The sequence below is a fragment of the Dermochelys coriacea genome, chromosome 8 (genome assembly GCF_009764565.3).
Source record: "Dermochelys coriacea isolate rDerCor1 chromosome 8, rDerCor1.pri.v4, whole genome shotgun sequence".
NCBI lineage: Eukaryota > Metazoa > Chordata > Testudines > Dermochelyidae > Dermochelys > Dermochelys coriacea.
The window spans coordinates 18039333-18155156 of record NC_050075.1 but is presented as its reverse complement, the minus strand read 5'-3'; the positions used below and the strand labels follow the sequence as shown (position 1 = coordinate 18155156).

General features: G+C 40.6%; 2 protein-coding genes across 17 annotated transcripts; both read left to right on the top strand.

The window, feature by feature from the left end:
• Window positions 1-1548: 1548 nt before the first annotated feature.
• GRXCR2 (glutaredoxin and cysteine rich domain containing 2) lies at window positions 1549-34150 on the top strand. 3 transcript variants are annotated; one of them, XM_043520107.1, is made up of 5 exons: window positions 1549-1686; window positions 4749-4926; window positions 18063-18457; window positions 20788-21012; window positions 26200-28351. In XM_043520107.1, exons 3-5 carry the CDS (start codon window positions 18098-18100, stop codon window positions 26377-26379), a joined length of 765 nt encoding a protein of 254 aa, XP_043376042.1. In that variant the 5' UTR covers window positions 1549-1686; window positions 4749-4926; window positions 18063-18097; the 3' UTR covers window positions 26380-28351. The 3 variants fall into 3 exon arrangements, 2 of the variants coding, with proteins under 2 accessions (XP_043376042.1, XP_038268463.1); XM_038412535.2 differs by lacking the exon at window positions 4749-4926; XR_006283088.1 differs by lacking the exons at window positions 1549-1686; window positions 4749-4926 and adding an exon at window positions 34140-34150 and having other exon boundaries at window positions 16654-18457; window positions 26200-27711.
• Window positions 30295-73197, top strand: PRELID2 (PRELI domain containing 2). 14 transcript variants are annotated; one of them, XR_006283092.1, is made up of 9 exons: window positions 30331-30519; window positions 43091-43148; window positions 45490-45563; window positions 47890-48050; window positions 61411-61516; window positions 63029-63243; window positions 68413-68448; window positions 68529-68593; window positions 69121-73197. XR_006283092.1 is itself a non-coding variant. In XM_043520109.1 (8 exons), exons 1-6 carry the CDS (start codon window positions 30445-30447, stop codon window positions 63239-63241), a joined length of 687 nt encoding a protein of 228 aa, XP_043376044.1. In that variant the 5' UTR covers window positions 30331-30444; the 3' UTR covers window positions 63242-63243; window positions 68413-68448; window positions 68529-68594. The 14 variants fall into 14 exon arrangements, 4 of the variants coding, with proteins under 4 accessions (XP_038268462.1, XP_043376044.1, XP_043376043.1 ...); XR_006283098.1 differs by lacking the exon at window positions 63029-63243; XR_006283095.1 differs by lacking the exons at window positions 63029-63243; window positions 68413-68448 and adding an exon at window positions 66999-67080.
• Window positions 73198-115824: the final 42627 nt, after the last annotated feature.

Sequence of the window (115824 nt, the reverse complement as noted above, 5' to 3'; positions counted from 1 at the left end):
TTAAAAGCTTACCTGAAACTGGGGTCTGATTCTATAAGGTGCTGAATACCCCAATTCCCACTGCTTTATGTAGGAGGCAAAGTAGCACAGAATCGTGCAGGATTGGACCTTTTAATATGGCAAGTGTTCTTTGCAGTTCTGTGGCAATATGCAGACTACTCAACCATCTCCTCTTTTAAACTTTTAGCTGTTGGAAGCACCTGTAAAGATTGCAGTCACATGGGAATGATAGTATATACTTAGGCATTAGGCATGTTGCATATTATCCCTGTGGCTCAGTTCCCCATCTATAAAATTATTTTTCCCACCCTCTGTTTGTTTTGTACATTTAGACTGTGAATTCTCAGAAGCAGGGACTTTCTCTTGCCAAGAGTTTGTCAATTGCCTAATGGGGCCCTGGTCTCAACTGGAGTCTCTAGGTGCTACCATAATATTAATACTTTGCATTTTATATAATGCTTTTAATCTTCAAAGCACTTTCCCAACAGTATTTAATGCTGGTAACATTCCTGTGAGGTAAGTAAGCATTATCCCCATTTTATATCTGGGGAAACTAGGAAGATGTAGATACATTTGCATGAAGTCACACAGCAAATCAGTGTCAATTGGGGATTAGAACACAAGATTTGACTGGCTCCCAGCACCATGCATAGCCTACTAGCCTAGACCATCTTGCCTGCCTGTTGATTTAGCAATGTTCCTCTTATAATTATGTGTCTGGAGCTATAAATCTGTCAGGCCTTCCCTTTCATTTTAAAGCTTCCATTTAATACTTATGATATAATTAACAATTGTCCTGGTCTTGCAATGTGCTTAGCGCTTGTGAGGTGCTGCATGCCTGCAGCTCCCATTGAGGTTAACAGGAGCTGAAGGCATGGCAGCATCCTGGCAAGAAGAAGCTGGGAGAAAAGACCTGTGCTTATCACGTAGTCTGGCCTTGTTTCACCCAGTACCCACCTGTTCTGTCTATTTTTCAATTCCTGTGTTACAAAGGGTGCCTTCCACTGAATAACAGTTTATATTCCTAAAGTCAAAGCAAACTTTGTTCTTCTTTAAATTAAACTTTCTCTGTTGTTAAACTTTCATTTTAAGAAACCACAGTTAGGGCAGGAATCGCCATTCTGCTTCAATATACCTAGAGCTCAAGCAGATGGTTGTCACAATTTACTGTAGCCACAAGTCTTTGCACACAAACTTATCTGCCAGAAAGCCATAATCTTTTGGCCTTTCCCCTCTGTCTCTAGTGTACTCAGCTGGCTTTTTCAGAAACTAGATCAAATATACAAATCCCAGAACATACATATTTTGCCCCTTCTCCATCTCCAGATGCATCATCGCTAGTGAAAGGTTCTGCCCTCCCAGAGAGGAGAGTTAAAAGTCAATTACTGAGGACAGAATGAACATGCCCAGCTTCGTGGGAATTTGTCTTTCCACTCCCCCAAGGAGAAAGGATTATTGTTGTTAGTAAGCAGGACAATGCCCTGCTGACTGTCAAGGCTTAATGAGCTAGTATTGCAGCAGGGGTCACCTTTGTTTTCTTTGGGCTGTCAATGCTGTTGGGATGTCATGCCTCTGTCTACCCCACTGGGGTGCTGTAAAGATGAACAACAACACCCCAAAATGTCCTTAACCAGTCTTGTGTGAAGTCTTTTCCTGAAGAACCCTGCAAGATTTCTGCACATCCTTGTGAGTATGTTCCATAACATAGGAATAGGTACACTGCTTCAGAGCTGAGGTTCCATCTTTCTAGTATCCCACCACTAACAGTAGCCAGCACCAGATGCATCACAGGAGGTGCAAAAAACCCATCTTGCACTAAATAAGTGTGGGATAATCTGCCATCCTGTTAAGGATTAGGATGAGACTAGGCATTGGAGTTTGTGTTTAAACCCTGAAGCATGAGGTTTAATATCTCTCTTCCAAAATTCATCAGCATTAATTATTGTAACTGGATATTATTGTTATCCATATAAATATCCAGTCCTTTTTTGCATCTTGCTGAGTTTTAGACTTCAATGACATCTTGTAGCAGTGAGTTCCACAGTTTATTCACACATTGTGTGAAAAATACATATCCTCCTAAGGATTTTGAATTTGCCACCTTTTTATTGACTGTCCCCATGTTTTGATGTTATGAGACAATATCTCACATAATAAACCTTGTGTGCAGTGTTGTTGTAGCCAGATTGGTGGGTGAAGTAATACCTTTTATTCGACCAATTTGTCTCTCTCACCAATAGAAGTTGGTCCAGTAAAAGATCATAATACTTGGCACTTAAAATATATTGATGGATATCATCATCCCATTTTACAGAATGGCAAAACAGGCTGCGTGACTTTTCAGTCAGCAGTAGAATCAGGAATAGAACCTAGATCAGCTGACCTCCCTCTGTGTTCAGCTTTGCCTCATTGGCAGTTTTACATATCATAATGTATATTCATTCCTATATATTAAAAACAAAAATTCCATTCAATCTTCATGTGCTTGTGTAAGCAGAGTTAAAAGAACATGGAGAGATCGTATAAAATGTGAAATTCCATTTGGTGTATGTACACCTGCATGCGCAGTGTCAATGGAACACTGGGAGATGATTAGTGAAAATCCTGCTATTGTAAAACAACAATCAGTGCACACAGGCAAAGCGTTTGTATTTATTTGTTTATTTTTTAAGCCTTTGTACGTTGCCAAATCAAAACAGATTTTCTCAGGACCACATCCCACTGAGTTCTACAGATACAGAGACTATGTCCCTGTGTCCACAGATAGGTATTTCAAATCTATTTAACCTCATATTTCAATGTTCTACTGAAACTACAGAGACACTACAATTTCGTCTTTTTCTTTTCTTATTTTTAAGTTGCAAACATTTAAAAAAAAACCAAACAACCCCAAACTGTACTGCCCACTCTTTGTCCTCAATGAGTAAAAAAGGGCACAGGCATCAAACTGCCCCCAAAAATTCACTCTCCACCTGAGCATAAATGTGGATGATTTCCATCCCAAATGGAAATGTCTGAGAAAGATATGGAAAGGAAATGCTTGAGCATTAACTTAGAGGAGTCTCTCTGTGCTCTGCCTGTAATGATGACAATGCTTGCCAAGCGGCTTGAAAAGGTAAAGTGAGCCTCCACCTATGCTACCCTGTCCCTCTTGTGCAGTGACTGGCCACAGTTGCAATCCCCAGACCCTCCCGAGCACAGGAACTTCTTCTTGCTTGTGCCCTCTGGGCTAGCAGCCAACCCAAAGAGCTGGCGATACAGAGCTTGCTTGCTGATTAGGGGAACGTATGTTGCACTCCCTGCATAAACATGAGTTCCAGAATACCTCTGCATAGCCCGCAACACAGGGCTGTAACGAAGGGAGCTATGTATGGGTGGTGTCACATATTAAAAGTGTATGTGTCAGAAAGAGGTGGGTGGTGATGGGGGGGAGAGCTGGCAGAGGTCATGTGCATGACAGCGTTTCACTTGGGAATATAGAAAAAGCCTGCTGTTACGTTGTGTATTGTAAATGGATGTCACACTCCTCCTCCTCTGGGGAAATCATAGAACTCTGGCTCTTCTTTTAGCTTGTGGATGGCAGGGAGTGGGGGTGCTACTTCCAAGCTGCTACAAATTATAGATATAACAACTTGTCCTCCTACCCACTCACAAACACAGCACACAGACCTGCTATTGTTGTTGTCTCTGAAGGCTGGCAAGCAACCGAAGATCCTACTTGTGTTTCCAAAGTTCAGAACTAATACCTAGGCTAAGAAGGCTGGGGGTGAGTTGTCTGTGTTAGTAGCCGTCTCACACTTGTGGAAGCTGTAATTTGGGTGAGCCCACTCTGTGCTTCTGGTAGGACAATGTGTCATGTTGGTCTGAAATGTGGCCAGTGCAACCAACTGTACATAGCTGCTGTATTCTGGCAATGGATACGGGACATACAGCATAGGCTATAAAACATGCATGTCTAGTACATGCATTACATTTGCTATAATAACAGAACAGGACAACATGAAACCACAGTAATGGACACACTAGAGGAACCTGGACAGAAGAGAACAGAAACTCCCAAATCCCACAAATCTTCCAAATCAAAAAAACAATATTTCATAGTTTATTGTCAGGTTTCAGAGTAGCAGCCGTGTTAGTCTGTATTCGCAAAAAGAAAAGGAGTACTTGTGGCACCTTAGAGACTAACAAATTTATTAGAGCATAAGCTTTCGTGAGCTACAGCTCACTTCATCGGATGCATTTGATGTAATGCATCCGATGAAGTGAGCTGTAGCTCACGAAAGCTTATGCTCTAATAAATTTGTTAGTCTCTAAGGTGCCACAAGTACTCCTTTTCTTTTTATAGTTTATTGTATATCATAATTCTTGCAGCCAAACACAAAACTGTCTGCCTGTGTAATTGTGGTGGCTTCAGTCCAGAACTGGGGAAACAGTAACAAAAACTGTTAGCAAAAATGTTGGCTTCATCCCCCCCACCCCTTGATAGAGTGTGAACCTTTCTGCTAGCGAAGTTCTGTTCCTGTGAATGTTCATAGAAAGAAAATTTTGTTTCTGCAGCTGCGATTAGTCACAGATTAATTGAGGCCCAATCATACAAAGCACAAGCATATGTGTAACTTTGCTCATGTGATAGTTCCACTGAAGTCAAAATTGGACTCCAGGGGGACTTAAGTGGCACAGGGATCTTGGGTAAGCTCCTCACAGTGGTGCATTTTTCCTTAAGAGTGCATTGTCTTTCTGTTGTAAAGCTAAACACAAAGAAAAGAAGGTTCGGAAATATTTCCACTTTGCAATGTCAAGTCTTGAGACCACTCTTTGATGACAAGGGTTCGGTGACTTGGATCTCTCTATTGGTGACTTCTTCAGAATAAGGCATAGTTGGAGAAATCAGCACTTGGCCATGTTCTTTAATATAAGGAGATACATGTATGTATTCACTTTAGATTTAATAAAAATGGTTATGCAGCATGTTAAGTGGATCTGGTCAGGAATCAGATTTTTCATCTTGTGGGAAATTCCATGATTGCCAAATTTTTTGTGGTCCAAAACGAAACTAAAACATTACAAAATTTCCTGTGAAACAAAATTCCAAAACCCCATTTTTGATCATTTTGATTGAAATGTTTCATTTTGATTAAAACCCAATTAGTTCCAATTTTGATATTTTAAAAACTTTAATATTTTTAATTAAATAAATTGGTTTTGGAACAAAAAAAATCAAAATTATCAAAATGCTTGACTTCATTTTTTTTTCAAAATTGACAAATTTTTATCAAAATAGAATCTTTTAAAAAATGTCAATTTCAATGAAAATTGAATCTGTTTTGACAAAAAAATTGACCAGTCTTAATATTAAACATATATCAACTGATTCATATATATATATGAATCAGAGTCTTAGCTGCAGCTAGATGACAGGTGTGTGTGTGTGTGTGTGTGTGTGTGTTATTAAAGCCTTTTTGAACCTCAATACATATTTAATAATCAAGTATTGTATTTTACACATAATAATAATTAATAATTAATCTTTTCAATCTGTCTTCAGTGGACATTTGGGAATGTAATGTAAACCATAAGAAGGTCAGTTCAGAATAGGCTGGCATCTGTCCAGAGGGGAGTGCATTATTTTAAAATGAAATGTAAATAATACTCCCTTGAGAGAGCATGTTGGAGATTGTTAAAGTGGAATGAAAATAGGATATTGTGCAGCCAAGATGGGCAGAGGTGATCTTGATTTTCTTCTGGATATTTTAAATAACATGTATATACTGGAACAAATCCATAGTCAGTGGCTCTCTGTTGCTTCAGAATTGCCACATGCTGCATAGCTTGGCTTCTTGGGACTTTGACAGCAGCAGAGCAGAACTCAAAAGCAAATAAAAAGAACACCAAATTTATTATTTTTTAAATATCATGACTTTTAAGCCAATCTCTTGATTTTTTTTGGGGGGGGGGAACCTGACTCTCAATGTTTGAACTCTTGGGGTTGGCAATGCTGAGTCTCCATTAGTTGTTAACAGTAGAGGGCCTATGTCACTCATTTGAGCAGGTCTCACTCCATCTGGTAGAGGGCAACGTGGACACCCCCATTCACATTTAATTTGTATTTAATTTGGCAAAAGAAAGGCTAGTGGTGCAGGTCACATGGCTGAGAGCATTGCTGGTGTAGCACTGGGTCCTGCTCTGTGTGTTAGGTCCTCAATGCAGCAGCTGAAGCTCCTGCTCCTCACTATGCCAGAGACTGGGAAGTGGGACAGAAAGACAGACTTGAAGGTCACCAGCAAGGAGGGGTAAGGAGTGGGAATTGGGATGATGGAGGCAGGGGCTCCTGGGAGGGGATGGTAGGGAAGCTCTCTTGAGAGAGGGAATAGGTGTAGATGCTAATGGGCCAGGATGATGGTGTGGACATTGAGAGGGGGAAGAACCCTAGGAGCAGATAAGCCTAGGTCAGGCTCCTACTTCAGTGCCAGATGTTTTCTTTCTCTTTCTACTTTTTGGCTTCTTTCTTTCCCCCACTTATGGAAAAGAGCCCTGCCTTCAATAGCATTCTTTTTTGTCCCCTTTTAAGATAAATAAAACAATAATATAAGTTGTTGGCCATTCTTCCTTCATTCCCTGAGAAAGCAAGTTCTGACCAGGCCCTGGAGATGACGAGCATGACCAGCTGACTTTGTTTCTTTGATTGTATCATTTCTTAATTATTTTTGAGGGGTTTGTTTGGACAAACCTTAAAAATCCCCCTCACCAGCAGGGAAATTTACCTGCAGGAAAAAGAAGAAGGAAAAAAAAAAGCAACTGATTTTGTTCAAAACATTTCTGGAGAAATTACTGCAGGCAGCCCATCACAAGCTCATCATCAGCACCCCCACTACAAAAATTGTTTCAGTATCCCTGCTTAGTAGGATTGCCAGGTGTCCGGTTTTTGATCAGAACACCTGGTCGAAAAGGGACTCTGGTGGCTCTAGTCAGCACCGCTGAATGGGCCGTTAAAAGTCCAGTTGACATGGGGTTGGCAGGCTCCCTATGGGGCTCTGTGCATCTTCTGGAAGCGGTGACATGTCCCTCGGCTCCTAAACAGAGGGATGACCATGGGGGTTCTGTGTACTGCCCCTGCCCTAAATGCTGGCTCTGCAGCTTCCATTGGCTGGGAACCACAGGGCACAGACCCTCCTGGCCGTGCCTCTGCCTAGGAGCTGAGGATCATGTTGCCACTTGTGGGGAGGCACCTGAGGTGAGCGCCACCTGGAGCCCACACCCCAAAACTCCAGCACCCCAACCCCCAACCCCAGCCCTGGGTCCCCTCCCACACCCAAATTCTCTCCTGGAGCCTGCCCCCTCCCATGACCCAACTCCCTGCCCCGAGCCCCATCCTGCACCCAAACTCCTTTCCAGAGCCTGCACCCTGCACCTCCTCCAGTGCCCCAACCCCATGCCCCAGCCTTGAGCACCTTCCTGTGCCCCAAACCCTTCATTTCTGGCACCACCCTGGAGCCCGCACACCAAGCTCAGAGCTTGTACCCCCTCCAACACTCCAACCCCCTGCCTCAGCCTGGAGCCCCCTTCCATACTCTGAACCCTTCAGCCCCAGCCTGGAGCCTCCTCCTGCACTCCATAGCCCTCGGCCCCAGCCCAACCCAGAGCCTACACCCCCAGCCCAGAGCCAAAACCTCCTCCCACATTCCAATCCCCTGCCTCAACCCAGAGCTCCCCCCATGCTCCAAACCCCTCGGCCCCACCCCCCCAGCCTGGAGCCCCCTCCTACTCCTCAAACCCCTCATCCCGGGTCCCACCCTAGAGCCTGCACCCCCACCTGATGTCTTCACCCTCACCCCCTCCTGCACTTCCACCCCCTGCCCCAACCTGGTGAAAATGAGCGAGTGAGTGAGGGTGGGGAAGAGCGAGCAACAGAGGGAGGGGGGATGGAGTGAGTGGGGGCAGAGCCTCGGAGAAAGGGCGGGGCAGGGGCTGGGGCTTGGGGAAGAGGCAGAGAAGAGGCGGGTCAAGTGTGTTCGGTTTTGTGCAATTAGAAAGATGGCAACCCTACTGCTCACATACTTCTGAGGATCTGGGTCACAATTCATTCTCCCATCCCTAAAAGTCTTGTTGCAGTCAAGGAGGGGATTGGCTGTGATTTAAATTAAAATGTAGAGAGACCAGCTCATGAGGTTTTGTCATTGTTGAACCTAAACCCTGAAATCTCTCTGTCATTTGGCCTCACACCTAGGCTGTAAACCCAGTCTAAACTCAATTCACTGCAAAAATCTCTGGTTTAATCCACAACTGCCTACCTCACATTTCTTACACTATACTGCAGCCATTGCTGCTCTGTGCATGGGGTGATCAGATGTCCCAATTTTATAGGGACAGTTCCAATATTCGGGGCTTTTTCTTATATAGGTGCCTATTATCCTCCACCCCCAGTCCAGTTTTCAGCTGTGTTGTGAGCTTTAATCAGATGTCATCTTCAGAACTGCAGCACCTTTGGCAGTCCTGGGGATGGGTTGTACTAATTGCACTAATACCCAAAACTTGGTATAGGAAGCAGAGGTGCGAGGGCTTGTTAGTTTTTTTTTCTTGCCAGCCTCTTCCTTTTCCTACCAGTTAAGGCCCCATCTCTTTCTCTGTTTTCTGCCTCCTGTCATTTTTTTCCCTTTGTGCACTGAAGAATTACAAATATCCCTCTGGAATTGCCTAGCAAAGCCTTAACCTATAAAGATAACCTTTATTAAGAAAAGAACAGGTTTGCAAGAAGCAACAAACACGAGCAGCTGTCTAACCAGCTCCTGCAAGCTGGTCTCAGCTCTCCTCAGCAATTGTTTGCACAGGTCTGACCACAGACTTCAGTTACCTAATTAAACACAGATGCAAATAAGAGCATTATTTGCAACAATATATCACTGTTTATGGTTCCCAGGTGTTTCTAGCCAACAGGAGCCAACAATTCTTATATTAATGGCCAAGGCTTCTATCTAAAATGGAAGATTGGTCACTGAAGGAAGCATGTTTTTAAAAGTTGACTAATTGGAAAACTACAGTTCCTGACTACATGGTGGAAAAGCTCTGAGTGGGAAGGTTGTAATGGGGTAAAGCCCCCTAACTCAGCACTGGGGTACAGTTTATAGTATAATGGGAGTTAAACTAACTCATATGTATCCTTATTCCACTGCATTAAGAGACCAGAGACTCAGCAATCTGTTCCTAAGTGTTTCTTTTAACCTGTTACTGTTATTTAGAGTGACAGAGTCTGAGTTCACAAAAAGAACAGGAGGACTTGTGGCACCTTAGAGACTAACCAATTTATTTGAGCATAAGCTTTCGTGAGCTACAGCTCACTTCATCGGATGCATCGGATGCTGTAGCTCACGAAAGCTTATGCTCAAATAAATTGGTTAGTCTCTAAGGTGCCACAAGTACTCCTTTTCTTTTTGCAGATACAGACTAACACAGCTGCTACTCTGAAACCAATCTGAGTTCAGTTTTCCAACAGTTAATCCTTACAATTTAGGGAGACTTGGAGAATTAGATACAAATGATCTCATATCAGTCTAATAAATAAAGATGGAATAGAGACCGAGAGAGATGTTCACATGGTTGAAAAATATACTGTATTTGGCAAAATTGTAACATTGTTTCCCTGACAGGCATAGACAGGTTACATTTTCTGGACATCATGTTATAATCATGCCCTAAACCCATGCTATTTAAATGCTAGGCTCTATCATGGCTTGGTCCTTAGAAAAAATCGATGTCTATGCTGGTAAGGGAAACTGCCCTAGAACCTTGATAACAACCAGTTCTGCTAGCACAATTTACTCATAGTGGAGCATGCCACCGAGAAAATGAAAGATTGGAGTATCTGATTTTGAAAGCAGGCCTCAGCCTGACGCCTGTTATTGTGGCTGCAGTAACATGCCAGCACAATTGATGTCACTCAGGATATGTCTATGGTGCAATCGGAGGTGTGATTGTAGGCCAATCTGTGCTACCTTTCATCTAGCTGGCATGGCTAAAAATAGTAGTGTACATGTGGTGATGCCAGCTTCAGCCACCTACCCAGAGTTCCCTTGTACAGCCCACACCGAAGCCTGTGCCACCACAGCTTCATTGCTATTGGATAGAATAGCTAAATATATCAAGCTAGATTAAAGCTAATGTGGGTATGCCTATCTGAGCTGCAACGACACCTCTGATAGCAAGGTAGACATACCCTTCGATGTCCACCTCCCTGATTGAAGACTGCGTAAAAACTAAATTGTGAGAACAAAATTAAGATTAAGCTTGAAGGCACACAAAGGGAAGGCAAGGTTTTGTAGCATGGCTGAGTGAGCAGCAGAAACATGATTTATTTGTCTGCTCTAATCAGCTGCCCCAGGCTATTGGAATCAGGAGTTCAGGGGGGAGAGAAATCGAAAAAGTAGAGAGTTACTCAGGTGGGTGGAGAGGGTCCATCATGCTGGAGGGTCAATCAAAGCCCAGGAGTGTGCATTCAGTTCACACACAAACAGAGCAGTTTGCAAAGGATGGAGCTTATTTTGTTTTTCACAGATGCCCACTCTCACGCTGAGGGAAAAGTAGGTCTCTTTTAGAGGCATTTATTTTAAAGAAAAAGAATATCAGAATTTCCTCTTGCTAGCCAGCTGACAGCATTCTCCCTATGCTTGTATGCAGGTCATTGCTGAACTCTGAAGCAGTTTACATTTCCCTTCCCTTGCTCCTCCTTGTGTACACTAAAGGAATTTACATGTTCTCAGAAACACTCAAATAGGACCCAACACTTCATCTCTCTGACTTGTTTAACTAGCTCTGATGTGTTTTATGAGTTAGGTTTCTTGCCACTTTGAAGTAATTTTCACTGATTTCTATTTCTTAGTGGCTTTAAGTCTATGTGCTGTAGTTGCAAATGTGGTTTTTTTTTTCTTCTCTGGTGTCATGAGCATGACCTCTCAGACCATAATGGGTTTCACTTTCACCAGAGATACCTTCAGTTTCTGCGGATGGAACTGGAGTCTTTCATCAGGGGGTTGATTCTGCCAGCTGCTGAGTACCCTCAACTCCCTTTGATTTCAGGTAGCATCTTGCAGTTCCCTCGTTGTACATGCATAACAACGGCAATGAGCAAGCAAAGATAAGCCTTGGTCAGAGCTGGCATGTGGTTTACCAGTGTCAATTCACGTCAACCCAGTTCACACAGCTTTTGTGCTCCCTCTCCGTTAATGATAACAAATAGGTTCACTGGCAGGAATGTTTGTGGAACCAACAGAATATTAAGAGACTATTCAGGGACGCCAGCCGTTGAAGGTATAAGTATTCACATGGGATAACTCATTCCAAGATGTAAGGAATTATCCAGGCAGGAAGTAGAAACAGCAAGGGGCATGGGCTATAAAACCAGACCTGGAAGCCTGGGTATGTACTCCAGCTGTTAGGTCAAGTTGCCATGCTTCGGTGCCATTGTTGTTTGAGCTAGTTAGATCAAATGTAGCTCAGGCATGTCTACATATGCTGCAATCACACCTTTGAGTTAAACATAGACATACCCCTTGACTCTGTAAAACACCAAGCACAAAGGGATGCAGATCTTGGTTGCTACTTTAATAGAAGTAATAAAGCCTAATAATAATTTTTGAATAAATTATTTGCTATCATCTATCTGATCTGTGAACATTTAAAGGTCCCATGACACTCTGTGTAAGGGTAAAGCTTGCAGTGATGTTCTTAGCCTAAATGTCCTCTACGTGCACACTTCTGCACAGTACTTTGCACTGTTTCGTACCTCCTTCCTAGTGCAGAAGTGGCTGCATTTCACTGATACTATATTATTTGGGGAGCGTATTTGGATGAAAGGTTTATCTACATGTAAAAGGTGATTTTTATGTGGCTACAGCAAAGTGTGCCTTGGTGGGGTTAGTGATTATATTCAGCATTCTATTAGCTTATCCAAAGAAGCAAAGTTGATCTATCATCTCTTCTTTCTAATCTAGCACTGGGCAAATGCTTTAAGAGGATGACCTAGTCCACTCAAAGCAGCTGTATTTAGGTAGGAAAAACCCCAACTTAACATTACGATTTAGGTTCAGCACTTGTTCTGTAAACATCACAATCTCATTGCACTAGGAGGATGTCTGAGTTGTGATACATTGTGTACAAATTGTGTATATTGTTTCACCTATCTAGTCTGATGGGGCCTCATTCCTGGACCATGTGGTGGAGTTCAGGCTCAGTTTGAGGTTTGCTGAAATTAGTAATGAATATCCAAATTTCTTCTGGTTCATTTTACTTTAGCTAAAAAGGGTCTAATCCTTCTCTCTTTGGGCCAAATGTTGCCCACCCTTATTTAGAGGAGTCCTGTACTCTGCCAGTTGGCTCATTTTCTTCAATATAAATATATGCAGAGTAATACTACTCAGCATGAGTAAAATCTGGCCCATTAAATCAATGACAATGCTCCCATTGACTAATGGAAGCAGAACCAGAGCCAGAGTGAACATTTTGCTTCTTCAACTACTACTAAAAAATGCAGAACGATGTCTGTTGGAAGAAGAAAAGGAGTACTTGTGGCACCTTAGAGACTAACAAATTTATTTGTCATATGTTGATATGTTGGGTTAACCTGAAATGGGAAAACATTTTACAGGGTTTTCCTTGGTGCCAAACAGAGGTGTAATATGCTGAATCATACTGTGTTTAGGAAAAACAACGAGGAGTCCTTGTGGCACTTCGGTGCCACAAGGTCTCCTCATTGTTTTTGCTGATACAGACTTACACAGCTACCACTCTGAAACCTGTGTTTAGGAAATGACTCTCCTTGGTATAGCATTTTGGCACATGTGCTGGATTTCTGGTTCAAGTCTGAGCCCATCTATAATAATGGGAGACCCCCTTCCTTGGCAGAGAAGATGGCTCCTGGACATCTGCTGCACTTATGCCTTCCTCGGGCAGGTGGGTATAGGGAAGTCTGAGGTGAGTCATTTCCTAAGTACATGCTCTGGTATTATGAGATAATACAAAATTCCTGTAATCAGTATAATATCTTCAGTGAAATTAGCTTCAAATTGTCTCATCCTGTTTGAAAGACAAATCACCTTTTCCTGTTTCTGATTCACTGAGTGTCCGAACAATGACATGGTGAAATCTGATAGTCCACAGGCTCAACAGGCCAGCCATCCTGGGCTGAATAGTGGGGTCAGTTTAAGGATGTCAAATTTTTCCAGTAGCTGTCTTTAAAATGGAAGTAAGTTTCTTCTTGAATGCTTGTCTTCATCCCTGTGGGATCAGAAATACTGGGAAATTTTCTTTTCACAGGGTAAGGATTCAGAAAGAGGTATAGATTAGATGCTTTAAAATTTCGTGACTGCAGAGAATAGCCTCTTAGAAAGTTGGTTAGTATCCACCAGGCATAGTGGCAAAGGTGGTGATGGTGAAAAAGTCCTGGAGTTTGGGGAGAATGCTAAGTATACGGTATCTAGGGCTAGAGATGGGCAAAAAGCAGAGTCATTTATTCAACCCTCCATCCTTCAAACTTGGAAATTTTAGGTAAAATGGGACCCAGATCCAGACAAATCACCATCATTTTGATTGTGCAAAACTAAAAGTATCCCAAATTTGCTCATCTCCATTGTGACACCACTTGCTGGAATCACATTATCCTAGGAATAAAATGGAATAATGCACTGAGTGATTTGAAAAGGCCAGTTCTGAGAATTCAAACCCTAACTGTTAGAAGGTTCTTAAATACACAGAGCAAATACAATAAAAAGTTGATAAAAGGAAAATGCACCCAATTTGCTCAGCAAAGTATCCAAAGTCCACATAGGGCAATAATAATAAATTTCTTATGATGTATGAACAATGAATTGCGTTTGAAATCTAAGTGTGGGGTATTAAAATATGCACAGTGGGTAGAGTTTTCAAAAGTGCTCAAGGAAAATTTTCAAAAGCACCTAAGTGACTTAGGAGCTAAAATCTCATTGAAAGTCACTTGTGTGCATTTGGAAAAGTTATCCACTGGTGGTTCTTGTGTTTGCTACTGTATGTCCCAATTATACCCTTAAGGGGTGAATTTCACCTCTCTGAATAAACACCTTTCCCTAACTTAGGATGGATTGTCCCCTACTGCAGAGGAACCCGGAGGGGAAGCTAAGAGTAGAGGAATCTCTCTCCTTCTCTTATATCTCCTCCTCCACTGATGATTTAAACTTCCTGTGGCTAAAACTTCTATTTCTTCCCAATGCATTTGCATTTCATGCATTCTCTGCCACTGTTAATACCCTATCCTCCCTATCCTTCAGCCTCATAACCAATCATTGACTCCTTCCTTTCCTTCTCCGCACACATCCAGGTTATACCCAAACATTGACATTTTTTCTCCATATTTCAAAGATTCAACCTTTCCTCTTGAGCCTGACAGCTAAAACTCTTGTGTACACCTTGAAATGGTGTCTTCTATCTCAGTTACTCTAAACTTTTCCTTTCGGGCCTCCCCAATGCCCCCACTAGCCTCCTGACCTTCAATCCATCAGACATCTGACTGCTAAAATTAGCTTCCAGAGCACATCCTGATCTGTACACTTTTAGTCCCCCCTTCCTCACTGCAGCAAGTTAAACGTCCTTGTTCCTGCTTTCAAGCTCCTAGCTAGCTTTGCTGCTTCCTACATATCTGACCTAGTCTCTTATCACATTACCCTTTATCCCCTCTGCTGAGCCAGTGATGCAAGCCTAGATACCGCATTTGTCTATTCTTCCATAACCATCCTTAGGCCTTTCTGCAGAGCACCCCCTATGCATAGGATAAAATGCCCAGTGCAACAGGGCCCTGATCCTCATTGGGGTTTTTGAGAACAACTGTAGTAATGGAGAGGATGAGGTTATAATTCCATTCCTAAAATAATAGGCCAAAATGAATGTGTGGTGTATTTAGCTAGACAATAATGATGACTCTGTCATGAATCAGACAGCACCTATAAATGACTATGAAGTTTATCAGCAACCATTTTATGTTCAGATTGTTACAGAAGGGATGGTCACACTGCACTGTGTCATGGATTCTTTACTTTTGTTTCCTGTTCTCTTAATCTAAAATAATAATCATTAGACTAAAGTGTCTTTGTAAAGTAAGATTCATATCTAATTAATGTAAGTTGGTCTTTGTGTATAAAGAAATAAACAATACTGAGGCTCAGTTTATATGATATGTATTTTAAACACAGGTGGCGATATCTAATTTGAAATAGAAATGCACTAGGATCTGAGCTGCAGGATTACAAAGCACATTCATTCTGGGCAGAGAGGTTGGATTTTGAATTTTGTGTGAAGTAGAAGGTTGGGATGAAGGTGAATATTACAATCTTTTTGGTGTGTTTTTGAAATGGACGGGGTGTATGACCAAAAAAGAATTTGAAGAACAGCTAGCCAAAGACTTCAAAACTAGTAGCAATTTTTTTTTAAATACATCAGAAGCAGAAAGCCTGCTAAACAACCAGTGGGGCCACTGGATGATCGAGATGCTAGAGGAGCACTCAAAGAAGATAAGGCCATTGTGGAGAAACTACATGAATTCTTTGCGTCGGTCTTCACTGTCAAGGATGTAAGGGATATTCCCAAACCTGAGCCATTTTTTTTTGGGTGACAGAATGTTGGGAATCATCAAGAAAGGGATAGATAATAAGATAGAAAATATCATATTACCTAAATATAAATCCATGGTACGCCCACACCTTGAATATTGCATGCAGATGTGGTCACCCCATCTCAAAAAAAAAATCGGAATTGGAAAAGATTCAGAAAAGGGCAACAAAAATGATTAGGGGTGTGGAACAGCTTCCGTATGAGGAGAGATTAATAAGACTGGGACTTTTCAGCTTGGAAAAGAGACGACTAAGGTGGGATATGATAGAGGTCTATAAAATCATGAATGGTATAGAGAAAGTAAATAAGGAATTATTATTTACTCCTTCTCATAATACAAGAACAAGGGGCGACAAAATGAAATTAATAGGCAGCAGGTTTAAAACAAACAGAAGAAAGTATTTTTTCATGCAACACACTGTCAATCTCTCAAACTCCTTGCCAGAGAGCGTTGTGAAGGCCAAGACTATAATGGGGTTCAAAAGGGAGCTAGATAGATTCATGGAAGATAGGTCCCTCAATGGCTATTAGCCAGGATGGGCAGGAATGGTGTTCCTAGCCTCTGTTTGCCAGAAGCTGGGATTGGGTGACATATCACTTTATGACAACCTGCCTGTTCATTCCCTTTGGGGCACCTGTCATTGGCCACTGTCAGAGGACAGGATACTGGGCTTGATGGACCTTTGGCCTGACCCAGTATGGCCGTTCTTATGTTCTTATGCATACATTCGGTGGGCAGAATACATGCCATTTAAACCTGTAGTGAAGGTGATATTTGCTTATTGCAGGGCTCCAGAAGTGCAAAGGAACTCACTAGAACAGCACTTGTCAAAAAGGAATACACTTTCTATACATCAGGGCTATATTTTTAGGAGGTCTCTACTGCACAAATTTTCCTCCAGGCACCATTTGAATGCTTAGTAATTCATTAATACATAGGCCCCTGAGTTGTCTTCCTAATGTTTCATAAAGTAGTCATGATAATATAATATAATGAACCTATTGAGAACATGTTGCTTTAAAAACCTCTATTTTTCAGCCATATGAGATAGTCTGGGAAGGATGCAGACAGAAAGTTTAGTTTAAGCACTACTCAATGAAATCACATTTAATTATGAAGACATTTTACTGTAATATCAGGGATTCTAAGCAAAAAGGCAGAGATTGCAGCTATTGCTCCATGTACATCATGAAAGTAGATTTTTATAGGATCTTTAAATGCCAGGTGACAGTTATTCTGCTGATGCATTATGCTACTTAGCGTACATTTCCCTGGACATGAAAGAAAAGCCCGAAATGCACAGCTGGGAATGGGAACAGTAAGGCCTAATACCTACTTTACCAGAGCAGCAAAGTGCATGCCACTAAGACATAGGCCGAGATCCTTGACAGTGCCTTAGTATTGAAAGGCAAGAGACATGAGGAGCTGCTAGCTGCAATATGGATGGGGGGGCATTGTGAATGTCAGGACATTAAAGGTGCTTCAGTAGGAGAATAAACTAGGACTCATATCAGATAATGTAGATATTTGCTACAGTTACCAGTGCCTTGCAGTTTGAACAGCCATTGAAAAAAAATATCTGCATAACAGCTGTAGCAATTGCTGTTTTTCTGAAGTGAAGAAAAGAATTCAGGCAGTGATGATCTTGGGCCTGATCCTCCAATGCCTTGCACCTTGTGTAGTGTAAAGTGAGTGCACCAAATCAGACCCACTGTACAGGCATAAATGACTACACAAGGTGCAGGACAGTGGAGAATCAGGGCTCCTGGGTTTCTTGTGGTGGGGGGAGGTATCTGAAGTCCTATGTAGCAGGAGTTTGCCTTTAAAAATAGACTAGCAAAACCAGAATGGTTAAAAGGCCCAGCAAGCCAGTGAGAATTACAAATAGGGATTTAAAGCTAAAGAAAGAGACAATCTTAATTAGATCTCCACCAAACTGTAGAAAAACACATTTGGATTAAAATGAAATAGAGCTTTTTACTCCTAGCGTTTCAGAGGAGGAATGGGGAGAACTATTTACATATGCTATTTGAGTAGATGGATTGCTTTTCCTAAGAACTTGTCCTCATAACTTTCAGTCTTTTCAGAAAACTACTAAAAGCTGCCCGTATGGTATATTTGGGTGATTCTGATCACAATACACAGAGAGAGAGTTCCCATGGCTATAGACTGAGTGAGGTGTGTTCCAGTTTAATTTCACCCTTCCAAAGTTAACGCCTGTTTGCGTTTGTACACCGGCTCATCCATCATTCAGGGGAGCTCAGTGAAACTTACCTTATATTTCACCACCACAATTACATTCCATTTCATAAGCATCCATCAATATTTAATACAGTGGTGTCAGCTTGACTGTAACACAAGAGGACCTAATAGGAACCCTGAATTATACATTGCACAGTTGGGAGAAAATAAAGAGGCTTTTCTTGTAAACCCAAAGATCTCCTTGCTGAGTTGATTTCTGGGAGACACTGCATGAAATCCATATCAATGGATGAGGTTCAGAAGAAACTAAGCCAGAGGTATGAGGCAAGACCCCGCAAAGTGAGGTTCAAAATCTCTTCGGCATACAGCGGCCGGGTGTTAAAGCAGGTCTATGAAGATGGCCAGGAACTGAAGCCTCCAGAGGAAGAATCCACTCACCGTTTTCTCCACCACAGCTTTGAGTCAGGGGACCATTTCAACAGGGCTGGAGAGGCACCAGAATCCAGGTTTTATTCATCAGTCAAACTGACTGCCCAAAGGATCAGTGTATTCAAAGACGGTACCAAGTACAATCTAGCAAGTAACCCTCCACTCTTCAGTGATTACCAAGCAAGTGATAGTCATCGCAGGGTAAGTAATGTCCATGCTAGGTTTTCACACTGGCTGCAAAGTGGCTTTAAAATGGGTCCACTTTTAGACTATGGAATCTGGGTCTTAGCCTGAAGTGTCTCAAATCAAAATGTAATATAGTAAGTCACACTGCCAATAGCTTTCACAAATTTGCATTGAACTTTGTAGTTTTGGTTTAGCACACAGAAGTTATATGTACCAGTTATTCTATTTCATTCCATATAGGTAAGGTTCTACACCACTGCGTCTGCACATATTGCAGTAGTAACTAACATCTGTTATGTGTGCAATTCCTTTTCTCCCTCCTCCTCTCTCCAGTGGGGAAATTGAGTGTGTAATGTAGTGTTCTGGTAAGGTACTATATAAATATTTATATGATGGTGTGTGTTTATATACCCGAATTGCAGGCCCAAGTGACTACGTGCAAACGGCAGGTGACACTGGGCTAAATTGAAACCCTTTTTAAAACACGTCCCAGTGTATGAACTAATTAGCAAATGATTGATAGATTTGGTGAAGTTTAACAACTGTGTAGCACACCCTTAGCACATAGCTTATGCTCTATTTCAGTGCCAGACACTGTATGTAGACTGGGATTTTCCAAAGAACCTAAGGGAGGTGAATTTCAATAGGCTTTAGATGCCTAAAACTCTCTTAGGTTACTTTGAAAATCCCAGGCTTAGTTTGCACCAGCTATTTAAGGTTTTAAGGTCAGAAGGAACCATTATATCATCTAGTCTGACCTCCTGTAAATCACAAGCCATTAGCAACCCAAATACTCCCACATTAGGCCCAAAGACTTTAGTTAGATTAAAACATTTCAGTCCCAAGGAAACTAAACTGTTGTGTACCACAGAGAGAGAGAGAGAATGGGAGAGATCTAGTTGCCACCAATGCCCACATAATGTCAACACAATGTGTAAAATAACAGGATATGGAAGTTACTGCATGGTACTTGTAGAGAGAGAAGAGGAACTGGGCCAAGTGCGCAAACATACTGCTTTACTAGAAGTGCTTGACAGCCCCCACGTGAGCTTTAAAATTGGTAGAAAAGAATATAAATTCAAGGAACACAAGAACATTTATTTAGTCCTTCTCTTCATTGTTAGATATAGAATACAACAGACTCTGGATTTAGTTCTTTTGTTTCTTTTCCATCCAAGGATCTCAAAACACTTTACGAACATTAATAAATGAAGCCCTTCCTTCCCCCAAGAGGGAATTAAGTATTTTTATGCCCATTTACAAATAGGGATAGTGAGTCATAGAAAGGTTGATACGCAATTTCCAAAGGTGTTGCACACCTGCTGGCTCCAATGAAGGCATCAACTTTGACATCGGTGGGCATTACAGGTGCTCAGCAGATCTGAGAATGAGGCCCAAGGTGACTTAGCTACAGTCACACACGAAGTTGGGGTAGAACTTGGATCTCTTTGAGGCCAAAACCTGTGCTTTAACCACTATACCATGCCACTTTTCTAGCACCTTTGATGTTCAATAATGAATTAGATTCTGGCAGTGCATCAATTGTATAGGCAAACATGGCAGCCATTATGCAAACTGTAATAGCTCATGCAGAGCCTTGGATATTGGAATTTACATTTAAGAGAGTGAGTATTGTCTAGGACTCGAGTTATTTCTGGGTGAGTTTCTAAGACATTTGCCTTTGTTTGGGTGACTGCCCCAAACTCTTGTCTACTCATTTGTATCTTTTTAAATCTTCAAAATTGAGTTAGGAAATGTCAAAAGTTACAGACTCTCCTGACATCATTCGGCACTTCCATTTCTGGGCAGGATCAGAAAGTGAAGACACGCTTGGAAATATGAAAAATCATGGGGAGATAAATTTCTGCAAACTTCTCAACTGCCAAAGGGTGCAGGTCATTTCCTAATGCAGAGATGGTTTTCCTCCCTAATCCTCCCCTGCTGATTTCAAACCAGGGTATTTTTACTTCCCTCGGGGCTGAAACAAACAGATGGACTCCAGGATGCTGTCGTACCCAAAGATGCAATTTGTGTATGAGGCTTATAGGGCCTTGTCTAATGCCAACTGAAGTCAATGAAAGATTCTCATTGACTTCAAAGGGTTTTGAATCAGGCCCATAGGACCAGATTTTCAAAGGAGTTCAGGGCTAGATTTTCAAGGGCTCAGCACTCAATGTGCACTCAGTGTGTTGAGCTCTTCTTAAAATCTGCAGAGCAAGCCTATTGGGTGAACTGCAGTGAGCATTATGGTCCTTATTCCTCTGGAAATTACCAGGGCAGCAGAGTTTGCCTTGTACTGTGTGATGGTTTTGTACAGCTGAGGTACTCATGTGTCCCTTTTACAGCCCTCCCCCGTTTTAGATTTTGGCAAGATTGTCATCTACACTAGTAACCTGAAAATCATCCGCACACCAATGGACAAGAAGGAGCTGATGAGAAAAATCATCCAGAACGAGGGAACTGATGACTGGTCCTTCATGTACCGAGATGGGAAGGAAAGGGATGGTCATCAAATCAATGGGTGTGTGAAAGATGCAGAAAACCAACTTGCTGACAACCAGTATGTGCAGGTAAAGCAAGATGGGCTGCAATGCTTCCTCTCCACTCCTGCTGTGTCCTCCTAGCCTGGTCAGGGCCCTAAGAATTCCCACATCAGCCCCTCTTCAAAGCTCACCCATCTGCAAGATAACCAGTTACTTCAGCTGAAAGCTGGAATCATTGGCATCAATGTTGTTCTTATATCAACTGTGGGAGATCACTATTTACACAGCAAAGCATCCCAGACACCCAGGGGATAGGGGCTATACTTCTGTAGTGCTAGTTTGTCCTGAATCTTCTCCCTAGTGAAGTCAATCGGTCTTCCATTGACTTTTATGGATGTTAGACCAGGCCCTTTGTCCCTGTCTCCCAATGGAATGAGAGACCAGGCCTTAGAGTTGACCTTGAATCTCCCCATGCAGAGCACTATTACTACATGGCTGAGCTAGCCCTGAGGTTGTAGCGGAAGTCCTTTAATATCAGCAGAAATATTTCTGATTCAGGTCCTCCATTTTTTACACAGGTCATTCTTTCCTGGTCAGCATTCCAATTAGTCTGACCTCAATGGACTCCCAGAACGTAGTGCCGCTGTGCAGTGACACTCCTGAGAATTACAACTTTTGCAAATCAGTAACTGACCTTTTATGCTTGGTGTAGTTTTACTTACAGAAATTCTCCAAACACAAAATCTGCTTGTGGCTCAGATGCATGTGTGTACAGGGAAACCGAATGCTCTACCTTCTCTGGAAAGTTTTAAGGCAGAGGTTTTCCAAAGTGACTTTGGGATTCAGGTGCCTCAGTTTTTGGGTGCTGAATTTGAGGCACCTAAAAGTGGCTTGACTTTCAGAGGGCAGGTGCTCAAAACCAGAGCGTCCTTAAGGTGTCTGAAAATCATCACCCAAAATTGCAGACCCCCCTAAATCAGTAGCACATACAGTAACATGGAACTTGTTTTGGTTAGAAACAGGGAAGGGGAGACCAGTTTTTGAATGTGGTCACCTAATTTAGGGATCCAAATTCAACATTTAACCTCCAAAGCTCTGAATGGGTTTGGGATCTCATTACTTGGGAGGCTACTTTCTTCCCTACATGATACTCTCATAGTTGCAATCTGTGGAAGAGCTCAAGGTGGAGCTCCCTCAACGCAGACAAAGGGAGCTGCCTTAAGGTGTTGACCTTAAATATTCTAACCTTTTAGAAGCTCAGCAAAGCCCATCAATTTTTCTGGTAATCTGAGATGAAGAGAATATGGTAAAAGGTGAGGTTTCCATGATTAGGACTATTTCTTTTTGGAGGGTAACTGTGGGCCAGTCTATTTGAATAGATAGATTGCATTTGATATTGTGCAAACTCAGAGCCCTGGAAGGTGTCTATTAGTATTATTATTATAAGTTGAAATACACCAGTCTGGACTTTCTCAAATTTCACCATTTGCTCTGTAATGCTATGCAAAATAGAAGTCAATGAATGATGCAAATACCTGAACTTGACAGCCTTTTTGCAGTAAGGCATTTTTCTGAGTCAAGATACTTAATAATTTCTGGGATCTGCAGACACAGGGAATTTTGAGAGGGATTTGAAAGAGAGTGCCTGGCACACACAGATGGGGAGGCAGATGCAGGTGTATAGGGCAACATGGAAGATGGCATGATGGTGTGTGTGGAGGGGGGAAGAGAAAGAAGAAGGAGATGAAAGAACAGATGAGGCAAGATTCACTGGTGGAGAGACAGAGGGGAGGGGAGTGGTGAGAAATACCAGCAGAAACAGATGGAGAGCTATGTAGAGTCTTGTGGGAGAAGGAAAGAAGCTTGAACTTCATTGCATTTCACACAGCCCATAATTATTATTTGTGGTAGCATCACAATATGCCAGGCATTTCCCATAAACATGGGAAGACACAATCCCTGCTCTAAGAAAAGGAGTACTTGTGGCACCTTAGAGACTAACAAATTTATTAGAGCATAAGCTTTCGTGAGCTTCACTTCATCGGATGCATTTGGTGGAAAAAACAGAGGAGAGATTTATATACACACACACAGAGAACATGAAACAATGGGTTTATCATACACACTGTAAGGAGAGTGATCACTTAAGATAAGCCATCACCAGCAGCAGGGGGGGGAAAGGAGGAAAACCTTTCATGGTGACAAGCAAAGTAGGCTAATTCCAGCAGTTAACAAGAATATCAGAGGAACAGTGGGGGGTGGGGTTGGGGGGGAGAAATCTGGATACTCTCATAAAGAACCAACCTTCCACACAAACTTCCTCGTGGCTGGACTTTACAAAAACTAGACAAGTCATTTACAAAACACACTTTGCTTCTCTACAAAAGAAAAAAGACACTAAGCTATCTAAACTACTATATGCCACAAGGGGCCACAACAATGGTTCTCGTAACCCACCCAGCAATATTGTTAATCTATCCAACTATACTCTTAGCCCAGCAGAAGAATCTGTCCTATCTCGGGGCCTCTCCTTTTGCCCCTCCACCCCCACGAACATGATACAGTTCTGTGGTGACCTAGAATCCTATTTTCGACGTCTCAGACTCAAGGAATATTTCCAACACACCTCTGACCAACATATTAACCCACAGAGACCTTCCTGCCAACACTACAAAAAGAAGGATTCTGGGTGGACTCCTTTTGAAGGTCGAAACAGCAGCCTGGATTTCTACATAGAGTGCTTCCGCCGACGTGCACGACCTGAAATTGTGGAAAAGCAGCATCGCTTACCCCATAACCTCAGCCGTGCAGAACACAGTGCCATCCACAGCCTCAGAAACAACTCTGACATCATAATCAAAAAGGCTGACAAAGGAGGTGCTGTCGTCATCATGAATAGGTCGGAGTATGAACAAGAGGCTACTAGGCAGCTCTCCAACACCACTTTCTACAAGCCATTACCCTCTGATCCCACTGAGAGTTACCAAAAGAAACTACAGCATTTGCTCAAGAAACTCCCTGAAAAAGCACAAGAAGAAAACCGCACAGACACACCCCTAGAACCCCGACCTGGGGTATTCTATCTGCTACCCAAGATCCATAAACCTGGAAATCCTGGACGCCCCATCATCTCAAGCATTGGCACCCTGACAGCAGGATTGTCTGGCTATGTAGACTCCCTCCTCAGGCCCTTCGTTACCAGCACTCCCAGCTATCTTCGAGACACCACTGACTTCCTGAGGAAACTACAGTCCATTGGTGATCTTCCTAAAAACACCATCCTAGCCACTAGGGATGTGGAAGCCCTCTACACCAACATTCCACACAAAGATGGACTACAAGCCGTCAGGAACAGAATCCCCGATACTGTCACGGCTAACCTGGTGGCTGAACTTTGTGACTTTGTCCTGACCCATAACTATTTCACATTTGGTGACAATGTATACCTTCAAATCAGCGGCACTGCGATGGGTACCCGCATGGCCCCACAGTATGCCAACATTTTTATGGCTGACTTAGAACAACGCTTCCTCAGCTCTCGTCCCCTAATGCCCCTACTCTACTTGCGCTACATTGATGACATCTTCATCATCTGGACCCATGGAAAAGAAGCTCTTGAGGAATTCCACCATGATTTCAACAATTTCCATCCCACCATCAACCTCAGCCTGGACCAGTCCACACAAGAGATCCACTTCCTGGACACTACGGTGCTAATAAGGGATGGTCACATAAACACCACCCTATATCGGAAACCTACTGACCGCTATTCCTACCTACATGCCTCTAGCTTTCATCCAGATCATACCACACGATCCATTGTCTATAGCCAAGCTCTACGATATAACCGCATTTGCTCCAACCCCTCAGACAGAGACAAACACCTACAAGATCTCTATCATGCATTCCTACAACTACCATACCCACCTGCTGAAGTGAAGAAACAGATTGACAGAGCCAGAAGAGTACCCAGAAGTCACATACTACAGGACAGGCCCAACAAAGAAAACAACAGAATGCCACTAGCCATCACCTTCAGCCCCCAACTAAAACCTCTCCAACGCATCATCAAGGATCTACAACCTATCCTGAAGGACGACCCATCACTCTCACAGATCTTGGGAGACAGGCCAGTCCTTGCTTACAGACAGCCCCCCAATCTGAAGCAAATACTCACCAGCAACCACACACCACACAACAGAACCACTAACCCAGGAACCTATCCTTGCAACAAAGCCCGTTGCCAACTCTGTCCACATATCTATTCAGGGGATACCATCATAGGGCCTAATCACATCAGCCACACTATCAGAGGCTCGTTCACCTGCGCATCTACCAATATGATATATGCCATCATGTGCCAGCAATGCCCCTCTGCCATGTACACTGGCCAAACTGGACAGTCTCTACGTAAAAGAATGAATGGGCACAAATCAGAGGTCAAGAATTATAACATTCAAAAACCACTTGGAGAACACTTCAATCTCTCTGGTCACTCGATCAGAGACCTAAGAGTGGCTATCCTTCAACAAAAAAGTTTCAAAAACAGACTCCAAGGAGAGACTGCTGAATTGGAATTAATTTGCAAACTGGATACAATTAACTTAGGCTTGAATAGAGACTGGGAATGGATGAGTCATTACACAAAGTAAAACTATTTCCCCATGGTATTTCTCCCCCCCACCCCACCCCCCACTGTTCCTCTGATATTCTTGTTAACTGCTGGAATTAGCCTACTTTGCTTGTCACCATGAAAGGTTTTCCTCCTTCCCCCCCCCCCCCCCCCCCCCCCCCCCCCCGCTGCTGGTGATGGCTTATCTTAAGTGATCACTCTCCTTACAGTGAGTATTATAAACCCATTGTTTCATGTTCTCTGTGTGTGTGTATATAAATCTCTCCTCTGTTTTTTCCACCAAATGCATCCAGTGAAGTGAGCTGTAGCTCACGAAAGCTTATGCTCTAATAAATTTGTTAGTCTCTAAGGTGCCACAAGTACTCCTTTTCTTTTTGCGAATACAGACTAACACGGCTGCTACTCTGAAACCAGTCCCTGCTCTGGAGAGCTCCCTGTAGGCAGAACAGAATAAGGATCAGAGACCCAAGCAAGTAGCAGGAGGGAGAGCAGTATATCAAAGCCATGAGCTGTTGTACTGATTTGAGGAGAATTTCCCCCTAAATTGGGCTCTTCTGGTGACAGTTTTCTGCTACTTTGTGTGTTACTAATTAGATTTCTGGTGTTAAATAAAGGATATTTGTTTGATTCTTTTGTTTCAGGGAGGAGACACTGAGCACTATTGCTCCCAGTGTAACGGATCAGGCTCAGCCCCCTGCTCTCTGTGCCATGGAAGCAAGTTTTCAATGTTGGCTAACAGATTTAAAGAGTCCTACAGGGATCTCCGATGTCCTGCTTGCAATGAAAATGGCCTGCAACCTTGCCAGGTCTGTGCCCAATAATCGTATCTACCATCCCTTCAATTACATATGCGTATCCAGGTCAATGTTTCACTGAAACCTTAGTACACATTATCTATTCTACATATAAGAAAGCAACCAGTGTATAATAACAGGTTATTAAAAAGTGGCAAGAGTGCATTGTGTACACCCCTAAATCTACATGTAAACCTACTCCTATTACTGTTACTCCACCGCCCTCCCCATCAGTTTGTCTGTACATGCCCCTGTTGCGTCTTCTAATTAAATTAGGCCCCAATCCTGCAAACACTTACACATTGTGCTTAATTTGACATGTGAGCAATCCAGTGAAGTCAAAGGGAGTACACATATTTATAAATTAAGCACATGCTTAACTCTGTAGGGTAGAGAATGCGTGCTTACATAGTGCCTGGTACAGTGGGGCTGCAATGTCTGGGCCCTGTAGGTACTCCTGTAATAAAATAATAACACTAATAAGCAGCAGAAGTAGCTGTACTTTAAGCATATGAGTAACTTGTCAAATTACAAAATGTTTGTATAAAAACAATGCTGCATGTTTGCAAAACCTCCTCTTAGATTTAACTTGGTGGACATTTTAAATTGATACTTTATTGTGCATTTCACTCTACCCTACAGTGGATTTCCTGCAGATTTCAAATATAGTCCTTATGGTACACAGCAGTTCTCCCAGTGTATGATTTAAGTAGCTGACTAGAGCCTGTCTCCAGGTCTGAAACCTTACTGAGAAATTATCATGGGGAAATTAAAAATAGAAAAACTGGAGCATTTTATAGTCTGATCCTGAGAAATGCTGACCCACAGCTCCCATTGATGTTAATGGGAATTGAGGGTATTCAGCTCTGCTCCGGATCAGGCTGTTGGTGAACAGGGCTTCTGTTGCTTCGTATTAATCCCATGTTGTAATTTGCAAAATATAAACTCTAATTATTTTAGCTGAAGCAGCGATGTTAAATTGTTAGCAGGCTACCAGTGGCAGCACAGGACACAAGGGCTTCATAAAAAGTGAAGACAAACAGGGGAAATGCTTTTTGTTTTCTAAAAGCTTATTACACTTGATATTCTTGGGTAATGTTAATGAAGGTTTAACTTGCATATTATCTCTGAGACTCTGAATTAAGAGGCTTTTTACGTGCTCTACATGCTGAGGTTGCAAGTCTAGACAGAGTCATTTATGGTTGAGTTTGTACTTTGGCATGTGTATGTTATAAGATTTCTCTGAGACAGCTGGATTATTAGAAATAATGCCATCCTAGTTTTCAGATCTTCTGATGTTTGTAACTGATATCAAAATTATGCTTTTAAAAAGTGCATAATAATAGCGCAGATAATTTAGTTTCCTTAACTTGGGGCACCACCATTCTATGCTGTGAATCTGAATGGATGGGGTCCTGATCTGTGCATGAACTAATGGTAAAATCAACTTCAAAAGTCTGTAATTCTCATTAAGCATATTTCTGTCCTCAAATTTTGTTTGGTTTTCATTTCAAAATGCTTTTCTTGAGTTTTGTTGGCTTTATTTACAGTTTCACCAGTCTAAAATAAATAAAATGTAAATTATTTTTCCTGGTATACATAAGCTGAATACTTACACTAAAAATTAGCTGAAAATGTAAATTTATAAAGTAATATTTATTGTTCTTTCTCATTGCCCAGATTTCTTCCCCAACACTATTATCAGGTCTTCACACCTCTCCTTGTCAGCTATCCCCATTTACCTTGACCCCTTAGTTTAGCCTTTCCATTGTTCGAAAAACTGGGTCTAGTACTGAGATCTATTCTTTCCTATTTACTTCAATAGGAACATTGCCTAAATAAAGCCTATAGACTTCAGGATCTGCGTCTGTGTGCATTGTGAGATAGATATATGAATTACACATAATATTAAGTACTGTGTTGTACAATTATTTGGGTGTATATAATTTTTTACCTTTCAAATTGATTCAGCTGATTTTGGTTATATATTGCCCTGAGTAACTGAATAAATGTTCTCTTACTTTACTGAGTAAACAACACTGAACAATGAGTTTGCTCTTTTTTAAAACACCACATTCAGATGGACACAGTGGGATTATTTTACTATTCAGATTTCCATCGGGCACAGAAGCCCCTGTCTGGATAGTTGTCCAGTTGTATTAGGCACCATACACAGTATCTGTCCTGTCTGGACTAGCTGCGGGGAAATATGGCTTCTGATCCTAAATTTCTCTGTGATTGTAGCAGAGTCTTTTCACCTCTCTGTGCTTCCACTTCCTTTCCCTCCTTGTGTCTCTCTTGTCTCTTTACACTAGGGGTGGACAAACTTTTTGGCCCGAGGGCCACATCGGGGTTGCAAAACTGTTTGGAGGAGCCCCAACCCCATCCACATCCCCACAGGCCCCCGGGACCACACCCTCTATCCAACTGCCCCCTGTTCCATCCCCTGACTGCCCCGGGACCACCTGCCCCTTATCCAATCTCCTGGCCCCGGCCCCCTTACCATGCCGCTTAGAGCAGCTTGTCTGGCAGCCGTGCCACCCCGCTGGAGCCAGACATGCTGCCGCGCTGCCCTGCAGGAGTGCGCAGCCCTGCTGCCCAGAGCACTGCCCATGCAGTGGTGTGGCTGCAGGGGAGGGGTAAGCAAGGGAGGGGCCTGAAGTAGCCTCCCCGGCTGGGAGCTCAAGGGCCGGGCAGGATGGTCCCATGGGCCGGATGTGGCCCGTGGGCCGTAGTTTGTCCACCTTTGCTTTACATGGTAATCTCTTCTCTCTCATTAGGTGATAGTACAGTGCCTAGTATATGCTCTGTCGGGCAGGCAGGGACTGTCTATTTGTTCTCTGTTTGTACAGCACCTAGCACAGTGGGACCTGATCCATGACTACAGCTCCTAGGTGATACAGCAATGCAAAAAATAATAATGATTCATAATAATGGAGCCCTGATCTTGGTTGGAAGCTGTAGACTCTACTGTATTATTAATGAAAATAATGATGAAGAGAACAAGCCCCATAGGAGGGTGGAGTCAGCGAGTGAGGTAATCAAATGTAAAATCTTTATGTATTTACATTGAGACTACCTTTGTGTAATTATTGTGAATAGTTACAATAAGTGCCGGCTGTCTCCCCTTCCCCCAGTCCTCAATCTAGACAATGTTACATTGTGGATTTCTTATGAGTGTGGTGCCAGAGGTGGGTCCTGAGCAGAAATTTGAAGGAAAAGAAGGTAGCGACCTTAAGGATCACCTCCACGTTCCATGCATAAGGAGCGGCAGTAAAGAAGGAGCGGAGATATTTGCATAAATTGAAAAGTAGGTGAAGGAGCCTGACATCATAGGCACAGTGGAAGAGTTGTTGTTGTGTTGTGATGAGAGATGAGGGAGGGGCAGAACTATGATGGCCCTGGAAGGTAAAGAAAAGAATCTTGAACTTGAAGCAGCGAAACAAGGAGAGAGCGATGTGATTATAGTGACCGCCAGGGAAAGCGATCGCAGCAGTTGTGTTCTGTACGGACCGTGGGGTGGGCATGGGGGAACGTCGGTGTTATAGAGGCCGAAAAGGAAGAGTACATAACGAAGAGATGATAAAGATGTGGACAAGACTTTGGCTGGTTGGATAGAAAGGAGAGGACGGAGATACAGTATGGCAGAAGAAGCAGGAACATTGGACGCGGCCTGAGGGTGCAGGGCTGGAAATGCCTAGGTTACCCCGCTCAGGAGCAGGGTTACCCCTGCTGAAGCTGGGCCCGGGGAAGGTAGCAGTGAGACATGCAGAAGGGCAGCGCCCTAGTGCCACTCCAGGTCTGGGGAAGTGGCCGGGGAACCTTTGCCTGGAGTGAAGCAGACTTGGGCTGTCTGGGGCCAAACGGACCAGCGGCTGCTGCGGGCCCAGAAGGTCCCCAGGCCCTCGGCCCGCGGGCGCTCTAGGGGAAGGGGGCGTGGTCAGAAGGCAGGTGGGCGGAGCCGGGCCCAGGCATACCGTGCTGTAACTCGCTGTTAAACCCTAGCCCGGGCCAGGGCTGTTGTAGCCCCGCCCCTCGCCTGCAGGTTGGGGAAGTTCGTAGGGGAGGCAGCTGCGCTCGCCGGCCCGGGGCATGGGGGTCACGGTGGACGTGCACCAGGTTTACAGATACCCCTTCGAGCTGGTGGTGGCCAGCTACCTCCGCAAGGTAACGGGAGGGGGCTCGGCCCCCCGCTTCAGCCCGGGCTCCTCCCGCGGCTGCAGCCCCCCGCGCGCCTGGCTCAGCTTGGCGGCCCGCAGCCTGCGCTCCTGGGTCCGCGCTGCCGGCACTTCCTTGCCGTGCTGGCGATCCCCACCCGCACGGCCTCCATTTTGGGGCCAGCCGACTGGGGGTGGCCCGCGAGGGTACCTGTGGCTCAGTAGGATGCAGGAGTCAGCGGCTGTTTATGCCCCTGTGGTGCAGCGGGCCGTGCTCTGCTTCACTTCTGCGGCGCCTCCCGGCTCTTTGCAGCAGGGGCGGCGGTCGCTGTAAACGGGAGCTGCCCGGAGTCTCGCAGGGGGAGACGCTCGCCGATCTGAGGGGCGTTCATGGCAAGGCCTCCCCAAGTGACCGGGGGTCTGAGTGATGTGCCATTGCCGCCTTCGGCTCCAAACATTCTGGTCCCCCCCCCCCCGAAGAGCTACTCCCGGCGGTGTTAGACTCGGGGTTCACTCGGCGAAGTATCCCTGCCTCTTTTTTCCCCCCCCTGCTTTGGAAATTCCTCCTCCCTCGGAGCTATTTCCCAGCCTCCTTTCCAGCGCCAGTGTTTCTATTCGCTCTCTTCTTGGAGGGCTCTAGTGCAAATCGCTTAACTTCAGCTGAAGACGGAGAAGGCCGTATGTAGGACTTGACTTTCACTGTTCAAAAGTTTTTTTTTTTTTTTTTTTTTTCTTTTAAAAAGCGAGTTTACAATAAACGGTGGGCGGTGGTTGCAGGGTACACTTATAAAAAGAAAAGGAGGACTTGTGGCACCTTAGAGACTAACAAATTTATTTGAGCGTAAGCTTTTGTGAGCTACCGCTCACTTCATCGGATGCATTTGGTGGAAAAAACAGAGGGGAGATTGATATACGCACAGACCCTTTAAACTGGGGTCACGAGCCACTGTTTGAGAACGGTTGCCCTATCCTAAAAGTTATGCAACCAAATGAGCTGCCAGTGCTGCATACCGTTATGATCATATCAATAAACAGCATGCTGGTGCTTGAAAACACACTCTTCCCCTAATTGGTTAGTTTTTTAGGCTTGCAGTGCAAGCTTCTTCCCTCTCCTGCTTTTAAAGAGGAAGGGCAATTTTTAAAGGAACACTCACTGTTAAACGTACTTTAACTTAAAACCAAAAGTTGTAAATAATTTCAGCTACTACTACAACTGGAGTTCCTCTGCCAATTATTGGGGTTGTATGCGCTTAGACATATAAGATATGGAAAATGTTTTCTCTCCTGTGTTGCTGTGTGAAAGACGCAATGCAATTGACTGGACCCAAAGATTCATCAAATGCTCAAAGTAAACAAACGGGGCGGGGGTTAGAAATATTTGTTCTCTGATCTCTTTCAGTCATAGTACTTTTGGGTGTTATTACCGTATCCAGGGGTTCTCACATTTTATTGCATTGCAACCCCATTCTGACAACAGTTATTGCATGGTGGAGAGCGGAGCCAGGACCCTGAGTCCCACGTGGGGGTGGAACTCGGGTTTCAGCTACAGCCCTGGGTCCCAGCAAGTTTAATGTGGGCCCTGGCAACCTCATTAAAATGAGGTCACAACCCACAGTTTGAGAACAGTTGCCAATACTAGTAATAGATACAAATATTCAGACAAACATGTAACTTGTAAATTGCCGTTGTTCCTTCAACTATTTCTTTTGACGCCAGGTGGTCTCTTACACTTGTTTGACTCAGTGTTCCGGTGGTTTTTTTGGTCTATGCAGCCTTGTAAATGGAGGAAGTGACGAGCAACTATTGGCAGAAGAAACTGTTAGTTGTGAGCTTAGTATTCAATAATTCTCTCTCTCTCTCTCAGTATAATTATGTTTCTCACTTGGATGAAAGCACACTTTTATGCAGACTGTGATATTGATTTGTCTGTCATTTCCGGAGTAGTGTTCTCTCCAGTATTGCCTTACCTCTCTTTCACTTTAAGTAGTTCTTGCCTTGCGACCTTACCCACATATCTAATCTACACTGTTGCTTTAGGCAGTGCAGGTGAGTACCTGATAAGTAATCAAGTAGCCGCATGAGGGAAGAATTGGAAAACATTTCTATTCAACTAGGAAAAACACTTTCAGGGCTATAACTATGCTAAACTGTGATGTGTTTTAAATCATACTTTTCTGTTCATCTGTGTAAGATTCAAATCTCCATGTAAACATCTGTAGAGTAGTAACCAATTCCATTTACTTTCTAACATAGGCTGCACTCCTGCAAGTGCATACACATGGGCATCCCACTGCTCTGAGCCAGAATGAAGTCAGAGGAGCTCTGTGAGCGCAGGGTTCTGTTGACAGACTGCATTTGCAGGATTGGGCCCTTAAATATCTGTGTTCTTCAAGGGACGCTATTGAAGTGAGTGGGCCCAGACTTTGGATTTTCTTTAAAAACAAAAGTCAGTAGAAATGTTTCCATTCTATGATATGAATAAATAAAAGTGAAATCATTTTCTTTGGCTGTAGACATCTTCCTAGAGAACCTGTAAACCTAGTGTTGCAGTTAGTTTTTTACACCAGAGATATGAAACTGGTTTCTCTCTCTGTTGTCCAAAATGATTAGTAGTGCAAAAACTACATATTACTATGGGAAGTAGATTTATAAAAGTGAAATAATTTTAAACAATTGAAGGTGGTGTTCAAATGCAGGTAAATGATGTCTCGTTGTTGGAGCTGGGCTTGGCCATGTTGCATCCTAGTAAATTTCCCTTCTGCATGTTACACTCTTGTACACCTAAGCATGGCCATACTGGGTGAGAACAAAGGTCCATTAACCCAGTATCCTGTCTTCTGACCGTTCGTTCCCTTTAAAGGGAATGAATAGAATAGGTAATCATCAAGTAATCCATTCCCAGTTTCTGGCAAACAGAGACTAGGGATAAGTTCCTGAGTATGCATCCAAACTCTTCTTTTGCTTGTTGTTTTTCCTTTGAATAAAATAACTTTGGGGCTGAATTGTAATCTTTGTCTAATATGCTGATCCTGGTTTCATTGCCCTCGAGCAGTGGTTCTTTTCTTATACGAACAAAGGGAAAATCCAGAGCAGTGCCCACAATATTTTGTTTTTTGCAACATATGCTTTTAAACATTAACATGACATTGACAATAGAGAAAAAACTGTGTAGCACAGGGCATCTCCATGACTCCAGTCACAAATAATGCTGTTTGTTTCTTTAGAACATCTTACAATGATAAGAAGTAGAGTGGAGAACGTTCTGCAAATTGCTTTCCAAAATGCAAACTCTCACTAAAGCCAAGCATGGACTCGTACATTTTGGTCTGAATTAGCTGAAACAGTAACTTGCACATCCCTTGGGGCTCATCAGAAGAGAGCAGCTGCAGGGTCCTCAAGAAAAACATCGCTCCTGAGGAGAAACAGAAATCTGTGCATGTGTACACTTAAGAAAGCAAAATCTTACTATGATTGAGGTAGTGCTGTGAAAACTAACAAACTGCATGGCTCCAAAGTCCAATCTTATAATTGACAGAGCATGTGCAACTTGCTGTGGCCCTGTGAAGTCCTGTCAGAGCTAATAGGGTTCTGTGCTGGCACAACCGTCACTCCATGCACAGTCAACTGCAGAAAAGGGAGGGACCAAGATAGCTTTCTGCTATTTGAATCAAGAGTGGGCTGCGCTATTCATTAAATAAAGATGTCCTTTCTAAAGCTGCTGGTGTCCTGTGTCCCCAGGAATAGAGGATGTCTACTTCTAGGTTGGGTTTTTTATTTTTATTAAGGGTTCTGCCACCTCTTTAAAAATCTTATAACCTTAGGGATGTTGGGGTGAGTGTTATTGCTCTCCTTTCAAGAAATAATGTGGTTCCTTTTTGTTTTGAAAACTCATGGGGGATCTTCTGGCCCTATTCAAGTCAATGGGAATTTGGCCATTGACTTAAATGGGGTCAGGGTTTCATCCTGTGTAGTTCACCAGGGAATCCTGATTGTATATGTGAATAAGGGCCTATAAAAGACATGGTCATGTTTTGTATTTTTATTGACCATATGTTCCTTCTTGCCAAATGTTATGGCTCAATACTAAATTGCACGGATTCACTGCAGTGGTTTCATGCTGTAATTTGAAACCCCATACAAGCCATTTTTGGTTATGTTAAACTTTTCAGTATTATTCCACAATCTCTTTCTCAAAAATCTCCATGTCAGATTGTTGAACAGCAAGTGCAGACAGAAGTGCACAGTGTGCAATCTGTCTTTCTCTTCTGTTCTATTAATCTTCCACAGCTGTTCCTTAACATAAAAACAAACAAACAAAAAAACCACCCAGTACTCACACGTGACCCTCTGCGAAGTTAGAAAAAATAATACATTGTCCCAGTTCCTGTACTCTTGATCTGTGAGGCTGGCAAGCTCAAATAGACATATTTAATAACTGTGCTTTTTAGGATGATGCAGAACAGTTAACTAATCAGAATGGGATGTGCTTTGAAATCATAGAATGGAAGGGACCTCGAAAGGTCATCTAGTCCAGTCCCCTGCACTCAAGGCAGGACTAAGTATTATCTAGACCATCCCTGACAGGTGTTTGTCCATCCTGATCTTAAAATCCCCAACGATGGAGATTCCACAACCCCCCTAGGCAATTTAGTCTAGTGCTTAACCATTCTGACAGGAAGTTTTTCGTAATGTCTAACCTAAACCGCCCTTGCTGCAATTTAAGCCCTTGCTTCTTGTCCTATCCTCAGAGGTTAAGAAGAACAATTCTTCTCCCTCTTCCTTTTATGTACTTGAAAGCTGTTATCGTGTCCCTTCTCAGTCTTCTCTTCTCCAGACTAAACAAACCCAATTTTTTCAATCTTCCCTCATGGGTCATGTTTTCTAGACCTTTAATCATTTTTGTTGCTCTTCTCTGGACTATCTCCAGTTTGTCCATATCTTTCCTGAAATGTGGTGCCCAGAACTGGACACACTACTCCAGTTGAGGCCTAATCAGTGCAGAGTAGAGTGGAAGAATTACTTCTCATATCCTGCTTACAACACTCCTGCTAATACATTCCCAGAATGATGGTTGCTTTTTTTGCAACAGCATTACACTGTTGACTCCTATTTAGCTTGTGATTCACTACGACCCCCTAGATCCCCTTCCGCAGTACTCCTTCCTAGGCAGTCATTTCCCATTTTGTATGTGTGTAACTGATTGATTGTTCCTTCCTAAGTGGAGTACTTTGCATTTGTCCTTATTGAATTTCATCTGATTTACATCAGACCATTTCTCCAGTTTGTCCAGATCATTTTGAATTTTAATCCTATCCTCCAAAGCCCATGCAACCCCTCCCAGGTTGGTATCGTCTGCAAACTTCAGAAGTGTACTCTCCATGCCATTATCTAAATCATTGATGGAAAATATTGAACAGAACCAGACCCAGAACTGATTCCTGCAGGACCCCACTTGTTACGCTCTTCCAACATGACTGTGAACCTCTGATAACTACTCTCTGGGAATGATTTTCCAACCAATTGTGCACCCACCTTATACTAGCTCCATCTAGTTTGCATTTCCCTCATTTTGTTTGAGAAGGTCATGCGAAAACCTTACTAAAGTCAAGATATACCACATCTACCGCTTCCCCCCCCCCATCCACAAGATTTGTTACCCTGTCAAAGAAAGCTATCTGATTGGTTTGACAGTATTCTTGACAAATCCATGCTGACTGTTATTTATCACCTTGTTTTCTTCTAGGTGTTTGCAGATTGCTTGCTTGCTTAATTATTTGCTCCACTATCTACAATATATACAAACGTTCACTACAAACCAGTGAACTCATTTCTTACCGGTACGCTGCACTCATGGGAGGGACTTAAAGGGGGAGTATGTGACCCCCCCCCCATATGACCAAGCTCCAGCCCGGGGTCCCCAGGCTCTCCCCATCCCCTCCCCATGATCCATCCCACGTTACCTAAGGGGTGGGGGAAAGTGGGCTCTGTCCTCCTCCCGCTGCAATGGAGACTTCCGAACTGCAGGACTCTCTGGAACTGCAGCCGCAAAAGGAGCAGAAAGTGGGATTGCTGGGCAGCCCTGCACCGGCAGCTTCTCCGGTGTGGCTGTACTGCCCCCAGCCCTGCCCCAACCCTGTCCTCCGGCGAGGCTGCTGTACAGACCTCAGACAGGAGAAGCAGCTGTACAGGAAGGGCTGGGGGCAGTACAGGCACACCAGAGGAGCTGCTGGCATGGGGTCACCTGGCGGCCCCACCTTCTGCTCCTCCTGTTTCTTTCCAGTACACAATACTGGCTATAAATATCTTACCGTCGTACTTGCACCCCTGCCACAAATGTAGAAAAGAGGGACACGGACCGGAGTTGATTTTAGTTGCATGACAATTCAAGGTCAGAAAAGAGGCATTGTTAGCATTATTTCTTGTTAAGGATTTGAGCCACAGGCACATTGCAAATCAAAATAATATTCTGTAGTATACATCTACGTGACTTCAGAGGAAAGACCATTGGAGGTAAAGAGTGAGCCTAACTGTGGCAGCCAAAGGCATAGAGCGGAAAGGTTAAAATAATCCTCTTTTAAATGTGACAATGTAGTACTGCATATCTTATTTTAATTAGGAACTTAATCCAGTTAAAGAAATAACTTGAGTTATAGTTAGCTTCATAAATCCCATAGTTCAAGTGGATTTTCCAGTCTTTTTTCCCCCCTCCTCTCCCTTTTATACTGTGCAAATAAAACATTTTACTGCTTTGATGTTTTTGTGTTGCCTTTAACATAGGGTGAGGAAGTGAAACTAAACTTACTTACTTACTTACAAAGCTACTACAGCTTGGATTTGTCAAGGGGGCTTCCATGCCTAAGGCACTAAACTCCCATTGGCTTTTAATGAATGTAGGGAGCCTCCCACCCATTAGCCCTTCTGAAAATCATAGCATGTGTTGCTGTGTTCTAAGCGTTCATGGACTGTAGTGTATGTATAAGCACTTGAATATGGTATCTCGGGTTGATCATACAAATGACCTTTAACCTATCCAAGGGGTCAAATTATTTTTTCTCTCTATTTTTGCATACCTCAATAATGCAAGACAGTAGTTCTACATGACCAAAAAACTGGGTCACAAAAGCAAAATTCAAATTCAAGCTGCTTCTTCTCAAAACCTACTCAATTTGAGGGATTGGATCATGATCAACCTAAGATCCAGTGACCAAAGAGAAATGTATGACAACCTTTTCCCTCCGCAGATATTAATACATATTGTCCTTGCATGTGAATTAAATAGCATGGCACATAGTATTTTACCTCTGAAAGATCACCTCAAAGCCCTGGGTCCAAACTTTGGAATTGGAGCAAAGCCTAGAAGCACAAGGAATGAAATGGCAGCTCCATCTTATGCTTTAGGGGCATGGCTGTCTGCTGTGGTGTAGGGCAGCAGTAGCCTGCACAATACTCTGCTTCCTTCCAGTGGAGAATTGAAACTATGTACAAGTCTACTGATCGTGCTTACTCCTCTCTGATTGGTGCTCTGTGGTTAGCTGCTGTGAAGGCATCAGTAATGTGCCTGGATTCTGCTACATGGCTATCCAACGTAGTGCAAATGCTGTGCTACATAGATTGTAAGGTTTTAGGAATATGGTGATACAATTAATAACAATTTTTCTGCTGCTTTGGTGGCTTGGGTGGGCACAGATGCCAACTCAGCAGCTGCCCCATAAAGCAAACATTTAGTTCAAGTGTGACAAATGGTGTGATTAAAATAAACATATCCATATGTGAAAAGGCTTATGTAGTTACTGATGATCACAGATTACTTGATGTGCCGGGGGTTTGCTAGACCTTTTTAAAAAAAAAATGATATATAAAAATAAATGTATTCACAAAAACACTTGTGAAGCTTGAAAAGATTGAGCTGATTTGGCAATGTCAGTGTTCCATTTCTCTGGGATAAAAAAGGAGAATCAGTCAGAATATATATATATTTATTTTTATTTTTGCCAGCCTTTGATGTTGCCATTTTGATTTATTTGAGCTCCATTTGATCTTGCATGTAAAATCAACTCTTCCTTGCTTTGAAATGCTTTTTATTTTTATATATACACCATTACATGTAAGCTTCATGGATTTCTCTCTGCAGCTAAACGCCCCTAGGAGTCTATACTCCCCACAAATAACTCCCAGTAAGTAGTATTGTGGTTAGAATATACCCCTTTAATTCCATAACTTATTTTTATGCACTTTATTCAGTTTACTTTTATTTAGGATCATTTATTTCAAATTGCTTTGGCTTTTAAAAGGACAACAAAGTGTGTGTGTTTTTTCTTTTAGTTTCTAAATGGAAGTCCTATTTGAAAAGGGTATACATAAATTCTTGTGATTTTGTTGTTTGTTAGAAGTCTCTGGATTTACAGAAAGACAGAACATTAGGAGTTAAGAGTTATGCAGTCATTATGCATTGTTGGCATTCTACAAAACAAAAAATGAATTCATCATTTTCAATAAATAACCAAAAAGGATAATCACCAGTACAACTCATCATTGGAGATTTTAAAGAGTGGGTTAGACAAACACCTGTCAGGGATGGTCTAGATAATACTTAATCCTGCCAGGAGTGCAGGGGACTGACCTAGATGACCTGTGAGGTCCTTTCCAGTCCTATTAGTCTGTGTCCAGTTTGTTTATTGGAAATGGTGAATAAATTTGTGCTGGCTTTCACACTTGAACTACAGCACAGATAGCATTATATGCTATCATAGCTGTGGCTCCAGTTCTACAAACTGGACTCGTAGATCTTCCTGGAGCCTCACTGACACCTAAGGAATAATTGGAGATAAAAATTTCATTTTTGAAGTCTTCTCCCCACCCACAGGGTGCATTTGACAGCTTGTGAAAGTCAGTTTCACTGTTTCTCCTACCTAATCAGTTAATTTCTCTCATTATTTCTTTGGGTCTTTCACACCGCAATAGAGGGCTAAACAGTGTGTTTTAAAATAGGAAAACCTGTCTGTAAAACCATACAGATTTTCAGAGGAACTCTAGGGCAATTGTAGAATATGAAACTACTTTAGTCAGTTTTTAAAAGTGATTTTAGACTTGAAGTCAATCAGCCACCATAACAATGAATCATGTATTTACTTTTCATGCAGGAATAGTATTTATCAATTACTGTCCCCCAGTACCCAAACACCCCTCCCCACCAAATATACTTTGAGGTTTCTATGGTGTATTTCAGGTTCAGATCTCAGTGTTTTACAAAGATGGGTAAATATTATGCCTAAACTGAGATACTAAAGTTCATTGGCCAAGCGCAAAGCCAGTGAGAGAAATAGAACCCAGGTCTCTTCTCTCTAGGTCCTTGCTCCAGCCCCTTGATAGTGCTGCATCCATTTGCTGTCTCTTACTCTTTTAAAATGATTGTTTAAATGAAATCTTAGCAATCCTCAGTTTTATGTATTGAGAACTACTTTAAAGGATGAGGCGAAAGATATCAGCAGTCTCATTACATTTCTCCCCATCTCATTTTGTCAGGAAACCAAGTAGCGATATGTGCAAATTATCCTGCCTCTGCCAATTTTTTTATCTCCTGAAATTCACTTCTGTCTCTTCTGCACCCTTCCATTTTGGCCTCAATAAAAGTACTTTGGACTGGATCGATTCAATGCCTTTCTAGAATTGACCACAAGATGGCATCAAATCATTTCACAGGGATGGTAGAGATAAAGGAAACAGTCATGCTTTATAAATATGATTTCAACCCAAATTTTTTTAACTTGGAATTAAAGTTGCTGCACTTGTATATCCTACCACCAGAAAACCAAGGCACTAGCAGTCAAGTCAAAGATGAGAAGAGGCACTGAATATAGGCAATTGAATGACTGTTTCCCTTTCATCACCCATAGCAAACATATCTCACCTGTATAACCATGGACATTTTCTAACTTCAACCATGTTGATTGATCATCACTCCTGAAGATTCTGTCTATACTGAGCATGCTCCATCCAGGAGGATGCAGAGATTGAGCCAGACTTCCTCTATAATTGCTCTTGTTGGCTGCTGCAGGCCACTGGGGCACCATGCTTGGGAAATGGAAGTAAAGAATCTGTCTCTGCAGTGCGCTCAGTGCCTTGCCTGCTGGGTCCAGGCAGTGGAATGAGAAATGCGAGGATGGCAGGAAAGGAGAGGAGTGGGGATTGGAGAAGGGGGAGTGGGAGAGGAAGAGGAGCTGATGGTGGGAATAGAGGAGTGGAAAGTATATAGGCACAAAAAGGGAGGAGGCAGGAGCTAGGGGTTGGGAGGAAGGAAGAAAAATGTGACTTAAAATTGTATCATAATGGACATGCACAAGAGGTCAGAATTAAGGTTGACAGCGTTAATTCTGGCACTTCCTAACTTTTAACTTTGCAGCTTTGATTTTTTTTTTGAATTTGCATCCTTAATGTTCTTTTAATGGTGTTGGGTGGGTTGGTTGGTCTTTGGAAGTAAAATATCACTAGAGAGAGCAAGCTGGGTCCCGTCCATTATTTTATGGTAATTAGCAATAGCTTGCAACAAGAAGATAATGTTTGTTTAAATGGTTGTAGTGATGAGGTGCACAGGCCCTGCCTGATCGCTGGCGCACCAGAAAGTTGACTCCAGTACAGTTTCCCCTTTCCCTTGCACTCATGCTAAAGGGCAAGAACCCTCTGGTTAATCAGAGACTGCAAGAGGAGGGCTGGAACCTCCATACCTGCAGTGGTGGGGACCAATACCTTGGGGATAGGCAGTTGCCCCACAAAGTCACTTCAGGGCTGAGGAAATAGCCAGAGTGAGATTTTTTGATCCCTGCTGCTGTTGTACTTGAAGATCCTCAGGAAATAAAAGCCTTGGGGAAGAAATGTGGTTGGTTTAGAAGTATATTTTGTTGTGACTGCTACTCTCGCTGAACCATTCCATCTGCTTATAGGCTCTTAACACCATTTCTTATACTCTGCTGGGTAGAAAATTGACTCTGTTTCTGTTTTAAATACTTGGATAATGGAGTCTGCTATTTAGTGAAAGATTTATGTAAATGGCTTTTTGTTTCACACAATTGGGCCTTACAGAGTGTAAGTTACATTGATGATGTAATTATACAACTACTTGTGCCGTTTCAAAGCAGCATGTTGCATAGAAGCCTCTGATTTTAACTACATAATAGGAATCTACAGACTTGTACGTACTTTTTTAAATCCAACTTTTATTTCCAGCAACAAAAATAATTCCAGTGGTACTGCAGGGTGAATCGATTATCCTCTTCCGAAATTTTTGTCCCTTTTCCTCCAGAATTCCTGGTTACTTTAAAGCAGGATGCTGTAACACCTTTTACTGGTAATCGCTGCATTACCTTAACTCATTTAGTCTTAAGATATAATTTTCCCACCTCCTTTCACTCTTCACATTTTTTGTCTAATGCTAATCTTTATCTGGTGTTCAGTATTTTCTCAGTACTAATCTGGGATTTATATTAGTCCAGTTACTTTTGAGTCATGTTGGATTGCAATGATTTATCTTTGCTTTATGTTTTTGATTTCAGCATCAATTCATGTGAATGTTGCTTGCTTTTAGCAATGGGTAATATAGTTCTTTTCGCCTTCTCAAGCTCTCTGCCAACGGGGAGTCCAAAATGACTTACTCATCCCTCACCTCTGTTTCTCTACATAAAACATTCCTTATTAGGGAGTGTATCCTACAGAGTCCATATATTTCAGACATTTGATACAATTTCTCTATAATTCTTGCACACACTCTCTTGGGGAGTCAGAGCTAGAGTCTTATTTCTTCAGTTCTGAAATGACTCTGCTACTGAGCTAAAGGAGATTTTCCTTAGCAGCCGCAGGCAGTAGTGGTAGTTCTGTTAGCCTCTCTTCAAGCCAACCACTGGAGCAGAGGGATGTGCACACCCACCAGTACATTACATGATGAAATGACATCTTCCTTTCTAGAAGAAATCTTAAAGATGTTGCACGACAGAAAAAGCTCACATATAGTATTTTGCATTCCAGATGCCACTGTAAACCAGCTTTCTTGCACCTTGCTGCATAACTTTGGGCTATGAACTGTATTGTAAGCATGCTCAGCAGCATTTACAGGTAGTGTACTGCAGGAAACAAGGTCCAAATTATTACTGGTGTAGCTCTTTAGGGATGGATTTGACTCATGGAGTTATGGCACTTCTGCAAGCTATGGTCCGCTAGAATCATGTCATATAGGTCAATCTTATTCTGTTTCTGCTTTGAGGGTATTCTGTATGCTGGCTCAGGCTTTAAAATCTCTGTTTAATATGAGTGTTCTGTAGTGGGACTGAAGGTTGGGTGTTTTTTGAAGGCTAAGCAAACCTCCTCACCACAATAAATGTAATGTAAATTTTAAAAATATTTTTAATTTCTCTTCTTAGCAAATGTTTTAGCTAATCTAAATGGACACTGCACACTCTTGACACAAGCCTGCTCTTTTTATCCATTGAGAGAGACCATGAAAATGCTTATTGATTTCACAACTGAGCGTTGGCAATTTTCTCTTACCCAAGTGACAAATATAGTGATGTTTACACTGTATATTTTTTATCTAGTATCCCAGTCCCATGGAGAAACATGTCACAGCTATAAAAACCATGGAAGAGAAAACGGGTAAGCTACCTATTCGTGGTGGTGGTATAATTATTATTGTGTTTCAGTAATGCTGCGGGTATGGACCCAGGACCCCATTGTGTTAGGTGCTGTATAAACACAGAACAAAAAGACAGCCTCTGCCCCAAAGAGCTTACAATTTATTTACACTCTCTTTTTACATTGGGAGGTAATTCAGAGGGTGTTAGAAGTATGACTTGCCTATTCTCCTTGTACTGCTTGCTTTAAGTGTATAGGTCCATTCCATTTCTGTAATGACTCCCATCTGTAGCTATCTCAGTGAATTTCTAAAGTCCACTGAAGTCAATGGAGATCAGCCCTAAGTGATCCAAATCAACAGGCATTTGATTACTTTGGTTTAAAGATGGGGAAACAGAGGTTCAGTGACCCAGTATTCTATAATAAGACACTGGCAGAGTCAGAAATTGAAGCCTGATTCTCACCCTAGTTGCTTTAACCACTAGAACTTCTAAAATAGTGTAAAGCATTTAGATTTCTCCAGCTGCCAAACATTCGTGACACTGTCTGGAAAAGGGACACTTGCTCAAGTGGCAGAATTTTGGTGAGACTGATGCCTTTGCTGCTGTTAATGGGTAGATAGGGTTTGTGTTTGTATTTGTAATTTAAAAGAGATTTATTGGTAGGCACGCTGGGAAATTGCCAGTTAAGCACACTGGCTGATATACAGCGTATGTACACTTAGGCAATTTTATTTTAAAATACGGGGGAATAAATATCCATACAAAAGTGTTTTTGTGCTGAAACAACAATCTATGTTTCTGCTCTTGGAAATGTGCTCAACTTCTGGCCCAAGCTGATCACGAGTGCTCTAATAGAGAGAGCCTCTGTCTCCCAGATTAGTGTGGTGATTTGCTGGGGAAGAGATACAAACAAAGGAAGTGTATTCATTTTGATACCATTTTCAGTCAAATGGAAATATCATCATGTAGGGCTAAACTCCAGCCTCACGTTGAGAGGAAAGATGGTCCAGTGGTGAGCCAGGTGCCTAGGAGATGTGCGATCCATTCCCTGCTCTGTCACAGGCTTCCTGTGTGACCTTGGACAAATCACTTAGTCTCTCTGTGCCTCAATTCCCAATCTGTAAAATGGCCATGTAAGTACCTAAAACACCTAAAATCTACATGGTGGGTCTCAGTTCCAGTATTCTGCTTTGTCTGTACAACTGTGATATCAATGAGCTCCCCCTGCATAGAGACAACGGAACACTTGCACTGACATCAGCCAAAGTGTATTTTGAGGGCAAAATTGTACCAGAATGCACTAAGCAGCCCTTTTCATGGGAAATACTGGTTTATATGCCATGTAAGCACCTCCTATTTAATATTTACCCAGTGTACCATCAGAGCCCTTTCACAGCCCACAGATCCCACCAGATAAACTTTTTGAGAAGACATTCTTTTATCACTGAGAGCTCTCGTTAAACTGGGCCGTCTGCCAGTTGGCTTCTCCTTTTGCAGCGTACTGAGGTTTCTGTACTTGGTCTGGTTCATTAAATATTAAAATGCAAAGAGATCCTGAAAGCCAGTCACGTTTTTGGTGATGCTAAATAACTATCATTTGATTTTTAATAGATCGCTTTGTCCTTGTCAGGGGGCCCAATTCAATAATGAGTAGTCAGAAGAGCTTGCTGTAGACCTCAAATGCAGTAAGAAGGAGTAGTGTATTCTGTGTGCCGGTAGGATGTATTTGAGAATATTAAGTTGAGGAATGAAGCAAGTGGAAAGCAAAGTTTTTTGGTCCAGGCATGGACTGACTGCTAAACGGTCCATACAGACTAAAATACTTGCACTCTACTTTTCTCTGTTCCCAGATCATCAACAAAATTGTGCCACTGAAAATGAACTTCTTTGCTGCTATGTTCCAAATCGAGCTCTGACTTCAGTGCTTTCATGCCCACTTATGTGAGGGCTGAGTTTGGCTGTGTGTGCTTTGCCCTTTACAAATACTAGTATAAATGCCAATAAAATGTTTGTAAAATACCATCTGTTCTCTGGCTGGTAGAGGGTACTAGAGTGTAGTGATGGGCACAGATACCCTCCTAATGAGACTGAGCCCAGATTGTCAGCATCTTTCTTGTTTACCACTTTGTCTGGCAAAGGAGAAGGAATACCGTGGTTACTCTAAATAATAATAATAATAATTAATAAAAAACACAGTCTAATGCATCATTAATTTGCCAGCCTTCCTGCCTGCAGTTTTTCTCTTGCTAACATCTCCATATACTTTATTTTTATTGATAAAAGGCAACATTTTCCAGGCTAGCTCTTCAATATGGCTTATTTATTCTTTTTTTATTTATTTTTTATTTTTTTATGATCAGATTTGTCCACAGGGATTATTTACAGAAGGAGAATTGCAACTTGTCAGAATGTAATTCCAGAAATCTTAAGAAAGGTAATTACTTTAAATCCAGGTTAAACTTGTTTTTGGATTATGTTATTTTATTTTATTTTATTTTTTTAAAGTGATACTTAAAAAAACAACAATAACAACAACAAAAAAAACAACCGAACAACAATCCTGATACAGGTTTGTGATGCAATTTACATGAAAAGACCAGATTTCCCATTAACTTTTTGGCCAGAAGAAAGTTTAAACTTTTTTTTCTTTAAAAAATAATGAAAAAAGGCTCTGTATAAATGAGTCTTACATTTGGTTAGGAAGGACAAAACTGCAGTCTTGCACAGAGTAAGATATGGGTGGTGGCATCTCTTGTGTTCCTGTAAAATAGTCAAGATGAATCCTTCAACAATTTCAAATTGTTTTCTCTTTTATTGAAACCTCTTAAAGCAAGCTGCAGTCCTTTCATGGAAGCAGGTTACTGGAAGACCTTGGAATCTGTGTGGCTATTACTAAAGTGATTTTGAATAATTGTATACATGTTTTATAAAATGATGTGATTGTGTGAACTGAGGGTTTTAAAGAGATGTTACCCCAAATAATAGGTTTTGTAGAAACATCTTTAATGTTGCCAGCTCTCTTGTGATATTTTCTTTTTTTTATAAAGCTCAGCTCTTAAAAGTCCTGTGATTACTTGAAAATGTTAGCTTTTGTTCCTAGCCCTCTTGGTAGAAGAGAGAATCTTGAAAATGTGACCCAAGTGTACCCTGAAGGTTCAGAAACCAAAATTCAGGTAAAATACTTGAGGTTGGGACTTCTGCAGTCTCTTACAAAACCTACCACTTCAGAAATGCTGCCATGGATTTTTGTTTAAATGCCAATAAAAACCTTTGGTGGAAAAATGAACACGGCATGGAAGTGTTTTGCAATCCAAACGCTGTGAGTTAGTTCTTGAGAATCTTTCATTGGCTGTATTCATGGTCAAAGCTGAAAGTAATGCAAATAAAGAATACAAAGAGCATAAGTAGCAAAAAATACGCTATCTTGCAAAGAAAATCAATTGGATTGATCCAAGACACTTGTGTCACAATCAAAACCAACATTTATAACCCGGCAATGTCACTTCAACCCCACCCCATTCCTACACTCTAACATTCTAGAAATATAGATGTAGCAAATTCCATGCTGATCCAGGTGATCTAAGGAATCTCTTATTGCACTGCAATGATGAGAGAGAGCTCTCACTTAAATTTGCATGCAGTGCTGTTGTGATGTCAGTCCCAGGATGCTTGAGAGATGAGGTGGGTGAGGTAATATCTTTTTATTGGACCAACTACTTCTGTTGTGAGAGAGGCATGCTTTTGAGCTATACACAGCTCTTCCTGTGTAGCTCAAAAGCTTGTCTCACTCGCCAACAGGAGTTGGTCCAATAAAAGATATAACCTCACCCACCTTATTTCAATTAAATTTCAGTTGATGAAAGTTGGCTTTAATTTTATTAACGCTTGTAACTTTTCTTATAGTTAGTACAAGAGCATTTATGTCCATTACATCTGTATTTTTATTCTACATCCTTTTTCCATACAGGAAAAAGTAAACTTCCACATACCGGACAGAACGTAAATTGATTCAAGGGTGTGATTCTCATCTTTGTTCTGTCCTTTGTGCACTGGGTACAAGGGGGAGAGCAGAGAGAATGAGTTCTAAAAACATCAGGTCTGGCTGAGGAGGAATTCTCCCAGTGTAGGAATGGAGAAAGACAGTCATAAGCTGACTTCTGATGATCCCCTGAAACCTCATGGTAGAGAGCATGATTGGGCAGGAGGTGTGTGTCGGGGGTGAAGACACAATATACAGCTTTGTGAGGATTTTGGGCAGTGCTGCTGCCCATAGGCAGCTGGGAACAGACTGCTGTAACTTAACTTACCCTTGAGGAGCTACTTATTTCAGGGGGCCAGAGCAGCCCAGAAACAGGAGGGTGCAGACATAGGTTTGTACTGCACATCTTCGTTTTAGCTGATTGTGTTTTGCATGTCATAGTCTGTGAATGAGCCCTATTGGAATCCATCATTTTAAATAGGCCATAACAAGTTAGAAATTAAACATGATGTAGCTAGATCATTTATTTGGCATTTAGCAGTCCAGGAAGTCTGGCTGGTGACTGAGCAGTTTGCATAAATCTTTGAACATTTGCATGACCTCACCACCATCTATTAAGGTCAATGTGTATCATTAAAAACTGGCTGCAGCTGATGTACCTTAATTCTCAGTGTTAATCCTCAGTTTTAATATAAAAGGATAAAAATAAATTCTAAATATGTGAAAGTATTTGGTCTCAAAATACTGAGTTTTGAATGTTTATAATCCTTACATTTGACAGGTCAGTGTCTTAAAAGTGTCTGACATCTACTTAGAGGAAGAATCTTGGCTTAATATGCAGGAAAGAAATATGGTTATGAAGTCTCATTGCCTTACCTGGACACAATATGCATCTCTAAGTGAAGAATCTGTCTTCAGGGAAAGCTTGGAAAATCCAAATTGGTAAGGTCAAGCGCCTGCATGTGAATACTGGTGTGTGTGTGTGTGTGTGTGTGTGTGTGTGTGTGTAAATATATTAGTCTATTATACCCAATCTAGTTGGTCAAGGGGAAGTCATGAAGCCCTAAAAATGTTTTCCACTTTGTCTTCTGAGCTGGTAACTAGAGATGGGCCTAATTGAAATCTCTGCACCCAAACACCTTCAGATGTTGGGAATGTTCAAGTCCTTTTTTCTAAGTCTTCTTGGCTTGGTCTCATCTCTACTAATGACCACTTGAAATTTGTCCTTTATGTTAACACTGTTCCATCTTATTTCACTCTGCAATGTAAGTATTGCTTGCTTATTTATTTATTTGCCTTTTTTGTGTTCTCTGTGAAACATATAATGGTATTTTGGTACAGCCCATGTTACTGCTGAAAATTGTAAAGACATTTAGGAAGGGCCCCATCTGTAGCCTAAATAAACTCAGTTCCTTGCAAATGTGAGCATACTGAATATGGGGCGGGGAGGGAACCTTGCTATCAGAAGACAAACTTCTTGTCCTTTCTACACCATTCTTATGATTGGTAAGTGTCCTGGGGCCTGTGATCCTGCATTGGGGTTTCCCAAGTTTCCTAGAAAAGTAGTTTGTAGCTGTATCCATATTGCATCCCACATTTGGGGAACAAGAAGATTTGCCATGAAGACTACATTGTAAATACAAGGTAGCTATAGTTTGGTCCTGTCAGTCTTCAGTATAGAAGCCATTCCCTCTTGAATCAGGCATTAAAGTGGGAGGCTTTGAAACTAGAGGCTGAAGTTGAGGAAGTACCCCAGCTTCAACATGATCCATTTGTTTCTCATAAGCCAGAAACAGAATAGGCAAGCCCGAACGATTGCTGCACTCTGCTGCCATAGGATATTGTGCAGAAATCAGGAAAGTAGATCTTACATTACGTTTAACAATTCCCAGCCTGTGAAATAGAAAAATCTAAAGGCAAGATCTTGTCTGAATGAGTTTCAGCTTTGTGTAGGATGGGCATGGTGGAATTTGCATTTGAATAAGTGGAGAACTTATACAAAGGAAATAAAAGAATTTTAATGATGTGTTAATGTACAATCTCTACAAAAAGCACTAGAGTGTGTTAGTAAGATTAAAAAAAACACTTAACCTTTGAGGGTTTTGGACCTGTGTTAGTTTATTTCTCTGCTCAACATGTCATGTTGTGTTCATGATGAGCCTGCCCATGCTGCTGTTCCCCTAATATAATATTTAAGGTTATGACTAAACAAGCTATATGCGGCATTGAAAATAAAGTGGTTGCACTTAAACATGAGCAGAGGGTATATGTGGACACAGGTAAGGGTAAACCATATTTATTCTTCTACACTGAGTAGTAATAATCCTCAAGCCCATTGCATGTCGTCCCACCTATAGTAAATTGCCAGTGGATAATGCCTAGGTATGTCGCCAGCTGGAATTACTGATTTTTATTGATATTTTTTTTTTCTTTTATTTTTTCCTTTTTCGGGGGTTGGAGGAATAGGTAGACTTTCGGGTGGTGGGTTTTTTTTTTTTTTTTTTTCCGAGTATAGAAATACTTGGAACCTGTGAATTAATTTAGCCAAGTGTTCCTATCACTGTTGACCTTGTCTTGTCTTCCTTGCCTAAACCCCTCTGTCTGTTTGAACTTGTTTGTTCAGTCCTGTCTTTTAAGTTGGACTGTGCACTCTTCTGGAGCTGTCTCTTACTAGATGTTTGTTCGGCACCTAGCATGTTGATTTAGGGCAAAAATGTCTGAGACATGAGATTACATAAAATCTCCCCTGCTTCTGAGTAATAAGGTGGCTTCTTAGCAGTGTTGTGGTTAATGCAGAATTGGGTTAACTTGTACGTTTTGTCCTGTCTTCACTTTCTGTACCTTCCACTTAAATGTGCAACTTGCTATGTGGAAGTTCCAGCTCAACATGTAACCAAAGCTTACCAGCCACATTTGTAAGTAGCTGTTTCATTTCATCCAGAAAATATGAAATGTACAAATATAAGAAATTTGATGACTCCTCCTTTCCTTCTATCTAATCTATCTAAAAGACCAAATAGTAGATAGCTCTTTTTCTGGTGGAGCCATTTTTTGGTGGGTGATGCAAAGGTTGCATTACTCGGAAATACTCAATGAACACAACTTTGAACTGCTCTACAGCATTTTGCTATAGGGCTATACCAGGGATTGGCAACCTTTGGCACGTGGCCCGCCCGGGTAAGCCCCCTGGCAGGCCAGGCTGGTTTGTTTACCTGCCGCGTCCGCATGTTGGGCCAATCGTGGCTCCCACTGAGAGATGTGCTGGCTGCCGCTTCCTGCAGCCCCCATTGGCCTGGGACAGCGAACTGCAGCCAGTGGGAGCTGCAATTGGCTGAACGTGTGGACACGGCAGGTAAACAAACTGGCCCGGCCCGCCAGGTGGCTTACCCTGGCGGGCCTCGTGCCAAAGGTTGCAGATCCCTGGGCTATACTAAAATTTGAAAGTGTCATCTTTGTATTTATTGTGTATTCTTGGTTTATTTATCAGAAACTTAGCATGTAGACTGCCCACCTTTTTTACTTAATTTGTTTTGCTTACACTGAAATGGACATTCTGATAGTTTATTCTGATGAATAGATTGGTCTGTCTAGTGTCACACTGTGCCTTCCATAAGTACTTCAGTATCCTCTGTTGAAATGCTATGTTATGTCTAACAGTAACTTTTGTGAAAGTCATTTTCTCTACTGGCCCTGTTTAGTGTCATTGTAGGAATATTGCTCCTCTTTCTCTAGTAGTGAAATCATACAGGAAGACGGGGCTAGTCCTCGGTATTCTGAAGTCTCAGACGGCTATTTGTGTTTCCTCTTTTGCATTTTATTTTATGTTCAAACCCCCTTTTCCCCACTTCCCACCTTTACCAATAAACACTGAGCTCTAAAGATTGACTCCCACCTGGCAGTTGCTCCTGTAAAATTAGTCTGTAACTCTCCTTGGGAGTGGCTTTGCTATATGAGTTCACTAGGTAACTTCAGTGCATCAAACTTTCTTTTTATTTTACAAAGCAAAAGTCGTAATTATGTTCAAAAACACTTTAACTGTCAAAATGGTTGCAAAATAGATGCTTTATATTTACAAAGTCCATATACATCTTTCTAATTCTTTTCCCCAAAAATGAGAACCCGTGTGTAATCCTGTAACAACAAACCAGTTCACCCAGGGTTGAAGCTGAAGGAATAGATTCTGGTTTCAAATATCCAAGGAATTGGTAGAAATAATGATGTTTAAAAAAATATGCCATTCCACTTTTATCTTGTCCTCTTTAGTTCCTTCTTGTGTAGCTTTGTCTGGTCTTCTAGGACTGAAATGGTAACTCAGTATCAGTAATGCTGAAATGCAAGGGAGGAAAACTGCAATGGAATATGAAATAGTTTATATTCAGTGCCTTGCATAATGACAGGTTTCAGAGTAGCAGCCGTGTTAGTCTGTATTCGCAAAAAGAAAAGGAGTACTTGTGGCACCTTAGAGACTAACAAATTTATTTGAGCAGAAGCTTTTGTGAGCTACAGCTCACTTCATCGGATGCACTGTATGCTTCACGAAAGCTTCTGCTCAAATAAATTAGTTAGTCTCTAAGGTGCCACAAGTACTCCTTTTCTTTTTGTGAAATAGTTATGAATCGCTTGATCCTTTGCAAATGTGATCAAGTCACCAATAATTATTTAATTACAATGCCCTATATGTGGTTTTTTTTTTGTTTTTTTTTGTAAACATGCATTTTCGGGCTACTGTCCAGTTGGAGTTGCAGTCAGACACAGAACCGCAGGGAACTTGCAGCTCTTTTTAAGCAAGTTCAGTTTGTTTCTGGAAGTTTTTTGTTAGAGTTACATCTATATCTGTTTCAGAGTAGCAGCCGTAATGCATCCGATGAAGTGAGCTGTAGCTCACGAAAGCTTATGCTCTAATAAATTTGTTAGTCTCTAAGGTGCCACAAGTACTCCTTATCTATATCTGTGCAATTAACATGCTGTTCTTTTGCCTTTGGCTACAGCTCATCTTGTTTTTCTTGCCTATAAGCTGTGTTCCCTGTCACAATTATCATTTAAAATGGCTGTCCTTAGTGAGTGCATAAATGGCCAGTTTATCAACAGGGATTCTGAAACATTCTCAAGTGGTTTTAAGTATTGCATTATAACTTCCTTCTATAAGAGAAGTTTTCTGTAGTTTCTGTAGTTTTCTATAGACAGAGATCGCTGCAATTTTCCTTTAAATCCCTTGTCTGCATAAGTCCATTCATGTGGATTTTTCCATCATACAAAGAATGAGCTGTTCAGAGTTGAGCACACTGTAATAAGATGAGGCTGTGAAAGGTTCTGATGAAAAGTTGAAAACATTTTGGAGGTGACGTATTTAAATCTGTGTAAGAGACCTGCCACTGGAGATAAGTAGGAAAGCAATGCATGGTGAAGAGAATTGTAAGTGGTCCTGATTTAGTAACAAAATTGTGCGTTATGGCCTAAAGTAGGAGATGTTCTGAGAATGAGAATCCATCTCAATCTAGATCTAGACAGAAACCTGTTGTAACAGATTTTTTTTTTGCGACCACAGAAAATTATAGAAAGAGACTGGTTTTCATGGGCAAATTCTTGAAATTCCTTAAGGCATTAAACGTCTAAAGAGAAGAATGGAATTCCAAACCTTACTCAGTCATCTTGTGCATATTGTGGCTAGATTGTATTTATGTAATCTGCTTTAATGTGATTTAGTTAAGGATAGCATCATAGCAATGAATGAAAGCAAAGTCTCCCTTGCTAGTATGAATTGTGATCCGCTTTTGCAGCAGGTTTTGATGACAATGTTCCTTGTTGGCAACTCTAGGGTAAGTGACCACCCCAGGAATTTAAAATGTAAAGATACTGGGCTGTTCTGATAGAAAAATAAAAATTGCATCACCTAAAGTTTCCGTAGGTGGGACTTGTTTAAAGGCCCTCCCGACATGCCCTCCCAACATGGAAGTTCTCCTGAATTGCGTGACTTCCCCAAAGTCACCTACCTACGTCCTTTGGAAGGATGGATGTTGCTTCAACGTGACAAAATAACCCTTTCTTTCAGATGGATGTTTTCTGCTGTGGCCTATTCTAGAGGCAACTTTGGAGTCACTACTGTATTTAGAGTGGATGGCTACTCTTCAGAGAGAGCACTCCAAAGTGCTAAATACTAGGTGCCAGATTCTGATCTCCATTGTGCTGGTGTAAATGCAGAGTAGCACCACTCAAGTCACCTAAATTAGCAATAATGTTAGCTCTACTCAAGTCAAGAGACACTGGATTTATACCGATGTGACTGAGATCAAGATGATTTTATTATTTGTATTATCATAGTGCCTAAGAGCCACAGTCATGGATCAAGATCTTTGTGCTATATTCTATAGCAACACAGACCCAAAAGACAGTCTTTCCCGAAGGAGCTTACAATCTAGATTGAATCTGCCTTGTAGCATTTTGGGGTTCCTTTTTATACACATTATCCAAATGCTCTTCCTGCTACCCAAGTCCTTACAAATCTACCTAGATTCTGTGGTCTCCCATTTTTAAAAGAGTAATTCAAACTGGAACAGGTTCAGAAAAGAGCTACTAGGATGATTAGAGAAATGGAGAACTTGCATCACAAGAGGACACTTAAGGAATTTGGCTTGTTTAGCCTAACAAAAAAGAAGGCAGAGGGGGAGATATGATTGCTCTCTATAAATACATCAGAGGGATAATCATATCTCCCCCCTGCCTTCTTTTTTGTTAGACTAAAGGAGCCAAACTCCTTAAGTGTTCTCTTGTTATGTAAGTTAGTTAGTGGTGCCACAAGTCCTCCTTTTCTTTTTTGATAAGTTTATAGAGAGGATGGTATAGTGAGATTGATTACAAGGGCATATGGCTCTTCTGCAACTGCTATTACCAAATATCTCTGGCCATTGGAAACTGAGCACTAGATGGGGAGGGCTCTGACTCAATGCAGAAAAATTTTCCCAGGTGTCTAGTGGGTCTTGCCCAGATGTTCAGAGTCTAACTACTCCCCATATTTGGGGTCAGGAAAGAATCCCCCCCCCCCCCCCCAGTCAGATTATTGGAGAATTGTTTCGCTTCCTTTGCAGCATGGGTCGCTTACTGGTTTAAACTAATGTAAATGACGGATTCTCTGTATTTTGAAATCTTTAAATCAAGATTTGAGGACTTCAGTAACTCAGCCAGAGGTTAGGGGTCTATTACATGAGTGGGTGGATGAGGTTCTGGCATGTGGCATGTGATGTCCAGGAGGTCGAACTAGATGATCATGATGGTCCCTTCTGGCCTTAAACTCTATGATTCTCTGAGTGCCTCACAAACATTAATTATCTTACTCCATGGGAGGGTAAGGAAGTTATGTCCTCATTTTACAGATTGGGAAGTGGAGCATAAAGAGATTAAGTGACTTGTCCAAGGTCAAATAGGAAAGTCTGTAGTGGAGCTGGGAATTGAGCCCAGATCTTCCTGACTCTTAGCCCAGTGCCTTACCTACAATACCATACTTCCCCTCAAAAGCAAAGGTGATGTTTCTGTTCAAATACATATGCATACAGTTATGCTAAGTGCTGCATATTTTTCTTTTCTTGCAAAGTAAATTCATGCTCAGAGGAACTCACAAGGACCCTGAGTTTGGAAAGCTTTTAGCACCTACTGGGCACCACTGTAAGTAAATAATAAAGCATTTAAAATGGCATGATCAGGCAAATGGGTGATGCACTGTGAAATGAATTACTGTACCTATTTTAAATTACAGCAGGTATCTGGTTCAACACATGGTGTCTATGCTTTGCTTTGCTTTCCTGGATACTGGAAAAAGAAATTCCTGTGCCTCTTTGTTCTGAAGTCTACACTTACTTTTTCTGTCCGGAAATACCATATTATTGGCTAGTTGTTTTTTTGTTCCCCCCCCCCCTTGGTGTGTCTTTTGAGGACTCTGCCAGTCTGCCTACGCTGTTAGAACAATGACAGATGGTTAGGTGAATATGCTGTCATTTAATGTGAATTTGTGGAGAAAAAATAAGTTATTTAATGAACTAGCCAATTGAGATGTAAATACGGTGTTGGAAACCTCACCTCTGTAATTCATTAAAATTAAAATGAACTAAAGCCCAAAATGTTGTTGTTCTGCTGCTGTTCTCAGTAAATGCTATGTTACTGTATAAGTGGGAGAGAGAATTTAATCAGAAAAATGTGAACAATTGGGAATTGTTTAAGAAAACTTTACTAGATGCCAAAAAAATCAACAGTTGAGGAAGAAGGCTATATAGTTTAAAAAAGAAATTGATTTGGCTTAGAGGGGAAGAGAAGTTAACTATTAAAATAAATGGAAGAAAGAAGTTGTTGATGATAATGAATATTAATCAGAAGCTAGGAATCGTAGAAGATTGATAAGGGAAGCAAAGGGACACAAGGAGAAATTCTATAGCCAGCTGTGATAAATAAAGGGGGGGATAGCTCCCTCTGATGGATGGCTGGCCGGCCAGCCAGTGAGTTAGCTGTAAAATTGGTAGCTGTTTACTTACTTTACTTGTAAAGGGTTAAAAAGTTCCCCAGGTAAAGAGAGGAAAAAAATTGGGCACCTGACCAAAAGAGCCAATGGGAAGGTAGAACTTTTTAAAATTGGGAGAGAAACTTTCCCTTTGTCTGTTGTTCTCTGGGCTGGAGGGACAGAGCAGCCATGCTGTAAGCAACCTAAGCCAGGTGTGATCATAAATCATCAGATCATGCCTAGAACTACTTATCTGAACTCCAAATGCGTAAAAAGAAAAGGAGTACTTGTGGCACCTTAGAGACTAACAAATTTATTTGAGCAGAAGCTTTCATGAAGCATACAGTGCATCCGATGAAGTGAGCTGTAGCTCACGAAAGCTTCTGCTCAAATAAATTTGTTAGTCTCTAAGGTGCCACAAGTACTCCTTTTCTTTTTGCGAATACTGACTAATACGGCTGCTACTCTGAAACCTGTCTAAATGTGTAAGTAGATCAGAATGTTTAGCTAGATGCAACTAGGGTTGTTTTTTTTTTTATTGGCTTGTGGACTCTTCTGTGCTAACCCCATATGCTTTTGTTTGCTTGCAACTTTTAAGCTGAACCCCCAAGAAAGCTGTCTTCGGTGACTGATTTTTGGAATTGCTCTTTTAAAAACTGTTTTCTTTCTTTTTTGTTTTTAATAAAATTTACTTTTTTTAAGAACAGGATTGGATTTTTGGTGTCCTAAGAGGTTTGTGCAGGTTGTTTTGATTAGCTGGTAGCCATAGCTAATTTCCTTTGTTTTCTTTTTCAGCTCTTCCCTGGAAGTGTGTGTGTGTGTGTGTGTGTGTGTGTGTGTGTGTAAGGGCTTGAGGGTGCCCCACAGGGAGGAATTCCCAAGTGCTCCTTCTTGGGTTCAAAGGGTGGGGTGGTGGGGTGGTTTTTTGTTTGTTTGCATTTGGATGGTGGCAGTGTTTACCAAGCCAAGATCAGAGAAAAGCTGTAACCTTGGGAGTTTAATACAAGCCTAGAGTGGCAAGTATTTTTAAAATCCTTGCGGGCGCCACCTCTGCACTTGGAGGAACAGAGTTGGGATTCAGCCTTGATATTAGCAGAGTTCAGGACAATAAGGTCTCTAGGTATAATAGGAACAAAAAGACTCCTGACGATGGTATTGGCCCTTTAGTAGCTAGAAGTGGTAGAATTATCACTAATAATGCAGAAAAGTCAAAAGTATTCAATAAATATTTCTGTTCTGTATTTGGGGAAAAACAGATGATGTAATCTCTTCAGATGATGATGATGATACCCTTTCCATTCCACTAACATCCAAAGGAGGATGTTAAACAGTGGCTACTGAAGTTAGACATTTTTAAATCAACAATTCTAGATAACTTGCAGCCAAGAGTTTTAAAAGGGCTGGCCAAGGAGCTCACTGGACCATTAATGTTGTTGATTTTTCAGTAAGTCTTAGAACACCTGGGAAAGGTTCAGAAGACTGGAAGAAAGCAAACGTTGTGTCAGTATTTTCAAAGGGTAAACAGGATGACCCAGGTAATTAAATGCTTGTCAGTCTGACATTGATCCCAGGCAAGATAATGCAGTGGCTGATATGGGACTCCTTTTTACTAAAGAATTAAAGGAGGGTAATATAATTAATACCATTCAACATGGGTTTATGGAAAACCGATCCTATCAAACTAACTTGATTTCCTTTTTTGATGAGATTACACGTTTGGTTGCTAAAGGTAATAATGCTGATGTAATATACTTAGACTTCTGATAATTGTAAACAGGCACTCATTGGCTGGGGGTATTTCTAGCACGGATCTGCAGAAATCCATTCTTGGTCCTACACTATTTACTTTTTGTCAGTGACCTGGATGAAAACATAAAATCATGACTGTTTAAAGTCCCCAGAAGACACAAACTGGGGGAGTGATAAATAATGAAGAGGGCAGGTGACTAAAACAGAGCAATCTGGATTGCTTGATAAACGGGGTGTAAGCAAATGATATGTGTTTTTAATGCAGCTAAATATGTGTACCTAGGAACAAAGAATGTAGGCCATGCTTACAAGATAGGGTACTGTATCCTGAGAAGCAGTGACTTTGAAAAAGATTTAGGGGTTGTGGTGGATAATTGTCCAGATATGAGTGTGATTCTAGTGTGAGGCTGCAGCCAAAGGTGCTAATGCAATCCTGGGATGGATAAACTGGGGAATCTTGAGTGGGAGTAAAGAGATTATTTTATCTCTGTATTTGGCACTTGTGCAACCACTGCTGGAATGCTGTGTCTGTTTCTGGTGTCCCCAATTCAGAAGGATGCTGGGAAATTGGAGAGGGTTTGGAGAAGAGCCACAAACATTATGAAAGGGTTAGAAAACCTGCCATGCGGTGATAGACTTGAGCACAATGTATTTAGCTTAACAAAGAGAAGGATAAGGGGTGACTTATCTACAATCTATAAGTACCAACATGGAGAACAAATATTTGATAATGAGCCCTTCAATGTAGCAGAGAAAGGTATAAAACAGTCGAACAGTTGGAAATTGAATCTTGACAAATTCAGACTGGAAATAAGGTGTAAATTTATAACTTTGAGAGTAATTAACTTTTGGAATAATTTACCAAGGGTCATGGTGGGGTCTCCATCACTGGCAATTTTTAGATCAAGATTGGATGGTTTTTCTAAAAAGATTTGGTCTTGAATTATTTTGGGGAAGGTCTTGGGCCTGTGCTATGCAGGAGGTCAGACTAGATGATCAGAATGGTCCTTTCTGCCTTGGAATCTATGAAATATGCAGCACAACCAGGACAAAAATTATAAGGACTATTAATCCTTGTGCTTCAGGTGACAAGTTGGTAAGCACCTGGACTCGGAAAGAAATTTCTCCAGTGTTACAGTATTACAGAATTGGCTGGGTGCAAGTCCTCCTGCCCAATACTTGAAAGCACCTAATATAAGCTACTGCCAGAGAGAAGACAGGAGATGGTCTACTGGCTTGTTACACTGTGGTTTTTCATATGTTCCTAAAACAAAGTGTTGTAAGGTTTTGAAATGTTTTTGTATTCCATCTAATCAATCAAGGACACCGCTTGTTTGGTAAATTTTGCAAGGTTCAGACTTCACAACTTTAATTTCTCTTCCACCTCTCGGCCCCCACCCACCGTGAATTTTAAAATACTTTGGCATCTGTTTATGACAGACTATCTGAAAAGTGTCCTTGTTCTTACAGATATGGGGCTGCTTGTGTTTGAAATTACAGTTTATAGAAGTGCTGGATTGAACTGCTAGATTTTTACAGAGCCATTCCCCTAGTCTACATTCTGTGGAAGGAATTTATCCAGGTCCATAAATACTGGAAATTCAAGACAGCACAAACACTCTGACCTTCTATCTCTGCTTTTAAGAGCTCTGCCAGTTTCCAGAATGTGGAAGGATTTTTGAAAGAGGAAATGGGGGTGGAACGCCACAAAACAACCTTTGTTTGCTATTTGGCTCTCAAGAAGAGTATCCAAATCCTCTCAAATGACCTTTACTGGGATTATATGACCCAGAAAGGGCTGGAGAGCTACACTTGTTCCATTAAGATGTGCATACTTGCAAGCCCCTTTGGTTTAAACTGAACACAATTTTTACCAAAAAAATTCATGGGTTTTTACAAAATGTATTATTCATTTTTTTTCTGATTTTTTTTCACCCTACTTTTTGTCATTTTATTTTTATTTATATATATATATATATATATATATATATATATATATACACACACACACACGCGCACACACACACACTTGTTTTATTAGGAAAAATACATACATCATGCAATGTGTTGTGTTACGATAATACATTAGTCTGTGTGTATATTCAAAGCTACCTGTTCAAGTAAGGCTATGTATTAGTCTAGGTTAGAAGATACACACAATAAGCAGACAGGCACGTATGCAAGCTCTGAAGTGTGTGCGCATCTGAACGTACTGATGAATCTCATGCCCACAATATACACATTTCAAGCCGTTAGCAGATAACGGTTTAAAGATTTGACACACTAAAATGGGAAGAAAATGAAAGTCTGTATCAGAATGTTTCAGAACACAAGGAAGTAGTCAAAAGCGTAAAAAAAAAAAGAAAAAGAAAAGAATGAAGCTGAGTGTAGTGTTGCAAATGGTGTGGCCCAATTATTAAATGTAAATATTTATAGGCTACTAGTTCTAAGTCTACAATAGTAAACTGTTTGTTCAAATGAAAAGTTTTATTTCGGGATTAGAGAGAGTGTTTATTTTCTTCAGAGGTGGCATTGTGTTTTGTGTTCTGTTTTAGTTATGCAGCAAACCACACTGATGATCAGAATTCAAATCATTAATCTACTGAATACTTTCCTCCTCCCTCCCCCGTTTTTCATCCACCCCAATAAACCCCGATATTTACTCAGAAAAATTATTAATAGTTTTTAGCACTCATTTTCATCTGTTTTTGTTGTGGTGGTGGTAATAAACACTGGGAAAAATTAAATTAAATAAAAACTGAAAATGAAGGGCCCTAAACTCATTTCAAATGTACTCATTGCTCCATGTGTAGACACTTCATAAATTCTTACATAACAAAAGCTTCCTCGCTAGAGGACCTCACACTTGATATAACTTTTAATTTTAGTTTTGAAAGCCCAAGCAAGCTGTGAGAGCATTCCTTGACACTGTCTGAATAAGAATATTGCTAGGCTTTTTGTACTAAAGACACTTTAATTAAACTCCCATCACGAAAACAATTAGGCCAAATTTGCAGTACTTAACGAGTCAATAATTTAGTAGCTGGATCTCATTAATACACTTCTCCCTGTGACTGTGTTGTTGTAATGATGTGGCATTGCCAGCTGTGTGCTACAAGAATCAATCAGTGATCAATATTTTTCATGACCTTTTTTTTTTAACCTCCCAGAGCCATGAAAAAGAAATATAAATAAATAAATCTTGACTGGATGGGGCTGGGTCTTCATGGTGGCTTTATTATCTCTTGTGGCCACATTCCTGTTTCTGAGGACAATTTTCCTACCACTCAAGCTGGAACAATTTGCATAGTGGGGGGTGCTGAGAACTGTTGAACCAAACTGTAAACCTTAAATATGATGGAAACCACTTCAAGCCAGAGGGTGTGGCAGGACCCATAGCTCCTCTAATTCCAGCACCTATGCACTCCAAAATTATCTATCTTTGACTCCATTACATTGTTGTATTAAATTGCATCAATCTGAAAGACAAAAGCAGATGAGCTTGGTTCAGCTCAGTTTACAGATAAGGAACTGAGGCCTGGAGAAACTGAACGAGGTCACATCACCACAGTTGGCTACCTGGTTGGCAGCCTCAGCAAGGTCATAGAGATGAACTACTCTGACATTTAAAAGAGAAATATCCAGGTTATGATTGAGGCTTTCTGGCTTGCCAGTGTGGAAGTTAAGCTTGTTTCGCTGCTGCTTGTTTGTTTTGCAAAGGACCTTTAGTGTTCAAAGCTGTCAGTATGGCCCAACCTCACCAAGAAGAGGGGTGTGAGTCTTTCATTGTGGTGGGCTTCACCCACCATTCCCACTACACCTTTCACCACCATTAATTTTACAACAATAACAAAATCATTTTGAGGAATAACAATATGAATGTCTCCCCCTGATGATGGATAAAAACACTGTTCTTCCCTGCCCACAATAGTACCCTCTCTGATTCACTTGTCTGAATCTAAGCAGTGAATTTTGATTTTTTTTGTCTGTTTCTAAAATTATAGTTCATCATAGAATTACTGTCCATGCATTTAAAGAGAGGAATACAATTGTTACATTCCTGTTTTATAGGACCGAGTTCATCCAGAAAGGCAGGATATCCATTACCGGAGCAGGGTTGCTCAACTGTGTATTGGAAGCTTTTGCTCAAACCTTTCTAAATCAAGGAGTCAAGAAGGTAGGTTTAATTTATTATTTAGATTTGTTCCTAAAATTACATTTTAAATCTGTCAAATTCTGCCTATCCCTAATAATCTAGTTTGGGTTTTAAAATCATAAGGAGTTTAAACTTGGCTTCTTCACCCATCACCCATTTTTGGTCTTTTCCTTTTATTGTAAATAATAAACAGAACAAGAAATGGGATACAGTTTGAATATGTAATAGTAATTTTCCAAACGTATTTTTAAAGCATTATGGGGCACTGCCAGATCAATTTTGTTAAATTCATTATTCTCATTTCCTTTAGCTGTTGAAACTTTTTTCCTGCTAACATTTCATTGTACTATTTAATATACTATAATAATAATAATATTAATAATAGCTTATCATTTTATAGCACTTTTGCATCCAATCATCTTGCAGTACTTAATGAACATGCATGTATGGCTGCACTTTCCTCCCCGAGTAATGTTGGCTGGTTCAGGCAGCTTGATATATTTACAATAGCAACAGTCAATTTTCTTGTAGCGATTTTATATGCATCAATAATCCTGTCTTTTTGGTAAGAATTATGAAAGGAAATAAAAGCCACTCTGGTATCCAGAAGTGTATCCCAAAGGAAATAATGTTCCAACATCATTAATTTGAGGAAGGCATGTCATATTGAAGATCTGGGTTTACAAACAAAATCTCATGCAAATTATTCACCATGAAATTGAAGGATGTAGAATTCTTACATTCGTTGGGAGTGGGGGTTTTGAGGAGGAGGAGGAGAATATGTTAGTGTACAACTGGCTCCATATACAATTTTTCATCTGCTAGAAAGGAAAGGGATGCTTAATTAAGCCTTTTTACTAAAAAATACACATATTAAGTGTTTTGACAGGTATGTTGCTTTTATGATGTACATAAGTGTGGGTGGGTGACCAGTGGTGCTGCATTTTCATATTGGGATATAAATCTTACATAACGCAAAAAATGTAACTGACCTAAATTTACAGCACTGTTCCCTCTAAGCTGTGTGCGTTTGCACGCGCACACAGATCCTAAACGCCACGCACACGGTGAAACATAGCGCACACAAAAATTTGCACACAAGCACAATAATTTGCACAGAAGAAATTTTTTGCTCACACGGCCTGTCAAAAATTAGAGGGAACATTGATTTACAGCATTTTTTTTTTCTTTACCAGGAGTAATTTCACTTTTTAAATGCACTTGAAGGATCCGCATTTGTCAAAGTTGACTTCTTCTAATTAGGAACAGATACAAATGATAGACTTCTTGGGTGTAGGATTTTCAGAAGTGTTTTTTTTGCATGCTATCAGTCTCTCTGTTCTCAGAGTGAGAGCTGTGTTCGTATGCTTGGCATTAAGTCGAGTTCGTTCAGGGTGGGCATTGGACTCCACCAAGGGTGTATCTTGTCCCCACTCCTGTTCATGATTTTCCTGGACACGATATCAAGGCGCAGCCGAGCTGTGGAGAGTATCCAGTATGGGAACACGGAGGTGGAATCTCTGTTGTTTTCAGATGATGATGTCCTTGTGTCCTCAGATTGTGATCTCCAACGTGCACTTGAATGTTTTTGCTGCTAAGTGTGAAGTGGCAGGGATGAGAATCAGCACCTCCAAATCGGAGGTCATGGTCCTCTCCCAGAAGAGAGTGGACTGTTCCTTCCAGGTCAGGGGACCAGCTACTCTTAGTGGAAGAGTTCAACTATCTAGGGGTCTTGTTCACGAGTGAGGGTAAGTGGGAGTGTGGCGGTGGCAGTGATGTGGGCACTGTACTGATCCATGGTGGTGAAGCAGAAGCTGAGTTCTTGGACAAAGTTCTCTGTTTATAGGTCACTCTACATCCCCATCCTCATGTATGGTTGTGAATTTTGAGTAATGACTGAAAGGACAAGATTGCGGTACAAGCAGCGGAAGTGAGGTTTCTTTGCAGGGTGGCTGGGCTTACTCTCTGAGACAGGGTGAGGGGCTTGGCTATTTGGAAGAGCCTCGGGGTACAGCTGCTACTCCTCTGAATTGAGAGGAGCCAGCTGAGGTGGTTCGGGAACCTGATTAAAAAATGAGAGGCTGATTTTGAAAATATGAATCCAGGTATTACTCTGAGTAATATTCAAACGGTGATTTTCATTTTTCCCCCCCTTGGGCTACTTTTGCTACCCTAAAAAGCCTTATTCTTTTTAAGTAACTACTGTCTCTTTTTACACCTTTTATAAATCTTTATTTTGTAATGGGTTAAACTTTAAGCACCTTACTAGTATGTCACAGCTTGGGGTCAGTGCACAAAATAAAGTCCAAACCACAATAACTGTACAATGCTGCACTGGAATCTCTTTGAGAATTTTGGCTATGGCTGGAGATCTGTGGATAAGAAAAACCCAAATTAAACAAAATTGACTTACACATTTTGCAGACCTTTTGCTTCTATGCTCTTCTTGATAAAGCAGTCTCTCCTAGTGCATTGGTTTTCTTTAAAACCCTTGGATGGGGATTTCTGTTAGAAAGAGCTGGGAATGAGGCAGATCCAATTATGCTCGGCTAAAATATGCTCACTTTCAGCAATAGAAAGATAATCTTTTAAAGTGTTAAAGTAATATACTTAATAAATGACCACGCTTGCGTTCTAAAGATTCCTATAGCTTTGAGTTTACTTAGTCCCAAAGCCAGCACTAGGTGAAGATTAATTCATATAGAAATATCTGCTGTTCAGAATTGTGCCAGTAGTAATTCAATTAATCCTAAAGACAGAATCTTGAGACCATTAATAAGGAGAGTCATTTTACCCCTAATGAATTGTCTTTTTCTGCACTGGAGAAGAAATTATGAAATAATTCATTAAGACCTAATAAATCTTCTTGAGATGCAGATTTGTATCTGTACCAAATTTATATCATGTAGCCAAAAAAGAGACGCTTCCTCATTATAGCTGATATTTATAGTGCTTGTAATAAATAGAAGTATAATACGGTCAGGATTTTGAAGAGTTTACAGAGAACATACCCATCCCTGCCACTAGTCCACATTTAAATCCTACATTTTTAGTTATTAAAATGAGAGAGGTTATTATGGTGGGGTGGTAGGAAGTGTAATTGAAGGACTGGAGGGGAAAGCATTGAGAGAGAGCATAGGCTTCAGATGAAGCAGGTGAAAATGCTGTCTTAATATTTATAGTTATGAATTGACAACAGTCAGGTGTCTGTTTTCCCACACAATCAGTTTCAATATCTCTGAATTTCCTATTGTAATAGAGTAGAAGGCTCTTCTCTATTCATGGAGCACTAGAGAAGATGATTTTGAATTTTTTTTTCAGTATATTTCATTACTAAGATATGATCTCAATAACTGTGAAACTTTGTTTTAAAAAAATTGACTGTGAAATCTTTGACTCATATCTCTAGAATTTCTTCTTCGATTTAACTCAAACATTGACCAAAAATTATACCCTGTGATGGGGAAATAAACTGTGAAGTGTCAGAATTATTCCTTTTGTTTTGTAGAAGTTAGGAGTTGGAGCTTGAAAACTAGCCTTTAACGGGAAAGTTGAGAAAATAGAGAGATGTTGGGGGGGCCTCGTTTTTTCTTGTTGTCCTAAGGCTCCTTTATGGTACTCTGACAGTGTAAAGGAGCCCCAAACCAGGTGGAAATGTATAGGGGGTTCCCTTGCTAGCATAGAACTGACCAGATGGCATAGGGTGCATGCTGGGGAAGGGAGAGGGCAAGTCATTGGAGTTACTATCCTTCTATTCTCAGCTTTTCCCTGAGCAACCAGAGTGCAAGTTACAGCAGTTTTGAGACTCAGGGAGTGCAAAGGTGGCTTAAAGCACCAAGTGCAGGACTGGAGCAATGGAGAGTTGGGGCTGAAATCTCAAGTCGATACATCACTGTTCACTAGATTATGAAGAGAGGAGTTGCTACATTACAGTCAATGTAGAAAGTAGAGTGTAAATAATTTTTTTCCCTGAAGATTCCTCTCCAGGGGGGAAAAAAAAAATCTGTGGCTAGTGTGCATTTATGTAGTAGCCAATAAGATTGTCTATAGGAATAATTCAAAAATCTGGACAGATATGCTCCAGGAATTCTAGGTATCAAAACATGTCATTCTGGCACTTTGTCAGACAAAAGGCCTCTCCCATATTAGAATTCTTGTCTCCAGTTTATTAAATATTGTGTAGACATAGCCGTTGGAAGATGCTTACTAGCTTGAAGGGGAATTGATGAACAACAAGTCATATATTTTTATCTTACTTGTTTAAAAAAAATTATCTAATTGGTTTGTAGGTTCACTGCTGATCATCTGTAGAAGTATTCGTATACAATCTGCCTTTTGCGTATTAAGTAAAACAGTTTTAAGGCCATTTTATAAAATGACCGTGCATACCAGTGTGCATTGATTCGAGTCTTATCCAATGTCTCTAAAGTCCTGCAATGTTTGTATTATTGCCCATTCTTGGAATATTTGTTTAGATTAATTTTTGATGCCAAGAACAACCAAAAAACATAATGAGATGGAAATATAAATGAGTTGTGTCCATTGATCTAATTAATCTAAAATGATAATCAAATATTTGTTTAATCTCTCAAATGTTTTTGTCATGGTTGCAAAAAGAACGTGAGATATTAGGATGCTGTTTTCATAGGTTTAGAATAATATAGAGGAGACTATTGAAAGAAGCGGCTAGTGAATCAAAAACTTCCAGATTACGACGCTTTGTACTGGAAGGGGAAATGACTTTTACATTCAGACCTGGATTTTTTTTCCCCATCAGAATCAAATTTATGGTTTCTACTTAAGATAAAATTCTCCAAGCAGTTACTTAATATCATATTTTATTTAATATTTATACAGTTCAGTAGTTGTACGTGGTACATTACAGACATGATCTCTGTTCAAAGTAGCTTGGAGACAATATTAGTTTTCACCTAGGTTATAAACTACCAGCTAAGGTTCCTTAACGTGGTTTTTCTATGGAAGAGTTGGAGAATAGATTGCCATTCATCAGACTTTCCTTATTTATTTTGTCAACCATCCTCTTGGTTTGTTTTTGTACCTTCTTTGATATCGGATGTCCTGTGTGACACTTCACCCAAACTCTGTAAGCTCTTGGCTGTTACACAGACTAATACAGTATTATCTAGGTATTTGCAAGAAAAGAGAGATTCTTGCAGTAAAAATAAAATAAAAAAATCTTTACCTTGGAAAAAATAAAACTATTTTATGGCTTGTCAATCAGAAAAGCTTTTAAGCTGTATCTATAAAGGTGGACAGCTTAATGGGTAAGCAAAGTTTTGTTCTGCATTTCAAGTGCATCATTGCGCTGTAAGTAGTGCAAATTTAGCCCCTTTAAGTTTGATCTCTGGGGACTGAGATTTAAGTGTTTGAACTTTAGTTGAAAGGAATATATTGATTAGTCTTTGATTTAGTCATTCTCCACTGAAAAGTTACTCAGTAATGACTTGTACCTGCCCTTTAGTATTTTTTATTCATTTTATAGATTCTCTCCCCACCCCTCAACAATTCTGCTTGAAAGACTGCAATGCTATGAGGAAGAGAAAAGAAAAAGCACCTGTCACACTGTGAGCATAATTGATTCAATAAATAACATTTTTAAATTCCCAAGGCAAACCTCAGAGTCTTCACTTATGTAAATTAGTGCTCTATTCTGTAAATGGTGGCATGCTTAATTTAGACTGATGGGCTAAGCTAGCCAGTTCTCGCTTCCTATGGAAAGAATAGTCATGGAAGGCGAGCTATTATATACATTTCTAAAATTTCATCTGATTTTTAATGTAGAGCTGTGTAAAGAAGTGCTCTTAAACTTTTTATTAAAACCAGTATTGCTTTTTATTTTCCACCGCAGCGACTTGAACTGAGCAAGAATTTTCTCAACTTGTCGAACAGAAGAATACACAGGGTGAAATCCTGGCCTCATTAAAGACAATGGCAAAACTCCTATTAATTTCAGTGGGGCCAAGATTTCACCAACAAGATGTGAACATGTAGTAGCAAACATTATATATAGTCTTGCAGGGCGTACTCCATTACGGCTCTTCATCCTTAGCACTGTAACAGCCCGAGTTGGTTAGCATATAGGTGCGCTGTACGGCCTGCTTTTTGTCCTTTGCCTGATACTGGACTATGGCCAGTTAGTAGTGACATGAGGTGAGTATGGGGAGGCTAACTTATTGTTCTTTCACTGACTTGTTTGACTTGAGCTGGGTTTCTTTGCTTATTTAGCATCTTTCCAAAAGTTTCAGGGGCTCCCAGAGCATTGGATTATTATAGTTTAGTAAACATTTGAATGAATCAATAAATAGAACAGACAAATGTATGTTGCCTAAGACATTGCCTGTCCTGAGGATTAACCCCCACTTCAGCAGTCAGTGACAAGTAACCTGTGTCTTGCTCTGGTGTAGTCCTTTAGTGTAGACACGGCAAGTGTCATTTGTACTAGTAGCGTTTACCCCAGTTTCTAGCAGTGTTTAGCTGATGCTCCTTTATTAAAAATAACGTCCAGCTCTTATGCATCATGTTTCATCCATAGAGTTCAAAACCTTTTACAACAAAGGTAAGTGTTATCCCCATTTTACAGATGGAGAAACTGAGGCAGAGGGAAGTGAAATGCCTTGGCAAAGTTCACCCAGCTATCCAGTGGAAGAGCTGGGAATAGAACCCAGATCTGCTGAGTCCCAATCCAGTGCTTTAGCCACTAGGCCAAAGTGCCTTCAGTGAGAATAGAATGCTGTGGGCACAATATGATGTAAACACTCCCCTTCCTCATCTCCCCACTGCCCCAAATGCACACACCAAGCTATATAATGCACTGCTGCCCCAATATTGCTGCAGACAAAATTACAATGGAATTATTACCATTTTATAATAAGGCAGTAAATTGTTTTTTTTTCCAGATTTGACCATCGTCCCATTGTTTGGATGATCTGAAGTTAAGTTATCTGTGTGCATGTTGTAATGTCTGTTTTATGTGATATATATGTAGGTTGTGATTTGTCTGTATTCTTTACAGGGTATTAGAATAATGGAGACGCTTCTGCAGGAACAGTGTGGGTGCCCGTTTTCCTGAGAAGAACTGTAAGTGTGTCATCAATTTTAATGATTCAAAATGCAATATATATATATTTGCACACACAAAATGTGTTTATAAAACAGATTTTTTTTTAGTTGGTAATTTTTGCATATATACATTTCTTAACTAATATACGCCACGTGTTTCTACATAGACTTATAGTCCATTTTGAATAATATCCAACACTTGTACTGATTTCAGGAAAAAATAATGAACTGCTGCTTTGTGGGACTTGATAATACAGCAGCGTTCCTTAATATCATGTTGATTAAGACCTCTTTTGTGGACTGTCTTTTTCTCCCCCATAATTTATCTATCACTAGACCATGAGAGTGATAGTCAGACTTAATAAAACAAGATGTTAGCTTTGTCTGGAGATCATTATTGTTTGCAGAAAAGTAATCTCTTCAAAGATTGCCCATAGAGGCAATATTTGGCCAACTTTAAAAGTAGCTTCAGAATGAGAGTAAATGGCTATTGATTAGCTCCTAATAAATATTCTTCTAAAAACTGTTTTCTTTGCTTTTTACAGGAAGAAAAGTGTCATCAGAGCAATATATCTTAATTGCTGTCACAGTTTCCAGGGAAGTTATCCAAATTTTATTGGTACCATTTTATTGAGGAAACAGAATACTCAATATGCACAGCTTGGCAAAAAGATGACAATAGTCTGTACATCTTTCGGAAAAGATTAAGGAAAGATATGTTGTTTAAAGAGACTTGGATCCTGGAGAAGCAGCTGTAAATGTGGAAATAATGTCTTCATGTGGATTTCGATGTAATTTCCAGAGACTAAGCATTCGCTGCGAGAACCAACATCAGCAAAAACATAAATAGCCCTTTTTGCTGTGGAGAGATCTTCTACCATGTCAGCCAATGCACAGTTGTCTTGAGTCTTGCCAAGAGAAGTATCAATGAATGTCCCCTATTCATTTTAATAGTTTATTTTGAAGCTTAGCTGTTAGGGGCAGTGATTCTATTCACAGAATGCAGAATCTAATAAGAAATGTGCCATGACAGTTCCATGCTGTTGTGTGGACTCTGCATTTCTCTGCAGGCATTTGGTATTTCTAATGTCTGCAAACCCTGAAAACAAACAACAAATTGAAGCTTCCTTTGGGAAAAAAAAAATGTCTAGTCCTTCTGAATGTGAACTCATGCAAAACTTCCCTGCTGAGCCTGTAGAAACACGGAAACAATAGTTCTGGGACATGTTACTACACCCATTTGGAATCATCACCCACATGCCCGTGCCAGTGTGGTTGGATTAATTTAAAAGGCTGTCCCATGACTATAAAGTTACAAGTTTTAAAGTGAAAATATTTGTCATCCAAATGTTCGTTCGTTCGTTCGTTCGTTCGTTTCTTCTTTCTTTCTTTCTTTGTCCTGATAGGAGCCAATTGAGAAGTTTAAGGGGCTTAGAAGGTCTCTGAGTAAAATTCTTAAGGGAAAAGAGAGCTTGCATGGATGAGGGATTCATTTTGAAAGAGCAATTTTATTTAAAACCTCTTTAAAAAAAAATACAATTTAGGTATTGCTGAACAATACCTCTGTCCACAGAGTCCCACTGAAGTCAATGGGTGTCAGATGGTACTAAGTGCTTTCAGTTGAGCATGAGTGTGATTGTTTTTACTACTGAGGCCTTGGAGAGGAGAAATTTTGGCAAATCCACATTACTGTGTACCATGCCAGAGGATCTTTAATATCCATGCAGAACAGGCTGAGCCTCTGCTTTTAAGACCTTATTGGAACAGCTGAGGATAGGGAGGGAAAGAAAGGAGCGGAGGGGGAAGGTAGACCTAGTACACTTTTTTTAATGGCAAGATCAACTAGCAATAGAATTATTTGACGAGGGAGATACAGAGCTGTTGTTGTTAGTGATGCTTAACAGTCAGTTAAATAAAGTTCTTGTAGCAATAGTGTGGAGGCAAATCTTGTTCAGTGTGAGGACAAGTGGAGTAGGTAATTTGTCCTTTCCAACCCTATCAGATATAGTTTTTGATCAAAAAGGCTAAAGCAGCATGGAGTATAATCACACTGACTGTCTACAACCAGTGTATCAAGGCATGTTTAACTCACTGCTTCCAGAAGTTAAGCAACTTTTCTGGTCATCTGGAAAATCGAATAGAATTTTGGGGGGCTTTTTTAGTCACAAAGTTTAAGGCACCCTAGGATATAATCCAATATACTGGAGTCCAATAACAACTTTTGTAACTTGTGCTTGAGCCAAAAAGGAATTTTGCTAACAAGGGGTTTCTCTTATATTTAAAAGTTTGATGAATGATTCCTAATGGCATATTGCATCCTCCTATCTAGGTAATATAAATCCAAACCAGCAGAGTACTCAAGAACATGAGTAGTGGCGAGTAGCCCCAGTTTCTCCAATAGGACTACTCAGGTGCCTAGAGTTATAGACATGCTTTCCTAGATCTTAACCTTTATGAAGTGAAGACAGAAACAGAAATGAACAAATATGTTCTTCACAACTCTTAATTTTTTTTTTAAAGCTACATTGCTGAAAAGCTGGGCCTTAACTTGTAATTCATATATTTCAGCATGACAGAAATCTGATTGCTCATTACACTAAAGGCATGACATAGAGCATACTGCTGAGGAAAGGGTAGACATAAAAAAACAAGCATTTGGAAGTGAGAAAGTGGGTTGATAAACTGAAATACAATGGTGATGTTTTCTATAGTAAGTACACCTCTGTAAACTGATTTTCATTTTTGGAATGGTGTATTTTGAGTTTCTGCATTGCTTATATTGTTCAGAGAAACTACTGATCTTAACTAGGCCATATTTTGGTTTTGTCCCTATGTAATTTTGCAGTTTATGAATGAATAATTTTGATACAGTAGGCAAACAAAAACTTAGAGGATGACTCCGACTGGACGACATAGGAGAAAGAGACCATGTAGTAAAAGACACTTATGTATCCTGTATGTATGTATACATCAATTACAGTGATGCATCTGATGAGCTAATCTGTGGGGATGACAGCTCTGCTTTTTTCCCTCTTGGCACTGTTTATCCTGAGAACATAATCGTGTAGATAACATCAGTTTGTTGAATAAACTAACAAATTATTTTAGAAGTGCAGCATTAAATGTTTTCTGGAGATTCAAATAGGAAGAATATATGGGATCTGGTAGAAAATCTTTCTTTAACCACCCAAAGGACTGGTTAGGAAAAATATATCCAAATAATAAGTAAGCTTTTTAGTCTAATGTCCCAGTATGAAAGTTTTTCTAAATGTATTCAATGACTGATTAATGATTGAGAATAGTTGCTCAGATATATTATGATGGTAGTGGTATATAAATACATAGATACTTTTGTAAATGTATAGGCCAAGATTGTCAAAGTCCTATTGTGTCCTTAGTAGGTCCCTAAATAACTGGCTTGTTCCCCCCTTCTCCCCCCCGATTTCAATTCCCTCCCCCACTCCCTCCAAGGAGCCTAATTTTATGCACTGCAGGGTCTGACTAAAGGCCTACTTTAGTCAGGGGAAAGAAATATATTTGCTTTGGATTGGGCCCACAGTTTTGATAATCTTGGCCATAAGAACTCCCTAAAGTCATGTTCCCTCATATTTGCAAACTTTCGTCTCCTGGATAGTGCTGCATTTGCCATCCGGTGAAACCTTTTCAAAATTAAATATTTTTTTCCTTACTCAAGACCAATGTACCTGGGGCAAAATAATTTTGCTTACTTTTTCTCTGGAACTTTGTCATTCTAGATTAAGTCTATGCTTCCAGGCAATTTAGAAATTCTCTTTAAGCGTTGCTTATTGCAGTTTTTCTTACTGGCTATTTTTAAAATCTTTTTGTTCGTTTGTAGATTACTCTAAAGCTCTAGGGGGAAGAGTTTTATATACAGTTAAACAAATTTTGTTAAGGAACAAAATAAACAAACAACTCACAAAACTAACAGGAACAATCCTAGGTAAAATGATGACTCTCTCAGCAATGAGAGAGTCTGTGGAGGTGAGGAAGGGCAAATTGGTATTTCAGAATGAAGTAGATCATTTGTCTTAACTATATTGTGTTTATGAGCTTTGTCGTGGTAGGATGAAAATTTGTTAATCTAATGTAATAGCAGTCCTTTTTGCTAATGCACTCAGAACATTTCAGATAGCTAATTGCTAATGCTGCCATTAAACTATCGTGTGTGTGTGTGTGTGTGTGTGTGTATAACATTTTTTAGCCAAACCAGCTGCTAGTGTAGCATATAAAAGAAAATCATGTATGTGGAACAATGATTCAGGGACTTTATTTCTGCCAGGTGATCCATTATCAGCTTAGCCATATGGTGAGGAAAGGTGCTATATATTTTTTTATGTATATTTTGAGTGTATGAATGTATATTAACTGTTGGATACACAATATTCTTTTATATGCAAACTACTACACTGTGAATATTGAGTGTATTATCATGCTATTGTATATATGCTGTGTGATTATACAAAGGCTACTTGAACACAAAGGAAAAGTAAAAATGTCAGCTAACTACAACAGCAAATGATATCACTCCTCTGTACAACCTTGAAATAGTGCACCTCATTACATTGCAATTCTTTTATAAAATAAAATTATTAGAACTCCTGTTTCCAGATTATGCTCTGTTCTGTTGGAGGTTCCCGCCACTGGGCTTGCTCAGATACACACGAAAAAGAACTCTGGTATCCTCCCCTCCCCACCCCCACCCCAAAGTCAAATGGGACTACTCATGTTAGCAAAGTTTTGTGTATGCATGTTTACAGGATTAAGCCATGTGCTAGAGTCACAGCTCGTTTAAATTTGCATTGCTCCTTTTAAAATCAGTGGGCCTACATCCGTTTATCAATTGAAAATTTGGCCCCAATATGTCTTATGTGGAAAGAATCCTGACCAATCCATGGATATTGCCACAATGGACTGAATTGCCTCTAGTTTTGTTTCTCACTTTGCTAGTTAACTGAACTCTTATAATTTAGGTCTTTGAGCATTGAATAGTAAGCATTTGTGAAATGTGAGAAGCATGTAATGACCAACACAAAATGCAATTTTCTGATATATTTATAGGTATTCTCTTGCATGTTAATGCTTTGTATTGCTTAGAAGGAAATGATAAAATTATTTTTCATAACTTGAAATCGCTCACTGCTTAGAACAAGTGCATGGAAATTTGTGACTGGCATTTTGATTCTCGATCAATAGCCATATTATTTCAATGGATTTTTTTTTTAAAAGCAGAACACATTAGTGGGAGCTCAAACTAAAAAACTGATGCCATGATCTAATCCCCAAATTTTCATTTGTTACAGTCTTCACAAGTGCATTGAAACATTTTTATTCTTGGGGGTAGATGGTTTAAAAATCTTGCAGTGCATGTCAAGAAAATAGACCAAATATACAGGTAAGTTACATTTTGTACCCTCCAAGGTTTGCAGTTATTGTCATTTTTGAGTTAGTTGCAAAGACTAATTCCAAAATGTTGATAGGAACATTATTTAGCTGAATATCAAGTGAAAGAATTAGACCTTTGTGGTGCAACAGACATAGAAAATCTAAACCAGTGTTTCTCTATCCCCAGAGGGGTCATGAAAGGTAATTGGGAGGTTGTGAGCCATTGACAATTGTACTACAATCAAAAGCAAAGAAATATTGCTTCCCTATCCCCTCACATCCTTCAAGGTCAACCTCTTGAAACGTATACCAATAAATTATACAGGCTTATCATTGATACAATCTTATAGTAAATGTAAAGGGGTTGTGAAAAATTCTGAGTTTCAGTAGGGGGTCATCAGCCTGAAAAGGCTGAGAATAGGGCTATCAATTAATCGCAGTTAACTCACGCAATTAACTCAAAAACTTAATTGTGATTAAAAATTAATTGATTGATCGCACTGTTAAACAGTCTAATACCAGTTGAAATTTATTAAATATTTTGGATGTTTTTCTGCATTTTCAAGTATATTGATTTCTGTAACAACACAGAATACAAAGTGTACAGTGCTCATTTTAATTTTTTATTCCAAATATTTGCACTGTAAAAATGATAAAGAAAAGGAAAGTATTTTTCAGTTCATCTCCTCATACAAGTACTGTAGTGCAATCTCTTTATCCTGAAAGTGTAACTCACAAATGTAGATTTTTGTTTTGTTACATAACTGCTCTCAAAAACAAAACAACATAAAGCTTTAGAGCCTACAAGTCTACTCAGTCCTACTTCTTGTTCAGCCAATCGCTAAGACAAACAAGTTTGTTTACATTTACGGGAGATACTGCTGCCAGCTTCTTATTTACAATGTCACTTGAAACTAGGAACAGGTGTTTGCATGGCATTTTTATAGCTGGCGTTGCAAGGTATTTATGTGCCAGATATGCTAAACATTCATATGTCCTTTCATGCTTCGGCCACCATTCCAGAGGACATGGTTCCATGCTGATGGTGCTCGTTAAAAAATGTGTTAAATTAGTGGCTGAACTCCTTGTGGGAGAACTGTATGTCTCCGGCTCTGTTTTACCCACATTCTGCCATATATTTCATGTTATAGCAGTCTCGGATGATGACCCAGCACAGGTTTGTTTTTAAGAATGCTTTCACAGATTTGACAAAATGCAAAGATACCAATGTGAGATTTCTAAACTATAAAGTGAGCACTGTACATTTTGTATTCTGTGTTATTGAAATCAATATATTTGAAAATGTAGAAAACATCCAAAAATATTTAAATAAATGGTATTCCATTATTGTTTAACAGTGCGATTAATCATGATTAATTTTTTATCACTTGACAGCCAGAGTTGAGAAACACTAATTTTTAACCTATCCAGAAGCATTTCTACAGTGCACATCACTAAAGTATCTAAGCCATGTACAGTACATATAGCCAGTGAAGTCCAGTCCAGTTTGTGTGTTGTGCTTGTATGAACTCTTAACCATGAAAACAATGGGTAAGATACAGAATTTTTACAGTTGTGCATCAATAAAAGTTATCAATTTGTCTGCTGCTACAATTTCTGCACTGATGGACTTCATGAATGCTGTGTCCCTTGTTGCGCAGGTTGAAATGGTTTGTTGCTGTAACTTTACCCTTTGCCTTCTCTCTGATGAGCAAAATCGTTAGTCACACGGAAATCAAAGAAACTCTTGTCAACAAGTCTGAAGAAGTCCCTTAGGACTCCACAAAGTGAGTTCAACAGAAAAGTGGATCTGACTGATTAGTTCCTCAGGGAATCTATTTACAATAGAGATGGGAGTGGGGTGGATATAAAAGGTCACAGTAGTGTGGGGTGAATAGTATAAAACTTCCAGATTTTCACAGGTAATTTAAGGAGCAGGGAGGCAATTCTTGGATTTCATCAAGCTGGTAGCAAAGAATAGCATTATAAAAGATTTTTGGTGGACATAGCAGATAGAAATTCTCTTGTGAAGCACATTTGGAAGCTAGAGTTTTAGGGAGTGTCAAAGACTCTAGTATTACTTTTTTTCCTTTTAAAAATATTTTTGAGTCTCTCTGAACAATTCAGTTAATATAATCCAGCCAGGTTTATTTCAGGAACAAATTGTTCTTTCTGCTGTAAATTTATTTATATGGGTTGTCTGACTTATGTTGCCAATCCAAGACACAGACTAACATTTTGAGATAAAGCGATGGAAGTGAATGTGTAAATATTTGTTTTCTCAACTGCTCAGTAAATCTGCTTGTCTCGTTATAATGATTGCAAACATGAAGAGTACGCTTTTAATCTCCTGTATTATAGAGTATTGTAAATAGAACAGAGTGAGAGAGGGGAGGAATAGTTGGTGTGTGTGTGTGTGTGTGTGTGTGTGTGTGTGTGTGTGTGTTTTTAAGGATCTAATTTGGAACATCCAAACAAAGATTTAACTTACTTGCAGCATGTTTCTTCCAAAGAATCAGTCCCTCTTAATTTAGAAACCAAGTGTTTCCCCCTATATTCCTCAGCCATTCTGTAAGCATGTTCATATTTTTACATAGGTGCAGTATCCAGAGTATTCTTTCTGCAGATAAGACCTATATTCCCTTCATTAAGGAGTATTACATGAGACTCAAGTAAATCTGTTTATATATAAAGTGTAAGCAGCTGCAATGTAACTTGTTATAGACACAAAACCAGTGTACATATAGTAAAGGGACTTAACCCTCTGTGGGGATATATGATTTAGGGCAGGGGTTCTCAAACTGGGGGTTGGGACCATGGGGAGGGGAATCAGGGACAGAGGTGGATGGTAGGGAGCCTAAGAGAGACAGAGAGAAACAGAGTCTGTGAATAAGGGGAGAGGGTAGCTAGAGGGATGGAGGGAAACCAGGACTGTTTGAAACTGAGAGTAAGTGGCGAGACTGAGGTTGAGCAGGACAGACAGAAAAGTTCAAAAGAAGGTCCTTTTTCATTTAAAGCTGGCTGGTCAAGTCAGTGCATTTTGGCATGTTCCTGAATCTGTCCCTGTGTGTTCCTGATCATTGGTTCCGGTTGTCTCCAATCATTGATTCATGTAGTCCTGGAGATCCAGAACAGCAGAACCAAAGGTCCTTCACATTCAGTAGGCAACTCTTCTGTGCACCCCTGCAAGCAAGCACTACTGGAGTTCAGGAAGTCATGAGAGGCGCAAAGACTGACTTGGGCATAAGACAGCACCCAATGAGAGATCTGGGGAAAGGGGAGCCTTTAACTAATTAATAACCTATAAGATAATAGCCTGAGCACACAGAGAAAGCTATAGTTTATATTTCTTAGAGCAGTGATACTCAGACTGAGGCTCATGAGCCCCAAGTGGCTCTTTAATGTGTCTCCTGCGGCTCTTTGCAGCACGATATCTAAACAGTAAGTGATTTAATTAGTAACCAATCTAAGTTATTAACCAGTCAGGATGCTTTCATTATGTTATTAACTAATTAATGTAATGCAAGTTGATAGATATTCTCACAGCAAATAAATTAATAAGTTTATCCACTGACTATTTCCCCTTTCATGCTCTTTAAAGATGAGTATATAGTATTAAAATAAATGAAGAAATGAATTCACACTACTGTGGCTCTTTTGGGTAATGTTAATTGCTAATTTGGCTCCTGAACCACTGAGGTCTGAGTATCACTGATTTAGAGGATTATATTTAGTTATGTACACTTAGTGAGTGTATTTTCAGACCATTATAAATTTTTTTTATTTGTAATTTTTTTTTGCCTATTTTATGTTGTAGGTAAATGGAATCTAGTCCCATTTGTTCCAGCTTCAACAAAATCCCCATTTTGTTGGGGTTTATATTTTGACAACCTGTTTATTCAATTGTAGCCAAGATACTACACCTTTTATCATACTACAGGACCCCCTCCAGCCCTTACCTGCAGGGTAAATTATACCACTGCTATGACTGACCATTACTAAATCTTGGTTGGCTTTTTTGGGATGGGGTGACACTCAGTTGTGTTTCAAATTATAACACAATTACCCTGATCTGAAAGGTCTTTTTACACCTGTAAATGTTGGCATGTTTACCATTAACTTCATAGAATGATAGGAATGCAGTGCTGGGAGGGACCTCAAGAAGTCAAGTCTAGCCCCCTGCCTTGAGGTAGGTCCAAGTAAACCTAGACTATTCCTGACGGGAGTTTGTCTAACCAGTGCTGAAAAACCTCCAGTGATGGGGATTCTACAGCCTCCCTTGGAAGCATGTTCCAGAACTTAACTACCCTTAGAGTTAGAAAATATTTCCTAATATCTAACCTAATTTTCCCTTGTTGCAGAGTAAGCCTATTACTTCTTGTCCTCCCTTCAGTGGACATGGAGAACAATTGATCCCTGTCCTCTTTATAAAAGCCCTTAACATATTTGAAGACTGTTATCATGGTCCTCTTCAGTTGTCTTTTCTCAAGACTAAACAAGCCCAATCTTTTTAACCATAACTCCAGGTTTTCTAAACCTTTTGTCTGTCTGTCTGTCTTTCCTCCCCTCCCCCTCAACTTTCTCTAATTTGTCCACATCTTTCCTAAAGTATGGTGCTCAGAACTGGACATAATATTCCAGCTGAGGTCTCACTGGTGCCAAATAGAGAGAGACAGTTACCTCCTGTGTCTTACTCTTGTTAATACACCTGTGAGGGGGTGGACCAAATTTGGAGGTCCCCGCTGGAGGCTGTGGGACCCTGCCACACCTCACCCCAGAAAAGGGCAGTAGAGAGGTCCTCCAAGCTGCCTAGAGCAGTTATATGGGAAGCAGCGAATCAGAGAGGCAATCTCATCTATATTCACGGTGCTTTCATAAGCAGCTCGATACCCAGCTGTTTAATTCATGGCAGACTATACAAATATGTGAGAAGGACTGCTGTATATTTGGTCTTAAGGGTGAAAATAACAAATTAAAATTAGAAAGTTCATATTTCATTCTTTTAATTATAGTGGTGTTGCTATTCTATTATAGATATCAGCATTTCAATTCAAATATCCTTGCCTTTGTCTAATATCTGACACTTTTATCTCTTGTAGATGACTACTGTATACCAGCTGTCAGAGAGAATGCATTTTTATAGTTTACAAAAAGTGTTTCTAAAAATAGGCCCCAGCCTGTTTAGTTTTAACATCTTTGCTGACCTTCATTCGTGACACTGCATGAACCTCAATACATTTATTTTAAAAAATCCCGGGTGGAACTAAATGTAAATAACACTAAGCACATCTCAAGATCTTTGACTGTTGTTCAACTGTTCCCCCTCTGCCTGCTGTATGGAGTCTAGTGTAATTCTGGCCTGAGGTAAAATTTTCAAATGAGATCTGGGTTCCTAAGTGCCTATGATAATTTTGAAAATGAAACTTAGGCTCCTCAGCTACTTCAGCGCTTCTGAAAATGTAACCCCGGTCTACATAAGCAATCATTCTTGTGTATGAATTGGGACCTAATTTTAACAACAATTGACATGCTGCTGACTATGACTGTGCTGAGTGAAGGCAAGGGCAAGCCTGGTTCAGCATTGTGAAAGTTAGCCATGATTAAATCCGTGTAAGGACAATGGGGGTCCTGCCACTCATTTAGCTGGAAGGTGCCAGGAATGTGTATGGTAGCGTATGCTGTGATGGGGCAAGGCCAGATGGCTATGGAAGAGTAGTGGGAGATAGATATATTAGCTCCAGGCTAAACAAATCCCTGGTACCAGGATAAGTGAAATGGCAGCTGCTCCAGGTCAATTAAGACACCTGGGGCCAATTAAGAAGTTTCCAGAAGGCAGGGAGAAGGCTAGGTTGATTGGGACACCTGAAGCCAATCAGGGGCTGGCTGAAACTAGTTAAAAGCCTCCCAGTTAGTCAGATGGGGGTGCATGTCAGGAGCTGTGGGAAGAAGTTGCGCGGTTGGAGAGGCTGAGTAGTACACACCAAATCAGGCACAAGGAAGGAGGCCCTGAGGTAAGGGTGAAGTGGAGCTTGAGGAAGTGAGGGCTGCTGTGGGGGAAGTAGCCCAGGGAATTGTACATGTCATGTCTCTAAAAGGTCAGCTACCATAGCTGATACTATTTGGGTCCCTGGGCTGGAGCCAGGAGTAGAGGGTGGGCCTGGGCTCTTCCCCACCCCCCCACATTTGCCCCCTGATTAATCATTGAGACTGGGAGACAACAGAGACTGTGCAAGGAAGGATAACTTCTCTTCACCTCCCTCGCTGGCTTATGATGAAAAAGACTCAGTAGACTGTGACCCTTGTCTCTAGAGAAAGAAGGGTTACGTGGAGGGTCACAGTGAGTCTCTGAGGCTAGCAAAATCCACCAGGAAACGCGGAACCCACAGAGGCAAGGACAGAGCTTTGTCACAATACATAGTTCTAAAATTGCCATCACCATAGCTTCTAAGCATCACAGAGGGGGCAAGTTGTTCTGAATCTGGAGGGAAAAGAAAGGGTTCTTAGGGTTAAGGTTTTTCCATGTTTACAGCTGCCTTTCATTTGCTTGTTACATTTGTCAGATGTTCTCTTCCTTTGTCCACTAGGGCAAGTGAGTCATACTTTGTAGCCTGTTTACTTGTAAATCTGCTAGATGACTTAAATATCACCCACTGATTTTTTTTCTTTTTTTTGGGCTAGCTTAAGTAAATCTTCTTCAACAATGTTAGGGCACTAGTTACCCAGAGAAATTCACTTTCCTCCAAATCAGTCATCAAGATTGAACTAACTCGTCACTTCAACTCTGTGTAAACCATTGGCTGGTAAGCAAACTGCCAGCCTTGTGAATGTCTTGTCTCCTTTTGAAGAGCATAGTCAGCCATTTGTGATGGAATATTTTTGCTGCCTGAATTAAAGCAGTGGGCGGTAACATCTCTCTATATGTCTTAAAAAATTCCTGTTTATAAAAGATGTTTCACTTTCTGAAACAAAAGTAGTATGATTGTACTGTAGTGTATCCAAACATATCCCCAGTGTGAAGTATAAGTTAAGAATATTGTATGGGGAGTCTTTAGGGAGACTGTCTGAATTTTAAAAAATAAAAAGGGAAAAAGTCTGATTTGCAAATATTCACTAGTTGCTAAATGGCTCAGTGGTCTGTTTCACACAAACTCAGTGGGACAGATCCTGTGCTCTTTTAAGGCCCCTTTCTGTGGCTTGGAAATGTAAACAGACCTTAAACAGCCCCCAGGAAATTTCCCATGTGCAGGGTTGGGATGGAGGAGAGTGGGAGTGGCTGAAGTGATCAGCACTAGAGCTGAGCAGGAAATGGTTTCTGCCTGCTGCAGAAATTTTCAGTTCAAAACATTTTCCCATTCAGCAGTCAATAGAGCTATGACAGTTTACACCAGTTTACCCCATGGATCTGTGCCTCTGCGAGCTATGCAGGTAACTTAAAGCCACCTTTGTTCCCTTCCTTCCCCATACTCTAGGTTACGTCTATGGGGAGGCGCTGCACTGAAACTGGCCTTGTAAGACTGGCTGTCAGGGTTGGATGCTACTGTCTTGTAAAATACATATTTGAAATTCAATTAGGACCCAGCTTTGTTTTAAATCCATCTGAACTTACAAACTCTTACTTGCATGAGTAGATCTTATTCACGCTTTAGTTCCACTGAATTCACTCCTACTGCTTGTGTGGGTATGTTACAGGACTGAGTTTTCAACTGTAACCACAGAGGGACAGTCCCACCCCAACCGCGCTTGCCAAGTACTAGGCATGGAAAAGCGGCTCCGTCAACTACTGAGGCTATCTGCTATAATAGAATAGAATGTGTGTGAAAAATTATCCAGACATCCCCACAAGCAAGTTAAAGCCGACAAAGCAAATAATCCAGTGCCAGTGTCATTGGGAAATTTTTTCCCGTGCGAATGTTATTTGTCTGTGTGACTGAAACACATTTTGTGAAAGGATCATCTCTTCTGTTGGTACGTATAGAGGCTCAGCAGTACCTAAATGCTTAAGATTTTATTTTTCTTCTTTGCTTCAGCTATGAAACTGATGAAAATTTATTTATTTTGAAGGCCTCTTTGTACCAAACAAAACCTCATGGTAAAACAAAGAGGATGGAGCCATTCTCTCTTCAATCGATAGGTACAGATATATGTATTACACATACTTCCAACATCCTTGGTGTTTGGGAGTGTTCATTCATTCAACTCCTGGGCTCTGATCCCTGTGTCCCACTAAGCTGGGCTCAGTACAGTACAGAGGGAGGTAGACCAAGGTGCAAGGGCTACTGCAACTGGGTTTGGCCTCTGTTGTAAATTAAAGAGTTGCTCTGATTTAAGACCAGCTGTAATTGCCTACAAAGGGCCAGCAAACCAGTCGGAGATGAATGAAGTGCAACAGTATTCCGGCCATGCCCTCTTCTCTTGACATACCCTCTGTGTCACCCTGAGTGCTGCAAGATGGGGTGGTGTAAGGATATCTGTTTCTGTCCTATGTCACTTCAGGTTTCCCATCACACTAGGTAAATCCAGACCGGTCTACTTAAACCAGTTTTAGGTCTGCTTTGTGATCAGATCTCTGATGTGAAGTATTAACATTAGTACATAATGCGGGGAGTCTAGGCCAGGGGTTCTTGCAACAAATTTCTTGGTGGCCTCAGAGTGTGGCCACCAACTCCTGTTGATGGCCCACTATTATAGTTCTAACTAAAATTCCTAATTAAGTTTAGGAAAGACAAATATATATGCACATATACAGGTCCAAATCATTGCAATTTATCTATGTTGGAATTTTTTGCAGACGTGTTAATAAAAATAATGTACACTTGTCTCTTTTCTTTACTGGACCGAAACAAAATAGAAACACAAACAAGGTGTTTTGCATGTTCTTGTCTTTTTGTTGTTGGTTGGTTGTTTGTTTTTGTGTAACCCCTTTGGGGGTTAGAGAGCATGGCCCCGTTAAATCTTTTTTTCTAAGGGGCAGCAGAGAGAGAAAGGAGGGAAACCCCGAGGGTGTGGCTCTGGAGCTCTCCAGGAAGAAGGGCTGCAGCCCGTAGCCTCTCACAAAGTGAAGCAGCAGAAAATCTGCCTGAAGCCTGGGAAGGACAGGGTGCCGATTGGGGACACACCCAGGAGAGGAGCCAGGAGGAGCACTGTGCCGGGGGGAATCGCCTGAGAAGGACAGGCTGGAGCTGGACCCAGTATCACGGCTGCCCAGAGCTGTATGGGGCTGTAGTACTGGGGCTTGTAACTCTGCACTGGGAAGAAGGAGGGAGGCTGCTAGCTAGTTAAGTGGTTGCTCTGTGTGGCTTTGCAGAGAGCGGCAGAAGAGGGCACTGGAGGGGTTCGTTGGGGAAAGTTCACTGGCGCTGAAGACAACCAGGAGCACCCAAGACTCACCACTGGACTGGAACTTTGCTCAGGACTCCTGAACTCTGTGTGCAGACCCGTTACTCAGCATCTGCTCTTTCCGACTGTGCTAACCTTGGGCCTGTGGGGGCCTTGGTTTGGATGCAACCCTCTTCTACTGCTCCCCCTATACTTCCCCTTGTTGTTTTTTCTCCTCTCATCCCTCTGTAAATAAATATCTCCCTTTCTTATATCCATTGTACTTTTCCTGTGGGTGGGTGTGTTCACTCTGGAGGGTTTGGAACAGGGCCCCTGGGGTGCAGGGGATTTTTCCTGCTGTATTCCTGCATGCGCCATCTCTTGGCCAGAGCTGCCTGCAGAGGAGACTCCATCTTGGCCACGAAGGTGCTAAAGTTACATTTTCTTTTTTGGTTGGTTGCCTTTTAACGACTTGCTAGCTAGTTAGTCTGTTGCTGTGAAATGTGGTAACAACAAACATACAAATATCACTTTTCACAGCAGCAGACTTACTCAGCTCGGGCAAGCCCAGGGACAAATTGAGCTCTGGATGAGGAAGTGGGTATGGTGGCAGTGGGGACCAGAGGTGATGGGGAGAATGGATGAGGCACCAGGAAGCAGTGAGAGCCAGGGGGAGTGTATGGTGGTGAGCCCAGGGCCGGAGCCTGCTGCCCGCCACCCCAGGGAAGGTGGGGAACTTACTAGCAGCCTGCTCCTCCAGCATTTGTGTCCCCAAAGGGGGGGCAGGACCCAAACCCTGCTGGAGGCCTCAGGGGAGGAGCCACTGCTTTTTCCCCTTCTCCATCACTGCCTAGAAGGCTGTGGCCACAAGAAAAGCCCCTGGGAGGCCATGGTGGCCGCATATGAGAAATACTGGTCTTGGCCATGTTATCTGAATTCTATAATGATATGCCAGGGAATTCGGATTTCTAGGAAAGTCACGGCACGGTGACCTTAAAAGCATGGGGGCAAATTTATGTTCTGTTACACTGGTATAAATCCAGAGCAACCCCATTCTGTTTTGTGGAGTTACTCCTTAATTACCTTGACGTAATAGCGCAGAATTTGCATTTGTAATATTGTCAATTTCCAGACAGTCTTGTAGCTCCTTCTGTCATTTGTGCAACCACCACTCCTCTCTCCTGATGGTGGCATCTGAAAGCTAGAAAGCCTGTGATTAGCTATATCCAGACTGATAGCTCACTATGATATGGTGCAGGGATCGGCAAGCTTTGGCACCTGGCCCACCAGGGCAAACCCCCTGGCGGGCCGGGCCGGCTTTTTATCTGCCGCATCCGCACGTTTGGCCGATCGCAGCTCCCACTGGCCATGGTTCGCTGCTCCAGGCCAATGGGGGCTGCGGGAAGCGGTGCGGGCCGAGGGACATGCTGGCCACAGCTTCCCGCAGCCCCCATTGGCCTGAAGTGGTGAACCACGTCCAGTGGGAGCTGCAATTGGCCGAACCTGCAGACACGGCAGGTAAACAAACCGGCCCGGCCGGCCAGGGGGTTTGCCCTGGTGGGTCGCGTGCCATTCCCTTATATGGTGGATGATACTTCACTCCTTCTCACCTTATGAGAGTCCATAATTACCCTAAGTTGGACACTATACAAGACACATTTTGACCCCCATCTGCAATGCTGGAGATGACCACTTCTCCCTCCAGTGCAGCACACAGTACTGCCTAGGATAAGAAGTGCTCTGATCCCACATGCTGCAGTGCTTCTTCCACTATAGAAAACTGCTTGTGGAGAGTGGGCTAGAGGAGAAAAGAACTGGGGTAGGGGAAGGAGGGTGAGAGGGGTGAGAGAGCAGTGTAGCAATAAAAGAGAAAAAAGGGATGGGGAGAAATTGGGAAGGGAGAACTGGGAAAAGCACTAAAGCTTACAAAAAGAGACTGGAGAACAGGAAGTGGCTTGAAGAAAGAGAAATGGGTTTTGAGGGGAAAAATGTTGAAAAGCATAAAAATTACAGAAAATTAATCTGGGGCAAACATGGACAGAAAAAAATGCATAAAATGTAGAAGAATAGCTGAAATGTAGGAGGAGAACAGGATAAAAAAAGAAACACCATGGAGAAAGAATAAGAAATCAATTTCATACCAAGTTTGCTTGACAGCAATAATAAAAAGTGCTGTCCGAGTGCACAGTGTTGTTATTGCTGTTATTATTCAGTCAACGTTTTGAATATCTGATTTAATAATGGTGGTGGTGTCTACAGTAAAACAGATGTGGAAGTTTGCACTCCCCAGACTCAGTGCTCATTTTCATTCTGACAAGCCAACAGCTCTGAAGTACAGAAAATTAATTAAATCTACAATTGCTTTGCAGCAATCTAAGTGATGGCCAGTGTTTAAAGCTGTGTGTATTCCCAGCACTCAGGTATGTATTTTTTGTTTATTTCTTGTTTTGCACATTCTGCTACTTGTTTTGTTTCACTAATGATACAAACACTGTCAAGATTAGTGCACTTCAGTATTTTAATATTAATCAGTTACCTTATTTTGAGTTCTAACTGGGCCTTGGGGAAAATTAGATATCTAGTTACCTTTATGGCCTTGAAGAACTCTTCCTCTCAATAGAATGCACATGAGAGGAAAAACCCATATTTTGTTTTCAGCTTCACTGACCTAAATATCTTTTACACCAAATTAAAACAATCAGTATAGCCTCTTTCTCCCCACCCACTCTCCTCTAGCCTTCAGTCTCCTTGCCATGATGACAGATGGAGGTTCGCTCTGATCCCTATGTTAGGTATAGAATCCTCAACCTTTGCACTTATTAACTTAGTCCAGGCTCTGTGTTGCAGCTACCAGACCAGATTCTCTGCTATGGCAACAATACACTGTTATTTTTCTGCCTGACTTGGCCTTAAATCCAGCATAGGATACAGAAGCCTGACTCTAATCTATAGCAATGCCAGTTGTCCCAAAGGCTCAGCCAGCTGACAGCTGAGAACAGATGGAGTGCACCAAGTGTACTGTTCTGGCCACGCTCCTTTACTCCCTACCACTTACTGTTTTATCATTTCCTTTACTCCCCTACCACTTACTGTTTTATCATTTCTATTATAGTAACATCTAGAGGCCACCACTGAGCTTGGGGCCCATGCTGTGCTAGGTGCTGTACAAGTACAAATTGTGTGTGTGGGGGGGCTATACCAAAAAGTTTACAGTCTCAGCGAGCAAGACAGGAAAAGGATGGGAGAGAAACACACACAGAGGTGAAATGACGCATCCAAGAGCATACAGCTGGTTTGTAGTGGAGCTGGGACTAGACCCACGACACCTGGCTCCCAGTCCTATCCACTAGACCACTCTGCACTTCCTCTATAATATTTTATTCCAGCTCAGAACTCCCCCATGGCATGGGAATTTTCTACTGTCCGGATTCTGGCCTGTTTGCACTGTTCTGGTACAAAGGGGTGAAGGAGGAAGCAAGGAGGACTGGACAGGGCTCTTTTAAGAGCCTAACATTATATCCATTCTCATATACAGTGTTGCTATAGCCATGTTGGTCCCAAGACTGGTCATCTTGCAGACCTGAAGACGAGCTCTCTGTAGCTTGAAAGCTCTCTCTTTCCAAAAGATATTACCTCGCCCATCTTGTCTGTCTAATGTCCATTCTCAGGCAGATGACTTGCTCTCAAACAACCCACCTGTTGTATTCACATCACCAAGAATTTCCAGCTTGGAAGCAGGGCAATCCTCTAGGTTTATCATGGGGCTGGCCCTGTAATAAGCTAAATAGAAAAACAACCGCCACACAACCTGTTCTTCTGTGCCTAAATTCTTTACTATTTGCTCCCAGAGAGGGAAAAAAAATCATGCTCCCTTTAATATAATGAACATCTTGGCCTTGTCTCAGCATTTATTATATTGTAGGAAAATTATCATTTTGTAATGTTCATTCTGCTGTCCATTAGCTGTTAATTAGATGTTGATGAGCTGAGTTTCTTAGTAATGGTTGAATGAATTTTTCTCTTCCTTATAGGATGAGGTACCTTTCTGAAGACAAAAGACATGCCAAATGTCTGCCAAGTTTAATGATGAAAGCACTTACTTTTCTCAGGTTTCAGAGTAGCAGCCGTGTTAATCTGTATCCGCAAAAAGAAAAGGAGTACTTGTGGCACCTAAGAGACTAACAAATTTATTTGAGCATAAGCTTTCGTGTAGCTCATGAAAGCTTATGCTCAAATAAATTTGTTAGTCTCTAAGGTGCCACAAGTACTCCTTTTTCTTTTTACTTTTCTCAGTGTTTTAAACAACCTGGTGATCAAGTTGTGATTAAAACCCTCTAATGCCACATAGAGCCAAACCTTGAAATCCTTACTTAGCCAACCCCCGCTAGAGTCATGAATTGAATATTCTCATACATTAGATGAGCCTGGCACCTGAGACCATAAATACAACAAGTAATTAAGACTCTGTTACAATGACCCTGATGTAGTAGACTAGGCAAAGTGTGCCAAAACTCAGAAACTAAAATGTTTGATAAGAAAAGGGTGCACTGAATGGAAAATCTCAGCCATTCTCTGCTCTCCTTTCAGTCTTGGGCGTAGTACTGGCACATGCTCTTGGATCAGCATTGTAGTCACTGCAAGTATTGCAGTCCCGAACTGAAGCAGAAAAGTAGACTGGCTGATCAATTAAGAATACTTCAGTCAAGGGATTGCTGCATATATGAGGAAATATGTAGTGATTATAAGGAAAATATGAGCCTGGGAGATATGACATCCACCTTGAGCTGCATATTCAGAGCCTGCAAAGATTTAGGTACCTGGCCTATGTTCTATAATTTAGTAAACAAGTGTAAAGATCCATTGTAATAGGCATACTGTACTACAAACGTTACTGTACCAGGGCATCGTGCTATAAGATGGTAATGCTCTGACCATCTTATAACATTGTCAGATTTTGTCAATCTGAATAGTATAAAACAGTGTAATAAGCATGCTAGGAAATTATACTATTGTATAGGGGGTCAGATTCTGGTCTCAGTTACACTGGTGTAAATGTGGAGTATATCAATAGTAAGTAAAACCTCTGGTAAAGATTTTCAAAAATGGGCACCTAAAATTAGGCTCCCAAATCTTCATTTAAGCTCCTAAATAAGTGTCTTAATTTTTCATAAGCGCTGATCTTCCAGCGGCTCCCAGTTAAATCAGGCCACTGATTTAGGTTCTTTAAAGTGAGGTTCCTAAATCCATATTAGGCACCCATTTAAAAACATCTTGGCATCCGCAATACATATGGCAATTTCCTGCAATATCCTCGACAATCCTTATTGAATTAAGTTTAAGTATCTTAGGCATTCATTTGATTAAAAGTGCAAATGTGTATGTATTATTGTGCGATTGTGTGTAACGTCTCTAGGAGGGAGATGTGACTAATGTAAACCCTGGGAACTGTTATGAGCTTCAAAGGACTATCCTTTGGAACAATGTGAATTATTAAAGCTAAATGGGTTTCCCAGGAAATCTCTAGAGGGAGATTTATGCAAATGTAACCCTCTGGTTATGCAATAACTCAGCCTTTTGAAGCTTTGCCCTTAAGTGGGGAGCCTCTGTGAGCTGACCAGCTGCTATATGAGGGCAGATCAAAGACCCAGATTGTATAAAGGAGTGACTCTCAGATGCAGAGGTGTGCATCTTCTGAGCTGAGGTGGTTATGAACTTGTAACCGCAGGAAACACCCTTGGTAGGGTTTAAAGAATTGTTTACCTACCAGAGCCCTTGTCAGAATTGGGGGTGATCTCTGGTAAGTTAATGAGGATGTGTGTATTATTGTTTTGAATATGTGTTCTTTGCCATTCTTTTATCTTAAGAATAAATGTGCTTACTTAGAGTTGTGTGTTAACTTGAATATGGGCAATTACGCTGTTTATAGCTTCTGAGGAAGGAAGGCAAAGCAGGCCTGCTGAGGCAGTCTGATTGCTGAGGAATTCACAGTTGTAGGCAAGGAATTATGCAGCCTGGAAACACCCTGGTCAGAAGGGCAGGAGACACAGTTCTTCGCCCAAGAAAGGTGATGGCTGAGGAGCTGGGAGTCTAAGAGTAGGTGCCGTTGCGGGACCATAAAGGGGGAATACAGGTGCAGTTGCCCTGAACTGTGACAGCATCCACCTTTATACTAAGGTAACTGAGCTCAATGTCTAGCCCCGGAAGTATAACATACTTTTGTCTCATAATATAGCCCCAGAGCTATAACTGAAGTGACTAGGACACTACCACATAGTGGCTTGATGTGATAATATCTGTGGAGCAGAAGGGGAATGAAACCTTTGGGACCATAGGTACTCAGAGCATGAAGGCCATTGCATTATATTTTGTGTTAACATGAGAAACAAGGAGTCCAGATTGAAATAGTGGATTGCCACCGTTCTTTGTGTCGTTTAGAAAACAAGTTTAAAAGGGGTGGTGATGGTGGCACTTAGTAAGTGATGCATCTTCTTCCACAAAAAGTTCTCTTGTATTTTAGAAGATGTAAAGGATAATCACAGTAAATCCTGGGGAAAATAAGTACATTCTCATCACTTTTGAAGGAGCCAATTAAAAGGGGTTGATCAAAAGGAGACCCTGTTATAAAGATGTACTCAGAAACACATTTGCCATGTTTTATAGAAGAAAAAAATCACATTCTTTGTTACCTTGTCAACAGAAAATGCTTAAAAATGTTACTGGCATTTGAGGGGACATCACTAATCTCAAGTCACTAATACTGTCTTTGTAGCGAAAAGGCTGTACATTTCCACTGATTTTTATTGCCAGATGTCAGGCATTTGAAATATAAAGTGTTTTAAATGTCTTTTTACTGTGTGCCACAAGTATCAAATATCTTATTCTTTAAAGGTACACACTTTCTATTTTCAGGTCTCTACACTGTGTAGAATATTAATATTTGTGATTTCTTTTTCTTTTAGTGAGTACGTCAAATATGCATGTCTGGCAATTTTTACAAAAGGTGGCATTGTATAGTGACTCTGGCCAAAAATTTAAAACTTGGCGTTTAATGGTAGGTACCTATATCCATATTTAGGTGCCTAAATAAACATGGAGTAAAATTTTCAAAAGCATTCAAGGGGACAGAATTTCAAAGTATTTAGGCACCTAAAATGCTGATAGGTGCCTAGTAGCATTTCCCATTGAAATCACCTTTAAAAATCCCATGAGGTACCTCATTGTATCTTTAGGCACCTAAATACCTTTAAAATCTATCCCTAAATCTCATTTCAAAAGTGATTTAGGCACTTAGGAGACAATGCATATTGACTTTCAATGACACATAGGTTTCCAAGTGCCTAAATAACTTGAAAATGGGACTTAGCTGTGTCTTAAAAATTTTACCCATGTTTTGATTCGCAGAAGTGTTGAGCACTTGTATCTTGTAATGTTGTTAATGGGCTCAGCATCGTTTCCGCGCCCCCCCCATCCCCCAGAATCCTGGAGCATATTACTTCTGTACTTAGTACATGTCACAATCAGCCCTGCAATACTCCACCAATTACTGAACATATCCTACCTCCTCCTTTCTATAAAACTTTACTGGTTAGTCTTTATAGGCAATCAGAAAGACATGAGGATCTACAAAGAACCAAGCATTTAATTTGCAATTACATTAATGAAATATGTGAAGAGCTAAACTCAGATGTATCTATATTTCAACTGATTTTTGTCAGATCATATTAAACCTAAGAGGCTGAATCTGCCTCCTGAACTCAAGTTCTCCTTGCATGTTTTGTGTCAGAGTTTATAAGACATGTAACTAAAGCCCAGACTTATGACTTTTTGCTAATAGAAAACTTGAAAAGAAGAATCAGTTGTCAGAATTAAGAGGAGGAAAATGAATTCTTCAGCATCCTTTGTAGTTGGGAAGTCTGAGTAAGGGCTCTTACAGATCCATTTGAGTTTGGCAAGGGAAAGCATAGCACAGGAGAGGTTGTTTTCTCATAGCTGGTGGTGTAGTTCCAAAAAGGATTTTATTTGCTTCTGCAGCTTGACTAAGTGATCTTGATGCAGAAGTAAATCATGGTGCAATTAAATGCACAGCTGGTAAGGTTGGATTTAACTTCCATAGAGTTCTGTATGTGGAATTTTTGCAGCACCAGGTTCACTGTACTAGAGCACTCTTATTTCTTTCTTTTTAGATCTTGTACTTTTGATGAGGCCATTTTTTACAATCTAGCTTTAAGAATTCTTGGCACCCGAGATCTGAAAAACTCCACTACGTTAACACCTTCAATTCTCTTAGGTAAGATTTCAATTTCTTCCTTTTCCAGGAGCATCGTGGTTGGCTTTAATGATCAGTCTGTTGCTCCAGGTCAGAGAGAAACACATTTGCACTGGCCTCTCACACATTTTAGCTTTCTCGATGTGAAGAGTCTTTCCTTATACTTTTAAAAGTAACAGTCTCCATCCTTGCGTAACTTTCTCAAATTTTCCATCAGGCAATTCTGACAGCTGCTGTCCAAGCCCCTCTCTCATGGATTTGACAAAGGTAACAGAGTTATTTTGATAACTATTTAAAACCACTCAGACCTCAGTGGTTCAGGAGCCAAATTAGTGCTCAACATTACCCAAAAGAGCCACCGTAGTGTGACTTCATTGTTTCATTTACTATTTTTGTATATATAATTCTCACAGCAAAATGACTAGCCAAGTATTGTTTTATCAACTACAATTGGTTAATAATATAGTTAAAGCATCCTGATTGGTTAATAACTTCAATTGGTTAATAATAAATCACACAGTATTTTAATATCATGCTTCAAAGAGCCACAAAAGACCCATTAAAGAGTCACTTGCGAGCCTCAGTCTGAGTGAGTATCCCTGGATTATATGATACATGGAACTTCCTTTTCAAACACCCCTTTTTCTTTCAGTGGATATTGTTTCTGATTGCTTTCTTCTCCCCTGTCTTATGGGGTTCCTTCAAGCTGTTTGATTTCTCTTCCCTTGATTCCCTTGCTTTTTAAACCTCCCACTGTCTTCTTCCCAAGAGAATTGGATCAGACTCTCTTTGAACCTTGGTCTTCAGTGTGACCATACAGACGAAACAGTTAGTGCTAGGATTTTATATGCTTTGTTGATCCCACTTGAAAGGGCCTTGCCATACAAGAGCTGTGCCTTGATTGATTCACTCTCATTAGCATCCTTGTATTATTTGTTGAAGTAAATGACAAGGCTTTATTTTCTCATGCCACTTTATCCTTTTACAAAAAGCATTCAGCAAAAGTTGGTAATGGAAAAGCTTTTAACCTTCTCTGGCAACGGGTGATCTTTGTCCATTTGTGTTAGCATAGTGACATATTGAGGAATTTACTAATGCCACAAGCTGTGGAAAAATCCTGTGACTTGGTCTGCCTTCCACCCCCATCCCCTGCCAAAGGTTTTAGAAAATTTAATAAGGAGGCCCAAAAGAAACTGGCATAGTAGTGAGGATGCAGTTTTGTTTTTTCCTTTTTTGCTTAAAAATTAAAGAGAATGAAAAGGATAAATCTGTTTCCACATTCTGAAATGCAGCGATGCTTAAATTTTGTTTCCTGACTTCACTGATGGATTTCAAGAGAGCCCAAGCATGCTGACAAGCTGGTACTTGTATTACATATTTATAAGAGGGAAAATGTAGACCAATTCCCAGGAACACAGGTGTAAAGTAAATGTCATTTTAGGGCATTGGGAAAGTGAATTGATCTTTAACTAGAGTACCTTTTTGGCATAGACCTCTTATTCTGTTGATCATAACAAAATTATAACTCTGTGATTCAGTCTTCTGTTAAGCAGAGCACAGGGCATAGGAATTCTCTGAATTCATTCCTTCAAGTCCAGCACCTGTGGTTGAACTAGTGCATACATTTAGAAAAACATCTGATCTTGATTTAAAAAAATAAATAAATAAGTGATGCAGACTCTCCACAGCTATCAATAATTTGCTCTAATAATTACCTTTCACTGTTAAGATTTTTATTGCCTATTTCCTGCATGAATTTATCTAGCTTCAACTTCCAGTCATTGGATTTTGTAATACCTTTGTCTAGTTTAGAGACAATACCAAGGATTTTCAGACGATTGGGTGGGGGTGTGTGTGTGAGTATTAATTGGGAAATGACCACCTGCCTGGTTCCAACCAGGCTAACAGGTTTATTTTTCCTAGGTCATTTTCCAAACCTAGGAAAAAAGGGATGCTAATTGTCAAAGACCCCTGCCTAGAGAGGAAGGGATGGGAGGCATGCAACAGCAGCTGCTGGAGGTGAAATTCTATCAGACAGACACTGAGAGAATGCAGTTGTATGGTCTGTTTCTCCCAGCCTAGAAGGAGGGTGCCTGGACTTACCCAAACATTGCAAGGAAAGGATAAAGTTTTGGTAAGAACTAGGCATGTAGGCCTTTTGTACAATAAATAATACATTTGCTTTGATAAAACCGTTTGGGGGAATAAACAATACATTTGCTTTGATAAAACCGTTTTGAGTCACTTTACTCAGTAGAACTAGTCAGGAATTTTCTGAAGAAACTGGTTTTAATTGGAAAATGCTGATTTTGTTGAAAACACATTTGTTTTGATAAACTTCCAGTGAAGCATTGGTGGGGTTCCAATGGACTCGGGGACCGTGGGTCTGTGGCTCTGGGGCATCTCCTGCATATGGACTGTTCCAGGGTCAAGGCTTTCAGCGCTTCGAACTTCCCTGTCACAAGGAGCCTGCTTGAGCTGGGGCTTTCAAGGCTTCCAGGTTCAATGCCATGGAGCTGGAGCATGCTTCTGCTGGAGCTGGAGCTTAAAAGGAATACGGACAGCTCAGATGGAGGCTGACAGAGCAGGGAGAAAGACCTATCCTGGGAGCTTCTGAAGAAGGGCACCAAAAAAACCCCAGAGGGGCTGATGATTCAGTTGTTCTCCTTTTCTTTACTAATTTGTATCAAGATGTAAGAGTTTTTGGCTGGGAGGTGGATGGTAAAAAATGGCCTAAGAAGACAGCCATAAGGTACTCCTTGATGCAGGAGCATGGTGGAGTGAGAGGGCCCAGACTCCCCTACTAGCCACCCTTGTTATAAAGAGCATAAAACCCTCACTTCCATATAGACTTTGAAAACGCCATGGCTGGGACTAGTCACTGGCAGGAGCCAACAGACTGACTGAATTTCCCCCCGTTGTGAGGGCATGGGACCCAAAGAGGAACAAGGCTAATTGGTGACCTGATCAGAGAGTCAAGCCAATACCCACCAAAAGGCAGACCACTACAGTGTGGGATAGTGGCTACTGAGAGATGCAGGAGGAGGGACAAGTTGAGAACTAGTGTCTTAACCACTAGACAATGCTGGCAGTGAGCACTGTCCATCACAAATTCTTGTGTTTATGTGGTTTGAAAACAGGAGGCTGCAATTCTGAGAAACAGTCCTAGAGTGGTTGAACCACAGGCTTCCACCTTTTCTGAGGGAGATGAAGGAAGCCAAGTCTGTCACCATGTGTCAAACACATCTTCACCATGACAACCCTCCAAGTCTTCTTTATAGTCACTGCCTCCCAGGATAGAGTCCCCTATCCTGTAAATATGACCTGTGTTCTTTGTTCCTAGATGGGCACCTGGCATTGGCCACTGTCAGAAGACAGGATACTGGGCTAGATGGACCTTTGGTCTAACCCAGTATGGTTGTTCTTATGTTCCTATGTATGCCCTTATGTTTGGCTGTGTTAAAGCGCATATTATTTGCATGTGTCCATCTTACCAAGCAGTTCAGATTGCTCTGAGGAATGACCTGTCCTCTTCATTATTTACCATTCCCCCAATCCTTGTGTCATCTGCAGACTTTACCAGTAATCTTTCTTCCAGGTCATTGATAAAAATATGAAATAGCCAAGCTGATCCCTGCTGGACTCCACCAAAAACATTCACGCTCCATTATGATTCCCTGTTTACAGTTAGTCAGTTTTTAATCCATTTAACATGTGCCATGTTGATTTTGTATTCTATTTTCTTAATCAAATGTCATGTGGTATCAAGTAAGATGCACTACAGAAGTCTGAGTATATTACATCAGCATTATTATCTTTATCAAATAATTTGATCATCTCATCAATCTAATCAAACTAAATATTATTTCCATGAGATCTTTCAGGCTGACAGGCCTATAATTACCTGGGTCATCCCATTTACCTTTTTAAAATATTGGTGAACCATTAGCTTTCTTCCAGTCCTTTGGACCTGCTTGTGTGTTCCAAGGCTTATTAAAAATGAACATTAACAGTCTAGAGAGCTCTTTGGCCAGTCTTTTAAAACTTGGATGTAAGTTAGAGCTGGACAGACTACATAAAACCATTTATTTGCTGAAATTAACTACAGAAGTGTAAAAGGAGTAAATCTGAGCAAATCTGGCAATAAAAAAGTGTGCAAAAACTTTAATTTAAATTAAAAACACATTTGCTTCAATGGCATTCATCACCCTTTGTATTTGCTTTTCAGGAATATTTGTGCAAAAAATGGTTTCAGAATGAACGTGAACTTCACAGACACAATTTTGCATTTTGTTTTTTAAATTAAATTGTTGGTGCTCACTTTTTTTCCCCTTTGCCTTATTTTCCCAGATTTATTCCTATTCCATCTCTCTGTGGCAAACCAAGACTAGAGAGAAACCTGGAAATAATGTTAGTGGCTGGGTATCTCTGAGAGAAAAGTGTCAGAAAAGAAAGACTTAAGTTAATACCCTTTGGACAAATCCTAATGCTTTATTTTTTCCAGGAATAGCACGGTACTAGACTATCTACAAGAATCATGTTGTCCACTGCAGAAAGGCTTCCATAGCCACTGGTGTGGGAAAAAAGAGCAAGTATTCCTCACCAGTAACACAATGCAACAGCAGTTTATAGATGGGCGGTGGGAAATATAATACTTTTTATCTAGGAGAATCAGGCATAATGGAAATACCCAGTTGAGAAACTGGCCAGGACACTGGGGCTAACAGACACCCCTTTGTGCTTACTATACTATTGAATTAGAGACACAAAACAATTGTTTTTCTTACAAGAAAATAATATACTCTGAGTGGCTGGTAAAGGGAAAACTTTTTCAGAAGCGGGTTTTACTGCAGAGGTAAACAACTCTAGGAAACCACTTAAAGTGTTAAAGCCAGGAAAGCTCTTGGTTGACACCTCAAAAGGCAAAAAAAACCCCCAAAACAAAAAACCAAAAACCTTAAGTACCTCACCATAGGCATCCATCTACCTTAATGTTAATCACTTGCACAGTGACATTCCCCCGCAAGCAGTTATAATAAATAATGGAGGTTCGATAGCTTATTCATCCTGACTTAATGGGAAGGTGGCTAAGTTTGTTTTGGAGGCAGCAGAACATGACTAAAATAGTTAGGCTAGACTATTCTTACAGTACATTGTCAGTTTCTTAAACCCAGCTTTCTCGAATAAATGTAGTCTTCAACAGACCTGGCTCCTCTTCTGTGGGCGCTACTGCATGATATCTGATTTTTTTTTTGTGTGCTTTTAGCTTCATTCCATTGGTCTCAGCCTGTCTCACTCCTGATGTGATCAATGCTTGCACATCATGTCCTCCAGCATCCGGGGCTATTGCCTAACTGTTTACATAAACACGTCACTGAGTTGTACTACCATGATTATCGTACAGATTAGTAAAGGAAAAGTCTTTTAGATCATCCATGCCACCTCTGCAATTTAGCATATATTATGTTATTAACTATTAATAGTACATTGATGCTGGAAAGAAGTAATACAGTTTCCCCTGTAAACTCATTTGTAAGATTACTCTGTTTTTCTGGCTGTTTCATAGTGTTGCTCACCACTGGCAAGATGAATTTTGAGTTAAAAATAATCTGTAGTTATTTCATTTCTTTTTGTCCTTAGTTCTCAGGGAGGCAATTTGTCCTGGACTAATGGAACAAATGGTTTAAAAAAAAATTAGGAAAATTAGACCAAATCATGGTATAGTACCATAAAGATGACTCAGTTCTATGATGATGTAATTTTACAAAAATCATACAAAATGTGATTTTAACTAAAAATAATATTTTTTTTGTTAACATTTATTTTTAAAAGCTGAACAGACACTCCTCCTGATCTATAATTTTACCATATTTGGGGTATTTTATTATATTGACATACCATTAGTGTGTCTAAACTGCCCCACACTTTGGACTACGGGATGTGTGAAGAGTAGTGGTCACCTAAGTTCTGCTCTGTAACTCCTATGTGTAGATGCTGTGGATGCCAGCTAAAAGGTGTTCCTACTTCACATTAATGTAGACCTCTTCAAACAAGACTATGTTAATATGAACTAGGAACCTTTTAGTTGGCATCTGTACCATCCACGGGTGGGATGGGGGGAGATACAGTGAAGCATTTTGTTGCACATGCTTATTCACATCTATAGTCTAAAGTGCGGGGCAGTGTAGATATGTCCTAAGAGATGGCTCCTTACATTATCCTAGAAGGAAAAAACAACACAGACAAAAGTTAGGGAGCTGGACTTGAACAGGCAATACCTCTGAATTAGCCACCTGAGTATCCTTTGTAAATCAGCATGAATAGGACAATGTAAAAACTCCTCTTCGCATTTTCTTTCTTATACACATGTATTCCCCCACTCCTTGTGGGTCTTGTGCGTAAGGACTGCATACTGTTTGTTGAATGTTAAGCTCCTCTGATGCATTGTGCCTATGATGAATTTGCATATGGGTGAAATATGGATTTAAAATATTTATATTTATTTATATTTAAAACTATAAAATAACACCTATCCAAGACACTTGACACCTTGACATCTTCATTACTCATATAGTATGTGAAAGTCGCAGCAGCATTGAAATAATCATAAAACATGTCAATGCTGATTCCCCCTCTGCCATCCTAAGACCATAAGCTCTATTATGGCTCAATTTCTGTCCTTAGACTTGTCTGCAAGACACCTGTCAACCTTAGTGGGAATTGTATATATGCATTTGGCTGCCAAATATGGGTCTTTGTGTGTGCATTGGGACCAGTTTCAATGGCATTTTGGTGGCTGTCACAAGCAGGCATCCTCCAAGGATGAATAATGATCAGGAAGAATTTGAATTCATAAGGCATTAGTAGAATGGTTACACTGACGTTGTTCCAGCCATGCTCCTGATTCTTTTGATGCTTATTAATGATTATTCTCTTTAGGGGGAAGAATCCGGCATTCACAGGGAAAGACCTTTTTAGTCATCTGATCACACTCTCTTTTTAAGTTATTTGAACATCTTGGTGTATGGGAACTGTGCATTAGAGATTTGGAACAAAAGGCCCACTCTGGACTTTCACTGGCTTTCTGAGGACAATTCCACTCCAATCACCATAAAAATGTGAACGAATGTATATGAAAGAGCTGTGCACTGGTGAACTTGTATCATATCACCTATGCTTTGGTCTGACGGGGGGTAGTCAGGCAGGCTGAGAAGAAATGTATAGATCCCTCTAATTTTGTCTTTAAAATGACAACCTTTCAGCAACTACATCTATTTCCCCCATAATGCACTCTGCCAATGAAAATATTGAGTTTGGAACAGGCAGCTATATGTTGTAACTTTGAAATCTTATGTTTACTTCATTCCCAACTCTTGACACAAGCAAATCATCTTATGATGCAACTATTTCTCTGGGGGCCAAATGGAAGGGTAATCTGGTCTCTAATGTGAAGCTATTTATTTTTAGCATGACGGAGCACAATGGGTATGTAATGAGCTATAATCGGGTACATGTTCATTTTCACTTGAAGCGCATGCTGTGATGATAACCTCTTCCACATATTTATAGTTCATCTTATTTTATTTTTCTTAGCCTGCAGCATTTCCTTCCTGTTTAGTGTAAATAAAAAGCTGGGTTTCTGGGCACTAAAGGGGAAAAACGTAAAAACCGAAAAAAGGTCTCTGCAAATGCTTATATGAAGAAAACCATCAATATGTAATGACACTAATTTTAAAAAATTTGGAAGAAGCCACCTCTGTGTATGATAGGACAATTTAGTCATACTGGCTTATTCTGTCCTTGGCTCCTAGGCAGAGGTTGTCAGCTAGGGTTACAATTAGGGCCAATTCTGATAGTATGATTGCGGAAAATTGTCCTCTGGGAACTGGACTGAAATATCCGAGCCATCAGATGATAAACATTGGTCCCTTTTGACAAGAGGTGGGTGCAAACCCTTACTCGAAAAAGTTAGTCTCTCTGCTGTAGCTGGTCAGGAGGAGATTTGTGTTTGCACCAAAAATTCCAATCAGAATAAAAATGTTGATCTTGCAGATTTGTAATTTTTTTCATCAGGTTTTCAACAAAAATTAAAACTCAGTTTTAACACCTTTTTTTGGTTTTGAGCAAAACCCAAAAACTTTAGGAAAAAATCTGAGTCATAAACTTTTCCATTTAAAAAAAAAGTTGTAATAGAAAAATTTCAATGAGTTATTTTATATCCCACTACTGAAACTGCTGAGCCACCCACTCCGTCAAAAGCCTCCAATTAAGTTCTCATCAACCAAATTTTACAAAGCATGCACCCATAAACATTACATCAATCCCCTTGAGCTGTCTGTTCAGCCTGTTAACATTGCATTGCACAGCGTTGTTTCAAAGCCTACAAATGTTTTATGTACATAAATATCACAGACAAGATGTGATTCACCATTATAAGTGAAATCTAAAACTGAAGTTCCTTGTCTGTGTATTTGGTGGCTGCCCAGGTAGAAATTCAAAGTCTCTTGTTACTTCTCCTCTTGATAGCATTAGTCAGGAGGACACTAATGTTTAATGAAACTGCAACTAAAATGTGAGGCAACATGTGAGCTCTTCCTAGCAACATGATGGATGCTTTGTTTGCATACGTAGTCATGGTATTGCCAGTATGTAAAGTTGCTTCATTAAGTGTTCTGAGATGAACTGGGTATGAAAGGCTTTATGGAAAATCCAATTCTATTTTATTCTAAACTCTCTTGTAGGCTGAATTCAGAATTGTTGGACGATTTGGATTAGTTTGATAAGCACCATCACTCCCATGGTCTGTGGACCTATTTAAGATATTACAGACCAGGTTGGATGAAATTGTATTTAATCAGAATTATGAGAAGTAGGTTATTAAAATAGTGTGTGTGTGTGTGTGTGTGTGTGTGTGTATGTGTGTGTGAGAATAAGATTGCCACCTAAAGCAATTAGAATATCAGCTCTTTTAATACAACTTCAGCTATGCAAAGACTAAACATAACCCTTTCTGCTGGGAGTAGTTTATTTAAACCAGATTTCAGAATAGCAGCCGTGTTAGTCTGTATTCACAAAAAGAAAAGGAGTACTTGTGGAACCTTAGAGACTAACAAATTTATTTGAGCATAAGCTTTCGTGAGCTACAGCTCACTTCGTGTCTCGGAGCTCCTGCCTACCTAGAGCTTAGTCTAAGTGTTTTTCCCTTTCTTTGTTCACCTCCATTTATTGAGCTTTGGCCAGAAGCAACCTCTCCCCTTTTGTCTTCCCCACCCCTTTCTGTTTATTCTGGCCAATGGTGGGGTTTGTGTTCTTATAGGACAAAGATTGTAGTGGTGAAGACGGATGGCTCTGATGTTAACTGCTGCCTAGTTGCTAATAGGAAAGAGGTTATTCAAACTGCTACCCTGCTTTTACAAATTTCTCTCTACACTGACATCAAAGGAAGTGTGTGTGAGTGTGTTGCGGGGGGAAGTGTTCTCAAGAGTGTGGTTCTCACATGGAATGTGTACTTTAGCTTCTAATCTCACCTTTTCCTCCATATCCCAACCAATCTTAATGGCTGCTACTATTTTCTCTTGCTAATGTAGGTGTTCCTTATAAGCTGCCTCCTAGGTTAAGGTTTATTCTTTTTCTATAGAATTGTCAAGAAGGGAATATGACTGAGCTTCCATCCATAGGCTACCCTCATTTCTTTTGTAGATTCCACTTTACCAGCCTCTTCAGACATTATGGAAATGGAGCACACCTATGTATGAAGAATCCCTAAAGACTCCTTAGGATCTTACCAACATTCTTCCCATCCAGTTATCCTCACTACTCTATGCAGAATATAACATATAAACATTCTTAAGCTAAGAGTTCTGGGATTGTAATACTTCTCATTCCCTTTCCCTGTCCCCAAGGAGATTCCAGTGGGAAGACTGCTGAAATAGAAGATAGGAATGAAAAAGTCAGGGTTGGACTCCTGAGTTCAACAGATCTGTGTGTAGGTTATTGTCCCTTGAGAGGAGGGATCTTTCACAAAATCTATTAGCACCTCTGTCTTCTGAGCTGGATGCTTAATTGAACCAAACCTCTCGAGAGGCCTCCATTTATGCTTTGAATTAGAAGTTGTCATACCTCCCTTGTGTATGTTACAAAAATGGTTAATTTTAATTGTCAGGAATGCCAAATGTATGCTTCATGGAAGTTCAATATACAGCACTCTGGAGTGTGAAGTCTTAATTCAGAAAACGAATGGAGGAAAAAGGCTTACCACAGTCTCTGTGGTAAGAACAAAGCTGCTGGCTTGGTGCGACCAACAGCTTCTAGCAGTCTTTTTCCTCCATTCGTTTTCTGAATTAAGACTTCACACTCCAGAGTGCTGTATATTGAACTTCCATGAAGCATACATTTGGCATTTGGAAGAAAGGAGAGGTGGGAGAGAACCATGAAGTTTCACAGTCAATAGCTGACTTTTGATATGAAGAGCAATTCTTCAGCCAGGTTATCAAAGGTAGGTGGGTTATGAGAGAGAGGCCAGAAGGTAGGAACAAGTGTAAGTTTTTATTATGAGGACCATGTCATTGGAATTGTTAGAGTTCTCAGAGGGTGATGCATAGGAAGGGAGGTGAAATCTGAAGGGCTTGATTTTTTTTTTCCACTCACACTAGGGTAAATCAGCATTAGCCCCACTGAAGTGACTGGAGTTATACATCATATATGCTCAGACCCCAAGGCTTCTGTGGAGAAGCATCAGAACTTATTCAAGCCTCTGAGTCTCTTCCCATTTTCCAGGCAAATTTCTGAGAATATATTTTGAATATTCATGCCTAAACCCAAATGAGTTTACACAGACACACTCAGAGAGAGAAATTTACTTATTTGTAACTCTCTATATTGTGTCTATAGCTGAACTTTTCTTTCCCTGCATGTATTTAGCTTTCTCCTTCTTAAAAGCTCTGAGAAGGGGTTTTAAATATTTAAAATTGGCCAGTCAAAAGCTATCATTTAATGGCTGTTGAGGCTCTGAATCAGTGCCCTATAAATAAAACAAAATACCAGAATAAATCTCATTAGCAAGTAAACATAATACATTTTATTCAGGATGCCCCATATATTCCCCTCTACTTGTCAAACAAGGAGTCTAGATTTGCTTGCCTCTGCAGGCAATACAGAGATTCATAAATTGCCCTGTACAATGAGGAAATGTTCAATAAATGAGTTTGGTAATTAGTAACAACCTGGAATGACTAAAACTGTTCTGAAATGTTGAAAAGTGAGCTTTTAAATACAGATCTGCTCCATCTAGTATAGCAATAGAACTTGAACTGCAGGAGATGGTGGAATGGAATGCAACTTCATGAATAACAATCATGTTCAAAAGCACAACTGTAAATTACTAACATTTGCTGTACCTAAAAATGTGGATTTTATTCAGTTGCTTATGTTTTCCTTGACTTCTTGAGCTAATCTAACCATCTGACTCCACTGTTATATGAAGCGCCCTACCACTAGAAATAAATAACTAAACTGTGTGGGTTTGTGAGTCAGACATCTGTGTCTTAAAAATTCTTTGGGAAGAGATTTAGGGAGCCATCTTCTGAGCATGTGTCCATCTCTGTTGCAGGAACTGGATACAGACTACCAACTCATTTCACCAGGTGTTCATGAGATGTTAACAGATTGTAGTCACTTCTGACTTGTATGAGGATTTTTAAAACTCCTCTTCACAGCTTTGACTTGATGCAAGCTTTTTCCTAAGATCTCCCACTGTGGGTGCAGCTCCATATGATAGAATGGGAGACGTGGTGTATACTGGCCACTGGTGCTTTTTTTGCCACTGTATTGAAGATGTAAACAACACAGTGGTAAAAATGCCAGCTGCATGTTTAAACCACTGCTTCTACCAGTAGAGCAGCACTGGTGGCAATGCAACTGGAAGAGGTATAAAGGAATAAGACTTCCAATATGTAAAGGGAAAAAGAAGGAACAAATGTAGACCTCATTGTTTTCCAAAAGGAAACTGCTTCGGGTTGCTGGCCAGTGAAACACAGATTGCAGAGGAACATGAAGTTGAGACACTATGCCTAGAAAGAAAGAACTGTCTTCAGGCTATCATTGAAAGACAAGAAATGTATATCTTTTAATCAAAGACCTGGAGTTGCACCTATTCCACTTTTCCGCTCCTTACCCCAAAACAAAGAATGTTTTTAAAATACTGGTTTGAAAAGTTTTGGTTGATTTCAGTATCTATGGGGAGTTTAGTTTAGTTTAAGTTTTTTCACAACCCCTAGATGTTTCTGGGCTCCTTGGTGGAATGTAGGAACAAGGTAGACTCTTGTGCTGCTGACTTGTGGGGCTGAGAGGAAATTTGTTAAGTGAATTACTTTGCTCAGAATCTCTCTCACTAAAATAAAAACTGCAAAACTTTTCCAGCTGTTGTAGTGAAAAGGATTTGAAGAAGTCAGTGTGGTGGCAGGGCTAGATAGCTCAGATAATGGAAGCTATGGAGACCTTCATTTTTGAAGTTGGTTCCAACAGGTTCAGATCTGACCTAGGTAGAGTCCTAGGAAGAGGTACATTATGATGGCTGTTTGGCCTTGTTGAAGTGTGTGTTTTTGTGTGTAACAGAATGTACATAAAAATGAGGAGTCTTTGTGGCACCTTAGAGACTAACAAATTTATTTGGGCATAAGATGATGTGGTTAGGTCCTATGATGGTGTCCCTTGAATTGATATGTGGACAGAGTTGGCACCGGGGTTTGTAGCAGGGTTTGGTCCCTGGGTTGGTGTTTTTGTTGTGTGGTGTGTAGTTGCTGGTGAGTATTTGCTTCAGATTGGGGGGCTGTCTGTAAGTGAGGACTTGCCTGTCTCCCAAGGTCTGTGAGAGTGAGGGGTAGTCCATGATGATGTTCTGGAGAGGATCATGTTGGGGGTTGTAGGTGATGGCTAGTGGTGTTCTGTCCCTGTATCTATTCAAGGGACACCATCATAGGACCTAACCACATCAGCCACACCATCTGGAGCTCGTTCACCTGCACATCTACCAATGTGATATATGCTATCATGTGCCAGCAATGACCCTCTGCCATGTACATTGGCCAAACCAGACAGTCTCTACGCAAAAGAATAAATGGACACAAATCTGACATCAGGAATCATAACATTCAAAAACCAGTAGGAGAACACTTCAATCTCTCTTGTCACTCAATAACAGACCTCAGTGGCAATTCTTCAACAAAAAAAACTTCAAAAACAGACTCCAATGTGAAGCTGCAGAATTGGAATTAATTTGAAAACTAGATACCATCAGATTAGGCCTGAATAAAGACCGGGAATGATTGGGTCATTACAAAACCTAAACTTAATTTCCACAATACTAATTTCTCCCTACTGTTACTCACACCTTATTGTCAATGGTCTGTAGTGGGCCACTCTTTTACCACTTCAGAAGTTATTTCTCCTCTCTTGGTCTGCTGCTGTTAATTGATTTATCTTGTTAGAATGACCTAACACTTGATAAAGCAACGCACATCCTTTCATGTATTTATTCCTGCTCCTGTATCTTTTACTTCATACATCTGATGAAGTGGGTTCTAGCCCACAAAAGCTTATGCTCAAATAAATTGTTAGTCTCTAAGGTGCCACAAGGACTCCTCGTTTTTTTGCTGATACAGACTAACACGGCTACCACTGAAACCTGTCACCATGAAAGAATGTACATCATCTTTGAGGCTCCCCATAGGAGGCTGTGCAGTCCTGCTGCACTCCAGGAAAGGAATAGTGCAGGTGGGTCCTACAGGCTTCATGGAAGCAGCCTGTTGGAGTCCAGCAGGTTCAGATAAAAGGTGCTGCAGGGCTTTGGCAGTTCAGTTCCTGGCTGAAGGGCAAGATAGGGTGCTCGTCTCTTGCCAAAGGAGCTCAAGGGATAACTAGAATTTTGTTCAGTCTGCATTTGCTTAATTTGGAAGAGAGAGGACCTGAGCACTTTAATCCTGAAGTAATGGGTGAAGATAAAGGGGCCAGATGGGAAGAGGTCCAGGAATATAGCTGCAATGTTTATAGAGTCCCTGGAATGGAACTTGGAATAGTGAGTGGGCAGGCCCAGGTTCCCCCACCAACCACTGGCTAAACGGTTTAAACCCCAAGAATGGGATACCATTCATTTAGAAGCCTGAGCGAAGGGCTAAATTTAAAGGGCCCAGAGCCAGGGCTGAAGACCCCAGTGAAAGCAGGTAGGCAGTTCAGTTGGACTTTAGCTACCCCAAAGGTGTTCATTTGGACTTTGACTTGGCTGGAGGGCCAAGCTGTTGAAGATCCACCAAGGTCGGCTGGCAGCTTGTAGTGGTTGCCAGGAGTGAGAAAATGACTGCAGTGCTGCATGCACCAGGCACTAGGAGGCACGTGAGATGTGAGTGCTCCTTTCCCCCATTACAATGGGTCTCACTCAAAATTTTAGTGAGAAGTGCCTACAATTCAAAAGCCACCACAAAAGAGTGTCTGTTGATGCCAAAGTGGTGATCTCACCTGAAGGGACACTGGGTGAATGGGTTTGGAGACTGAACTGCCCTTTGGCCCATAGAAATGATCCCACAGTTACACAGCTGAGTAATATCCATAGGGCAATCTTACTTTGGTGCTGCATCAGGCAGAGGATGAGGCCTTCTGGGGGTCTCCATCATCTGTCAGACCAGAGCAAGGGGACTCCCATCTGGTGACACTCTCCCTTAAGGGGCACCAGACCACAATACTCTTTCTTCCCCTAGCCACACGAGCTAGCATTGGTGAAGCAGAAGTTCCCATTGAAAGAGACACCCCCAGTTCCCGGAGACTTTCCAGGCCAAGCAACAGCTACTACAGGGAGTGAGATCCAGCTGCAGCACCTTTCATCCATATTTTTAGATGACCTGGAAGCCAGAGACATCAGCATTCTGCATTAGAACAATCTGAACACTAGTTTTTATTTTATCTGCTGATTGACTTTCCCCCAACTCTCTCCTTCCACTGCTAACTTCCCTTCCTCAGTCTCCATATACCTCTCCTTCCTCTCCACACCTGTCTCTGAATGATCCTCTTACTTTTTGTTGTTGTTTTTTTATATTTATTCCCTGCCATTACCCTTCCAACTAGACATGCCTCCTTCATAATTAAAAACATACCAACCCCCCCAAAGTTAACATTTTGCTTGTATGTGGTATCTCTTTCCCTAACACTTTAGGTTTGTTTCTGTTTTATTGAGGATAAGGTCTTTATGGGTAGTGATCAAGTTGTCTTATGTTCGTGATATCCTTACACCATTTTGGGCACTGGCCACTGTAAATAATGGATAATTAGAGTGTTCGTACCCACGTTACATGGATATGTATTAAAAACTTTAACTTCCTGTGTTTTCATTAGTACTTTTCCATGGGAACTATATTAATATTTTACACAGGGAAGCAGTGGAATCTAAGCAGCGAGAGACCTAGACATTTTTGTGGTTGGTTTATATAGAGGAAGACTCTGCAGCTGTGGTTCTATTCTGACTCCAGATAACAAACACATTTTGAAGGAGGAAATCATTAATCTCTGAGATACCATATAATGGCATTTATTTGTCTAACAGTCTTTCCCCTAAAGACACAGATTTACTGAAAGTGCTGTCACCCCAGTCAGCAGAGATTTATCTTTAATTCTAGGTCCCCATGAGTCAATATGTTAGTTCTGATGCTTGATGTTTTCAATGGCCCTATAATTTTTTTTCCCATCTGGAGGGGGTTTACCTGCAAAACCTTGCAGTCTGGTGAGGAAAAGATAGAGATCTCCTAAATATGCTGGGAGGTGTAGTAAGTAATGAAAGTGTGTGTTGTGCAGAGATATTGGTGGTAGGAGAGTGGAATGTTATAGCGTTAAAAGCAGATGTATAATTTAACATGATCTCTCAAGACTTCTTCCCCGGAATGATAAATGAGGTCATTTTACAGCTTCCTGGTCTTTTGGGTTCATATCTTAAGGGTTCAACAGTCCCCAAAAGTGTGCGCATCCATATCACTACTTCCTGAAGCTTGGTATTGCTTTAAATGTTTTTGTTCCATCTGCAAAACTGCTGCCAGAATTTCTAATGAAAGAAACCTAATACAGTATCACTTGCTGTCTACGTAATGTTTTATTGTTATAGCATTGGTGGTAATAACAACCAGCTTGAAAGGCATTTTGTAATTTTAGTGAGTAAGTACATGCTTTCATTCTGCATTTAAAATATCATGAGCAGTGTTTGTGGAGGTTCTGTGACTTTGAGCAGTTTGGCTTGTTCCATGAGTGTTAAAGCCTCCCTTTTTTTCTAAACTGAATAAAAATGACAAAGAGAATAAAACTCCTTGTTCTCGGGAGTTAATGAGAGAGAGAGGGAGATGCAAAGTAGTTAGATTTGCAGGTAAACTCTTGCTTTTGCAACTAGCCGTTGTTTGTAAACTAATGCCAGCTGAAATCAACCTGGGTAGAGTTTTATGGGGGCAAGCTGTGTGTAATAAATTATTGCTGAACAACACCACCAACCAAGGACCAAAATCTGTGAGGTACTGAGGTTCAGACAGACTTGAAAGGATTGAGCCTAAATGCATCAGGTTTTTTTTTTTTAAACAGGCCTGCATTTCACCTTGTTCAAACTGGTTGTTTACATCTGTAGAAACTCTACACACAGATCCAGGACTGTAAATGTGGTCCTTTCTGTGACTTAGGGTATGGGCTCCCCTTGGTTCCATTTAGGGAATACTTATGACTGTCACTATGGGAAGCAAGATACCAGGATAGGGTGACTATTTCACCTCCTCTTACCTTTCTCTTTATGGATGAGTAAATCTTTTTTGTTTCTTGGGTGGCTACTTTAAGCAAGAATCTATTATTTTTATTCTATTATTAAGAATATTAGGGGGAAAGGGGATGACAAGGAAGTACAGAAGGGAGTAGCAAAGAATTTAAGATTTCAATAATGTGATGCAGTATTTAGATATGCAGAGGTGTCTCTTCACTTCAAAGACCCAACGGAAAAATATATAAGTCATGTCTTAAGTATGATATATGGGTTAGTATTAAAAATCTTAGAACATAAGAAAAGACCTATTACTAGGCCATCTAGTCAATTCATCTGCCAGCCCAGGATTTCCTCCCTACAATATATTTTTTTAGTGCTTAGTCTGTTTGGTGAATTGGAACAATGGGAGATGGCTTGCTTATATCTTGGGAGCTGTGTGCTTTGGGTAAGGACTAGAAGAATAATCTTGCATATTGAGGTCGCACACCATAGCATTTGCATTGCGCATGTAATTTACACAGTGATCAGTCTTCCTAAACTATATTTTATCTGAATTACTTTGTGTGCTAAATTTATAATCTCCAATCCTGGAAAATCATTTGTTGGAGAGCTGTATTTTCCATATTTCTCTCTCTATATCCCTTTACAAATAAGCTGCTAAATTTGAATATGGAAAGATTAAAAGTAGCAATATACAAATTCATTCTTCATAATATTTGTTGGAGGATTACAGGACTGATTGTTGATTAAGTTGTCCTCCAGTCTTTGTATATGTTGCTGTTTCAAAGGGGTGTGTGCATTTAAATTGACTACTTTTTTGCTGGATGAAGTATCTAGTGTAATGTGATATCTTTTGTATCATGTTATTTATCTTGTCTGCTATCTCTCAGAGTTTAATGTGGATACAGACACTCTCTGCATGTATTATGATTGGATTGAATTGAAATGTACATGAGGGCTGGATAGATAAATGCTTTTCTTGTTCTACCCAGAAAGGTACACAAAACACTGTGTGCATACCACTCAGCACAGCTGTGTCATTTGCCACACTTTGTTGAGAGTCAAGGCTTTTATTCCCAAAATATTCTTGTTTCATCTTTTTTTATTCTTGAAATATATTAATCATTTGCTATTATGAACCATTTATTTTCTCTTTTTTAATCCGATTGCACTACAAATCAACCTGACTTTCTATAGTCATAATAAAAATCTCCATTTAAAAAAATATACAGTACGTAAGAATCTACAGTATCTTGGCACTTCATTTTATAATTGCATTATTTAAAACCCCATTGAGAAGCAATACAAATACATGGCTCCCCAGGATAGCTCTGTAAAGAGACTGACATTTAATTTCACAGGATTTGTGATCTTTGTTGCTATTGTCACTCAAAAGAAGAGGGGAAAAAAGTATGTGTATATGTGTGTGTAGGGGGTGGGGGGAGTCAGTATGGTGGTAAACACAGCTGAGTACCTCAAAGAGCTTTCCATTAATGTTTGGTTTGTGCGGGAGAGAGGGGGATTCACTTCACCTATGGTTTTTCATGCTGTATTCACTTTCTCTGAGTTTATGGCAGGAAAGTTTATGTAGAAACAGCTCATTTTAATCTCAAACACAAATATTTGCACTAGAAAGCTGACTCTACATGTTATACTTACCTGATTACAATAAAGAAATAATACCATGTGATCCAGCTGTTTGAGCCACACTAAACAACATAGCTCAAATCAGGGCCGGCTCTAGGTTTTTTGTTGCCCCAAGCTCCGAGAGCGCAATTGCCCAAGAAAAAAGAAAAAAGGACGGCTGGAATGCCGCCCCTGGAATTGTGCCGCCTCAAGTACATGCTTGCTTTGCTGGTGCCTAGAGCCGGTCCTGGCTCAAATGCTGGATATTGAATATTTGCCACGAACAGCTCAAAGCAGTTATCAATCAAGGATTATTCACACACAGTGATGAAATAATGAATAAAACAGAGAGTCATTCTGTGTGGACAACTCACCAACAAAAAAGAGGCTAAATTAATTAGTGTATTCTGTATCCATATTTGCTCAGCTTTGTTAATGTCTCCATGATTTTGGTGATCAGATTTCAGATCTAGCTGAGAATACATAGCGATGGATCTGAAATCTGATCAGATACAATGAAACAGAAGTCTTTGAATATCTTCCTATATAATATAAAGCAGTTAAGATTCAGGGAACCCCAAAGAGTTTTCACTAACCCTTGCCAAAATCCTCAGGCTTGCCATGTGCACAGTGAGGACTAAGGTGAAGAGGAGCCAGTTAGTGTGGGCATGGTGGCGCTATATGAAAAAACTGTTTCTCTGGTCCACCTAAAAATATTGAGTTCAGCTGAGGGAGCAGTGAGGGTCTGTGTACTCATGGTAAAGGTGAGCTAGTTCTTTTTACTTATAGCATAAACCCTTTCCCTCTGGCAGCGTATATGTAACATGCTGCCAGTATGTAGTGAGATCCAAATATCTGGAAAACTCTTTATTGTACAATAACCTCTTTAGAGAATTTTAAAAATACAGGAAGTGGTGAGTTTGTATTATCATGGGCCATAGGAGCTTTGACCATGGACCTGCACCCATTGTGATAGGTGCTGTATAAATGCAGAACAAAAAGACAGTACCTGCCACAAAAAGCTTTCAATCTAAGCATAGGATCAGAGAGAGAGAGACAGACAGACAGACAGAGGAGTACAGGGAAACAACGAGTCAGCATGGTAAGCTGTGGTCTCAGCAGCCTAGCAATCTCACCATTGTTATTTTTTTGTAGGCATCATGGCAAAGGAGAGCTTTAGAGAGGGATTTGAAGGAAGATAATGAAATGGCGATGTGGATGTTTGCAAGGGGTACCTCACAAGCATGAGAGGCATCAGAGGAGACAGCATGACTGTGCGTATTTGAAGATTTAACAAGTGGTGATGGAGGTTGGCATCATGGGACAGTCAGAGGTGGGAGCTGACGTTTTGATAGTGAATGAGAGATAGGGTGGGGATAGGTCATGAAGAACCTTGTAAGTGACCTGAAGGTAGGGTGACCAGATGTCCTGATTTTATAGGGACAATACTGATATTTGGGACTTTCTCATACAGGTGCCTATTATCTCTCCACCCCCGTTCTGATTTTTCACACTTGCTGTCTGGTCACCATACCTGAAGGACAAGTAGCTGATGTTTGATATATTCTGCCTCTAAGCCGCATAATATTGGGGTGATGCAGAGGGATCTTTAGAAAGGGCAGTTTCAGTGAAGGGACTTCAATTCTGAAATTCTCTCCTAATTTGATGAAGCCCAGGTTTGTTGTGCTGCAAGGCAGGTACACTTACTCAAACTACTTGGGACAAGTGATTTGTATGAGGATGTTCAATGATAGGGATGAACTTTGGTGTATTTGGATCTTGAATTCTGAGCTCATCTGAAAAATGGAAAATGTAGCAAAGTCACTTCATTCTACTTAATTGGGGTCCTATCAGTCACCAAAAGAAGGAATGGTCTCATATATTATTCTCTTCACAGATCATTTGGTAATTTCTCATCCAAAATCTGCTGCTGCTGTTGTTTTTAATTAATCCAGAGTTAAACTGTTATTATTCACAAGACAAATCTAGAGGGAATAATAAAGATAAATACATGGCCAAAAGTCAATTACTCGGCACTTTCTACTTTGAGAACTTTCCCCATCAGAAAGTTTAAAGTTTTTATAAATAGAAACTGTCCCAGGATCAAAATGAGTAAGTTGTCTACAACTTCTGCATACTGCCTACTTGGTATTAAGACACTCTTATGTTTATGACTGGTCTGATTTCTTCCCCCACTTGCTTCTTGACTCTAGAAAGTGGCTTTCCCAGGCCATAAGGATGTGCCAGAAATCTCTGTGTAGAATCTATATAGAATTTCATCATTGCAATTGCAGTGTGAAGGCCACAGAGAATTCCTCACCTTCCCTGGGTATTTCATAGGCTTAAGTGGATGTAAGGGGAAAAGATTTATGGGTGGCAAAAGTCATCTGTGATAGACTTCTAAGAAATAAATGTGTAACAATGGAGAGTTGTCTACATGACTTGATTCCTAATAACACAGCTGTCTACGAGCATCATTTATTAGCTCAGTAACTGGGTCATATTAAGATCAGTGAGGTTGAGGTGAAATGCTTCAGATGTCATTATCAATTATCCGAATAATCCACTGTGCTTGTTCATAAAGTGGAATATTCCTAACCAATTTATTGTCATCATAATGATAAAAAAATTAGAGATAATTTAAAAAAATTACTCAAGTCATCAGTCCCCATCAAGGAAGAAACTAAAAAACTGAACAACTATATGATCACTCGAGTCTAAAGACTAATCCTGAATATTATTTATGAAAGAAGGAGAAAATGTTGACCATAAGGCTGGGATATATTTAGTAGTGCTGTCAGCAATCACTAAACTAGAATAATGATAAATTATACCGGATAACATTGGCTTGGACCGCTCACATATTGGATGTGACATTTATTAAGGTTTCATTGAGAGAGGCCTTAAGTTGATTTTGATTGTCAGTTGAATTTAAATAGTTCCATTATTCTACCAAATAACATAAGAAAATTAATAAAAGCATCAGAGTGGTATTGCTTTGAAAAAAAATGGTTTTAAAAATCAGTGTCGTCTGTATATAATAGTGGTAATAAAATTACATTTATTTAGTGCCTCTCACACGGCAGGATCCTAAAGCATTTTACAGAGCAGATTATGAAGAACTGGCAGATGCTAGAGGCTGAGCTTTGTTTAACTGTTTAATTGATGTGTACCGTTGCCCTCTGCTGAAGGGAATCAGAACTGCTGAACTACATGTCATATGCTGTATCTCACTAACAGAGATTTCCCGTTTAACTGAAATGGTTGTCCCACCTGTGTTGTGGTTTGGTTTTTTATTTTTTGTTTCTTTTGGAGTAGGATCTGAGTTCTATCCTTGTGGAGGCTATGAAGTTCCTAATGGCCATGTACATCATAGAGCCATTTGTGGAATTCCTTGATTTGTTGGTTTTCTTGGCTACAGTCTTCTCATTTTGATTCTTGATCACCTTTTCAAACCTGCTTTAATTATAATATTTCAGAACAAGACTCCTTAACCATAGTAATTCACTGATAAAAGAAAACACTTTCCCATGGCCACGCTTTTCTCCCCACGTCACTGTGTCTTCCTCAGACTGGAAATTAGAGCTGTTTGGAAAATGATTTCATTTTCATGGAAAATTTTTAGACTTTGACAAAAAAATACATTCAGAAATGGTGGTGTGCTCATTCCCACATTCCCTTCTATGGACTGGGGTTCCTTGAATGGACTATATCTCCCATGAGGGAGACCATGGTCTCCCTTCTTGCATGGCTGCTGCAGTGTATCATAGGTGTCTTCAGCCATGGCGTGTCATGGTGTAGTCTGGCTGACAAACCCAACCCATAGAGGAGATTGGGGGCATGAAGCACTGCAGTGGCATCTGATTATCAAAATTTTTCAGATTGGAGCTGTAAACAAAAATATTTTTGCACAGGAAACCGATTTTTCAAGTAAAAATTTCACTTAGCCAAAACCCCATTTTCCCCATCAAAACACTAAAACACTAGTCCCCATCAAAACACCAGCCCTACTGGAAGCTTCCTGGGGAAAGGACTTTGGCTGACATGTCTTATTTGTATTGATGTGGAATCATCATATTAACTTAACCTAACTTAGACCAATATGTAAAATGGCTGTAATACTCATTTTTGCTTTTGGCAATTGAGCAAAGCCTTTAATTTCTTAGAATTTCCTTCTGGTCAATGGAAAATGAAAGCAGGACTAGACCCAATGTCTGTAATCTGCTTTGAGATACTCAGGGATAAAGTGCTGCACAAATGTTTCCTTACAATTATAGTAAAGTAGTATTAGCTTACTCATTAGGCCCGACCTTATAATTCAGAAGTAGCTCCTGATTTCTGAGATGGTTCGGTAATACCTCTGTGCCATTTCTATATTGTCTCTCTTTCTCTGAGGAAGGTGGTGATTAAGGGCCTGTTCAACAGTTACTGAGTGGAAATCTGTCAACTTCATGAAATCAGTGGGAGTCTTTCCATTAATTTCAATGGGTAATGAACTGATCAAAACATTGACTCTGCCAACAGCACCAGAATATTCTGGACTGAATTTGTCGAAACTGAAGTAAGTACCAAAAAAGGCAATTTCCTATCCACTCAGAGAGCAGAAACTGGGGTCAGGTTCAGATCTTGGTTACAACTGGGTAATATTACAGTATACCTCCACTCAAGTTAATGGAGTTATACCAGCTTTGCACTGGTCAGATGAGAATCTAGCTCTGGCAATAGGAAAGTAAAATGGGTAATTCCTAAATAATGACCTACTAGAACCGTGGTTCCCAAACTTTAACAACCTGTGAACCCCTTTCACTAAAATGTCAAGTCTTGCGAACCCCCTCCTAAAAATGAATATTTCCAGGGATTGTCTCCTTTTACTTTAGTATAAATTATAAAAGCAGTGATCTTGGAAATATAAAATTTGGTTTTATGACATGCTTATTACACACTATTTATTATTATTATTATTTATTATTTATTATTTATTATTTACTATTTATCATTACAATATTTTTATTACATTATGAAAATGGCAACACTCTTCCAAGATCTCACTTTTGTAGCTTGTATCACTTTGAATAAGCCTGTTTATAAGACAAGGCTCCTACGTTTCATCAAGGAGTATCAGATGTGAAACAGCATAAAGGTATTTAAAAAGCCAACTCAAAGAGTTCCTCCTACACAAGCATTCAGGTCTTAAGCAGTCCAGGGAAACAACTCACTTTACAACAAAGCTTAAATTTGTTCTTCATAATAATTTTAAAAACAATGCTAGCTGCCCATTTAATTTTAAAAACAGCAAAAAATATCCACATCCTTTTCCATTTCTTATAAGGAATCTTGAAGTTTAAATCTGCTCAGTGTGATAGATATGCTTGCTTTGATCTGCTTTGCTCTTGGAAGTCCAGGGGTTCCAGGCTGCTGGCCCCAGGCTGCCCGTGGTCCCTAGGGACAGCTCTGTCCACCATTAGGGAATGTTTTCCCGAGAACCCCCTGTAACATTTCACGAACCCCAGTTTGGGAACCACTGTACTAGAATAATATTGCTGACACTTTGTTCTGCATGCTGTAGTAGTGAGAATGGAAACATTGCTCCAGGCACCCCTCTAACACATTATGGGGCTTTTGCTATGCATTGTGTGACAACATCTGCCCCAGAGGGGTGTCATAGGGGGCTTGCTTTCTGCTCCGAGCTAGTGGGTTTTTTCAGATTGCTCAATGAAATCGAGATAATCATTTTAAAGGAGAAATGTGTCCAGTCTGCCAGTGAAATATAATATTTCGTGTCAGGTGTGTTGCTGAAATGCAGCCCTGGCATTTGATTATTTTTCTTTTGAGAAATAAAACAGCGCTATAATTGCTGTGTTTTATAAA

Coding starts and splice junctions, on each gene's coding strand:
- GRXCR2 (XM_038412535.2), top strand. CDS start 18,098: ATGAAATCCATATCAATGGATGAGGTTCAGAAGAAACTAAGCCAGAGG. Junction 18,458..20,787: donor CAAGTGATAGTCATCGCAGG/GTAAGTAATGTC, acceptor TCCCTTTTACAG/CCCTCCCCCGTTTTAGATTT. Junction 21,013..26,199: donor CTGACAACCAGTATGTGCAG/GTAAAGCAAGAT, acceptor CTTTTGTTTCAG/GGAGGAGACACTGAGCACTA.
- PRELID2 (XM_043520108.1), top strand. CDS start 30,445: ATGGGGGTCACGGTGGACGTGCACCAGGTTTACAGATACCCCTTCGAG. Junction 30,520..43,090: donor TGGCCAGCTACCTCCGCAAG/GTAACGGGAGGG, acceptor TTTTTTATCTAG/TATCCCAGTCCCATGGAGAA. Junction 61,517..63,028: donor TAAATCAAGGAGTCAAGAAG/GTAGGTTTAATT, acceptor TGTTGTTTTCAG/ATGATGATGTCCTTGTGTCC.